Here is a 106624-nt window from a genome sequence, read left to right as displayed (position 1 = left end):
AGGCCTCGGGGAGGACCCAGGACATGCTGGAGAGACTTTGTCTCTCGGCTGGTATGGGAATGCCTCGGGATCCCCCGGAGGAGCTGGAGGAAGTGTCTGGGGAGAGGTAAATCTGGGGTTCTCTCCTAAGACTGCTGCCCCCATGACCCGGCCCCCGGAAAAGTGGATGAAAATGAATGAATGAAGATGTTTTAATTCACTGAAGTCATTTCGGGTGAGTTCACAATGTGTCCTCACAACCACCAGTGTAATGTGATTCACAAACAAGTGACTCTTATGAACTGGATCTTTTAATCAATCATTTAAAAACATGATTCACAGAAATATCTGTGAATCTGTTGCTGAACAATCTGATTGGATTTTACCTTGAAGTGAGTCTGTCAGTGAGTCTGATAATGCAGTCTGATCGATTCATTCATCATTGATATGCAAAATCATTTCCTTGTTTCATACAAAATGAAGAAACATTTGTTTGCTAGTGTTTAGTTACAGATTTTCAAATAAAGGTTTAGCCAGTGCTTCTCATCATCAAAATTCCTCTACAAAATTGCTTTCAAATCAAGTGATTGGATGAAGTCCTCCACTTATTCATTCATATGACGAATCAAAGTCTCTGGTGAGATTCTGAGAGGTCATTAAAACATTGACCAACAAGAGGAACTGCGTTTTTTTAAAAGATGCTCTACTTTTACAATCATGTAAATCAGTTTGCTAAAATGGCTGCTGCATATAAATTGATGAATGAATGCATAATACATTTTTATGAAACTTCTACACTGATTGCAAGATCCAACTTTGGAGCCATTTTAAAATAACTGTTGCTGCTTTTCTGCGTTCCACAAAAAAAAAAATCACACTAAGTACCTAAAGAAAGTCTAAAATAGACAAGTTCTTATTGTTAAACATGTCGTGGATGGGCATAAGATGAGCAGATATCTTTCAGCCTATTGATTGAAGTGGCCATCACAGCAGTCAGGACTAAATTAGAGATAAAAGCCAGCTGGCCTTAGATGCCGTCATTTAGATGAATTCATTATTATTTCCCAGTTGATATGGTTACTTCTGCTGCTCTCTACATCCCAAACATTACTAATGGAACTGAGAGATGACAATATGCCAGGAAAAACCAAGTATGACGAGCATCAGCCTTTTGTTTGTAATGATATTTAATAATGTTTTTTCAATAAATATATTTATTTCTTGATCCCAAGTAGTCTTTTTTTTAAACCGTCGAACTAATTTATATTTCATTCAAGGGTATACAATATCACACCTTTCAATTTTTAGAGTAGACTAACCCCAAAGCCAACTTGTATACAGCACTTAGCAAAATCTTGATGTTTGTTTCTTTTTCAGTGGCTTGTCTGACAAACCCAGAGTTGTTTAAAGTGGACCTATTATGCCAAAATTACTCTTAAGAAGGGTTTAAGCACAGTTGTGTGGCAACGGTGTGTGAATATAGCCAGCCAAGAATAGTGAATCAATTATGAATGAATCAATTATATTATTTATTATCACACTTGATAAAAACAGTTTGCAGAAACACTTTGATTGACAATCTCCCTTTATATATGCCATCAGACAATCTCTCCCTCAGTAGCATAAACAGCCCTGAGTGAGAAGCAGCCATCAGTTTTCACCTACTGAAGATAATGTCAGTCAGTTTTAGGACGCTCCTATGAACACCATAGTCTCCATAGACTCCTTCTGAGACACTACTTTTGACATTTGGATTATTTATATATTTGGAAAGGGGCATTTTCAAAGAGTTATAAAAATGATTTACACACTCTAGGGCACAGGTTGTCTGCACAATTTAGTTCCAACCCTTATTTAAACACACTTGATGAAACCTACAGGTAAGTGTGTTGAAGCAGGGTTGGAACTAAGCTGTGCAGGAGTGCGGCCCTTCTGGAACTCAGTTTGACACCTCTGCTCTAGGGACATCAGAGACTTATTTTACATCTTGTAAAAAGGGGGATAATAGGTCCCCTTTAAAACTGCCAGCTCAGGAGAAGCTATGGTTAAGATAGTTTCAAGATTCAAAATATAATTTGGATGTAACAGAGTATTTCTTTTCCTAAAATCTTACTTCCAGGCCACAGCTAATTTAAAAAAAAAATAAGGTTTGCTCCTGATTACTTAAGCAAGGGCGAAAAAATGTGCTTGTTCAGCCATAGTTAATTTTAACCGTTTCACATGTAAGTTTTAACCCGCTTCCTGAGTTATTTAGAATACATTTCTTTTATATTTCCACCTCTAGTGGAACATCTAGTTTATGACACAACAATCTAGAGCCCCATGAGCTGCAGAGGTTAGAGCTGTTTGATTTACAACATGTAAATTCATCAATTGAACCTTGGCTAAACCACACCCAAAAACCGTCACCCGCTAGTCGTGGCTTAGCAACCCTAGCTACGCGCAGGGGCTCTGTCAAGCTTTCGAGCGAGGGAAATGAGCCAAAGCGTTGTGCATATGGATTGTGAAAATCTGATACCCAGTATCCTTAAAGTTTGGACAGGGTGGTGGAATTTTTTCCCTTTTTAAAACCTAAAACCCAAGAGGAGAAATGCTAGCGTGGATCAAGCTGTGTGAGGGGCGCTGAAGGAGTGGAGTTAAGTTGGTTTTGTTTTGATTTTCCTGACACATTCAGTGACAGACCGACAGCAATAACTCGCACACCTCTTACCCTAGACAGATTTAAACTGTGTTTCCTACAAAAATACAAAGCAGGTTATGTTTCACAGCTGTCTTTTTCTTTCGCTCAATATTATGAGCACTGCTCAGTTGAAGCCCTCGCCATATTAGTCATACTAATAGCGATCATATTTCCATCTGTTTCAATCTACGAGTATTTGAAATTACATATCAACAGAACAAACAGAGATGTGATCACAATCTGAACACTCGCGATCAATATACTTTGTAAATAGATTTTCCCTACCAGCAAATATTAGTATGTATATATGTGTGTATATATATATATATATATATATATATATATATATATATATATATATATACTAATATTTGCTGGTAGGGAAAATCTATTTGTTCACTTCTGCTATTTATACTTTGATTTGCATTTCAATTTATTTATTTTTCCACTTAATAGAAACTTGGATAAAGAGCACACAAACATACAGACAGTTATAGCTACTGTACATTGTTATGGGTCAATGATGCTAGTATTCAGCACAGCACAGATCCATCAGTTTCCCCTTTCTGCCTGCTCTTTCTGCTCTTTCCGTTTCCTCATCAGTTAGTAGCGCTATATTTCATTGCATAATAGTTTATCAGGCTTATTGTCCAAAAAAGAGAAATCAGAATTTCCCCTGTCCTGCTGTGCATGAACTAAGCTGTTGAATGGTCAGTGTATGAGGCGGCTAGGCTAACCTAGCTTTAATTTTGATTAAAATATTTTCTAATTGGTTGCTATTATGTGGTGAATATACTCCTGTAAGCCATACTGCAGTCCTTTTTTGTCTGGCTTTCAGATATCTCACCTGTTCGCCAAAAATGACTAATTATATCCCTGGCAATGTCTGATACCGGTGCAGACACACTGTAGTAGATGTGCCAGGCACGAAAGCTTGACAGGCGTAGCAACAGTAACTAAGGAGGGTGGGGCTTAGTGAAGGGTCAATTCCTCCTAAACTACATGAAAGTAAGTGGCTGCTTAACTGGAGCTGCGTCCCAAATGGCAAAATATACACTATGCTCTTATCCACTAGGTACTTATGCACTTACACACTCAAGAATATATGTATGTAGTGTCGTCCCAAATGGAACACTAGTTTTTTTTTTGGAAATTCAAACCGTTTTCGTGATGACGTTTGGCGGTTGCCAAATTAGTGAAATAAATGACCAAACTACCAAATAAGACCTGCCTTGAGTATAACCGCATTCACCATTCACAATTTGCGGTGTAATCACTCATAGGAGAATTTTGCTTTCACAATTCTAATGGCGTAGATTAGTGCATAAGTATGCGATGTGGGACGCCCCTTGGAAGAAGAGAGTAAATGTTGTAGTTACCTAAACAGAGTGAATCAGTTGCGAATAAGACCCATTGTAAGAATGTACATGTTTCTTACAATGTTTTTCTGTCTTCCGTAGACATTTTTTTAATGTAAATCTTAAATCTTTTTTAAAATGTCTGCAACCTACAGTAAATGAATGTTATTTAATTGAAAACATTGATAAGATTTGATCTTGCTGCACTTGGCTTGGTGCCAGCCATTTAGGGAGAGCAGATTTGAATTTAGCAGCTGATCAAAGATGTACTGAACTTGTTAATCACGTCGGTGTGATCAAACACTTCAGGGACTGTACAATCTGCTGTGATTGTATGCAACAAAGGGTAATTATTACAAAGTTTTCCATGTTTTATTTACAGAAATATCACTGGATGTAGTCAGTTGCCAAGTGGAAGGTGCCTCAAACTAAACTGTTCACTGTTGACTCAGGCCTCAATTACACTAATACGTTTTAGTTTTAGTTAGAGTTTTTGAGCCCGAAAATGGAGCATTTTGGAAGAGGTCATTTTCATTTTAAAATGCTGCTGCTGCGTGTCAGTGTGGATGGGGGAAAACGGAGACATCTGAAAACAGAGGCGTGGCTGCAGACATTCGGGCTGCCTGATTGGGGCTTTTTCTCAATATCAGGAAGCCTGCAAAAAGTTCAGATGTTCATCCTTTCCTTGTGAGTTCAGACTTTGCAAGTTCATAACGAACTCCAGAGGACACATCAGGTAAATCTTTAAATGTTACAGCGGTGTACTTTTATAACGTCATTCACCCTGGCTATGTTTCACTATTTTAATAATAAAATGAAAACACGACATAAAGCACTGTCTCTTTTCATTTTACATAAACAACTTAAACTACAGAGAGATGAGATCCAGCGGCAGATTTGGGATGGACTGGCTGACGTTCTGCTGCTCTCAGCCAGGCTGGTGTGCTCAGAGCTCCCGCTGCCTGCCTTGAGCTCAGACAGGAGAATACGCTGAAGCTGCGTTCAGCGCATGCAACAGTGCGTGTATGGTCACGTGATGTGCGTTTTCAGTGGTGTAGTGTGGACGGATCTTTTCAGAAACACCAGTGTGGATGTTTTAAAACTAAAACGTATTAGTGTAAACGGGGCCTCAGTAGATTTGCCTATGGCAACTTTTTTATTCATATAGACTTGGAATGCTGCAACTTTGTCTTAAAAGTTTTGTTTTTTTTTTAAACTAAAGACTTTTTGGAGAAAAGATGGATAAAGTACAAGTATAGATACTCATGATGCGTCCCCTTTAAGTACAATGAAAGCAATTGTATGCATCATATACAATAATTCATATTAAGTTTTATGCTTTATGATTAGCATGAAATTGAGTCTCACCTTTCAAACTTTGTTAATTGTATTACTGAATGTAGGATTATAACCAAATAAAATTTTATGTAAGATTAAAAAAATGATTAACATCACCAAATCAATAACATAACGTTTGCATGTTGAATGCTAAGTAAAATTCATTATATACCTTTAATTCATGCAAAGCTGCAAAACAATCCAGGCACTTAATTGAGCACTGCTCAATTATAAAAGTATAGTTTAGAGCAGGGGTCACCAAACTTGTTCCTGGAGGGCCGATGTCCTGCAGATTTTAGCTCCAACCCTAATCAAACACACCTGAACAAGCTAATCAAGGTCTTACTAGGTATATTTGAAACACCCAGGCAGGTGTTTTGAGGCAAGTTGGAGCTAAACCCTGGAGGGACACCGGCCCTGCAGGACCGAGATTGGTGACCCCGGGTTTAGAGTATAGTTAAAAGAATAGTAAGAAATTTACCCTCAATTGACCCTTAAACAGGCATTGACCTTTTGTCCATAGGTCATATCATTATAACAAAATACTAAAATTTTGTTTAGAATGGAGTCAGGAACACAATTTAACAAAAGAAATATTAACACAGGTAACACTTTAGTTTGTCACAGTTCAACAAACCGTTAACTAACACTACTAGCTTAATAAACTACTAATTAGCTGTTTATTAATAGTTAGTAATGTAGAAGTTGGGTTAAGGTTTTGCGTAGAATTAGGGATGCAGAATAAGATCATACTTTATAACTACTAATGAATACCTTAATAATAGGCAGGTAAGAAACTAGTAGTTAATAGGATGAATTGTGACCGAAACTAAAGTACTACCTTAACATGCGGTGCTTTTGTTTATAAGAACAACAAAATGTTTATAGTGTAATGCGTTGTTATACCTAAAAGTATTTTGTGATAAAATGTGTTGTTACAACTGAGACAAATATTCCTTTCTCGTGGACAAACTGTAAACTTTATTGCTTCAAATATTACTTATAATTTGGCAAAAAGGTAACACTTAGGCATATATTAAATAAAACCAACATCTGTGTTTGGTGCAACATAAAACTGAGGACATGTGCATCATTAAAAGCAGCTATAAGATTTTTTTTTAATTCGCAGCGTCTGTAGGGAATTGATCAAACTACTTTTTTTTTATTTTACAAGGCAAAGACATTATGATTGAGTTCAAACCTTTCATATGAACAGTCTGATGCTATTTTCAGCCATCTGCCCATTTTCTTCTGTTTTAGAAATCCTAAATGATCAATCCGTGCTTGGCTTTGTCTCTGGGATGTGAAGTACAAACAGGAGCAGCTATAGCAGATCTTATAGTGTCTTTCAAGTTGTGAAATGGTAAATAACAGCAGAATATAAATAGGTTTTCAAGGATTAAAAGACTGAGAGGACATCAGACCTCATTAGGTAGCCATGGCGAGCGAGTTATTTAGCGCTCCAAAACAACAGATAGCGCAGAGACTCGTCGTCGCCTGATAGATCTGGTCACATTTTAGAGGAGGGGGTAATCATCTCGAATGTACTCGCTCGCATAAACTCACTTGCCCTGAGTGTGTAGTAACTGCTTTAGACTTGGGCATTAAAGGAACACTACACATTTTTGGAAATAGGCAAAAGTCCCCTAGAGTTAAAAGTTGGGTTTTACCATTTTTTAATCCATGCAGCCGATCTCTGGGTCTTGATCATTTTCCGATTTAAAGCTTGACTCTTTTGCAGTTACATCATGTACTAAGACCGACGTAAAATGAAAATATGGTATTTTCTATGCCAATACACCTACAGTAGGAACTATTCTCTCATTCTGGTATAATAATCAAGGAACTTTGCTGTAGTACTATGGCTGCAGTAGGCGCAATGATATTATGCAGCACCTGAAAATAGTCCCCAGCTTGGTAACTAGGTAGCAGCCCTGCCTAATATCATTGCCCCTGCTGCAGCCATGGTACTGCAGCAAAGTTCCTTGAATATTTTGCCAAAATGAGAGTATAGTATCTGGACTTATTAATCTAGAAAATAGATCTGTTGGTCTTAGTCCATGATGTAACTACAGAAGAGTCAAGCTGAGCTAGATTGTAATGGTCTAATCCGTTTCAATGATTTATTCTAAGCTAAAAATGATCCCGGAGGTCAGCTAAATGGGTTTAAAAATAGTAAAACTCTGTTTTTTTACTCTAGCGTGGAAGTGGTGTTGCTTTAAGTCATGTTCACACACACTGTGCTTTATTTTAGAAAGGAAAAGGCTTTTTATAAACAGGACAGAGTCGCAGTCTATGAAATAACTAGCTCATTGATTATGAAAAGCTGACCTTTGTGAAAAAGCTACTTAAGTCCTTTGTAATTAAGACTTAAATGCAATTGAATGCACCGGATAAGGGCAAATTAGTCTCCCAGTCATTACCCTTCCTACTTCAGCAGCATAATTTGCTCAAAATGTATGTGGTACTCACTCCTATAAACGGTAATTAGGAAACTATCGATTCATTTAATTGTCCCAAAACTAAATCAAGATGGTGAAATCTGGTCTGTTGTGGGACAGGTAAGAAACACTTGTAGTCATACACAGGTTTTTATGCAAAACCAAGGCAATCAAATCTTTTTTTATCCTTTCATTTCATTTGACACAGCTTTACATGTCAGATCATGTTAAAATTTTACTTTGGCCCAACTTTGGTCTGAAGGAATAAGACAAAGACAGCAGTTGCAGTAAGAATACATCCCATTTCAAAACAGTTTGGGGCTCTCAAGTCATCAAACACACCTTTATTTTTAATAGCAATTCTAATTTTGTGCATTATAGGTTATATATCTAATGTCTAGCCGGTTCAAGTTGAGAAGAGGAAGAAAGCTCCTACGTTGTGATCAGCAGCAAACTGCTAAGTCCCGGTATTTAGACACATATCAGCTTGCATCATTTGTACTACAGTATATAAAAGGGAGTGGGTACATTTGTAATCTCTGTGAACAGCTACAATAAAGAAAACCATTTCAAAGAGGCAAAGTGTGAGGGTGGAAGCTACATTGATGTTTATATCATAGATACAATGGAATCAATTGTCCCAATTGTGGTAAGAATGATACAGACATGTTTGTTTTATGCTAGAAAGTTTTGAGGGTTTGTTTGCCCTTGTGGCCAGTCACAACCACATACATTCTGAGAATAAAATCCAAAGGTGTGACTAGGGTTCTGCAGGAGTTCTTGGAGAAGAAAGGTCCATATGTTCCTGACCGAGGCAGAGACCACCAACGCTATCGAGGTCACAAATTTGATGATAATCTAGATCTAATGTGATGTTGTTCTGTTTCTGGGAGGCTGCTTATTGAATCCTTCTTGGGAAGACCTGAATCCAAGCTAGGTCTCATCTGGGGAAGGGAGGCAGGAGGAAATGCACCCACAGACATTTGGTGTGGCAGTGCCATTCTTGGTGGGATACTTCCCCTAAGACCAGCGGGACCTGGGAGGTTCTGAGGGGGACCGATGGAAGTAGAAGAGACTCTGGTAGACTGGGGAGGGCTTGGAGCAACTGGCTGCATCATGTCATGGGGTAGGGATGGCTGGGAGGCGGAAAGGGCACGGGCATCCTGGGTGAGAGTGCTCCTGGGGACTGCTGGTCGATGTGTGGGACTAGGGACTAGTTGCTGTACAAGGGATAACTGGGAGCCTGAGGGTGCACCTGGGGGGCTTGAACCATACTGAAATGTTCGACCGGTAGTTGCCAGAGGGCTATGGACAGGTGTGCTTGCAAGAGCAGAGGCACGGGCTAAGGTGGAGTACTGGGAGCCTGGGGGTGTCTGAGTCTGGACGACCTGGAATCGCCGCACCATACGGGGAGACTGGACAGATCCAGAACCCACTAGAGGGTTGCCCATCTGGGGACAGAAGCTCATGGCAACAGCTTGCTGGAGAGTAGCAATGGCAGAACTTGTAGAGGGCTGACTAGAAGGTCCAAACATACTCCCATGAGTTGACGGAGTCATGGACATGGCCCTGGGCCTCTGCATGTCCCCTTGTTTAACCAGTTTAACCATTTCCCTATCGTACTTCACAATCTCCTGGATCATCTCATTCTCACGGTTGTTGAAAATGCCAGAATTGAGATCATGTTGTACTTTGTGCATCAGGATGGAGTTCTTCTTTCCTGTAAAAAAAGATGATAAGTTATAGCTAATTTTTTTGTAAGTGTCCATAACTACTGTAGCTAGTAATCCTGCAGTTAGGGATGATTATTAATAATGGCAACTACCTAAAAGTTTATTTCCTGTTACAGTGAATTCATTAAACTGTACACCATTGCACGCTGTGCCTTTAGTAACTGTCAGACACAACGAAGCATTGTCTTAATCTAAACCCTCATACTTCACCTAATTTTCTAGGTGAAGGGATGGATCACAGTTGTAAACCAGATCCATCCTGGTTTCAATCCTGCTCGTGGAGGGCCCTTTTCAAGTAGGGTTTAGCTGTATACAGTTCATATATAAACACCTGAATTAACTAATCAAGGTCTCCTGGACTGTTTTTTAAACACCCCTGTATTACTTCGTACTCACTAGCACACATGGCCTTAAACATACGTTTTTTTCCAAACTTATGATTGGTTATCTACCCTGTGAACAGCAAGCCCCAGAGTCTTGCTGAGGTTTCTAGTAAGAGGGAAGATATAATGTCTGGCACTGGTGTCGTTGTGCTGAGTCACGCCATTGCTAACACTAACTTGCAACTCGGCATGTGCCTATCACCTGCACCCTGCTGCTAGCAAGACAATTTGCAGCTAAAATGACATCCTTCGCAAAGATCCTGCTGGCAGGGCCCCAACATCGCCTCCAATTTCTCTCACCTCTTTCTCCAGTACCACATACAAATAACACTTAGAACTATCACTTGTGGTTTGAGCATGCAATTTTACCAAGCTGTCTTCCACAACTCTGTGGTGCAAATCACACAGTGTACAGCACAGTTTTTTGGCAGCCATGGTGTTTGGTGTTCAGATTTTGTTTTAGTTGTGTCCTAAAGTTAACATTTCTTAGGGTTTCTGTGTTGTGGGGAATGGCAGAAGTAAAACAGCTTTCTGGTACAGTAAGGTCTACAAATTGACACCATTTTTACTTTGATAATAACAGCTATTGATGTTAAGTGAATGCAGCAGGTCATTGAATCTGAGATTGCGTTAGCGGATGTTCTTCTGCAATGTGTCTGTGGTCTGAACTCCTCCATGAGCTGAACTGATCATTTATGGAATCTGGCTGCCATGGCAACAGCAGTGAGTGGGGTGGCTCCATGGCCCCTATGTAAACAACTGAGGTGGTCATGTGAGAGGGAGTGACATCAGCAGCACACTGACCTTGGGAGATAAAGGAAGAGTATTCTGAATGGATGCTGAGAGAGGTGAGGAGGGCAGGTGGCTTACCTCTCTTGGCAAATTAAGCGTTTATGTGCTGAGGACACAAGCCAAGGGTGGCAAAACAGTTGCGTTCAAAGCATACTAAATTTGGAGGGGCCTCAAATATGCCCACACATGTGGCCAATGGATATCCAAACACATGGAAATTCTGGGCTATGTACCTGTACCAAAAGCTCCTCAAACACGAGTTAACGCTCATACACAAAATGCACTGGGATTGTACTACAGTATTACCACAGTTGACTTTTTACATTTTACTTTCTGGATGACTTACCAATTCGATCAAGGCGGTCAATGGCTACTGTCTCAAATGCTCTCCTCATCATGGGGTACTCCTCCAGTACTTCATTGAAGTTGTCCACAGAGAGGGAGTACAGTCGGCAGTAGGTGTCTGCCCGTACACTGGCAGTTCGTCTTCCACGGGTCAACAGGCAGATCTCTGAAAATGAACAGAAAATGTCATGGTTGTGATTTGATTGTTGTCATAAATGGAGGGAAAGTAGTACATAAGGGAGAAGGGTATAAAAGGAGGCTTTGAGCTCCAAGTGGGCTGTACAAACCTGGAGTTTTTTTATTCAATGTCTTGTACATGACACAGAGTGCAATATTGTGAATTATGAATGTCTACACCTACCCCAACCCTAAACATGACCTCACAGTAACCTGTTGTGTTTTATGAATGTTTACACCTATCCCAACCCAAAACATGACCTCACAGTAACCTGTTGTGTTTTATGAATATCTACACCTACCCCAACCCTAAACCCAACCTCAAAGTAACCTGATGTGTTTTATTAATACCTACTCCACCTAAACCCACCCTACTTGTGGCATAAGTCCCTCCCACTTCGAGGTCACCCAAAGTACTTGTAATGTAATCCCTCCCACTTGAAGGTCTCCAGGCTGCAGCGATGCCTCCTTGACATAAGGGCCCCGAGACTTGGTGTCTATTGAAGACTAGCTGTACCTGATAGGGAAAGCCCCCGTTGTGAACCAGCCTACAATGATTTGTTGGTTTTAATTGGTTATTGATAGGTCTTTATTACTCGTTAAGCTGGGAGACTAGCAAAACTACCAAAAGCTACCTGTACCTAATAGGAAAAAACCTTTGCTCAAACAATGCTTAGATGGGTTATTGGTTGCTGTTGGTTTTAGATAGTATTGATTTATCTGATGGAAAAACAGTCTGAAGACCCAATCACAGCAAGCATGATAACTATAAATATAACAATACATATATTTTCATCCACACTAGCGAATTATAAAACTCTGTTCATTTTAGTTTATGCTTTTCATTTGGCATTAACCCCTTGTAACAACCAGATGCCTTCAGCGTGTTACTAGCGCATCTGACCAGTGCTGACCAGTGAATCTTGAATAAAAAAATTGAATCTAATCAAACTAATTTTGAAACATTTTGAAAGTAATCCCAAAGATATTCTTTCTCTACATCTTTTTGTTACGGTTGCAGGTTTCAGCACCTGGATAACCCCAGCGATATTGCTTCTCTACATCTTTTTGTTATAGTTGCAGGTTTCAGCACCTAGCTAACACAGACTTGACCATGCTAGAAGACTAAACTCAATCAAATTTCAATAGTTTAAGCAGCTTTTTAGGAACTTTGGTTTTAGCTGGTTAGCTGGTCTAAAAGTATGACCAATGAACAAGAGTAAAAAAAAAGCCCAGCAGCCCAGCTTGACCACGATATGATGGTTTAAGTGGATGTAGTGCAATAGTGTTGCCAATTTCGAACATCCATGGAACATAAACATAACAGTTGTTGTTTTTGGTCCCATTTCCTTTCTTTGGTCACTTTGTTCTTTAAAGACCAAATTACCTAAACTGGAGCTAAAATCTGAAAAGCTAACAGTAGAGGACCTGCCAGTTTCTTTCTGCAGACTTGTATCAGCATTTTCGAGAGGTAAGATCCTGTCACTGACTGAAGGGGCTTCATCCACACAGACACACACACACACACACACACACACACACACCCAGCTAACATGCTGCTCAGCATTTGGGATCTACCCAGTTGAAAATGTGGCCACACTTCAAAGTGAATATTGGCACGATTCAATTTCATTGAAGTTGCTGTGCCCATCATTCCCCATAGAGTGGATAAAACTGAACTGAAGATTCAAGAGGAAGTTGCCTGTCATAAAAAAGTCAATATAGCTTCAATTCTGGGTAACACTTGCAGGTCAATAGGGGCCTTTAAGGTAGATGTTTGAAAAACACTAAACCTTTGCTTTCTTAAACTGAACCATATAGCATATTCAGCTAAATTCAATCCAATTTCAGAACCATGAACAAATTTTGCTGGTTGGACATCCTAGAGTTGAGTGTCTCATTTACTATTGCAATGAGAAATTTGCAGTCATTCAAATCAGAATTCGCATGACCAAGAGATTTATAAGGCATCAAAAATAATTCATGCCGATTACACTTGTGTTAAATTTGGTCAATAGCAAAGTAGCTTTAATTATAAATGACTCAGTAGTTGTTCTTTAGGGCATACTCACACCGTCCCCAGGCCCATTTCCCGGATCATTTGAGAAGTGTGAGTGCTCTGAATCAGGCTCAGGCACGGTTAAGTTGGCCAGCCCTGGCACGTTTGCAAGAGGTGTGCCAGAGCACGGTTTACTTGGGCTTTGGCGTGGTACGCTTGTAGTGTGAGTGCAAAGCCCGCCTGAGCCCAAAACTTAAAACGAGACGTGACGACTGTTTCATATGGATTTATTAATCATTCTTACTGTTCAATGAACACAAACTCATAGATTCTTAAAGACGCAAACCCCCCACTGCACCACAGCTACACCTTTAACAAACCTCCTAACTCCTGCAGCACGAGGACTTTATGATTGTTTATGAGCATCAAAAGTTGTTTATCTGTTCAGCGAAATATTTGACTGTGCGCCTGAGCCCGAAACTGAAGACGAGATGTCACTTTTAAGGGACTGTTTCATATGGATTTATTAATCATTCTTACTGTTAAATGAACACAAACTGTCGTAGATTATTAAAGATACAAACCCCTCACTGCATGACAGCTGCACCTATAGCAAACCTCCTAATTCCTGCAGCACGAAGACTTTATGAATATTTATGAGCATCAAAAGTGGCTAATCTGTTCAAAATTTTTGACTGTGTGTCATTGAATCCCAAACGACTAAAACAATATAACGATATAAAGAAATCTTCACCGTGCTGAGTTAGAGCGCTTGTCTTCTGAACAGCGGATCATTGATGACGTAAGCGTGCTCAGGCCCGAATGCAATGTGAGTGCGGGCCGTCGGGGAAGATGGGAGAGGGAACAAGCGTGCTTCAGCCTGTTTCAAGGCAACTGTACATAGTGTGAGTACGCCCTTAATCATCTCAAGGCTAACAACATTGGACAACTGCTCTAGTTGTATGCAAATTCGATTAAAATTTATCGCCATTACAACACTGAAACTTCGAATGAAGTATTTCTTGATGTTTTCCTGGAAAAGAACATAAAAAAAAAGAGTTGTTTTTGCACTGATTGCTTTATTACAATTTAAAATGTGTATCATTTAATTAAATATGTTTATAGGATTTCGTCTCCCTCTGGTGCTCAGACTGTTTCTAGCCCAGTTTCACTTGGCCTTTGAAGTTTTTTGGCCATGTCTTGTTGACAGGCCTTTGTAAAGTTGGCACATACAGGCATTTGTTAAATACTGCATGTGATATTCTGTCAAATTATAGGTCTCAAAAACTGCACAGTATTGACTAGTAACTATAATGATTAAATATCTTTTGATATATGAATCTGAACCCTGTTTTTGTGCCAGCAGAACTGCCAGAAAGTCAGATTTGTACCTCTAATAATAAACTGCAAAAACAGCCGTCTGCCAAAAATCACATTTTCACAACATGCCCAGTTTGATTTGACGTATCACAGCGTGCAAAACTGAACTGTCAGATCTTTGACGAAGTGCCTCCTTTTACCACAAGTGTGGAGATCAAATTTAGCGCCGGTTTACAGTTGTTAAATACAGAACGTGCAAAACATCCACAATGCCTTTTTTTTCACAGAAATTAGGTCAAACTGCAGGTATTCACATTTAACTTTAATTATCTGCATGCACCTACACATGCCTAATGTATCATTCATGACATTTAAAGCTCAGTTGAGGAGATTAATGATGATTTCTCATTTCTAAGAAGCATGTCTGTTAAACATGCCTGACATGTCCAGCTTTTGACCAAAGCTGAAAGCTGCATGCTCGCTTAAATTGAATTTATTAGATAGCATCTACAGTCGATTATGTTATTAAACAAATCAAATAGCCATGCTGTTTTTCATGGTAACTTAAACTGACAAGTTATTTGACAATATACAGTATATAACCCAAAGAATTGTATTATGATTGATGATTGTCTCTCCGGTTTGCTTATTCTGTTTACTTGCTTGCTTGCTTACAATTACTTATTAAAACGATTTAAAAATCTGTTGAAAAAAGAATCCCTCCGTTACATAATCATTGGGAAATATAAAATATTAATTCAAATTTCACAGGAGGGCTAATAATTTTGCTTTCAATTGTATATATAGTTAATCTATTCATATTAATTAATATTTAAGAATTTAATGAAAAGAAATACAAATATCTATATATAATCTCTTCTTATAACTAATTTATTTTGACAGTTCAAAAATAATAAAAACATCATATTATAATAAATTATATTCTTATAAATACTGTACAAAACTGAATTATTGAAGTTATTGTAGAAAACTAAAGGGCTTTATTCTGCAAAAATAACCCACTAAATGTTAATTATCCTGCTTATTATATGGTTATTTCCCACAAAACTTAGTAATTAGACATAAAACATTAATCTGAGGTACAATAATTTCTTAACTATTTTATTAAACATAATTCTGACAAAAACAAAGGCTGAATGCAGCCGACACTAACATACTAATCATTGCTTAGTTGCAAAATGGCACCAAACAGAAGAACGTCATGACAGATAATGTATTCACTTGCAATTTCATTATTGGCCAATCAGAACGAAGTATTCCAGAGAGCTATGTATGATGAATTGATATTCCAACGGGCATTTTATTTATTATTCTTTGACTTAAGTTACTGAAATGTTTTGTTTTGTGTTATAATAGGGGTGCCCAAACTCGGTCCTGGAGGGCGGATGTCCTGCATATATTAGTTCCAACCCCAATTAAACAAACCTGAACTAGTTAGTTAAACTCGTTCTGGGTATACTAGAGAAACTTACAGGCAGGTGTGTTGAAGGAAGTTGGAAATAAACTATGCAGGACACCAGCCCTCCAGGACCGAGTTTGGCTACTAGGAAGGAAAAATCATGTTCAATTGCCCTACCAACAAAGATTGTCAAAACAGCATGTGTTATCTGAATTTCCTGATAAAAATGTAGAGAAACTGAAAGATTAAGAAACTTTAGACTAACAGATAAAACGGTACAAAATAAAAGCTCGATCTTGGGATTTAAAGTCTGTTTGAAATCAAAATTTACAATCTTTTTTTTTTTTTGCTAGCTCACATTGTTATTCTCAAGGTGAATATCTTATCCATCCAAGTTAATCCACAAAAAAAAAACTCTTTGTTTTGGTAATCTTCAATGAAAGTCGTTTGGTTTTGTGTTTGGAAGTAGTGGTCCTTCTGTTGACATCAACCTGAGGGTTTCCATAGCAAGTGCATATTAATACCCTCTCTTACAGTTTATTTAGTCCTGGTCAAGACAGGCAGCAAAGGACCGAGTTGTAAAAAAAAATATATATACATATCACAACACATTGACACAAACAAAAAGAATATAAACCATTATCAATTGTTAAAACATGTGCACGTTTCTAAACTGACAGTCTTTAAAATATTTTTAAATCTAGCGATAGATGGTACGGATTTCATATATAGTGTATGGAATGATGCGCAAATGAAAGCCCCGCCCCCCACTCAATATTCGGATTCAGTTGGAGGTAGATCAACATACTGAAATAAAAGTCTCATCAACTTCTAATTCGTGCGGACTTTAAGAATCAATATAACTTCATTAAAATAAACATATTTGAAACGAGAATCTTCAAGTTAACTGCTTAACACAACAGTATTTACAGGAACACAAATTACTGAACCAAAAGTCTAAATCGTGTTTGGACAAAAGCAGGTGAAATATTCTGTAAAATATCAACGTTTCAATTTTATTTTAGGTGAACATTTCGTTTAAAGACTCCGTGAAACAGAAGTTGCTGAGACTTTTATTTCAGTATGATGATGTACTTCAAACTGAAATATTGAGTAGATGGTGGGGCTTTCTGTTGGCAAATCATTTTCTCATAGTAAAACTAAGGCCCAATCCTAATTCTATTATTTTACCCCTTCCCCTTGGCCCTTGAAACAGAGTGTGAAGGGGAAGGGCTTCAAATTTTACCCCTAAGAAATCGGACAGCACTACAGCACCCGCACACATTATATATCTCGCTATCTCCTACTCAGGGCCGGCACATCCATAGAGACGACATAGGTGTCAGAATAGTGAGGACGGCGTCTGCGACAACACTGCCCCCAATCCCCAGTTCCCCGGTCTTTCCTTCACAAACCAGTCACTTTGGTTTTTACTTTCGGGTTGAGGACTGCGTGATCGCTGTTTGCCAAGACCGCCAGTTCAGCTTGCTCCGGCCCTGCTCCAACTTCATGAGATCGACGATCGCGACTGTTGGTAGTTATTCCAGTTGCGTTCTTTTTGGGTATTTATCTTCAGGAAATCACTGAAGGCATATATCATGCTATCATAACGATTTAATCTGGCAATAAACTCGTAAAAGTACTGTGCATTTACACCGTGGCCACCATATTCGTCTATGTAAATGCACAAAAACTAGATTAACATTATGCCAAGAATTATAGAAAGTATGTTGTGGGACTACTATACAAGTGTTACTATTATGAATTATAGATAGCGAAATTTATCTTTTTTTATCGTTTTTTTTAGATCATGATGGTAAAACATGATTATGGATGTATTAAAACATGCTTGTTTGTTATAAAAATTCATAATAATGACAAAAAAATATTCATTTGTGCATCTCCTGACTTCCGTGTGCAGCCATGCTGCCGTTGTAGATGGTGTATTCTGGGAAATTTTTGTACCACTTGGATTTCGAGTGTGGTCCTGAAAAATTTCTGTTTCGAGGAGCTACCTAACCCTTCCCCGTAGCCCTTCACCTTAAAGATAAAGAGAATTGGGACACCCCTACCCCTTCACGTGAACGTGCAAAACGAGAGTTAAGAGGAAGGGCTAAGGGGTAGAATTGGGATTGCACCAGCCTGATCTCACGAGAAAACTTAAGTATTTTACGTTTTGTCAGTTTAGTGGCTAATTCGTACGAAATTGTACGATTTTAAAAAGGAGGCGTGGCACCTAACCCCACCCCTAAACCCAACCGTCATTGGGGGATGAGCAAATCGTACTAAATCGTACGAATTAGATCGCACGAATTCATACGAATTAGCCAATAAATCAAAAAGTTACGAATTGCCGTGAGATTGTGTTGGATTTGGCCTAATTGTTGTAGAACCGTAGTTAAAATTATTGTGGCTGAACTGTGAAACTAACGTCAACAGAGAACGACCACAGCTCCAAACATAGAAGTACTGTAAATGGTCAGACTTTGATAAGCAAAACAAACTTTTTTTTTGCACGGATTAATTGATCACCTAAAAAATAATATTGTGCACCGATATGGACCAATTGTGGACTATAAGTCTAGTAAAAACAAACCAACATTTTTAACAGTTGATCTTAACCGTTGACCTCCACGGTTAAAAAAAATATATCATGTAAGTCAGAGATTACCATCAGCTGTTTGAGAACCACCTTTTCTCCAAATGTCTTCTTTTGTTTATAAACTCATACAGTCTTGGAAGCAGTTAAAGGGTGAGTAAATGATTACAGAATTTCTATTTTTGTTGAACTACCCTTTTAAGTAACAGTATAAAGTATGTACGTTGTATAAGTAAAGTACGTTGTAAAAGGTAAATCACGATTGTTTTTGGCTGTTGAATCTCCATTCAACAGTACAGACTTCTGCTCCTCTAATTAGGTGTTATTAATTGGCCACATTTGTTCTTTATCAGCATTGGTTCTTTAGTGCCGCTGGCTCCTGGTATATTCTCAGTCTTGTGAACTCTGCTCTTCGCCCCTTACAGACAGTGGCCTAAAGACTCTGGCTTTTTTCTGGATCACCAACGCAAGCCCCTCAAAGGGGACGGCATCTTAAATGGGACAAAGCCCGCTGGAGGGAGGAACTGAGGAGTCATGTTCAAATGTCAGCGGTATTTACCACTGTACTCGCAGCGCAGAACCAGCTGCTAGGGTTTCAACTATCCATACTATTCCATAATATGAGACTGTAAACACCTTTTAGAGTGCTTTCCAGTCATAATGCTTTCAGTTGTAACGCAAAGCAATCAATGTGTTTTTATTTTCTTTTTTGTCTGCTTTTTTTGCTGCTGATCCTGTTGAGATCCTTGTGAATGAGATCCTTGTGAATAAAATTATATTTATTACGACTTATTTTGTAATATATTATTTAATATATTTTTCTGACTTTTATTTTGAATTTGTTTCTAATTCTTATCATTTGACATTTTAAGTAAAACTATTTGAAATTTTATTTAGACTTTTTTTAGATTAGGAAATGTCAAATTGTAAAACTTACACTCAAATAAGATCCTCATAGATCAATGATTAAAATTTTAAAGTTACTGCCTGACTTTAATTCATAAATTGCATTTATTTACATCAATTCTTCTTGACTTTTATTTTGAAGTTGTATTTTAATATGTATTTTCCAGACATGGCACAGTTTTGATTGTAAATAATTTAATTTAACTTACAATATCATTTAATTTAGATATTATTATTTTATTGTTATTATTATGAATAATACATGTGTATATATATATATATATATATATATATATATATATATATATATATATATATATATATATATATATATATATATATATATATATATATGAATTTTTGGCCTTTTGGGGACTTTTATTTGAATTTTGTTTTTTTTAATATAACCAGTCGATTTACAAAAACCAGCAAACTAAACATTATACAAAATTTTCCTGTAATTATTACTCATTTATTTTACAAATAATTTACAATTTTATTTATTTATCATATTTTTAAACAAGGAACTTACTGGTAAATTACTTAGCATTTTTCAACAATTATTTTTATTTTTATTTATTTATTTATTTATTGATTGATTGATTGATTGATTGCTTGATTGATTGATTGATTGATTGATTGATTGATTGATTGATTGATTGATTGATTGATTGATTGATTGATTGATTGACATTTAATATTTACTGACAGTATGTCACAAGTTCCAAAGCATCCGGCTGTATTTTCTGTTAGAAATTAAAATCTTCATGAAACATATGATCCAACTGAGCATCTTTTGATCTTACCCCCAAAATAGGAGCCGTCAGAGAGCTTCATGCCAATATTCCCTTTGGTCAGGACACTGACTACGCCGTGCTGAATAAAGTACATCTTTTTGCCGATGGTTCCCTCACGAATGATGTAATCTCCTGGTTGGAAGACCTCGAAGCGCAGCTTAGTTAACATTGCTGTCACAAAGTTTGGATCTGCGTTGGCGAACAGCGGCATGGACGCCACCAGCTTCCGGCAGTTGAAGTTGACTATTTCCTGAAGGTACAAAAGTCAGTTTATTGTCAATTTGGAGACAAGTTATGAATTTGTGTATGATTTTCTAGTACCTCTCGTAATGGTTCATTCAGTTCTTCCAAAATGCTTTCCTCGTCGAACATCTTTCCCTGATATCTGTGCTCATAATAGTCATGGATCTTCTGCCGAAAGTCGGCCGGAAGTTTGTGGAAAGACATGTACTGCTCGACTTGCTTGTACTGGAATGAGAAAAGGGACAAAAAAGATGTTATGGGACACACTTTTGACTCCAAATATCCAAGCAGCGAGTCGGCAGGCCATTTTAATCCCACCTGGCCTCTTTTGTGGTGATGTGATATGCTGACAGGGATCACCGTATACACATGAAAGTAAATAATTAATCATCCAGGCTTGTTTTCTTGTATAGGCGTTCCTGCTATTTTAGGAAACATCAAGAGAAGTTATTTATGGTGGTCCACTAAAGTGCATATGATAATGGGATGTTCTGGAAGCAGAAAGAGTTTGACGAAATGGATGATAAGCCGTATGGCATCATGTAGTTAACCATCAATTCATCTGTGCTGTAATGCTTTCTGGTTTATGTTACAGGACCATACAGTACATCTATTGTGTTAAATGAGTTTTATCGATGTTTGTTTTGTAGAAACTGGGTTATATTAAGAGAGCAAATTGTAAATTTATGGATGTTTCACAAAAAATAAGGATGTATCACTGGTTCTTAATACACATACTTCATCTACCATTAGTTTTTCTGTTTACAAAGTCAGCTTTGTCCCAGTATTCAAGTGAATCAATGTTATAAAGGTGGTAGCTAAATTTAATAGGCTAAAGGGATTGTTCACCCAAAATTTAAGTTTGTTATTATCATTTGCTTACCCTTTGAATTGAGTTTCTGTTGCACACAAAAGATATTTTGAAGAAAGCTGTAACCACTGAGTGTCATAGTACAGTAGAAAAAACAAATATTATGGAAGTCATGGCTATAGGTTTTCAGCTTTCATCAAAATGTATTGTATTGTGTTCAGAAATAAACTGAAGCAGGTTTGGAACAATTAAAGTATAAGCTAATGAGGATAAATAATCTTCATTTTTGGGTAAACTATTTCTTTAAAGGGCCATGAAACCCGGGAGAGAACCCTGAGCTCGGAGATAATTGAGCCCAGGGCTCCTGCCTGGTCAATAGAGCATGTAAGGGGAGTACGAGATCAGGTGGTTCTCGAGAGCTCCCCGTGGTAAAGGAGGAAAGGGGTGGATGGTGGGTTTCTTCGGAAACAAAGAGAAAGGAGTAATTTTTGCTAGGCAACTTATAGTGAGTGTGGATTAATCTGATTGTCCAGCTAATGATTGTAGATTAGAGACCAGCTGCAGTCAATCATATCACGTGCTCCTCTCAAAATTAGTTTATGAAACTTCACTTAACGTACTGTAAACTTAGTAACTAAATCATTTTGATGTATGTCTTTAAAAACTAAAAGAGTACTGCTGACGATACGAACTAACTTTGCCTCTGAAGAAACATAAACAAAGCACATTGATCGCACACTTACCAAATCTGTAGAGACAGGACAATCAACACGAACTGGAACCGCATTTTTTTAAAAAGGAGACAAGCGGCAAATCTGGATTTCACCATTTCCAGATGCGAAAAGCTCTCGGGTAAAAAATGTTCCTTACAAACATATTTTTGTCGCATGTTAGCAGACCACTGTAATCCACACGTGAGTCCAGCTGCACTCTCATAGCCGAGAAACGAAAACAAAACCTTCGTTGCAGCACATTTATAAACATAACGCTGACAACCCATGTCTCCAAACAATTCTTCTACTTCCATTTGTTTTAATTACGGTTGGCAACACAATGTGGCGTCTCTCTGCCGTCTGAACATTGTACCAGGTAAAAACAGACTTTAAAGCTACCATGCATATTAATGAAGTTACACTTCATACACAATAGAGCGCGCTGATTGGTTCGAACCAAGTCTATCCCTTGAATTAATGATGAAAGCTCAGCGTCACGTTGTACCCATCGGTACAGACAGCCAGTCTACACTCTGGAGTTTACACAAGGATCTAATCATTGTGACGTAGCTTCAAATTTTATTTCAAACCGGAAGAACAAATTTGCTCGAAATAATGCAAAAACAACCCATTTTCACTTTTTTAGTGAAATACATGTGTCCTAATAGTGGTTTTAGCAACATGGGACAAATATATGACTGTCAACATCTCAAAAAATCTGTTTTGGTGTTTCGTGACCCTTTAACAAGACTAAAAATATGTTAACATTTGGAAATCCCACCTCATGACTTTGCGAAGCAGGGGCTCATGTTAACAGTTTCCGTGTTGAATGGAGGAACGCAGAGGTTAGAGAGTGTTAATACCAGCAGCTCATGACACATCACTGCAGCAGTTTCTCACACACATACTGAGGAGAATTACTATCAGTGACAGCCTTGATTTCCTGTCTCTACATGAGACGCCTATATGACAGGCAGCAAATAATAAAAGTGGACTAGATAAATCAACAGATACTAAGAGTGCTGAGCGAAGACTAATATACAGAGATAGATAGATAGATAGATAGATAGATAGATAGATAGATAGATAGATAGATAGATAGATAGATAGATAGATAGATAGATAGATAGATAGATAGATAGATAGATAGATAGATAGATAGATAGATAGATGGATAGATGGATTGATGGATAGATGATAGAGACAGACAGACATCTGACATCTGCCATCCACACTACTCCAGCATCTTCGACCCTCGATAACGAAGCCTTTTGAAAATGCTGAAGCCCCTGTTTTAGTTTGGAAAATATGTCAGTATATTTCAGTGACAGACTGAAATGCAAACATTGGACTATATTCTGGACTACATTGTATCATTCCTTGATTGTGAAGCCACTCGCATTTGACCGTTACCCCAATATGGATAAGGAGTGCATTCATTCTTAAACAGTAATACTATTGTTAAGCGCAGCTTAAAGCCATACTGTTACAGTGAAGTGGGATGCTGACAAGGAAATCCGGATCCAAATGCAGGTTTATTGAGAATGGTCAGGCAAGCAACGGTCACAATCGGGAGCAAACAGATGTATATAGGCAAATCCAGAGTCATAGTCATAAACAGGCACATGGTCAAAAAGTTAGGCAGCAGACAACGTAAAACAAACAAAACAAAGCAAGGTTCAAACACGGAAGGCAAGGCAAGGAAAACACGTTCTAATGTTCACAGTACCCTATAACAAAGCTCAGCACTGACGTGTGTGTGTGTGTGCGCGCTGTTTAAATAGTCCTGTAATCAGTCCATGAGCAGCTTCAGCTGTGTGTTTGCAATCAGACAGGGTTAGGAACCGGTGTGTGTGCAGTGCATGACTGGATCTTATAGTCCATATAATTGCAGATTCGTAGTTCTATGCAGTCGCTCAATCACTGGTGATCATAACACATACCTTGCATGTAGCTGATGCTTTTTGAGCAGTTATACTTTGCATTCTTTTGCAATAACACTTCTGAAACACTAGTAGGTGGTGGGGTTTCTATGTTCCACTGTGTCAATTGTCATTGCCTTTGTTTTGAGTTTACAATGGAAATGTATGCAATACTACTGTAGAAGTAGCTCACACTTATTCAGTAAAGAAAGTGGCAGAAACAATGTTCAACAACTTTTTAGTTAGTCAGTCCCATTCATGAATTTTCTTGTGATGCATCATGGGATAGTGTAGCATCCATCAGATGTGCACTTCAAAATCTTGCCGGAAGTAGTAGGTCATCCGAGTACTTCTCACATACTGTTTTAGCGTACTATATAGTATGGAATTATGCGATTTCGGACATAGCCCAAGTGATCCCTGGACTAGACTGCCAGACAGACAGATCCTCAGGTGCTGTTGGCTTTTTAAGTGTTGTGAGGTGAAGCTGAGGTTAAGGTTATTTTGATGGCACTGCAGCAGTCAAGATCTCACATTCCATCAAACACTTATTACCAGGCAGGGAGGCTATTTACAGTAGAGTGGTGTGCTAAATCTGAACCTTGTGTCACAATATTCCTGAAGAAGCGTTAAATGCGAAACAGTCTCCTGTGGCCTCTCAGACTTCATATTCCAGCATAACTCAAGCATAGTGGGTCATGTGCACACCAGGATAACGACATGGGGGAAGGGTGACGCTCCTTAGTGACCTCCCAGCTGGATGGATGGTGTTGGTTGGAGAAGGGATGTGGATAATGACTGTTGGTGTGTGAGTGGTGACATATGCACGGCTTGACAAGTCTTGGGTCGATCCCTGAGCTACTAACAGGGTGCAGTCTGTCGCGCTTGTTAGTGACAGGTGCTGTCTGTTTTACAGACCACTGTAGGGGGAGATTCTGTAAGTATTTTGCTAATTATTGGTGTATGCTTTGGGTGCCTAAACTCGGTCCTGGAGGGCTGGTGTCCTGCAGATTTTAGCTCCAACTTGCCTCAAAACTCCTGCACGGATGTTTCTAGAATGCCTAATAGGAGCTTGATTGGCTAGCCCAGGTGATGTCTGATTGGGGTTGGACCTAAATTTTGGCTGGCCCTCCAGGACTGGGTTTGGGCACCCCTGGTGTATGCTGAAGAATTAATCTCTTACTTAAATAAATCAAGTTATCATAACTTGTTCTCTCATTTTAATCTCCATTGTACTTCAAGCTAAATAGAAGAATGAATTTGTGACGAGTTCAAAACAGCTTACCAAAGTGAGCTTAAAAAAAGTCTACACGTAAAGACCTTCAAACTACCATTGGTCTATGAAGGCCATTACATTATAGTTAGGTGTGCTCAGGGGATCTGTCGTCTTTGACTTGGAAATCTGCTCCTGTTCATTTCCTTTGTTCAGCCTGTTGAGGTCAGACGTCCAAGAGTAAAAATGTAAACACTGCAAAGCTGCTTTACAGTACAAATTGAAGCGTCAGTCAAATTGAAAGCAACTGAAATAAGAAGAGACTGTGTGTAAAGCAATAGGTGAAGCTGTCATAACACTTGAGGCATATTGTGCCTCTATTCTTTCATTTTAAAATGATCTGATCAGCTAACAATGGGCATAATCTGTAGATAGCATCAATGAGCTCGGATGACATAACAAGTCCTCAACCATGTATCTCAAATGCCTCAGAATGAAGATTAAACTTCCTGTCAGATGCACAAACACACTATATATGACAGACGTGGCATGTGTGTGTTCGCATGCAAACTATTACTCATCATCCCTTTGGCAGTGGGTGGGAAATCATGGGAAGTACGCTGCCTGACTTTAATTAGCTCAGAGTGGAAATCCCTATCATAAACCCATTTTGTAAAAACCTTTTGTTTCGGTAATCCAGACCAAATACTAATCTAATTCAATCGTAATTAATTATGATTGAATAAGGGGTTTATACAAGCACGCACAACCGAAAGGAACAATGCTTTTTTCACCTTGCAATTCTTCTGCTTGGGGTAATAGCTCAACGCTAATTGCAACAGACAGTTTCATTAATAAGAAACATCTATAATGAGCCTATTTGAAGGAGGTATATTATTGCTGAAAAGAATTCAATTCAATTCATTTAAATAACGAAGGATTAAATCTTCAACGAATCACTCAATATCATGAGGAAGTACCAAAAACATGTCTGTGTTTACTTTCGCACCAACATTTAGTCACCTCAAAATAACAGTGCCTTCTTATCTCATCAGGCTCGACAATCTCTGTAATTTACGGTTTGTCCCTTTCGATCAAGGAAGTCTATTTTCTCCTCTCTTTGGTTCATTCAGTCAGCCCTGAAGTAAGACAAGGTGTTAAGCTGAAACATGAAGACAATTACTCGGACCTCGTAGCAGTCACTGTCTGTCTCCTAAAACATACAGCTAGGGTCTCTGTATTAGCACTAGAAACACTTCAGGAAACTTTTAATTGCGCTAGGTCTGACAGATACTGCAGCTCAGGAAACTTGTCAGATCAGCTTCTTTTTCATTTGTTTTCTTTACTTCTCTTCCCTCTTATGACTCAACATCTCTTCCCAAACAAACACTGTAATTTGAATGGCATCTACACTCATATTAGTCTGTCTGATTCTCCTCATCCCGAGGTTTACATAATCATGGATCCATCCCGTATCTGAAGCAGATACTGTAGTTGTCAATGAGTCAATGGTGCAAGACTTATTCCTGCAAATAATCCAGTGACAGACAAGTCTCTGCCTGGTGCACCTTCTCCACAACAGATGCTTACTGCTCTCAGGAACTCCCAGACTGGCTCCCCCGACTGAGCCTGGTTTCTCTCAATGTTTCTTCTACATTTCCATCACTTGGTGAGTTTTGGTTTATTGCCACTGTCACATCTGGCTTGCTTGGTTGGGGCTGATGGAGCTGTGCCTTAAAGGATTTGGTCTTCAGTAGATCAACCTTTAATAATGACATTTGTATTAAACCAAACTGAATTCAATTGAACGAAACTTTAAGAGTGACATTTAAAGTAAACTGAACTGAATTAGTTTTGAATTAAGTTCAACTAAACCAACATTCTATCACTATACTCCTGCCTTCCTGATTTGCTGGAATGTACCACTGAAATATAGTTATGGCTTTATATACTCTTTTCATCTATGTTAAGCTTCTTCGACACAAACAACATTGTAAAAGCGTTATAGAATTAAAAATGAATCTCTAGAATCACTCTTGGCCGGTGCGGTGTGGTTTGGTAGACTTTTATGGCCGTTTCCACTGTCAAAAGGTACCAAAAAACTAACTGTACCGTGCCACTTTTTGGGTACCCTTTCGAAAGGGTACCTAGCACAACAAAAGTTTACCAAAAGGTGGAGCCAGATGTGCAGCTGAATGTTATTGGTTTACAGAGATACGTCACTAGCTTGTGCACCAGCCAGGAGAATGAAAACAAACGAAGCGCCATTTTTAAATACACAGCCGAGACATTACACTGTAATAATATATACATATAATAATGAGCCTTGGTTGACCCAAGCTCAAACAAACCTTGTCGTTGTCTTCATAAACAGCCACAAAGCCAAGAAGTCAGAATCTACACTGACCTGTTGTTGTTTACAAGACCATCTAAATCGCAAACCAGAGTACCCGCGGGGTCTTAAAAGCATTGAATAAATCTTAAATTTGATAATCTCAAATTAAGGCCTTAAAAGCCTTGAATTTGGTATACAAAGTCTTGGATTTCGTTACAAAGGTCTTATTTTATTTATTTATTTTTGCCTTTCCTATGATTAAGTTCATACATAACAAAATGAACTGTTACTAATGTAGGCTAATTAAAAAAATTCATGCAGCGTAACATTGAGTGCATCTCGCACTCCACGTCATAGCAGAAAAGTGCGTCGCCGTAGCTTAGGCTACTATATATAGTTGCAGACATTACAGTAGGCTATCATTGATCAGCAGTTATAATCTAAATAATTTCAAAGAAAGGTCAGTAATGAACATTTATACACAATTATTTATGTTTATAAAGCATCTGTTCTGTGACCCATACAGCATTTACCATGCCCATCTTTGGTACCCTTTTGGCAGTGGAAACGCAAGCTTGATAAAGGTGACCCGAACCAACCTGCACCGTACCGTATTGTACCACTCAGTGGAAATGGGCCATCTGTTGGATCAACTCAAAATGGTGAAAGAAAGAAAGGAAGAAAGAAAGAAAGAAAGAAAGAAAGAAAGAGGCATGAATGCAGAAAGCTATGTGTCTAGGATGGGGCAGAGCTAGCATTAGCTTAGCACCAATACAATAAGCCCCACATCTGGTGACCCACAGGTAGATGATCAGATTAACCTGTGTAATCTTCCTAACAGAAGTCATCAAAGGAGTGATGCATTGTTGCATAATATAGTAGAGTTAATCATCTTAGTCCTTTCAATATGTCCGAATTGACTTTCTGATATCAAAATCCTTTTTCAGGGACAATTGAACTGATTGTCGCAAATACAAAAAGAAAGAAAGGTTTACCTCTAACCCAATCTAGTTACCAAATCACAGCAAGCTTTTGCAAACATGTGACATCAAGCTATTAATTATGAACTATATGTTAGCGCACATGCTAACTGCATGGAATCACATTCTCAGGCTGTCCACAGGCTTTTTTAACAGTGCATACAGTTCACATTTAGTCCGTGACATAAAGGGATGATGTATTTCCAACGACCATCTGCCAAAGCACAAGGTCATCACAGTCACCAAGGCGGGGGGATGAAAGCTGGGTCCTGTGAACCGTATATCAAGCTTTGGTTCCATATGGACAGAGATTCCATCAGCGGATATATTTAAACCATAGGTATTCAGCACCAACTAGGATTATGCTGGCTTACTGTTAATAACAAATGTGATGTGAGACCCCAGTGGCCCTGTAGTCCAGTACCCTACACAAATCTCAGATTCACTTGCAATGATATGGTTGTAATTCTTCAGTCAGTATATATTCTTTTGTACAGTTCATGTCCGAAGCAACACTGTGATCAATATTCCAACATACTGATCTAAGCAGAAACTGCGGTGTTCAATGGTCGATTGATACAGCTCAATCTGTACTTCTCAGCAGGCCTGTACAACCACAGGTCTCTGGGGTGCATTAATGTTGACAGTTGACAGAAACTAATCCCAGACCAGTGTTGTTCTACTCCATATGAGCATTTGTTAGAGGCTGGACCTAAACAGGTGCTTGAAAGTCAAAGTTAAGCAATGTAATGCTTGTTACATAATGGCTAATGGCTTGTTCATCTGTCGTTGTCTGGCAATCCACTGGTTTCCACTTAGCAGGGGAGATGGACATGTGATGGGAACCACAGGGGATCTACACAGGGACAATTTGCTGTTTGTTCATCAGGTTGCAAATGCGTGAGAATTTTTTTAATGTGTACAGAAGGGATTGTTAGCTACACTCCAAAATATTTTTTGTCAAACTTTGTTTTAACTTTCTTCTCAATCCTTGGTACCATAACTTTCCTGGATGTCCTGGATCACTAGGCTGTAAATATCTTCCTGCTATTCTTGAAATGCAAACACTTAAGGACCACCGTCATAGCAATCCACTTCTTCCACTCCAACAGCGAGATCGCCTTCATCTTGAGTATGGCGAAAAAAAGCCATTTTAATGAATGTTTTCACACAAATCAATATCATTACATGTTTATTCTGGATCATGAGGGCAAGACCAGCCTCCTATGGGTCCTTCATCTCATGCAAAGGATGGCTTTTGTTGCCATATTTAGCAAATTCTACTCCCCTGCTGCCGTAGTGGCTCTGTTATCTGACGGCAGGCAGCTCTGTTGCTAGTGATTAATGAAGAGGAAAGTCTGCTGCCTGAGGCGAGATTTGATGAGCTCCATTGAATCCCTTTGGGATTCTCCACATTACATCATTCCTTCAAATATTATCATAATATAGGTGTTCTGAGTAAAATTAAGAGGTGTCTGCTTAACAATAACAAGCAGTAACAATTACCCCCCTCACCACCCCCTTACCACCACAACGACCCCCCCCCCCTCATCCAAACTCCACCCAACACCACCACCCCTTCTGGTGTTCACTTTTGTCTGTGACACCCTGTGATGCCAACCGCAACCCACCCCCACCCCGGCTCTCACTTTCGTACACAACCACCGCAACTACCCAATCCCCACTAACCACTCCCACATGTTCACTCATGTCCAAGATCGCCCCACCTTCCCCCCTCTTTACTTTCTACCCTGGAAGGGAAAATTTGATTGCAATGGCCATTAATCATTGAACATAATCGAATTGTGTCTAAAAATCACAGTGTGAGCAGAGATCAAGTTAACTTAAAAACAGGAGGTGAATCCCACTAAGATGTAGGGGTGGGAGAAAAAAACATGCATCACGATTCTTAACAATTCTGGATCGATTCTAAAAAGTTCAAAATTGATTTTGTATTCAAATTAGGTCGCAAGAATTTGGGCCTGCACGGACACAAGCACTAAACAGAAAAAAAAATTCTAATAGGCACACATACGCATGCTGCAGAATTAGTTTCATTTGGACAAATGGATATTTACAGGCGTGACGCTTCAGATGCGTTGGGCACCCACATTCCTCCCGAAAGTGAACACAAAACCTCAGATCATCAGTCAGTGATGTGCTGTGATACACATCCCAGCACATATGCCAGCGGTTTTAGAATCACTAAGGGCGTATTTACTAAAGGTACAGTTGCCTTGAACCAAGCCGAAATTGGTTGTCCCCCTCCACTCTCCCCCGACGTCCTGCACTCACACTGCATTTTGCCTTCCGAACCTGAGCACACTTACATCATCGATGATGCAACTGGTCAGTTTAACAGGAAAGAAGCGCTCTCGCTCAGCACAGTGGAGATTGCTTTAGTTATATTGTTTTAGTCGTCTGGGATGCAGTGACACGCAGTCAAATATTTTGCCAAACAGACCCACAACTTTTGATGCTCTAAATGATCATAAAAGTCCTCGTGCTGCATGTATTAGGAGGTTTGCTGAAGGTGCAGCTGATGTGCAGCTGGTTTGCATCTTTAATAAAGTTTGCGTTCATTGACATGTAAGAATGATCAGTAAATCCATATGAAACAGTACCTTAAAAGTGACATCGCTTCTTCAGTTTCGGGCTCAGGCGCAATTTGCACTCACACTACAAGCGTACCATGCCCAAGCCTAACTGAACCGCGCTCTGGCACACCTCTTCCAACCGGGCCAGGGCCGTCTAACTGAACCACTCCTGGGCCCGCTTCGGAGCACTCACAGTTGTCAAACGAACCGGGAAACACGGTTGGGCATGGTTCAGATAGTATAGTGTGAGAGTGTACCCTAAAGGATGCGGACAGAATGTTCCTAAATCACGGGTTGTGAATGAACTCGGCCTACTGCACTGTGTTGCAATTTAATGAAGCACTACTACTGTATTTTTAAAGCTTGCTTTATTCTATAAGCTGAAAACTAATATCTTGCAAAATAAGTAGTAAAATACAGCAAAGACAAAAGAAATCAGTTAGTTAAAATTCATTATTAAAACTCTTATGTTTAACATGTTGAGAAAAATCTTCTAAATGAAATACCCATTAAAACAAACAAATGAAGAACTGAGATATGAGGTGAGATACCTCTGGTTTATCTGAAACTGAATTTGATAAACTTCAGGATATGCTGAATTAAGTTCTGACCATGTAACTTCTGTACCCCATTCCTTTAGAAGATAATCTCCGACCCTTTATCTGACTTGTCTACATAAATATTACATATCTAATGTGAACTGACTGCCACCCCGGAGGACTCTATTTTTACTGAGATAGGCATCACATTTCTTAGAATTACAGTCATCCCAAACTCTCTTTTCATTTAAAGCTTATGGCAACAACAAAACTGTCTAAATCTGTTTTCAGAAAAAAGGAGGTTTCAGAAAGATGCCTGATAGGAAGTTTGTGACCAAATTGTTTGTGACGACAAGACATGGGTTGCGAGCGAGAGTTGCAGGTGTAAACAAGCTCCAGATGCTGTGATTAGGAATCAAAGAAGACCGAATTACGGAAGTGGGAGGGACTGACAACTGATCAGATGAGAAGGAGACCAGATTGTGGAGACTACCCAGAATTCTCAGCCGTAGGGATAGTTGGCCTGAGCAGTTTCATCCCCTCAAACAGACGATAGGTACCGACTTTGATCTGGCAAGATCAAACAAACGGTGACACATAAGAAGGTCATCTGCAGGTGTTTCGGTGTGTGTGTGTGTGTGTGTGTGTGTGTGTGTGTGTGTGTTTGGAGCAGAGTACCCACCTTCTCCTGATACTGGCGCCTGGAAGAGTCCAATGACTGTATGAGGGCAGTGGCGTGACCAATGAACATGGCGTAGCAGGTGGCTCCCACGATCATACTCAGCATGGTCAACCAGATATCAGACATACTCTCAGGAGCCTGGCGTCCGTACCCGATACACAGCATATGGCTCATGGCCTTGAACAGGGCAAAGGAGTACAGCTCACTCCACGAGTCGTTCTGCAGTTTGTGAGGTGAGAAAGTGAGAAAGTGATAAAGAGAAAAAGAGGGAGAGACTTTGATTACTTAATCAGCACTTGATACACTCCTCTGAGCATAACCTCCTCTGGCCACTAATCCTCTTGACAAAATCTTGGCTCAGAAGGGGGTATATGCCTATAAAACCATTGTTAAATGTATCTCGCAAAGTGCTTTACATTGGATAACTACAGTATGTGTGCCTAGGACTTGTGGTAGATTCATTATTCTATTGATTTATTTCTGTGATTTAAAGCCAGCTAATAGGCTTCATTGTTCAGACAGACTTTTGTTATAATGTCTTTCTTCCCCTCATAAGTATCTGCATAAGACCTCAGCTGTTATTCTTCTTCTCTATTCATAAGTGAATGATTTTTTTTTCAGGATTGCCCTGATGGGTCCCTGTGAAATGTGTTTAAACTGATTTGCATTCACTTCGAGCAGGGTTTAGACAAGGTTATAAAAATCCTGAATCAAAGTCAAACAGGCCAACGATGACTTTGAATGGCAAACCGGGTGTGGGGGTGGGGGACAGTAGAGGTAAAAATAGAAAATGGGGGTGCGGGATAATCAGTGGAATTACTTTTTTGGAGATGAGTCGAGAGGTGGCTTATTAGGCTTGGGATAAAGGAAGTCTCTGGTGAGACAGGGATGCATCTTAAGGCTGATTTAAACTTTTCCGTCTAGTGTACACATTTGGTCTGCAGCCGCATAGCCCTTGCCGTGGCCATCGCTGATGCACCTTTCAAAGAAATGCAACGATGTGTAGCGCAAACTCTGTGATTGGACGGCTTGGTAGCGCTGACAAGTGTGGGCGGGACAGAGATTCGCGCGAAACCGTTGGAGCAAGTGTTTACAAGCATCAAGTCTCGTGAAGGAGCTCCAGATGGAAAGTTTTGTTTTGTGTTTACCTTATGATTAAAGTTGTTGCACGTCCGCCTGTTCCCACCTCAGATATCATACCGTACCGCTCAGTGGAAATGGGCCATTAATGCACAAGTAGCTAAAACTAGCTCATTTTGAGGGGGGAACCGGCAGACGTGCAACAAATTTAATCATAAGGTAAACACAAAACAAAACTTTCCATCTGGAGCTCCTTCACAGGACTTGACGCACAGTTGAATGCCATTGGTTTACAGAGATACGTCACTTGCAGAAGCAGGAGAATGAAAACAAAGGAATTTTTAAAAATACAGCCGAGACATTACACCGTAATAATAAATACATATAATAACAAACCATGGTCGACCTGAGCTCAAACAAACTTGTCGTTGTCTTGATGAACAGCCACAAAGCCGAGAAGAACAAAATCTGCTGTGTCCTGTTGCTGTTTTACGAGCCTGTCTAAAAGTGCGAGCGGTTTCACTTTCTTGCTTGCTGCACGTTTATATTTGAAATGACGAACTTCTTGAGCTGATGATAATAACGTACGCGTGACCATTGAAGTGCTCTGATATCCGATCCTTTTAGAAATGGACAAACGCGAGAGTAAAGCTCAAAAAAACAAAGGAAAAGTTGGAAAAACAGCAGCAAAATGGTGCTTTCTGTACAACTTTACTGTGACATTTCCTCGAGTAAAAATGATGTCATCTGAAACTTTCTGTCATACACCATGCCCATCAAACAGGTACCCTTTTGGTAGTGGAAACGCAAGCCTGACAAAGGTGACCCATACCGACCTAAACCGTACTGTACCTCTTAGTGGAAACGGGCCAAAAGGTAGCGTTCAGAAAAAATAAAACACCCAGGAAGAATCTTGATACAGAGGAACATAAAAACCTGCAGAGCAACACAAGCATAAGTATAAATGCATGATTATGCGCAAAGCATGCAGCATGGGTCACGCCGATCACTCGACACAGAAGTATAAATTCGCCTTTAGGGCCAACTTAAACTTCTGCGTTGAGTGCATTTTGGTGGTCCTTTGCACAGTCGCATACCTTTCACCATACCCTGATGCGCATCTCTAAAAAAATGAGACTATACATCCCAAAAATGTGGAACACATGCCCTGTGATTGGTCGGGTTGGTAACGGTAAATAGTGTGGTCGGGGCAGAGTGAGGCTGGTGGTAACAAGAGTCGGGTTCCATGGAGGAGTCCCACATGGATACTTTTGTTTCTGTGTTTTTTTACATTAAGATTAAAAGTCTTGAGAGATCCCTGGTTAATACCTCTTTCTTCCTTGAATGAGTGTGAGTTTTAGCTATTTCTACAGTAGCATCGCACTCATTTCTGGCACGAATCCAAAACACAGGCAAAGAAACTCGAAACAGTGGAACAATAAAACCTCAATGGCTACTAGTGTTTTAGAAGTGTTATTGCCTAAACAGCACAGACTGAATGCAGATATACAGATATACTTCTATACACTGAATGCAGTATAAATGTACACAATGGTGTGGGCTTCATGTAAGGCATGCTCTGTGTGATCACTTTATGCAGAAGTATGCATCAGGATTTACTGCTATCTCTGCCTGACAGGTTAGGTGCAAAGACAGGCTGCAATAGATAAAAAAAAAAAAATTGAAGGTATTTACAGACCACAGTTCTCAGGCACAAGCAATGTGTTACAGCAACCCCAACAATCCTGTCAAGTACAAACGCAAACAAGCCAGAGAATACATTGTCTGCAGTCTAACCCTTTATTTGAGTAACTGCTAGGCTTGGCAGTGTAGAAAGCAAGAAGTGTGGGCAGTGTGTCAGAAAGATTTGCTTGCTTAGTTAATGTCTGCTTTCCATCTTCTTTACATGCCTCCTACCAAGGCTTCAGACATACTCTGAACAACAATTTTGGATCACCTCAGTGAGCGCACAACACTTTATGAACATAATAAATCGCTGAAGTTCTATATAATATACAGTATGAGAACCCTCCTGACACATGCGTGGACAATGTATTTATCATTCTTTTTTGTTTATATTCATTCTTAGCTGGATCCAAATCCCACCTTCAACTATGAGACTGACTTCTCTCGATTTTTATTGCTCCATGAGCACCAATAAGCTGTAAATACAAAGAGTGGCTTGGCAGAGGCATGCTTCAGAGAGAGGAGTATGCAAATGGGTGCACTGAGTTATCGCATAGCCTCGGAACATTCACCATTCGACATCCTAACACGTGCTCTACATTCTGTGGATACACAGACATTCGCAAATTATTTCCCTTTTCCCAGGAAAAGAAAGAGGAAATTTGTAATGCTGTATAATCTGTTTTAGCAGACATGCATCGTAGTGCTGCAAGCATGATTTTGAATGAGCTAAATGAAAGATTAGAGCACATTAGGGGAAGATCCGGTTGAGCAATTGTGTTTTGGTTACATTTGCTTAACAAGGCCTTGTAGTACACATTTAACCTAGTGTTGCGCACCCCCACTGGCACTGAGATGAAGAGACTTACAAGCTAAGTTCATTCAGCCAAACTCAAATTGCAGGCTATGGTTGTTTGTCATTCATACGGGGCTTTTTTGTAGATTAAGTATGAACATAGAATTGTCAGATCTATAGTTTACATTCTGCTAATTCTGAAATACTTACTGCCTACCGTGGTTGGCTGAGGTATTACAATTGTGTACAAAATTAAAAAAGCAATACTAATGAGCAACAATAGAACGAGTTCATTCAAAAGATGTAAATTCTGTTATAAATTACTCACCCTTTACTTGTTCAAAACCTATTTGAGTTATTTTTTTTCTATTGAAGTCAGCGAGCGCCAACAATCAGCATTTTTCAAAATGACTTCTTTTTGTGTTCAACAGAAGAGAGAAATTCATAAAGGTTTAAAACTGCATTAAAGAGAGTAAATGATGACGTAATTTTCATTGATATTGTGCTTTCTAGGTCAAATCAATCAGGGTATCTTCTATACATTCCATATTCGTGTTCAAACAAAAAAAAATTTGGTTTTTTCTTTTGCTCACAAAAAAACGAAAAAACAACAAGATTTTGTCTAGATTTTTGTTTTTTTTTGGTTTAGGGTAGGAAAATGGATAAACGACTTTAAAATTCATTATACATATGTAGGCGATGCTGAAATGCTCTTTTTCCTCTGATTGGCCAACCAAATCTGAGCTTGTGACGTCGCCCTCAAAATAAAAGTCCTCTGCAAATCAGCTCCCAGGCTTTTAATTATTATATATATATATATATATATATATATATATATATATATATATATATATATATATATATATATAAACTAAGTTTACATATTCTAACATTTGATCAGTTAGCAGGTTTACATTCATTGGGTATGCATATATTAAATAAAAGGCCTATATTATAATAATAATAATAATAATAATAATAATAATAATAATAATAATAATAATAATAATAATAATAATAAGAAGAAGAAGAAGAAGAATAATAAGAATAATAATAATATAGAGGGATATAGAAAGGGATATAATATAGAGGCACCTGATGCTAAGCAAAGATAACCATTTCCAAGCAGCACCTGGTTTGCATGATTGTTTCAGAGCTGCTGTAGGCCTTACTAAATAATAATAATAATAATATTAATAATAATAATAATAATAATAATAATAATAATAATAATAATAATAATTAATATTGTTTACTTAGTGTTCTTTTATTGTTTAGTTTTTTTATAATAGTTGTTTGCAGGACCAGAATAAGAACACATTGGGCCCTGGGGCTATAACAAAGGGTACCATATGTTTTTATTTTATTTCCTCCTATTATATATATTTATTTATTTATTTATTCATTTATTTAAAAAACATCTTGCCAAAATCTTGTTGTTTTCGTATTTTTGAGCAAAAGAAGAACCAAAAATGGCCGTTTTCTTACTTTTACTTTTCTGTTTGAAAACGGATATGGAATGGATGGAAGATACCCTTAATAGGGCAGTTATAAGAATTTACTGTACTTTACACATTTCAGTTTAAATAGACAATAACCTTTTTTTGTTGTATGTTTATTGTAACATTAATGGAATATACGAACATTAAATGGAACAGTCAGTAACATATGGAGCTAGATAAAAAAAACACATGATGTACTCATGCATAGCCAAAGTGACGTCTTGAACACCCTCAAGTTTGTTTGTTTTTTCTAAATGGAGACTATGATTGGCTGAACAGTGGACTCGCATCTGATTGGCCAGCCTGATCTCACGAGGAAATGTAACTATTTTACGTTTTGTTTAATGGCTAATTCGTATAAATTTGAACAAGTTCAGTTGTACGAATATGTACGTTTTTTAAAAAGAGGCGTGGCACCAAACCCCAGTCCTAAACCCAACCGTCCTAAACCCCACCGCAAATAGTACTAAACTGTACGAATGAGATAATATGAATTCATACAAATTAGCCACTAATTCAAAAAGTTACAGATTGCTTTGAGATATACCCAGCATGTGGGCCAAACATAGCCCTAGATTGGCACCATCTTTAAGGCGGCACACAATACTTGGTCCAGATTTAAAATGTAGTATTTAGCCCAGATGTTAATAATCTTGACCCACATTTAAAATACATTTGTATTATTTTCAAATAAAGAAAAAAATTCTACCCATCAGGTCACTTCGAGAAAAAGAACGCCTGCGTCTAAAGCGCAATGATTCGTGGGTTTATCAATTTCATTGCAGTCGTGACACACCAACATATCTGGCCCAGTTCAGCCTCAGTCATGGGTTATTAACTTGGCTGAGACTTGACCCAGACATGGTCCATGTTTGGCCCTTGTCTGGAAGCCAGACTTGGCCCAGTCATGTACTGTAATTTACTGCGGCATGTGGGCCAAGCAAAAGCTAAATGTGTGGGCCAGAGCTGGGCCAAAAATATGTTGCTATGTGAGTAGCGTTGGACAGCATAAAAGGCACAAGTGACCTGCGTGAGTGAAGTGTGCTGCCAGGAAAGTCTCAAAAATACACACACACAAATACACACGTGAATTGTATTGTGAATATATATAAATATTTTGTGCACGTGATTTTAGTGTCCTGCATGTGAATTTGGCTACATATGTGTGTGTTGTGTTTTTTTGTGTGTGTGAATTATTATTGAGGCTAATCTAGCTCCATTGTAACAATCATATTCGCAAAAGTATTATCTGTAACATAATTTGAACAAATTGCTTTGTCTTCTGAGAGTTCTATCTTTCCTCGGGTAAGTATTTAACAGCTCTGCTTGCCTGCCATCTCATTAAATAGCTTCACAGGGACATTACCAAGAAGGTCACAGATAAACTGACCTGTGATAAAACAACTTTGGAAAAAGCCCTTCCCAGAGAACCTGTAGATGAGAAAAGGCCATGTTGAGTCTATCTGTATGTGTCTGTGCATATCTGGTTGATGCTTATCTTAACTTTGAATGGTTCTTCAAGCTTGCAAAGCCTATAACCAGGACTCTTGAAAAACACACATGTGAGCATGTACCTGTGATTTGCACATGCTTTATTTGAGATTCTAACCGTGCGCAGATGGATTTGACGATGCTAGGTCATGGATCACAGGGCACAGCTGGATCAAAAGGGATCAAAGGGTGTATTTCAGTGCATTGATCTATCAGAGGCGGGAAACAGAGCGGCAGGTGAATTGTGGCTGATCCATCCATAACTCATTTACCTTCCAGTCAAAATGGAATTTTAATTTGATTTGGGTGTAATATTGATGAGTCTAGGTTTACATTAATGATCTCAGATGTTTTTTTCCAACCACTGCTGAAGTTAGCCATGCCCTGGATCTGCGAACAGGAAGGAGTCAAGTGCACTGACAGCTAGCTCTCTGCAACTTTCACATGGTTGCCCACTGAAGCTAAGATGGATGGGAGACCACATGGGAAAGCAAAGTTGCTGCCGGAAGCAGTGAGGCCAGCAGGAGGCGCTCAACCTGTGGTCTATGTGTGACTTAATTCCCTAGTATGGTGAAGGGAACTCTATACTGCTCAGTGAGTGCTGTCTTTTGGATGAGACCGACGTCCTGACTTTCTGTGGTTGTTAAAAATGCCAGGATGTTTAACCCTGGCATCCTGGTCAATGTTGCCCACTGGCCTCTGTCCATCATGGTCTCTTAACCATCCCCATATGATAATTGGCTTCATCACTCTGTCTCCTCTCTACCAATCAGCTGGTGTGTGGTGTGCGGTCTGGTGCAATATGGCTGCCGTCGCGTCATTCAGGTGAATGCTACACAATGATGGTGGATTATGAGATTCCCCCTAAAAATGTTTAAAACCGATTTCAGTTTCCAGGAAAAGAACTTTATTAATGCAAGGATTTATTATTATTATTATCTCAGGGTTTCCACTGTAAACCTACTGTCAAATTCTTGTAAATTCTTGTAAATCTGGTGTAAAAAAAACTTTTTTACACCAGATTTTTACAGAAAAATGACGAACAGCCCATCAATCTAAAGCTTTATTTAATTGTTCACAGATAGGTTTACTAAAAACTGTCGGTTATGACAAATTATGATTCAAATGGAAAATTATATTTCATCATGTGTTTTCATGTCACATCTGTTTAGAAAAGAGTGCTGTAGCCCAAAACAAAGCTTTTTAGATTTAATCTAATTTAAAGGGCCTTGTCAATCTTCCCAATTACCCTATAACATTGATACAACATTGATTTAAATGTTATGATTAATCTTAACCGCTGAATGGCTACACTAAGATTATTCAATTCTGTCAGCGACCACTTAAGGCTGATTTATACTTCTGCGTCGCATGATCGGCGTGACCCACGGTGCAAACCTTGCGTGTAGTCATGCATTTATACTTCTGCATGAGGTTTTTGTTGCTCTGCAATAACACTTCCAAAAAGCTAGCTGTGTAGAGTGTCGTCGTGGGTGTTTTGTTTTTTCTGAACGCTACAAGTAGCTAAAACTTGCTCATTCAGGGGAGAGAACTGGCGGACGTGCAACAACTTTAATCATAAGGTGAACACAAAACAAAAGTTTTCCATCTTGAGCTCATTCATGGGACTCAACAGTTGTAAACTATCGATCCATGGGGCTCGCAGCTCTCAGCATCGCCCACATTCGTCACTGCTACCAAGCCGACCAATCGCAGAGCTTGTGCTATGCATCGTTACGATGTGTAGTTTCATTTTTTGAGAGATGCATGTCAGCCACGGCGAGGGCAATTTGACCGTGTGAAAGCTGCGCCGGACCATGCACGTGCGCTTGATGCAGAAGTATAAATCAGGCTTTATGCTACCTAACATAGGGTACAATTGCTTTACAAAATTGTATTATAACTAGCTAGCTAACATTATTGCTACATAGCTTTTATTTGATCTGTATTATCTGTGGGACTTAGATAAGAAGTACAGGGGACTACAATTGACTTTTTAGAGTTGATCAGATGGAAAATGGGTGGCATGGTGGCTCAGTGGCTAGCACTGTCGCATCACAGCAAGAAGGTCACTGGTTGGGCCAGTTTGGCATTTCTTTTTGGAGTTGTTTATTCTTTTTGTGGGTGTTTACTCTGGAACAATCTAATCCAAAGACATGTGATATAGGTTAATTGAATAAAGTAAATTGGTTGTAGTGTGTGTGTGGATGTTTCCCAGTACTGGGTTGCGGCTGGAAGGGCATCCGCTGTGTAAAACACACGCTGGAATAGTTGGCGGTTTATTCCGCTGTGGTGACCTCTGAAATAGAGACTAAGCCAAATGAAAATGAATGAATGAATATGGAAAAGAATACAAGGGCACTGAAAAATACCCCTACCATAAAATGGGTAAAACACAGGAAATTAACTACACAATATATTAAATTTACATTTTGGAAAGTCAAATTTAAAACATCAAACAAAAATCTCTTGAACTAAACACGACTTATAATGTCAGCAATAGACTTTTCAAAATTCCATGATATACCAGAAATTCCTTGACACGTGGGAACTCTGATTGTTTAGGATTGATCTTACATTGTCTAAAATCCTAAATGTCAATGCCTATTTGAGTTTTATTGTATTCCCACAAATTAAGCAAGGTTTGTAAATTGTCCAATGTTTTATAGCACCTCTGCTGAAGCTTAACAACACCTCAGCGAGTGTGACTCACGGGCTTCATTACCGCACAAAGAAGAGCCTATTGAGAGACCAGGCGGACACTTGAAATAATGAGACAGATCGTTTAACGCTGCGTCTTTCATTTCAAGCAATCTGCCTTTCAAAAGCTGCTGACCTTGATTGCCGAGTATTGGCAGCGACTAGAATGACTGCACTCAAAAACTATTGTGGTAACCAAAGCCAATGAAAACCTTGTCCCCATGTCACATGATCTCTTAGAAGTGACAGCATAAAGGGGCAATCCTAAATGGCACACTTCATGTCCAAATGTGGTTTTGCACACCTATAATAGATATCCTATGCATATGACCATTATATCCATGAGCCTGTTCTTTTGAGACCACACAGAGGTAAGATACACGGTAGTCAAAGAAACTCTACATCTTGAAAGCATGGACTATTGCAATACACAAGAGTATATGGTGCCATTTGTGATTAGGCCAAAAAGTATCTAAAATAGGGTTGTCAAAAGTATCAAATAAGTACTGATACTTTAAAAATGTACATTTCCTGCTAATATTTGAGTGCTGTTAATCAGGTTCTTAAACATTGCTGATTAGCCATTGTCTTCACAAGGTTATTCTTGCTTAGCCTGACCTCAGACTCAAGGCTGAAAGTCTGAGAACCTTGGCCACTTTGAATGGTCAAGGAACGCACACAATGCTATATAACTGGCAGGCCAGTCAATCACATTTAATTTTGAGCCGTGTCATATAAATGTCCACATAACAACAGCCCGGTATGCAAAGCAAAGTTCTTATTAAGTTCTTATTTAGGTGATGCCTTTCTACATAAAGATCACGCAGACTAAGGGTGCTTTCACACATGTAGATCGATTGCTTTGTTCCGAAACAGGGATTAAAATTGTTACAATGTTGCTGTCTTTGTTCTTGGTGCGGTTCGCTTTCACACAGCAAAGTTTCTAAATGGACCAAAATATCTAGAGCAAGTCACGTGCCACGTGTCAAGTTCCACTGTTTATTTTGCAGAGTCCCACTCTGCTGTCATGCATCCTTATTGGGATTTATGGCAATGAGCAATAAGACATTATGAGCGAAAAGCTGCGCTTTAATTTTGAATGGTGACACCCACAGACATCGTCACCAAATGTATATCAGAGGTAACACTTTCTCATATATAGCTGTTGGCTAGAACTATTCATTATAGGCTTTACATTATAGGGACATATAACAGATTAACCAAGAATAAAGTTCGACAATTATCCTAACGGATCAACAGCTCTCGTTAATAGTTCAGCATGCTTTTACTTTCGTATTTGACATGAAACGCACATTTACTGGTAGGAATGTCTTCTTATAGCCATACATGCCTATTACATATCCATAACACTCTGTAATATAGCCTGGTTAGTTAGTTCGTTGGATTGTTTTGCTTTCTCACTACAATCGATCTGCTCCAGAGTTCATTTCAATCGAGCTGAGACCACCTCATTCAGGTGATCTCAGGCCGATTGTATTGGCACGGATCCAAGCGCGATTGCTGGATTCACATATGCCAAATGAACCGAACTGGGGAAACAAGCCAGGATCCGGAACAAACGTCTAGGTGTGAAAGCACCCTTAGATGACAGAAAGTGCAACCCATTAGTTTTCTTTGTTCTTTTACCATTTAAAGTGGCCAAGGTTCTCGGACCTTCAGCCTTCCCTTTGAAGGATATCTCACTCTAATTTCTGTGACCAAAATGACAGAATTTTGTTGATGTCATGGGTTGAAGTATTTATGTGGTGAACCTTGCATACTTTTAATAAACCAGAATTTAGTCAAATTGATAAATGCTCATCGTCACCAAAGTTAAGACAAATTTCTTCTTCTTGATATAATGTATGGAAATCCTACTTTATTCGCAAATGTTTTATGCAATATTTTATGCAAAATGTTTTATGAGAGTAACTCAAACTCACAATTAACTTTTCCATTGGTAAATTCGGTGCACATTTCATACCACCCTGACTGACAACTATTCACAAACTGTCGCCAATAGTTTACACAAAGCTTTAAAACAAGCCAGTCTTTGGATATTAGAGTGGCATTCTGCCCACATGTGAATCCCCAGATAACCTGTGTATAAATTGGCCTCGCAGTTGTAGCTGCCTGAGGCTGGACACACTTTACAGAGCAAGAGTTCACAATCACTAACTGTATACATCAGTGCAGCAAATGTCCAAACAGTGTCTTATCTCAAGACTAGACTAAACAGCAGGGAGAACTTCTAGAACAGATGGAGGATGGAGAGCGGTGAGGGAGGGGTGATTCAAAGAGCATGGCAGACTTGGGAAAGTGAGAAGGAGCAGGTGATAGAGTCGGCTCCCCAATGTGCTCGTGTGATTAACACTGTGAACCACTGATGACATCAGGGCTAGTGTTGGCTTAGTTTTTTTGCGTATTTTGTGAAACTGTTCATGCATATTTCGACGGCTCAGCGTGACCTTCTTTAGAGCCATTTGCTGAGTCCAAGATTCATTCCTTTTGTTTTTAACAGATGCTCAATTTTAGTGCTTCACTGCCAAATGAGATCTTGCTACATGTAAGAGTTTAGAAACACTTTAGGGCTTTTCACGTTATGCTTAACCTGGGTTAATATGATTCTAAGCACTACATTTAACCCAGGGTAAAGACACCTGTAATTTGAAAGAGTTGTTAGTGCTGCGTTTTACCCAGAGTTATGAAACCCTGCTCTGGAGCAAGGTTAGCAACACATTTGTGCATACTTTGCTCCTGCGAGGGTGAAACAGCCCTAACCTTATGCAGCAATCTTTTTATAAACTGAATTGCTGGGTCAACCCTGTTACCTTCTTTTTACCTGATTGTTTGTCCAATGAGCGACATAGCAAGTATGGGAGTAAGAACATTAACCTTGGGTTTAGGAATGTACAATGTAAAACCTCTGTCAATGAATACCCAGGAATGTTCATTAATCCCAGGTATAGTATGAGCAGTGTGAAATGTGTTTACCTAGGATTCCATTATTCCAGGGTTTAGGTTGACCCAGGGTTAACGATTTCATGTGTGAAAAGCCTTTTTGTGTGGAAAAAATGGGTAAATGGCAAAGTAAGACTTACCACCATCTTGTTAAGGGACACCCAACAGTCCGAAGGAAAGTCCTGCAACATGGGCACCAGGAACTGCAGACAGCCATCCCAGTGGCACAGCAGCAGCATCATGCCAATCAGATTGAAGATGCGCATCACTGCACTGGCCAGGTCATAGGTCATATGAAAGATCTGCCAGTCAAGATAAGAGCCAGCATTACATTTGAGTACAGAAGGGAAGGACTCTCTCGGACAAACCGGCACGTATTAAATTACCAGGACTCTAAAACAAAGACACAGGTAATCACATTGTGAAGGACGAACTTTAATTTGGGGAGGTGTTCCCTTAATAGGCTATTGGAGATTATTTGTCAATGCGAGCACACATATTGCACTGGGAACAGGTTTGCCAAAGCTTTATGTAATAGAGTACAGTACATCCTACAAACTTCATCCTGTCAGATTAGATTTGTTATCGGTGACTGTTGGGTCAGGATGATACGAACATGTCTGTGAATGATGAAAGTAATGTGTCTATCTGATAGCATGTTCTTCCTGGCAGTACTAAGAAAGAGAGCAGAAACCGTGTCTCTAGGAGACAGTCGTGTGTGCAGTTTGTTTGTGGTTACAAAGTGAGGAGGACAGCTATTGGAGAGCGATCTGGAACAGGTCCAGGATAATGCCTTGTGTGGTTGTGCGAGACAGTGTCAACACTCTCTTCCCATACCAGAAACAAGGCTTGTCACACCTGAGAAAAGCCAAGTGCCCCAAATAGCAACTAGGCCAAAAACAGCGATATAAGACGACAAGGCAGAGACACTAGGCTGGCTCATGTTGTGTTCATAGTAGGCGTGGGTTGGTTTTTGTATGAAATTGAGAAGCAGCAGCTCATGGGACGTGATCTTAAAACGAAGATGACGAATAACATAAAAATGACTGGAGAGTAATATTTGAGGAGAAGCATAATGCCTGGAGCACTCGTATGGTTGGGATGGTTAGGGCAGTTTGTTTGAAAAAACATTTTTATTGCTGTGCAGTCCTCTTTGGTCAGGGTCACTGATCTCTAAGCAACATGGAAGCACTCATAGGTCTCGTTGCGCCACCATTTGAACTTGTTGAAATTAATGATCCATACTAAATATCAATACTCCTTTATCTTCTGGCATGCATAAATACCTGCTGTGAGGGGATAGTCAAACATCAGTTGACAAATGTCCTCATGAAAACACTGGCTTGTGCAATCCTGTTTGCGTGTGTGTAAATTATGGACACCAGGCTTGATTTTCAGCTGTGGTTGATGGTATAAAATAATTTTTAAGCAAACCATTTAGGGGGGAAAAAATTAAAATAAACAATAAACAACAATAAAAATAAAGAAAACACTTCAAATATTAGTTCATTACTTATAAACTAATAATCCTTAAATTTATATCGAAAAACACGATGTCACAGTGGGTAACACTGTCCATTCACAGCAATAAGGTTGCTGGTTTGAGCCTCGGCTGGGTAAGTTGGCATTTCTGTGTGGAGTTTGTATGTTCTCCCCGTGTTTGTGTGGGTTTTATCCAGGTGTTCCGGTTACCCCCACAGTCCAAAGACATGTGCTGTAGGAGAATTTGGGTAAGCTAAATTGTCTGTAGTGTATGTGTGTAGTCTTGGTCCTCCAGGTTGGGGGTTGGGCGTAGGGCTAACAACCCACCTCATAAAAGCTAGATGTTACGAAACACCAAATTTGGTGCAGCTAAATATCAACTTCGATATAAATGGCCCTGTAAGTAAGTAAGTAAGTAAGTAAGTAAGTAAGTAAGTAAGGTAAGTAAGGTAAGTAAGGTAAGTAAAGTAAGTAAATTCATATTTTTAAAATCACATAATATAACCAAATCTACAAATGTTCAGTTTCCGTTTGTTTTAGTTAGCCTGCAGTTAGCAAGCCTGGCTAATAGCCTGACAGCAGCATCTATAGATTTAAGAAAAATTAGCTGGAGTAGGGTTGGCCTGTTAGCTTAGCACAACATATTTTACCATTACCTTGCTTATCTGTCATACAACATGTAATCTAATCCTAACAAGCTAACTTTTAGCCTTGTGACTTGACATATATAGTTTTTAACACAATTTAAAACATTTTACTTTTCTTGTATTTTTAGTTAATTTTCATTTCTAGCAAGAAAACTTGTATGATAACTTAGCATAGTGTTCGATTGCTAACTCATCATAATCTTGCAAGTAGAAGGCTAACCAAAATACTTAGCTAGCACAAACAATGGCAATTTTATGATACGGTGGCTAATTAAACACTTCCGTGCCAGGGCCACTAGTGCCGTTGGGAGATTTGTTAGCAGTTTATGACATAAAAACACAGTTTTGACTATTTACATGACTTACACCCAATCAAAATAAGGATAATCAGTGTAACCGGTTGACTTAAGAATGGTTTTCACAACTTGCTCATATCTTTTAAGAGGTTTAACTCATGCTTTGTCCCTGCCTTAGTAATCAACAGCTATAAGGGGGTCAAACAGTATGGAGTGGATGTGGCACCGCTGTGCAAGGTTGATTCAGTAATTGAGGGCCATGCCTGGCTCACATTACCACTATGTAATCAGGAACATAATTGTCCCATTTAGTGGTGAAAATAACACATATAACTGAATCACCAGTCGAACTGAACCCCAGGCATATCGTCACATGACTGTCACCCTGAACAGCTGGCTCTCGCTGTCTAAAATGTTCACAAAAAGCTAGTTGCTCTGATTTGTTTTTCTACTATTGTGGTCAGTCAGTTGCTGTTATTAACGTTTATGATTTGTAATTAATCCACCCTATGCTAATTAGCCTGTGCACCTAATTAGTCACCCTCAACAAAACACTGAGAAGGCAGCATTGGAAATCAGTGAAAAGCACCATTGATTATATTCTGCCTCCCGCAATTACAAACAAGAAATGTGACATCAACAGGTAAGCAAACATCTGGGCCATGTCTGGAATAGCAACTAGCTAATCTGATATGATGACAGGATGCCGTTTTTAACATTGCACAGAATATTTGAATGGCCAAACAAATGTGAGAATCCTATGGGGAAGACCTTATTTCATAAACACTATATTCAGAAAGAAATCTGATTTGTGAGATATAAAGTTTGAATTGTGATAAAGTCTATCAAATGCAATTTAATTTCACTTAAAAATGTTAGAATTGTGTGATATACACTTAGAATTCTACAAAAGCAATTATGAGCAATTATGAGAAACTAAGTCAATTAATTTTTAAAAATCTGGATTGTAAAAAAACTGAATTGTTGAATTCATTTACTATATAGCATGAAATGCACATTTGTGGTGTGTTCCAGAGGGCACTTTGGAGTGAGAATATTCATGGCTGCCATTTTGAAATGTTCCAAACTGAAGTGCTAAAAATTGGCCACTTCTAAGGGCCCTAGAAAGGATTTTGTTTGCTACCCCTGCTGAAAAATCGAGCTTAAACCAGCCTAGGCTGGTTGGCTGGTTTTAGCTGGTTGACCAGCCTGGTGTTAGAGGGGTTTTGGCCATTTCCAGGCTGGTTTCCAGCCGTTTCCAGCCTGGTCTTAGCTGGTCAGGCTGGAAAATGACCAGCTAAATCCAGCTAAAACCAGCTTGAGCAGCCTGGTTTAAGCTGGACATAGCTGGTTTTAGCTGGTCATTTTCCAGCCTGACCAGCTAAGACCAGGCTGGAAATGGCTGGAAACCAGCTGGGAAATGACCAAAACCCCTCTAAAACCAGGCTGGTCAACCAGCTAAAACCAGCCAACCAGCCTAGGCTGGTTTAAGCTGTTTTTTTCAGTAAGGACAACTAACGGACAATTTGGGCCCCCATGATCCTTTGCGCAGAGAAGTTATTCACACATTCCATTAAGTCTGGCTCCTCCCTATGCCCTAATCCCTTCAAAACTGAAGACCTTATTGGGAAAACCCTATTAAGGCGTAAGAATGAGTCCTACTGAATGGAACGCAGTATAAGACTGCAAAATATTTTTGCTATCTTGAATTATACTAATGACACCTAGTGGCTTGGATGTAACAGTTACTTTAGAATTACCGATGCTCAGCTAAGATTAATTTCTTCTATTAATGAAAAGGTCTGATAACGGCATGACAAATAAATTCACAATTCAGAACAAAAAGAGTGTATAGATACACTCAGAACTGCAAGAAATAAGTTCATAATCATGAGATATAGACTCTAAATTACATACAGTCAGAGTTATGAAAAAGCATATAAACCTGCAACTGCCACAAATAAAGTCATATAAGGGAGCGTTCACATATCATGTTTTTTGTGGGGATGTTCGTTATGTCTAATGAAGGCACGTGGCTTGTGTGCGCATATTAGAAATGATGCGCAAGCGATCTGAATTGATCGTGTTTTCCAGGAGAACCTAGTTGAAAAAATTCTGAGGATGCCGCAAGCGCACTGCGAGCCACATGACAAGAACTGACCAATCAGCTTCATACTTTGTATGGAATATACACATTTTGGTAGACTAAATACCTCAGACAAACGCAGCACACACAAACACTGCAGTGCTTTGTAATTTTCTCTGTAAATAAAACTTGTATCAGAGCTGCAGCAATGTTTTGTCAGTTTGTCATACTCTGAGAAAGCAGTTGATGGTCGTCTAGCAACAACAGATGACCTGCGAGTGCAAAACGTGTTGAAAATGGTGAACGAAGTGACACGCTCGAGCTTTCCATGTGCTTTTACATGTGATATGTGAACGGTCCCTTAGTCTACAATTGCGAGACAAACTATAAGCACACCACAGTTAATTACAAAGTCAATTACAGAGAAAATAAGTCACTGTTGTGTTTTTGAACACATTTCCTGAGACATCTTGTAGTGATCATGTACATTTACACATTTGGATTCAGGAATTAAGTGTCAAAACTATTTTGCTGACTTATTTTTGACTACTGACACCTAATGGTTTGGATGTAGCAATTGCCACCATGATTATTTTGTTCTGTTGACAGAAAGGTTCAAAATCCTCAATGTAATGAGATTGTTTGTCTTATTTTTTTAAAGTGCCAAATGTAAAAGACCCTGCTTGATTTCATCATTGGAGCATCATCTTACCTCCTCCCACTGATGAATGTACCGGATCAGCCTGGACAGTCTAAGAAGTCGCAGTAAACTGAGGATCTTGGTGAAACGCACTATTCGCAGAGCCCTAGCCGTCTTGTAAACCTCAGAGTCAATGCCTTTCTCTACGATGAGAAAGATATAATCCACTGGAATAGATGAGACAAAGTCCACCACGAACCACGTCTTAAGGTACTTCTTCTTGATCTTTTCAGGGTCCAGTATTATCTCGGTGTTGTCTTCGTACACTATGCCCGTACGGAAGTTCAGTACCAGGTCCATGAGGAAGAACGTGTCGGACACAACATTGAAGATAATCCAAGGGGTGGTCGTTTCCTCCTTGAAAAAGGTGATGCCCACGGGAATGATAATCAAGTTGCCCACCATGAACATTAGCATTGTGAAATCCCAGTAGAACCTAGGAGGACAATGAGCACATTAGTTTAGTTACTAAATATTTGTGTTCATTCACAACACACATGATTAAAAACATGCAGTTATTCAATTTATAGATTAAGATTTTATGACAATAGAAATACAAAATAAAACTTTTCTGGCCTTTTTTTCTTGTTATTGCGAGATCACATCTAACAATTACAACTTTTTGTAGAGTTGTGAGTTTATATGGCAAAAATTGCAAGTTATATATTTGCTATTTCCAGGTAAAGTACCACAATTCTGGTCATTTTTTTTTTTTGAGTTTACTTCCCATAATCAAGTTTCGTAATTTAGACCTTTTGCAGTCAATTCACAATTTTGACATTTCTTTTCACATTTGTTACAAATTGTAATTTTTGAGGAAGCCAATAATGTTGCAATTCTCAAAACCATCAGAATTGCAAGATCCAAATTCAAAATTCAGGGGACAAAAGGTCCAAATTGTGAGATTTAATCTCAGAATAGCAATAAATCAGAAGAAATGGAAAGAAAATGTTGTATAAACCCCAACTAAGAAATCCCAAAAGCCTAGAAACTCACAACTGCAAGAAAAAAATCACAATAATAAAAATAATTTTAAAAAGTAAGAACTGAAAGACAGTCTCTACATTTTGAAAAAGCCCAAAAATCCAAAATTATAAGAAATACAGTCACAAGTCAAGAAAATAAAAACTTGTGTTGTGTGAAATTAATTCAGAATTGTGAGCAAAAAATGTTTGTTCCAAAAATAGGACAATTACAGAAAATACTATTAAAAAATGAAAAGTCAGAATTGCAAAAATAAATTGTCAGAATTGTGAGAAATCAAGTCAGACTAGAGAAAAAAAAATAGTAAATAAAGAATTGCAAAAATTAAGAAAAAAAAGTCTAAATTGTAAAAAGTAAAGTTTGAAAAAATTAAGAATTGCGATAAAAAAATAAGAATTGTGAAAAATAGTTAGAATTACAAGAAATAATGGCAGAATGGCAGAAATTTAAAGTCAGAATTGCGAAAAATAGTCAGAATTGAGAGAAATAATGTCAAGAATTGTAAGAAATAGTCATGATTGCAAGAAAATAAAATCATAATTGCAAAAAATTGTCAGAATTGTGAAAAATAGAATTGAGAGAAATAAAGTCAGAATTGCAAAAATTTGTCAGAATTTAGAGAAATAAAGTTAAGAATTGTGAGAAATCAAAATTGCAAAAAAATGTTTCATCATATTTGCAAAAATAGTGAGAATTGAGAGAAATAAAGTCATAATTGCAGAAAAAATTAAATCACAAATGCAAAAAAATAGTTAGAATTGAGAGAAATTAAGTCAGAAATGCAATAGTGAGAATTGCAAGAAGTACAGTAAGAATTGCAGGAACTAAAGTTATAATTGCAAGAAATAAAATCAGAATTGTGAGAATTAAAGTCAGAATTGTGAGAAATGAAGTCAGAATTGTGAGAAAAGTCAGAGTTGTGAGAAATAAACTCAGAAGTGTGAGAAATTAAGCCAGAATTGTGAGAAATAAAGGCAGAATTGTGAGAAATAAAGGCAGAATTATGAGAAATGAAGTCAGAATTGTGAGAAAAGAAGTGAGAATTGTGAGGAATTAAGTCAGAATTGTGAGAAAAGAAGTGAGAATTGTGAGAAATTATCTGAGAAGTGTGAGAAATTAAGCCAGAATTGTGAGAATTAAAGTCAGAATTGTGATAAATAAAGTCAGAATTGTGAGAATTAAAGTCAGAATTGTGAGAAATGAAGTCAGAAGTGTGAGAAATAAAGTCAGAATTGTGAGAAATAAAGGCAGAATTGTGAGAAATGAAGTCAGAAGTGTGAGAAATTAAGCTGGAATTGTGAGAAATAAAGGCAGAATTGTGAGAAATGAAGTCAGAATTGTGAGAAAAGAAGTCAGAATTGTGAGAAATTAAGTCAAAATTGTAAGATTTAAAATAAGAATTGCGATAAATAAAATCAAAATTGCAAAGAAATTAAGTCAGAATTTCTAGAAATAGTTATATCTGCAAAAATAAAATCAGAATTGCAAGAAATAATATCAGAATTATAAGAACTAAAGTCAGAATTGTCATAAAAATCGTCAGAATTGCAAGAAATTGTATTATTTGTATTCTCGCTCTTCAGGTATTTGATGTATTTGTGTCTCAAACTATAACAGTGCCTGCTATAGAATAAACATGAATCAACTGTCACTTAAGAACACCATACCATATATCAATCTGAGATTTGTCTGGGATCTATTTTCATATTTTTATAGCATATATCAGTCTGATGTGGCATTCTTCCCCCATGTATTCGGTATAAAAGGCGCACCCTTAAAATAAAGCATTGAGATTCAGTCCGTGAGACAGGGATACACCCTATAAATAACCCAAGCCTCGACAAACACGCTGCTGCACGCACACAAAAAAAGAGAGAGCGATAGCCGTAATAAAACAGCATTCAACTGATATACTGCCTGTTGGCCGAGATCAATATTGTGAAAGATTGTAACAATAAATAATAGTTACTTTAGCCCACGCAAGGTCATTACAAGGACAGTGAAAAGGAGATGCAGTATTACAGATTATTGAGAAGGTTGAACTGAAGGGAAATTTAAACAGCATCTCTTAAGGTCTGTCAGTGATTTATTGCTTATTTGTGGAGATTTGAATTTGCTGGTGAAAAGAACTTCTGAAGCAATTCATAACTACAAACAATGTGACATTTTTCTCTTAATTTGTGTAGCTTTGTTTGTCTTGTCTGTGAAAATAAGAATATCACTGGCCTGCACTGAATCACAAATAAAAATGATGAAAGTGTAGCTTGAACAAATCTGCAATATTTTTTTCACAAATGTGCACACATGGGGGGAAAAATGTGCATGAACGCACAATGAGCAGAATGCGTAAAATCCTGGAAGAGACATTGCAGCTTCTAATGATTCTGATGTGGGAAAAACAGGCTTTTGTTTACAAATAGGTTGTGTTTGTTCATCTTTTATTAGATGGCTACAAGTCTTCATTAAAACGAAATGCTTAATATTTACTAATATTATTTAGATTTTTTAAATGAATTATTTCCTTCAAATGTATCACAAATCTTTTATTTTTTTTTATAAATTCTATATTTAAATTATTTTTGGTTTATTAATAAAATATTAATATATATTTTTATATCCAAATTTTATATATATATATCATCTTTATTTATTTATTTATTTATTTATTAAACAACATTTTTATAATATTTGTTTCTGTTTGTTTTGACAATGTTTTACCCTCATAACTAATGTCTACTAGGGCTGCTTGATTATGGAAAAAAAACATAATCACGCTTATTTTGTTCACAACTGTCAAGATTATTTAAATGATTATCAGTGGGCCATATGACCAAAACGTTTTGTAGATAAATATATTTTTTTCCATCTGTAAATAAGGTTGATAGTACACCTGTACATTTCAAAGATCATTACATTTCAAAATTCTTAATACTAAAGCAGAATGAGACAATCTAACAAAAAGTTCTCACAGTTATGGAAAGAAAATAAATACATTCGTTCATTTTCCTTTGATGCCTGATTTATCAGGGCTCGCCACAGCAGAACGAACCGCCAACTATTCCAGCATATGTTTTACGCGTTTTCAGCTGCAACCCAGTACTGGGAAATACCAATACACACTCATTTACACACACACACTCTCACACTATGGCGAATTTAGTTTATTCGATTCACTTATAGCACATGTCTTTGGACTGTTGGGGAAACCGGAGGGCCTGGAGGAAAACCACACAAATACGGGGAGAACATGCCACACAGAAATCCCAACTGGCCCAGCCAGGACTTGAACCAGCAACCTTCTTGCTGTGAGGCGGCAGTGCTAACCACTGAGCCACCATGCCGCCCTAAATAAATACATTAATTTTCTTTTCAGTTTAGTCCCTTTATAATCCAAGGTCGCCACAGCGGAATGAACCGCCAACTTATCCAGCACATGTTTTACACAGCGGATGCCCTTCCAGCCGCAACCCATCTCTGGGAAGCATCCATACACACTCACACTCATACTCAAACACTACAGACAATTTAGCCTACCCAATTCACCTGTACCGCATGTCTTTGGACTGTGGGGGAAACCGGAGCACCCAGAGGAAACCCACATGAACGCAGGGAGAACATGCAAACTCCACACAGAAACGCCAACTGACCCAGCCGGGGCTCGAACCAGCGACCTTCTTGTTGTGAGGTGACAGCACTACCTACTGCGCCACTGCGTCGCCCTTAAATAAATTCAATAGAATACAAATAAACTAATGTAATGTAAACTAATGTAAACACTGTAAGAATTAAACTTGATTTGTTTCCTATTAAAGCAACAAAAGTCCTTCATGGTTTCACTTTCACATGCCGTTTCATTCTTAACTCTTTATGTTCTGTTATTTCTTCACAACAAACGGGATTAATCTGAATAATCACTAAGCTCTACATTTTTGCATGTATTTGAGCATTAACGCGTTCATCTTAAGATGACAATGGTGCATGTTCTGCTCGTCTCTGAGAAGCGCATTCACACAGCAGCATGCGTTCTCTTCCACGCTTTTAAAAACATTAATGAATCGAAAACACATAAAAAAATTATGTGTATTCCATTCTGTTACATTACCGTACAAGCTTTTACTAATTTTGATGTGAAACTGAGCTTTGCAGACTGCACTGGAACTAATGTGTACTGCTGGAAATGGAGTGAGATATCACGCAATAACCATTTAATCTTAAGTTTTTTCATAATCATTGAAAGCCAAAATCGAAATTGTAACTGATTTTCGATTAATTGCACAGCCCTAATGTCTACTACATAAAAATGTATAGTATGAAGGACCTTTTTTTATTAGTTTATCTTAATTTTTCTATAAAAACAATTGAACGTTGTATCTTTAAATATATAGAATTATTTTAGAAATAATATAGATAAAAATACAACTTAGATCTTTTATACGACTTTTATTTTAATTAAGTATAATTTCTATTAAGATATATTAGGGCTGTACCAGGGGCGTTGCTAGACATAAAGCTCTACAGGTAAGCTCTCTCTCTCTATATATATTCATACTCTATCTATCTATCTATCTATCTATCTATCTATCTATCTATCTATCTATCTATCTATCTATGTATCTATCTATCTATCTATCTATCTATCTATCTATCTATCTATCTATCTATCTATCTATCTATCTATCATTATTATTATTAAATAAATATTTATTATAAATAAAAGTATTCTTGTTATTATACAATTATTATTCTAAATAATCTTAAATGTAACTGAAAAACAATGTTTAGACACAACTGGAATGATATGCTAAGATCATTTAAGAAATCTTTTGCATAAATATGAATTTCATTTGAGAGAAATTCTATAAAAAATACAATGAAATACAAAAGAAAATATGTTTTATATAATTATCTGTCGTCTTAGACTTGACACATGGCAGAGAATTAGGTTTATTAAGTCTTTACCTCCCTGACTCCTCATCCCTCCTCATCTCCTCATCACTCCTTTTTGCTTCATACAAAAAAATCTATCAGGAGGCATGCTTAGTAAGATCACCCTCATATACTCCGCACGTGCCCCAGTAAATTGGGTCTAGCGAGGCCCCTGGGCTGTACGATACTGTAAAAATCTAACATTGTGATATTTTGTTATTCTGCGATACATATTGTGATATGAATATGATTTCATCAGATGGCTTGAATAGCTCTATTTGTAAAGAATTAAACATTTTAAATTGACTGGGATGATTCTGTAGGTATGTGCATCTTAATAAAATCTAATAACCAGTCTACAAGCATAGATAAATAAAATAAAGTAAAAGATACAAAAGAAATAAACAGTGTTATGTGGATTTCCGAGTCTAAAATTATTCAGGTACTGTTACAAAAATGGAAAAATAAAATGAATCGTTATTAATATTACAGACTGTACAAAATCCTTATACAGTAATAGGCCTCAAAAACACATGCAAATGATAAAATACAATCCAGACTCAACATTGCATATCTTCCGATGTGACTATTGCGAATGATCACAGCGATATCGATGCTGAAATGATATATAATATATGATTTTTCTAATATATTTCATTAATACACTAAAAGTTTCTTTGTATTTGTTCTATAATTTATTTTTAAATTAATGCAGATTTTTGTGAAGAAAGAGTTTAACTAATTTGCCTATTTATAAATATTTATTATGAATAAAAGTATTATTATTTGTAACCCTCCAGTTCTACTGCACCCAACCCGATCTGAGCTGAGATCGAACTGGCGATTCTTTGTATGGGAGTTGCTCTAACAAGGAGGTTAAAGACCATGACGTCTACTGTCTGTCGCTAGAGCACCTTTTAAGGGTCAGAAGAATGAGGTTTACCTGGATAGCACATCGCTAGCTGGCCTCCATTACACTCACCCCCCTAAACCTCACTCCCATCCTGGACGAGCCCCCAAGTGTAACACACCAGTCCTACTGTACTCAACCCGGTCTTAGCTGGGATCGAACCGACGATTCTTTGTATGGGAGTTGCCCTAACAAGGAGGTTAAAGACCATGACCTTTAGTATCTGTCACTAGAGCACCTTTTAAGGGTCAGTGGAGTGAGGTTTATTTGGATTGCACTTCGCTAGCTGGCCTCCGTTACACTTACCCCCTTAAACCTCACTCCCATCCCGGACGAGCCCCCACGTGTAACCCATCAGTCTTACTACACCCAACCCGGTCTGAGCTGGGATCTATTCTGCCTTTCTTTGTATAGGAGTCGGCTGCTTTAACAAGGAGGCTAAAGTACATGACCTCTAGCATCTGTCGCTAGAACACCTTTTAAGGGTCTGAGGAGTGAGGTTTTCCTGGATAGCACTTCGCTAGCTGGCCTCCGTTACACTCACCCCCCTAAACCTCACTCCCATCCCGGACGAGCCCCCAATTGTAACCCACCGTTCCTACTGTACTCAACCCGGTCTGAGCTGGGATCGAACCGGCGATTCTTTGTGTGTGAGTAGGTTGCTCTAACAAGGAGGCAAGACCATGGCCTCTAGCGCCTGTTGCTAAAGCACCTTTTGAGGTCAGAGGAGTGAGGTTTGCCTGGATAGCACTTCGCTAGCTGGCCTCCGTTACACTCACCCTCTTAAACCTCACTCCTATCCCGGAGGAGCCCCCACATGTAAACCACCGGTCCTACTGCACCCAACCCTGAGCTGAGTTCAAACCTGCGATACATTATATAGGAGTTGGTTTCTCTGACAAGGAGGCTAAAGACCATGGCGTCTAGTGTCTGTCTCCCAAAGCACCTTTAGAGGTCAGAGGAGTGAGGTTTACCTGGTTAGAACATCGTTAGCTGGCCTCCGCTACATACTATTATAATCTATTTTTTATAATTTATTTATATTTAATAATAGTATCATTTATTTATTTTGTCTTATGATTGATATTCAAAAGTGCTTGTTTTACTTCTCTTACTTGTTTCTCACCCCATAATTAATATCTCGTCATATTGTTTTTATAAAATGAGTTGTTTCCTCAGCACAGAGCTCAACTAGAGCTGCTAACCGCTGCTCTTTATAGACTCTGAATATGACGGAAAAAACTAGTTTAACCACTCATCGGTTAAACCAGTCCTCAATCTCTTTCTCAGCAAAAATGCTGGAGCAACTGCCATAATGGAGCACATTTAGGAGCTTTTATCAGAGATGTCTGACTGTTTTGGGAGCGTATTTGAGGAATGTCATGTCCTGGGAGATCATTAAACACACACCACAGAGGAGACCCCATCATTCACAACAAACAAACAAACCACCGAACTAAGCATCACCAGTAAACATACACAAAAACAGCCTGTCTGAGACCTGGTCCAATATCAGTTTTTGTGAAGTTATGCCTGGGCGTGAAGTATACCAAGGCTATTTCTCACATCAATTCAAAACTTTTTCATCTGGTGATTAATTTGTATGATCTCATTTGCATATTTTAGCATAACTGGCTAATTAAAATAACTTGGTTTGAGGCCACGCCTATTTATTTTTTTTATTCGTTTTCATACAGGTAAAAATCGTACGAATTTCTTAGAAATTAGCAACTTTTCTGACAATAAGTAAAATAGTTGTAACTTGCTCATCCTCCAATGACGGGTAAGTTTAGCGGTGGGGTTTGAGACCACACCGATTTTTTAAAAATCTTAAGTTTTCAGTTGAGTAAAGTTGTACAAATTTCTTAACAATTAGCAACTTTTCTGACAATACGTAAAATAGTTGTAACTTGCTCATTCACCAATGAGGGATAAGTTTGGGGGTGGGGTTTGAGGCCACACCTATTTTTAAAAAATCGTACGTTTTCAGTTGAGTAAAGTTGTACAAATTTCTTAAGAATTAGTCACTTGTCTGATAATACGCAAAATAGTTACGTTTGTTGTTTACAAGAACACTTTAATAGCAACTATCTAAATGACTTATTAATTATGTATGTAGTTTATCCAGTTTTTTATTTTGCGTAAAGTGATTTTCATAAATGTTGGCGGTATATTACACGCACCTGAAGATATGAGCAGCTTTGGTGCAGCTGTTGCTGATTCAAGCAGGTTGTCGATGATACATCTTAGTTAACTAAAAATATGGCGAGATCTTTTCCTGTATTATTGATTTTAATGTTGTGCATGAAGGTCACTGGTTCGAGCCTCGGCTGGGTCAGTTGGCGTTTCTGTGTGGAGTTTGCATGTTCTCCCTGCGTTCGCGTGGGTTTCCTCCGGGTGCTCCGGTTTCCCCCACAGTCCAAAAACATGTGGTACAGGTGAATTGTGTAGACTAAAATGTCCGTAGTGAATGAGGGTGTATGGATGTTTCCCAGAGATAAGTTGTGGCTGGAAGGGCATCCACTGCGTACAAACAAGCTGGATAAGTTAGCGGTTCATTCCGCTGTGGCGACCCCAGATTAATTAGGGGGTAAGCCGAAAAGAAAATGAATGAATGAATGAATTGTGTAGTACAAGTGATTGCTGAACCCTAGATATTTGTAAAATTACTTAAATATCAGCACTCTTTCATTTCTGGTTAAATGAGATTTAAATATGTCAATCCTGTTACTTATTTAACAGTAATTAAGTGCCTCCTTATTTGTTAGTGTACTAATCGTAAATAGTCATGATGATTTAATGAAATAGGCCTATGCCAATAGGCCGTGTAACTATGTTACTGTTCTTTTCTAAAATATGGAACTACTTCCTTGTTTCTTAATCACTACATCTTAAAATCTTAAAAAGTTACTTGTCAGAATGGGTTGATTTTAAATAAATATTTCAACCCTCATTATTATACAGCTCTCAAATCTCAAATTATTAGACACAGCTGAAAATTCTCAATTTTGTGAGTGGATCTCCAAATATGCTCATACTCATGCAAATGGCCACCATATTTATTTATTATTTAATCTAAACAGTTTCCTAAAGACCCAATTTATACTGTGAGAATTTTTTATTATTGGATCTACAATATTATTATTATTGTTTTACTTATTAAAGTGTATTTATTGATTTAATTACTTTATTTTTTATTATGCATTTAAATGTACTTTATTCAATCTATTTAATTATTTCAAATGTTTGTATAATTTATTTGAATCTTATAAATTATATTATTTTATGTTAAATTATTTTATTATTTAAATTATATATTATTTTATTCAAAATGTTTGTATAATATATTTGAAACTTATTTAATTATATTATTTTATGTTAAATTATTTTATTATTTAAATTATTTATTATTTAATTTGTTTATTTCAAATGTTTGTATCATTTATTTGAATCTTGTTTAATTATATTATTTTATGTTAAATTATTTTATTATTTAAATTATTTTTTTTTTACTATTTCAAATGGTTTCCCAGAGATGGGTTGTGGCTGGGAGAGCATCCACTGCGTAAAAACATGCTGGATAAGTTGGCGGTTCATTCCGCTGTGGCGACCCCAGATTAATAAAGGGACTAAGCCGAAAAGAAAATGAATGAATGAACTATTTCAAATGTTTGCATAATTTATTTGAATCTTGTTTAATTTTATTATTTTATGTTAAATTATTTTATCATTTATTTTTTTTAATTATTATTACTGTGTGCTTACCTCTCTTAATAACAAATGTTTATTTTTATCTCAAATTTTTTGCATGTTTTTATTTAAACATTTGGCCAGTCTGAAAACCCCACAATAGCTAGAAATGAACTTCATAAATCTCTGCTAATTCTGTGGTGTAATGGTGTCATAGCATCATAAGTACAGCAAAAGTGTAATGGCATCATAAGTAGCTACCTCTTTTTTATTTTAGTTATTATTTTTTTGTTGTTGTTAATCACTTCATCTTAAAATATAACAGTTATCAATACAAGATGATCTCATAGACGTTTTACAAAAAAATAAATAATAATTTTTCAGAAAGGCACCTGTTTTCTAAAATAACACCTGTGCATTGAAACGTGTGCATTTGCAACCAGGTATGGAGTCTCCAGTGGCGTCCCTCCATCTCATCAGCCCTACCTGAAATCACTGTACGGATGAATAATCCAATTGCCGGCTGATTTGACCCGCTCCTGCTCCTTCTCCACTGCCTTTTGGCTCCCAAACATACGCAGGGAGAATTTGTTAACCCCGGGCTGCAGCATGGCGCTAAACTGCCTCTGCATGTAAGTTTGATTGTCCCTGGCTTCCCCATCGTCCGCCGTGATCTGGCCATCCTCAGACTTGGAGAAGCTGACGGAATTGCCCCCTGGGTTGCTCGGGCTCTGTCCGTGCGCAGGTGCGGCGCTGGAGAAGGACACCCTGGAGTCCTTCTTGTCCGCGGGAGGAGCAGCGGCGGCGGCAGGAGTGACCGAGCCGTCCATGCTGGAGGTGCTGGAGTGACATGCAGATGCTGGGAAGCCTCCACCTGTCTGATTCTCCGGCTTGGAGAGGACTGAGCACACGCTGTCGTCTCTTCGGCAGTCTCCGTTGATCACGCATCTCATTCCGGTGGCATCCTCGCCGTCAGAATGAGCGCCGCTCCGGGAAGCGTCTCCGTGTCCGAGGAGCGCGGCGGATTCCGTGCTGCGTCCACATGAGGCGAAGTCCTTGTTGTTGGAGATCCTGCTGCTCGCTGCTCCCCCTCCTGGCGCTACAGTCTTCATCTTGGAGGAAGAGTCAAGGATGTAGACCCTGCGAGTCTCTTTGTGGTCTTCATCGCCGTCCTCCGCTTCGTCCATGACGGCGGCGACGGTGCTTTGGGGTGAACCCTGACGCAGCCAGATTTTACGAAAGCGCGGACGCGGGCATGTAAGTGCCAATGTCACCAGACACAACTACAGCAGTCGCGTTGATATGGCTGCACTCGATCACTCCCTTACCTGGAAACGCATCACAAGCCATGTGTTCACATGATGGAGGCAGGAGGATGGCAACTATGTCAATGAGAAACTAGGGGGGAAATTGTCCAAGTAAAGTGGGATTCCCCTTCCTCCTAAAGTTAAGGAGGTGAGCTTTAAAATATTATATGAGATTTATCCTACCAACGAATTTTTAAGATTGAAATTTAACGTAGATGTGGATAAATGTGTGTGTGTGTCTTTTTTTTCCCTTGTTTTTTTATTTGCGAAAAAGAAATAGAGAGTTTGGAACATGTTTTTTTTTTCATTGTGACATGGTGCTTCCCTTTTGGTCAGAGGTACAGACGTGATTATGGTCCAGGAATATAACTTTTCCTCCCCTCACTGTAAAGACAGTTAAGTTTGGTATCTTCCTTAAACAGAGAATTTCATTTTGCTGTCAATGTTCTATTATGTTTGGGAAAACTCTTTATTCACAAATGCAGATGGTTCAAATCTACTCCTAACTTTAATCAGTGGTTGAATGAGGTAAAAAAAAAAAAAAGATAAAAAAGCCCTTAAGCTTATCTCTTTTCTGGACTTTTATAAGCTAATTTAATTTTCAAAGCCCTTTTATTATTTTTATTTCATTTATTTTATTGTGATTTATTTAAAAACAGTTCTTTTTTTATTCTTGAGATGCATATTATGTTTGCCTATTTTATTACTCAACCTTGAGTTGTCCGTATGTAATATTGTATGTACCATTTTGTTTTTATGTTCAGCTTGATACAATAAAAAAAGTAATTTGGGATTCATTCGTCAAATGTTAAATTCTCAAGTGGTTAAGTAGACTGCTGGAATACTTCTAAAGTTAATGAAAGTAAATGAAAAGGGGAAAATGACAATTTTATAAATATTATTATTAGTGTACATGTTATTAAATGTTACTTAATTTTCGTTTTAATTGTGAAACTTATTTGTTCATAGATTTAAAAATATATATTTTATCATTAAGGACTTAACACAAAAGAGCACAACTCTGATGTATTAAATGAGCTATTGAGCTATTTGAAGGTGGAGTCTTATTGGCTGTTGATGTTTTTACCATTCAGCTGGGAAGAAATCCAACAAAATTTGATATTAGCAGTTTTCGTTTTAGTTGTAAAACTTACCTAAAGAATTTTTAGAACAATATCTTTATCATCAAGGCCTTTTTGCTAAAAAGAGGATGGCTAACTAAAAACAACTAGACCTATATGGCTCCATACCAATGTAGCATACCTGTCACTTTAAATGTTCCAGCTCTTTGAAGATGGATTCTTATAGGGAAAATATATAGTGCAAAAATAAAATCTAACAGTTTTCGGATTCTAAGTTGCAGAACTTAGAATTTTTTTAGAACAGTATATTTGCCATTAGGGCTCTTTCACTCTAAAGAGATTGGATACCGGTCGCTTTAAATGTTCTAGCTCTTTGAAGATGGATTCTGATTGGCTGTTATAGTGTTTTTACTTTTCATCAGCTGGAAAGAATTGCACAGAAATAGAATCTACGTTTTCGTTTCAGTTGCAGAACATTTATTCGACCAGCAAAGTTTTTTTTTTACCAAAAATAACACTGGCTTCTCTCAATAGACAATAAGACATAGTACAAGAAAAAAACATTGTGGAAAAAGGAAATATTTCTCAGCTTTTATTTACATTTGAACAAAAAGTGTCATGACCAAAATTATTCATATCCTTCTTAATAATCAATAGAAAAGCCTTTATTGTCTATTACAGCAAACGCTTCCTATAATTTGTCAATTAGAATTATTAGGTTCTATCTGACATTTTTGTCAAAATTGAGTTATTGACATTCTTATTAAATGGCAACTTATTTACACTATGGTACGTTTTTTATAAGTTGTTTACATGAAGACTTTTAATTAAAAAAAAAAAAGTTAAGCACATACCGCTTGCTATATGGAATGCAAAAACTTTGAAGCTCAATATCTCAAAATCATTTAGAATGCAGAGAGAACCTCATTACTCCAAGGTGATGAATTACTGACTAACTTTCTGCATGTCTCCACTCATAGTTTTGCCCATTTGTCTTTAGGGTTGAGCTCCAACTCTTTCAGATTGGAGGGTCTCCTTGCCATCATCCTGATCTTTAGCTCCCTCCACAGATTCTCAATTGGATTTAAGTCAGGACTTTGGCTAGGCCACAGGAAAACATTAATGTTTTTGTCTGCTAACCACTTCTTCACCATTTTTCCTCTGTGTTGTCCACTGAAATGTCTACTGGTGCCCAAGGCTGTTTTTCTGCAGACACCTGATGTTGTTGTTGAGAATTTTGTTGTAATGCTCATTTTTTATGGTGCTGTTTACAGTGATTAGGTTCCCTGGTCCACCGGTTGAAAAACACCCCCCAAAATCATAAGGTTCTTACCACTATGTTTGACAGTGGGGATGGTGTTCTTAGGGTCGAAGGCTTCTCCTTTTTTACGCTAAATAAAGAATACATCATTGTGAACAAACAATTAAATTGTTTCATCTGACTATAAAACAAGACTTCGTTGTCCAGATGAGCATCAGCAAAGGCCAAGTTTGCTTTTGTGTGCCTTCTCTGGAAAAGTTTGCATCCATGAAACCCAGTGGTGTGCAGTACCTGAGATTCTTCAGGATGGCTTTGGTGGTTATCCTTGGATTTTTTTTTACTTTTACCTCTCCCACTGTCCTCCTGGCCAGCACAAGTGTCACTTATGACCACTTCCACTGAGATTTTTCAGGTGGAATGTCTTGCATTTTTTATTAATACTTTGTACTGTAGCCAATGAAACTTCAAAACATGTAGATATCGTCTTGTAGCGCTTTCCTGACTTCCAGAACATGCAGGTCCTCACTGAGCTACTTTGTTTTAGCCATGACTGTCCACAAACCAACTGCAGAGAGCTCCTGTTTTTCACCTGAGTCAATTAAACAGCTGATCTTTATGAATCAAGGTAATTAGGATGCTTTAGAACAGTTTGGACTATTTGGAATGGTACAGAAGTTTGGATGTTCCATTTGAAAATAATGTCACTGTTAACAGCCACTCATAATCCACGCTTCTTTAAAGAGCTTGAGCATTTAAAGTGAGATATTTGATGATTGTTCAGTTTTGTGGCCATATCATTTTTTTTTTCATGTAGAATGATGTTTAAATCTATGTCCATTATTATCACTGTATATGACTTCGGTTTGAGAGGATTTTAAAGGACTTTATACAAAAATTCTGTCATTAATTACTCAATTACCCTCATCTCATTACAAAACCCAAATGAAGATTTTATTTCTGATCCCAAGACAATACATTTGTGTGCAAAGTAAACATTTTAGTGAGTATGTGTCCAGAACTAAACTGATGCAGATGAGAAGAAAATATTGGAGAAAGAAAAAAGCAAAAAATTACTTTTTGTGTGTGTACAAACGTATTCCCACAGCTTCATAAAAATTGGTTGAACCACTGATGACACATGGACAACTTTGTTAGTTCCTTTTTTTTTGGAGGGTCATAGAGCTCTCAGGTGTCCTCCTATTTTGTGTTCCAGAGAAGGCTTTTAACTCTAAGGATGCATGAAATGACAAAATTGTGTTGATTTCATGAATGTAGGTTGAAAAACTAAACTTTTTTGCAGCGTAATATTTTCAGGGTAAACAATGTTTTATTATTTATGATTAATGTACAAATGTAGTATTACTGCTAGGATGATTGGTTATGTATTATAAACATGATAAATGAGGATGCCTGTAATTAGACTTTAAAACGTATGATGGCTTCATTAATATTTGAAAACATTTTATGGTACATTATCAATATAACAAATATGTAGAGATAGGTCGCTAATGTGCAAGTTGGTGTGATACTGCACATATTTAATCAGTGAGTAACAGGGATGTCTGTAAATAGCTTTGTTATTTAAAACAAAAGTATTTTGGGTTCATGTGTATTTAGAAACGAAAATAAAATGTGGATTGTTTATTAATTAAAATATCAGGTTTGAGAGCACGAAGTTCAAACAGGTTTCCAAGAAAAAGAAAGAAAAAAATAAAATAAAATTTCAAAACATGTACGTCGGGATGTGGATCATTGTATTTGACCGGAAAAAAAAAACATCTCAATTAACCCTTTGTGCGCTGTTCAAATTTACTAGCCTTTTGTTATGTCAGGGATGAAAACATCCACTGAATTAAACTGCTGAAAAAATGCATTTTATTTCTTTGCATAAATCTTTTAAAATCAACCTGATCAAAACTACTAAATTGTTTAGAAAAATTAATTACACAATTTTAACTCTGTAATTACCAAATTGATAAATGTCAAAAAAGACGCATTTTCAATATAAAAAGTAATTGTGGACTGGCTATTTTTTATTATTTTTTTACCTTTTATCACAGTCTTGGACATGTGAACGATAAGCAAAACATCAAAAACAATGCAAAGGCTTTGTTGTTTCACATGTTCAAGACTGACAAAAAGAAATGTACAAAATTCAGTCTATATTTACTTTATTTATGAATTTGGCAGTTAAAAGAGTGCAAATCCTGTAATTTTCTAAACATTAGTAGTTTTGATCAGGACAGAGATTATTATGTATATTATTTTTGCGTAAATGTGTTAATTAACCTGATGCATTTCTACAGCAGTTTAATTTAGTGGATGTTTTCATCCCTAACCATAAGAAAATTGTAGTAAATTTGCCCAGAGTGTATCGTCGAGTTTAAAAATGTCAAAACCATTTTCTCAAAATGTGTGTGAAAATAAAATGTAACTAAAAATCATTCTGCTAGCTGAAACCCAGAAAACGTTATGACCAGATTAAGACACAAAATCACCCCGGAGTGGATGAAAACATTCCAAACAGTACACATGGGTCAAAAGCGGTAAAATGACGCAATTTAAACGAGGAAATAAAATAGGATTTGTCCTAATTTTTCGAGTTCACACATCCATAAAGGTCAACGTTCATAGTCACGTGACAACCTTCAGTTTTTTTTTTTTTTTTTTTTTTAATACGTTTTACCAATTTTTCTTGTGTTTTCATAAAACAATAGCCTCACTGCTTTGTAAAGTAAATGGGTTAAGAAATTACATTGTAGGCCTACTTTTAGTTTGTTAGTATACATTGGTATTAACAGAAAGAAAAAAAAACATTTGCCATCTTTTATTATCTGAGTGACAACAAATATTCGCGAATATTGACTCCAACGCGATTATCACGAATGGTAGCAGTAATAATATTTACTTATTAATCGGGTCACATGCAATAATACTGATTCTAAAAGCTTACGAGCCTTTAACAGTCTGCTGCTTTATATTCAGTAGTGGTTTCTCGCTTGAAATCCAACAATGCTGTGAGCTCCGTCACGTAGAGCCGCTCCCTGCAAACAAACCCAACAAATGAGCGAACAGCGCCTCCTTCTGGACACCAAACACCACGACACAGACCAGTTAAAATCAAATAGTTTTATTCAGATTGTGCAAGTCAGTACATGTTGACAGTGTATTAGATGTCCTATGACGCTAAGGCAAAAATAATTTAAACAAGGTCTTACAATTATGCATCTCTTAACTTGCAAATGGCACACATCCAGACACAATACTTCACAATGCAAAAGTATGACCGTCTATAGGAGAATCATTTAAGCAACAAGCATCCACTAAAATCCCACACACAACCATGTCATTGTCCTCCATGTTAGATTCTGCAAAACAACTTATAACGGATTACGCAAGGAGCAAAAATGGCACGGCGTACTAACACTTGGTCCTAAAGGTTAACACATGAAGCCTGGAAATATGCTTGTTTTATTAAATGGCAAACTGTTAGCTAGACAAAAATACAGTGGCATTTGACCATCCACTTGGACTAGTGCACTTTAATACGCTGTACTGCACATGAAAGTTAGCTTAAATTATTTGAATGTTATTAAAAACAGCATGTACAATAAAGTGGCTAAACATTAAGGCGTACAGAAAAATAAAAAGCTAAACTTTGACTGCTGCCAAAGAATCGGGACTGTTGTATTTGAACACGTGAACACTTGTGAAGAACAGTGGAAAAAGCCAGGAAGACAAAAAAAAAAAAAGAAATTTATTCCCACATTAAGAGATTTCCACTAAACACACACTTCTACAGCAATACAATCATGCAGTACTTCCCTCCCCACCCTCCCCAAACCCACGTTTAAAAGGTCTGCAGCACAGTATGGAGAGGAATAAAAGTAAAAGGAGACCAGTTATTATCATCATCTAGACATTTACACTCAAGCAGAGGGTGAAGTCGTGCAACTCAAACTCAACCATCTTTATATCTTCAACAGCAGTCATGAGAACACCTGAAGTAGAAACAAATAAGGATGAATTCATGTCTTATTTTATTACCTAAATTCTATTAGCATACTAAATAGTTTATTAAATAACTGATGTTTTTGCACAATCAGTAATACTAATGATAAATATGCATTTATTAAACCATTTAGAGCAGTGGTCACCAAACTTGTTCCTGGAGGGCCGGTGTCCTGCAGATTTTAGCTCCAACCCTAATCAAACACACCTGAACAAGGTCTTACTAGGTGTACTTGAAACATCCAGGCAGGTGTGTTGAGGCAAGTTGGAGCTAAATCCTGCAGGGACACCGGCTCTCCAGGACCGAGATTGGTGACCCCTGATTTAGAGTATAAATTAATGTACAGAAGTGTGGGACCAGTGGGAGACATTAATTTCACTCTGAGGATTTTGCCATGCATCAAATTATGCATCAAAAAATCTACCTTAAAGTAAAGATATTAGTTAAATAGTTAAGTTAGGCTTAGTTGGGGTATTATGAAATCAAAAATCATTAAAACAAGACTAATAACCTTGATTTATTAACTTAACACATTATTCCCCAAGCACCCATGATTTATGTACTTACAAGGAATTTGCCCACCGTCATTAGAACATTTGACAAAGTATACAAAACTATAGATCTCTTAAAAGCTTTGTTTTATTTGGATTAATCTAGAGACCTTCATTATTATGTCGATATACATTTCTGAACAAAAGATTTTTTTAGTATTACAAAAATTGCCTTTATTTGGGAGAGTTTGCATCCATTTTGCAATTCTGAAATTAGGGGTAGGAAGTTGAAGGCCTCATGTGACAGGAAGTAAATCAATAGCTTTTTTTTTTCTTTCTAGAAATCTTATTTGATTGTTTGTTGCTTGCCATTGAGAAATTAAACATGGATAACATGTAGAAGATTACTCATAAAAGGAAAATAGCAACTATGAACTATGACAACTATCGTAGTAAGCCCGGTGGGCTTAAATGGGTTAATAGAATACCAAAGCAGTAAATAAAGTACATGGAGAAAAATAGCCCATTATACTTGAAATAAACCTTAAATTGATTGAAGTTTGATCAAAATAATATTAATACTAGTGATAAATATGTACTTATTACTATTTAGTGTATAAACTAGGGCTGGGCTGATAAACGATATATCAAATCGCGATAAAATTTGTCAATGATGATAAGCTCTGCATGTTTTTACTCTATATTGATCTGAGAGCCAATCACACAGCAGAAATGTGCAACAATGGCAATCTAAAAGTGTGTTGATATTAAGAATGCCCCAAATTTTCGCCCACCGACAATTAATCAGCCGAATATGTAATGCTATTTAATGAACCCTATAATTTTTGTGGCTTCAGTCACTGTTGTGGTTCTCCTAAATCTGGAAGCATTAACAACTTATATCAAAATGTATATCATTATCGTTCAATATGGAAAACTATTATCGAGATTGCATTTTTGCCATATCACCCAGCCGTAGTATGAACAACAGAACATAAACCTATATCAGATAACACCTGATATATCCCATTCTCATTTTGATTCATTTCAAATCTTTCCCTCAGGGTATAGAGTTCCTTTGGCAAGGACCAACTGATTTAAATTCATTTGTTCCTTGTGCGATTGATTTGCCAATTTCTAATGGGAAGAAGTGTCTTTTTCAGTTCTATAAATATTGTTTTATTTTTTGTCTTAAGTGTGTGGTGTGATATATGCATTGTAAATCTGTTACGCTGCCGAAAAAAAAAAGAAAAAAAAAAAAAAGAAAATCACCCCAAAAGGGGACAATAAAGTTTACAGTAACAGTAATGTGCAAAATCAAGTTCACATTAGATGTTAGAAGTCTAACATTAATTTTAAATTTGTAATCCGTTTTTAAAATGTAAATCTAAAGTGTATAAAAATTTATAATTTAGCCATTAAAAGAAACTAAAAACATTCTTAAATTAAGTGGAATTTACGCAACAGTTTATTAAACATACTAAAATAGTGAGATAAATATTAAAAAGCACTAATAATTTGTTTCAACTATGAAAAATCATAAAGAAAATGCACATTAAACAACAATCACAGCTTAATTTTTAATATGTAAAGATTACTAATAAAATTACTAATTAAAATGAATTCTGCTGCATCACTCTATTTTTAGATGAACTCACCCTTTCTCTTTCCTCAGTTGGAGTTTCTTTGCCGGACATTTTTGTCTTTGTGGTTTGTAGCGGCGTTGCTCTTCCTGAAAAACAGCCTTAGGTCACCCTCATTTATATGCATATGAACACGAGTCAACTATCTACACTTTAACATCATTGAAGATCCTTACAGAGAAAAAACTAAATATTTTTAAAAACAAAAAGATATCACTTACAGAGGAGCAGATCCTGAGTCATCATCTACAGAGAGCAGAAAAACGGGGGAAAAATGATTAAATTGCAGAGGTTTGTCTGAAAACTAGTGCAAAAGCCTCAGAACACTGAAACTTACATTAAAAAGCAGAGCGAGACTGAAAACCTTACTAATGTTCTGCATTTAGTGAGTTCTATAGCTTTAAGTATATACTCCTCAACTAAACAGCGATATTAACCTTACACATTTCATGCAGAATAATGCATTTCCACCGGCCATGCAGTCTGGTGCTGGATTGAAAGGATATGTTTGGAGGTTTTCCGCCCATCATTTGTCTGTAGCACAAGCTGACCTAAAGATGGAGTAGCTTCTGCATTATTCCTCTGAAGACTTAAACCCCATTCGAAAACTCCTGAAATCTCCTAAAAAACTCGATACTGAAAAAACTAAATAAATAAATCTATAAACAAGAGACAAATGCTAAAGTGCAGAACTGACAGCAGCTGTATTGGAAATTAATAAATTACTTTGAATTCCTACGAAAGAATAAAACATTTTTAGATGTTAACATTCAATTTCACTAAGTTCCGTAAATGGTGTGTTATATATATATATATATATATATATATATATATATATATATATATATATATATATATATATATATATATATATATATATATATATATATATATATATATATATATATATATATATATATATATATATATATATATAAACAAATTTAACTCTAACATTCTAGAGTAATTCTTTTATAAAAAAAAAGTCCCACGTTACTTTAGAATGTTTTATAAGAATGGAGATCAAACTTATTTTAAAAAGTAATTGATACATTTTAAAAGCATTCTTTAATCATGGTAAAAGTAACACTGTTTAAGCTGCACTGACTATCATTTGTAGAACCAGTTTTACAACAAATACCAAAGTTAAACTATTATTTAAGTCATAAATGTGGTTAATTTAAACTCAAAGTTGGTGTATAACATTAATTAAAAATTTTAAAATATGCATTATGCAGAGTATAACGAAGTTATTATGAACATTTAAAAGGAATGTACTAACATTACAAGACCATATTCAGATAAGAAAAATATTATACAAGTAATCATTTTAGAAATTGATTTTAGTGATGGTCGAAGGACAAATGTAAAATTAAGTGTAAAAAAAATAGTGTACTTGACCACTAGAGGGTGTGTATTCACAACAAGCAAAGATTTGATGATGCTGAGGCCCCGTTTACACGAATATATTTTAGTTTTAAAACGCACAAGTTTTGCTACGGTTAAGCCTTCTGTCTACACTACTCCGGAGTCTTGGAGCATAAAAACAAAAAAAAAAGGAGCATCTTGAAAATGCTGGAGAAGCCATTTTTGTTTTAAACCACTGCTGCTTCATGTCGGTGTGGATGGGGGAAAACGGAGACATCTGAAAACGGAGATGAAATCTGATTGGGGCTTTTTCCTCAGACTATTCATATCAATTTGATGGGGGTTTTGACTTTTAAAATACTGGTAAGGTTGTGCTTCAGACACTTTGACAAAAGAAACTTTAAAATAAAACAAGTTAACAACCAAACAAACATATTTGTAGTTTTTACACAGCTGAAATGTAAACAGAGAGGCCCAGGTTATCATGCAGAGAGCATGTCCAAACACTCAGAACCACAAAAAACAAAATAAAAAGTTGGGATTATAGATTAGTTAGAGCTGCCTCTCTCAAAATATTGTCATGCAATGAGACGATGCGGAGATCATGCAAGGCAATATAACACCACCAGTCTGAAATGTCAACTTGGTTATTATGCATTACACCTCGACCTTAAAATCCCATTCTGAACTGCAGTATGTCAGACTCAGCCGAACACTTTCACTGGCTACAAAAACAGCAAAAGAGGCTTTTCCTCAAGCTAACTTTCACAGTTTTAACACAAAGCGCCAGTGAAAGAGTTGCACATTTTCCAGCCTATCAGTGAGAGCGCTCAAACTCCCAAAAACCACCCTTTGCAGTAAGGCTGCACAATTAAATCGAAGGTGATAGTCATGCGCATTTTGTCAGTAAATTCTGTTCTGTGATCAGTAGTAAATCTCCAGCACGGGTTTCTAAATTGCCAACGATTCAATCGGACAAAAAGGAAAGTTACAAATTGTTTTGTAATTAAGACAGCCCATGAACATAATCAGGGGGAGTTTGGGTGGTTTGATCGGCCCACCCCCTCTGCCAAAGGTCCAGAATTTTAACAGCAATGCAATCATAAATTGTAAGAATAGCCATTAGAGCAGGGGTCTCAAACTTAATTTACCAGAGGGCCACTGGAGGCAGAGTCTGGGTGAGGCTGGCCTGCATCAGGTTTTCCACAAGAAATTAATTATATTTTTTAATTAGTTTATTGTTTTCCATCCTATTTTGTGTTAAAAAAAATTCCAATCTTATCAAATCTCTTTAAAATTTTTTAACACCAAATAAAATGAAAAAAATAAACAATTAAATTGAGAAAACAAATCAATCCGTGATAAATAATAATAATAATATTTTAAGATTTACTGTTATCCGCTGTGCTGTTATTACAGAAAAAGCAGCAACACTTCACTGTTGTCATTTGTTTTGATGCATTTCTATATGATGTAAAATCAATGTAATGTTTGTGTGAGGCAATGTAAATACAATGCAAGTAGCGCGATGCAAATTACCCACAAATAACGGTGTGACTATAATTGGTCCGGGTTACCGGGGACTCTTATTGCCGATGGACAGGCGTCGATGTGTGACTGCAGACAACCACATTAGGCTGCACAGAGTTCCTTACCGATTGTAAATGCAAGTAAGATGATTGGTTGAAAATATTGTTCAGGACCAATATTTAAACGTGAGTTGACTTAATTCAAGATCCTGCTCAAATGAAGCACTGATTTATATACACATTTATATATTTTTAATGTCCCGCTGAGCAGCAACTTAAACTTTTTTTGAAGTGTTGTGAATGAAGCGAGCTCGGACGAATCTCCGCATGTGCCCAACAGAAACGAGGCAGCCAGCAGGCATGGAGGAAAACACCATGGCAACGCTGCTGTAACTTTCACTCATTTGGAAACGTTTCTCTGCCTGCGTCAAGCCCAGCCAATGTCCCGCCCTTGAGAACCATATACCCCACTGTGATTGGTGGGTTCATTTAGCTCCACACACAAAACTGTAGAGTGCTATACATATCAAACTCGCAGGCTGCACTAACATTAAACTTTCAAATTAAGGCAGGGGCCAAAAATCATCCCGCGGGCCGCGAGTTTGAGAGCCCTGCATCAGAAGACGGTATAGTCTTAATCGGATAAAATACAATAAATGTGAAATTTAATAAATAATATAAATAATTCTCATTAACTTCCGGCCGCAAACTACCGATCTAGCAACAACCTCAGAAGATGGCTTGCAGCTGGTCACTTTACCTTCACAGTAAATATTCATTGTCACAGTATGTATTTTTGACTTCAAATAAGCTTAGGTGAGTAATTTTTTATTTTTTTGGGCTGATTTATATTCTGCGCCAAGTGCGTGCAGCGTTTGCGCAGTCACATAGCCCCTGTCGTGGCTGAGGCGCACCTCAAAAAGATGCAATAACAAAAAAATTGCAACGACACACAGCACAAGCTCTGTGATTGGTTGGGTTGGTAGTGGTGACAAACGTGGGCGATGCTGATGGAGCGAGTGTTTACAAGTGTCGAGTCCAATGAAGCAGATCCAGATGGAAACTTTTGTTTTGCGCTTACCTTATGATTCAAAGTTGTTGCACGTCCGCTGGTTCCCACCTCTGAATGAGCAAGTTAGAGCTACTTGTAGCGTTCATAAACAAAACACCCACGAAAAACTCGGCAGAGGAACATAAAAGCCTCACTGCCAGCTAGCATTTTGGAAGGGTTATTGCAGAGCAACACAAACAGCACACAGAAGTATAAATGCACGACTATGCAGGCATAGTGGGTCACGCAGATCACCCGATGCAGAAGTATAAATCAGCCTTTAGAGGCACAAGATAACACGCAGTCTACCTTAGACACGATCAATATAAAATGTCGTCATTGGTATTGACTATTGTAATGTTGTTAATTAGAGAAAAAACATTTGACAAGTAACCTTTAGCATATTTTTTACCTTGGACCTTACTCTAAACAAAATGACCCCTTAAAAAATAAAATAAAATAACTCAAATTAAAAAATAAATTAATTAATTAATAAATAAATAAATAAATAAATAATAATAGTCAAGCACCAAAAGCAACCCATATTAAAAGCTCATTTTAATACTAAAAATTAGGCAGTTATCCTTGAGTTAAAAAAAAAAAAAAAAAAAAAAAAAAAAGTCAATAAAAATAAAATCATGGAGCCCCTGAATGTACTTAAACCTCGTAATGAAATACAAAATTAGGGGAATAACTACAAAATAGTCAACTTCGAGGGTAGGGGGGGGGGGAGAGCACCACCCCTTTGTGTGGCCTGCAGCTCTTTGCATAGCGTCAGTGAACTTCAGCTGTGTAGATAGTGTAGAACACTCGATTCAGAAACCTCTATAGCCATTTTGATGTCATTTTGAGCGATTGAAGGAGATTTACTACTGATTGCAGAACTGCGCTTTCCTGACAAAAGGTGTATGACAAACACAGCTTTTGCGATTACAATGTATTGTGCAGCCCTACGTCGCAGCAAATCCACTTCAGTCTGACATGCAGTTTTTGAACACTTACCACAACGGAAAAGCAGCAGCGAACAGAGAAATAAACAATGGAAATCATAAAAATTGAGCACAGCCACAGACTACAGGCAAATAAAAGAAACATACCAACTCAAACTGAAATAGGATCTTGCACCATTACGAGGTCATCAACAAAAACAAAAATTAAAGAATTACATCCACTGGTCATTGTACAATGACGAAAAGTGAAAGTGAGAAATCATTGTGACGTGAACAGTTAAGAGTTACGCACCGTCATTGATCTCATCAGGCTTTCTTCTCTTCTCGTAGACGAAGATGATAGTGATGAGGATGATGACCTCAGCCACGATGCCAAGGAAAGGCCAGAGAGCGGCCAGCTGACTCCGCACGCGCAGCTGGATCTGGTCTTTACTAGTGCCAACCTCACTGGTGCCTTGACACTGGTAGATGCCCATGTCCTCGTTGATGTCCAGGTCTTTGATATACAGCGTGGTCCTGTTGGGTGTGCTCTTGATCTCATACTTATCGGTGCCATTATAGATGGTAGACTGTGTGATCAAGGGGGTACAATTAAAGACTGGAGAAAACTATAATCATATTGTAAATAGATTCATGAATTCAGCAATTTAAAGAACACCACGACTTAACTGATAGAACTAGAACAAATTAATTACATTATTTTCTGTGTTTCCACAACCATTGCATGCACTAATACATGTGCTAGGACTGCACGATTCTGGCTTAAGTTTTTTTTTTGCTTAAAATAAAGATCACGATATTCTCAAAATTCAGTAGATGTAAACAAATGTTAAAATGAGTAGCCCATTATCATTATTTTTCAAAAATAACAATAAAAATAACACTAATAATATTAGGCCTATGTGTAGGTCTACTGTTGCTTAAAATGCAATATTTTGTATAGATTGGAATGGTGGATATGATCATGTAAATGATTTGCGTGCTTTTGGTTTCACTTTCACTACAGAGTACGCTCGTATCATTTACAACTTTATTACCTGTTATTCACAGCCTATGCAGGTTCTGTTCACTAAAGTAGACATTCAGGGCGTGCACAGCACATCTGTGATTTTGTGGCCGCGAATACGTCATTACAAAAACAGAACTACCATTTTTGGGTAAAATATACCTTATTAATACAGTATGTGACTCTTAACACCATTTGGAGGGGTCCACATTGCTGATCTTGGAAATATAAAGCACTGTGAAGACTTGTGCGACCACCTTTATCTCTAGACCTTGAAAATATTATTGCCGAATTGAATTAAGATCAAGTTGAGGGAGGGGTCAAATAAAGATCATGATCTTTTTTTTTTTTAATCGTGCAGTCCTAACTTACGCACACTCAACCAAGCAGAAAGTGCATCGAAACATGTTGCATTAACCAGATGGAAATCAACGGAGCAAGTAAAAGTAAATAAATCTTGCTTTTATGCTGCAAACACATGAATAGAGGCATTTTTGTACATAAATGTGCCATGTGTTTGCCGCAAACACATGGAATTTACATCATTTGCATCTTCTGCACAAATTGTGGGGTTTATTTACTTTCGTGTGTGATGTGTGAACCTGCATTAAGGCAATGTACATTCAACGAAAGCTTGTTTGTAGTTGACTAAGTGCATTGTATCAAAAATCGCAAAAACTTGCAATGCCAGTTTGTCACATAAGCCGCTCTAAGTGCTCTAATCTTAACCCAATAAACGGTCCTAACCCATTTAATGGTCTTTAAAACATGTAGCAAATCTCAAGTAAAGAATTCATAAAATCATTTTTAAATAAATTTGACCCATTTCAGTGGAGTTTGCTTGACAATTCTTGTCATTCAACAGAAAGCAACATCAACGACGTGTTCATAAAGCCAAATGATGTTTAACACACCTCTGCAACATGAACCAACCTTCAAACCGCAAGGTCAGGTATCGCTCTCACATTACAATTCACAAAGCATTTATTTACCTGTTCCCCTGCATCAGAAAGCTTGAACCAGTTCCAGTCAGTAGGCAGTGGGTATCCCTGGCCTACACAGCTCAGCACCGCCTTGTCTTTCTCATTAGCGTTCTCAGAGTTTTTGGGAGCTTTTATGTGCGGGGAAGCTAACAGGAAGAACATAACAATCAAGAGCACAATACACCATTGTTTGCAACATTTTTCTTATTATAGATTGCACTCCAGGTTTGGGAAACTAGCATTCAAAAAAAATGTTACAGTATTTTACAGTGAAAGTTTGATAAGGATATACAGTTAAAGTCAGAATTACTAGCCTGCTTTGATTTATTTTTCCTTTTTTAAATATTTCTCAAATGCTGTTTAACAGAGCAAGGAAATTTTCACAGTATGTCTGATAATATTTGTTCTTCTGGAGAGTCTTATTTGTTTTATTTTGGCTTAAATAAAAGCAGTTTAATCTTTTAAAACCATTTTATGGTCAACATTATTAGCCCCTTTAAGCTATATATTTTTTTCGATAGTCTACAAAACAAACCATTGTTATACAGTAACTTGCCCAATTACCCTAACCTGCCTAGTTAACCTAATTAAACCTTTGAAATGTCACTTTAAGCTACATAGAAGTGTCTTGAAAAATACATAGTAAAATATTATTTACGGTCATCATGACAAAGATAAAATGAATCAGTTATTAGAAAAGAGTTATTAAACTATGTTTAGAAATGTGTTGGAAAAAAGAAATAAACAGGGGGTCTAATCATTTTGACTTTAACTGCATATGGTCAAAGCTCTTAAGGTCACTATGGCTGTTCCTCCAGATTATCTTCTCTTTGCATTTCCTACAGTGCAACAACATTCAATGAACATCTGTAATACTGATCCAGAAAGTCTCCCCTCGATATTTGGGGCTAATTCATAAACTGAGGGCAATTTGGTAATACTAAAGTTTTCTTTTAATATCAGATGGATGATCTGAGAGAAGACCTCTCACTGTACACATTTGTTAAAAGCATTAAGTTTATTTGAAGCCATTCCCAGAATTCACAAAGCAAAAAGGTGGACGCACAAGAGCAAGAAAAGTGCATAACAGATAAAGCATCCCCAAATGCTCTTACCTTTAACTTCAATGGTGGCATTGGCCTGAGGTTCTGTTAGGAAAACACAGGTATATACTCCGGCCTGATGGTAATCAGCCTTTTCAATGCTACCACAGAAAGAAAACGCCATTAGATGCAAATAAATAAATAAATAAATCCAACTTTAAATCAAGAATTGTGCCAATGGGGAGCCCTTCTACCAAAGCATTAAGGCCTAAATATAATTCAAAGTTTTTTTCATTTGAGAACATACATACATACATACATACATACATGCATACTGATGGTATATGGTTTTTAAACACTCCCAACATCCTCAAATTGAAATGGACGGGACTGCAAATGTGTCACTACTCAAACAACAAGTGTCGGTGAGAGAAAACATTTTGTAAATATCAGACAAACGGCATTCTCCAGCCTGTGACATTTCAGATCAGAAGCACAACAAATTGACATGGTTTTATTTGCCACAAAGACCGCAGATGGTATTGTTGGTTTGTACGCTAATAGAATTCATTGTTCAAAACTTTAAAAAGATGTGACATGATCCAGTAAGAGTCTATAAAAACTCTCTGCCAACAATCGTACAGAGGTAGATATGTACCAGCTCTGCTACTGCAAACACCTCTAGTGTATTCACATTGCACACTCCACATCAAATTGGTGTTGCGGGTTAGGCTGTTCTCCTTTTTGACCTCAGTAGATATGAATCAGTTGCACATCAAAAGCTGCGAAGCTCTAGTTTAGAAATGTAATATTTATGATAAATAGAATAAAAACTGAATCACAAAAAGATTTTTTTTTTAAATAAAGAATTTTTAGAACATGCCAACTGATTCTATAAATTGCCAAATGAGCTCAAAAGTGCTCAGGAGAAGAAGAAAAAAAAGAACTCCCAGAAAGTTTGCTTTGGTGCACAGTTTTGAACTGCAGAAACAAACTTTGTTTTGGCTAGATTGTGTTCAAAATGACATCATTTAAGTTTTGTTCTAGGATTTCTTTTGAATTATATCAGGGGCTTTAAAGATGGGAGGACTGTAGAGCAAATATGAACTATGACAAACAGCTTTGCCAGTGCATTGCACAGGCATCCCCATAGATATTTTTCCGACCCAGCAGCTCTAATGGGAATTAAGGTCAGTGAATTTTGAGTGCCCAAGGCTCTTAAATAACACTACTGCTGCTGCTGAAAGTCACGCTCTAAATCGGCACTATACCAAATGAAGATGGATGGATGATTAAACACTAAATCTGGGGAGGAGATCATCAAAATTATTTTGCACTTTAGTCAGAGTTTACAAAGAGGTGAAGAACATACAAGTGTTCAGCATAGGAGTCCATATTTGTTGACTCAGAGTCTTCAATTTTCTTTCCATTCTTGGCCCAATAGTGGCCTTTGATTGGAGAAGAAGGGTTGGTCAGGTTGCAGCTCAGTGTTGCTGAGGTCGCATTGTTCACCTCAGGACTAGTCATGATGGTTGCACCTGGCGAGGAATAAATACAGCAAAAGTTAAACAGTCATTTCCATCAGCTTTCATAGCATTATGACAGGTCACGGTTGCAATATCCTTTGAAAGGAGTTTACCAACCTCTGGATTTTCTGCAGCACTGTAATAGTGACATTTTTGCAAACAAAATAGTGACAAAGGATCAGAACATTTCTGCCCAGATGTTCACCACAATGTGCACCAAAAGGCACATTGCACTACATAGGGAGAGGTGCTGGTGTATTTGGGCTGTGAGCTACAAGGAAACATTGAGTGAGATGACAAAAAAAAAAACAAATGGGAAGAAGAAACGAACAACTAGCAACAAGCTTATTGTTTTTAAGTGATTTGTCTCTTTATGTGTTTGTTGTATCATGATGCCCCTGGTGGCAATAATAAAGTTGCTAAACTGGTTTGAAGAACTTATGAGGTTATGAAAAACAGTAGGTTCTCAAAGAATGCGTGTATAGTGGAATAAAACAATCAAAACCCTTTTTCAGAAATGCTTGCCACTGAATTTTAAGGCCCCAATATCCTCACAGCAAATTAATTTTGCTGACACCATACACTGCTGAGAATGGTTTTGATAAATTTGTGCTACACGATCTAAAAAATAAATAAATAAAAAAAGAAACATTTGTTTATTGTGGAAAGCCTGAAGCCACACCTACGTATTGCTCAGCCTCAGACCAATGGTAGTTCAAAGGCATCAATTAGCCAAAGTGAATCTTTGCTTTGGCAAGCTGTATCAAACTTTTATTTATAAAATACACTATTTTAGTCTGATTCATGTAATATGTTAAATATCACAGCCACTTTTCTTTTTCTTTTTTTTTCTTTTTTTATATAAATCAAAGTAAATCGGGGCATTTACACCTGACAAATAGTGGCATTAACTAACCAATGCAATTTCTTTAAGAGGTTTAACTACAAAAGGAAAAAAGGAAGGCAGAGGGCAAGACGAGGGACTGAGGAACAAACTACAGGACTTCCTTTTCTACACTAGTGGAGACGCTGCGTTTCCACAACGTAACTCACGTTCAAACACTATAACGTTCGCTTGTGAGCGAATCCACTTGACTTTGGGCGGGGTCCTGAGGTCGTTGCGGTCGGGGTCGTTTGAGGCACGGCACTCATAAACGCCTGTGTCGTTGAACGTTAGGTTGGTGAGGATGAGCGAGCTGGTGGCGTGGTCAATATAGGTGGCGTTGATGTGCACGCGATCCTCTCTTGCACCATCAAACAGCTGAGTGATGATTTCATCTGGCTCCTCGCCCTCAATAAACCACCACTGAACTTCAGGGATGGGATTCCCTATGACCTCGCAATCCAGCTCTGCATTGTCTTCAATGAGTTTCATCTGAGACAAAGGCGATTTTATGAAGCCCGCTGGACAATTGATGGATGAGTGTGATTTACGTTTAGGGTGGACAGTTCATTCAGATGATGTGAATAATGATTAGCAGAAAGGCAGGCAAAAGAAAAGAAAAAAGAAAAGAGAAATGGCAGAGAAGAAAAAGAGAGAAAAATGTTAGAAATGGAAAACAAAGGGCATACATAAGAAACATACTAGTTTGAGCATCATGATGCAAGACATCATAACACCAAAACTGAACTGAAGAACATTAGAAGCATTTTAAAAAGACAATGAGCTGAAGCATGCATTGATTTTAAAGCTTAGCTTATGTATAAATGCAATGAGAACAAATGAAACCAAATCACACACAAAATGAAGTAATGGTTAAGACTTTAGTTTAAAAAAAAAAGAAAAAATAAATAAATAAAGCCATCATGTCATTCCAAACCTGCAAGTCTGAAGCACAAAATATATTTTGACTAGATCAAGTGACTATCAATCTTATAAACGCAATATTATTGTGATCTTAAACACCCTGCCCCTCAATTGTTTAACCAAGACGGCAAGGCAGCCCCTAATATATGTGTTTTACAGAAAAATCATACAGACTTGGTAAGACATGAGGGTGATTTCAAGTTGAGAAACTTTATGACTGTTTTATGATTATGAAAAAATGCCAATGAACATGCAAACACAAATGAACAGTCAAATGAACAAACCCCCCACTCTAGAACCGCTCTAAAGTGGTGCATGTCCTTTCTGAGCATGCACTCTGGAGGAAAAGCAGGGCTGTACTGTGCTAATCCCCCATGGAGAAAATCATCGGAATTCTTCTGATCACTTTGGAACAATACACACCCTGAACGGCATGGAAGTACGTGCGTAGCAGCTTGAACAACAAGCCTTCACATCAATGACCAGAACCCTTTGAGATCAGCCCCAGACCCGTTGTCGCTTCCTGCAGTGTAGCATGTTTTCACGGTGTTTGGTTTTGAAACAAAAGTAAGGTACTACTCGCTTTCTTGTCCACTGCTGAGGGAGGAATCTTTGCGTTAACCAGGATAGATTTTCACAATCAACATTACAGTCAGAGCAGTGAGACTCCACACATGCTTTAAGCCTGAAATAACATGTGCCCTTTTAAAAGAAGAACAGGCATCATCCTCCATTTGACCATTATGAAAGGTCACCTCAAACGTTTAAGTGAGTGGACCAGAGTAGTCACAAATTCAAAACTACTCCTATAAACAAGCTCTAAAATGAACTGAAGAACATATTTGTATATACAAGTCCTTAGATTTAACATTACCATAAAACATATTGAGTAAATGTTGAGACTAAACTAAATAACAGAACGTAAAGTACAAAATCCAGTTGGTACAAAGTCTGCCACTACTAGATAATTACCTTAGGCTGATCAGTTCTAGTCAACAAGTTCACCTTCTCACAAGCCAACATATGGACTAATCGGCAGAAGAAGCACTGACCCAAGGTCACTCGTTTCATCAGATTTCTTGGTTCAAGCCCATGATTAAATGCTGATAAATGTGGAAAACTATTTCCTAAAGAACCTTTAAACTACACTACCATGCAAATCCACAAGTATAATAATGACTAGGTCACTTAGTATGAAATTGTTTAAATAATTAAAAGGGTCATGAAACCCCAAAACAGATTTTTAAAGATGCTGACAGTCATTTACATCAGGGGTGTCCAAACTCGGTCCTGGAGGGCCGGTGTCCTGCAGATTTTAGCTCCAACTTGCCTCAACACACCTGCACGGATGTTTCTAGAAAGCCTAGTAAGTGCTTGATTAGCTAGCCCAGGTGTGTCTGATTGGGGTTGGAACTAAACTTTGCAGGACACCGGCCCTCCAGGACCGAGCTTGGACATGCCTGATTTACATGTTCCACGTTGCTAAAAACACTATTAGCACACAACATTTACTAGGTGAAAATTGGTTGTTTGTATGTTGTTTCGAGCAAATTTGTTCTTCCGGTTTTAAAAGAAATTTTGAAGCAATGTCACGACGATGAGATCATTGTGTGAAATCCAGCGTGTAGATTGGCTGTCTGTACCAGCGAGTACAAAGTGATGCGAAGTTTTCAGCCTTTTTACATGAGAAAGACTTGGTTCGAACCAATCAGCGCGCTCTGTGAATGATGCAACTTCATTATTATGCATGATAAAGCTTTGAAGACCTGTTTACCAGTGTTCAGAAAGAAGCCATGTCGTGTTGCCAACCGTAATTCAAACAAGTAGTAAAATTATTTAAAAACATGGATTGTCAGTGTTTTGTTTATAAATGTGACGTAAAGGTTTTGTTTTCATTTCTCCACTATGAGCGGGCAGCTGGACTCACGTGTGGATTACAGTGGTCTGCTAAAACACAACAAAAATAAATTAAGGAACTTTTTTTTTTTTTTTTACTCAAGAGCTTTTTGCATCTGGAAATGGTGAAATCCAGATTTGCATCCAGATGCTTTTTACATATAACAACTGAAAGTTCTGTGTTTTGACAATATTGCAAGTCCACTAAAAGCTGGCTGGAATTATTAGACAACTTTCTTAACAAATATTTACTAATATAACTTGTAATACACTCATTGCTATAAGTAGTAGTTTATGGGCCTATTTCCTTTTAGTAAAGTATTAAATTTATAGATGTGCATTTTAACTAATTTTCATCTTTCATCATTTGCAATGTTCCCAAATTGCATTGTTTGTTATTTTTCTGTGGTGGTTCATTCTGCTTTGGTGACCCCCTGATAAAGAAGGCACTAAGCTCAATAAAATGAATGGATGAATTATTTTCTGTAAAGCTCCTTCTGGCCACGACACGTTCACGTCTAAATTTTTATAAGAGACATGTTTAATAAATGTGCCAGACATTTCGGACTTTCCATACCAAGAGGCTCAGAAAATGAAGTCCATAAAGATACTTTGCAGTAACAAAAGCTGCACAGTTTGTGAATAAAAATAGATATAAAATGTTAAATTTATAAATTACAAACGGTTGTACAGTTCAAATAGTTGTTCAGTTATTTACTGCTGTCACGAAAGACCATGACTCCTTGTGTCAGTGTGAGTCTAAACGGCCACGTTGCGTCGCCCCAAACCACCCCCCCCCCCCCAAAACCGTAAACCTAGTGGAAACACTAGTATTGTTAGCAGTACTCTTTCAGTTTTTAAAAGGCATAGATTAGTCAAAATGATTTAGTTACAAAGTTTACAATACATTAATATCACTACAATATTATGGACTGTAAATCCTCCACTTCCACACTGCTCTCAGATCCGCTGTTAATGCTGCTCTCCGAATCACTATCTATCTTGCTGATGTGAAAATCAGCTGTAGTGCTTGTAATGAAACTCCCCTTTTCATGCAAACCCTTGCCTCTTTCTCCACAACACTCTCCCCTAAACAAAGCTGGACTCACCCACTTTCCTGACTTTTTTTCAAACTAGAGGGTAAAAACACCCTGCTGAGACAGGGGTGGTTTTGTGCCCCTTTTTTTATAACTTGTTGTTTTGGCACCATAAAATGTAGAATTTTTTTTTTTTTTTTAAATGCAAGAGTTATAGGGGACAAGTAGCGATTACGGTGAGTAAGCTAGTGTTTTAGGTAAGTTTGGAAAGGGTATAATTACATATATGCCTACAATTTCATGAGTAATTAAATTTGAAGGGCAAATCTTTCTCCACCCATCAAGCTGGGTACATGCTGACAAATAACATTTTTTAAAAATGTTAAATGACTCCCAGCAGCATCAACAAAAACCGTCACACTTTAACAAAATAGCTGCATGTTTGCTCTAACCCAATTTATTGAGCTGGGCTGGTGATCGAGTACTCAGGGGAAACCCCCCATTTTAATTCTGATCTGGAGATGCTACAACTTCAACCATGCAGCTTTGGTGTTCTAACTCCAGAACTGCATGAGTAAACCTGTTGTTGCACAAGCTGTGCTGTTGAGGAAGCATCAATGCTTACGTGCTGAAAAGCACCTCCCAGAGTGTTAAAGCTCTATTTCTAACGGAGACCTTGAAGCTGATTATGTTGGGATTTGCGACTCTGCCATTCATCAGCTATTGCTTCTGGAGGAGTAAACAAATTATGATGGAGCCAGACTATAAAACAATCACTCACATCATCCCTCATTTATCATTAAGCAATTGATTTCTCTAAAAGGGTGGGAATATTATTTAAATAAATTTCACAGTACGTGATTTAGATTTCCAATTAAACACTGAACTTTCATTACAGTAAGTGTATTAGGTCGCATGCTCAAGTTCAGTGGGTTTGCATAGATTTGTGCCATTTCCAGTGATGGAACATTATAATGAGCTTAAACTAAGCCTTTTACGGGAGAAGGGAGGCCTAAAAGATGAAAATTGCTGCTTGCTTTGTCAAATGATTGGATGAAACATATTTTGCCTTCCTCAGCTTGTATTATAAATGATTACAGACTACTCCTGTTTACAAGACTTGACAGCAGGCCTCCAAAAACTAGTCTCTACCGGTTGTTATCATTGCCTGCTGCTTACCAGGTTTAACACATCATTTACTTAGGTAACTGACCTGCCATGAATAAGGACAAATATTAACACCTCATTTGGAAAAGTTTGGATCAGCAATTCCATAAATAATTGTCAACCAAGATCTTCTACTGTTTGGAAAATGTGTAACTTAACTGAGGTGGTTACAAAATCCAGTGGGTGGGTTAAAGGTTATTTTGGATGAAAGCAGAGCAAAATCCACGTGATGGGTTGAGTTTGGTTAAACGTAAAAATTTTAAAAACATGAACATTTGAAATATAATTATTTGACAAACAAATAGTTTTCGGAGAGCCTAAGAGAGCAGAAAAAACGACTATTTTACAGATCAGCTGTTGATATATAGCTCGACTAGATGCGCGTGAGCGTTCGCTCGTGCGCGACAAATTCCCGACGGTTTTCCAAAATTTCAAATCGTTACAAACGTTCATTAACGATGTACATCGCTTTATAGTCAAGTAAAAACAAGGAGAACGTTAAATCTGTCGTCCGAGTCGTGTTTATGTCAACAAACGCCTTGTGTGAAAAACGAGCTCACGAGCTAACATGATCAACAGAAAAAAAGCAGACGTCCTTACCTGTCATAGCTTCGGCTTGAAACCAGCCGATACAAATAGCCAAAACAGCGCCAAAAATCTTCCTTTTCATGGTGACGTGTTATTTAAAACCTAAAGTGAAAATAAAGGGCCTGATCGAGAGGCAGAGAGAGAAAATGGAGAGAGGCCCTCGGTGTAGCTTCGTCGTCCTCTACTTGTTCGTAGCTCACTCGTGAACGCGCACGTATAGAGGGGCGTGTTTATACGTCACCACGTCCGGTTCTCGACGTGACGGCGTTTTGCACTTGTCTGCTAATTTCCAAAATGATTTCGACTACTAGTGTAATTGGTTTTCAGAAAATAAGTAACAGGCACTGTCGTTTTAGCTAATTAATAGCTTTTGGTATTTTAATGGTACATTTCGCCTCAAAAGGACAACTTAATCACTATTTACTCACCGTAAAATGGTTCCAAACCTTAGTTACTTTATTTTGTTGAACACTAAAGAAGATTTCTGAAAAAAAGCTGAGAACGTTCTGTAACCACTGACATCCATGGTAGGAAAAAAATACCATGGAAGTCAATGGTCCGTGTACTAGCATCAGCTTTCTTCAAAATATTAGAGAAAGTCAAACAGGTTTGAAACAAGTGAAGGTGTAAATAATGACATATTTTCATTTTTGGTTGAACTATATAAAGTAGCCCATGCTATTCCAATTTCCTCTAAAGTTTACAGTTTAACATACGCAAATCTATTTTATAACTTCCAGGGATAGGGAGTATTTATAATACATGTATTTCAAATTCATTAAATACAAAATGGTGTATGTAATGTGTATTTGATAGGGCTGATGACAATGACTTAATATTTTGTATCAAAATACTTTCGTGTCTTGTGTTTTTGTATTTAAAATACTGTAAAATACTTTGTAAGAAATCTACATCATATAAATGCACCCTCTGAATGGTGCTTTGAATGTTATTGACACTTTCATTTTAAAAAGAATGGAAAAAATCTTAGGAGAAAGAGTATACTGAACAAATAATAATAGTTTGGATGGATTGCTGATGCAAAATGTTTGACGTTATAAAAAAATAGGTCCTACAATTGTGATTCCTTCTTTATTGGCTGTTCCAAATGCCAGTAGTTGATCAGTTGGTCTGTATGGTTAATGAAGAGGGAAAATGCAAGCCTTAGGGTGTCACAACATGTGAACAGAAATATTTGATAATCAAAAACTCCTAATGCAGTTTTTACATTGAGGATTGTACAGTTCAATAGCAAAAAAAAAAAACTAGATTTCTAAAAAATTCTGTGAACAAAAAAATAACACTTTATTTAACACCCTTTCAAAAATAATAAGAGGTTGAATAATCATTGTACAGAGATAATGGCAATTTTACTGACCACATTCGCTATCAAACATTGTTTACTTCACAAAGTCAGTTTAATGGTGAAGGGATTGATCGAATAGGTCTAATTGATGGAAGATTTGCAAAGAAATGGCATGCTCCGTTGTAAAAGTATTTTGTAGTATTTTAAAAATAAAAAATACAGTATTTTATTTTGATAAATTTGTGGCTGCTGTATTTTGTTTATTTTGATAAACATAAAATTTAGGTATTTAGTATTTTATTTTAAAATACATTTCAATGTATTTTTTCCCAACCCTGTTTACTTCAGAACAAGTCTTAAGTCAGTTGTTTTATTTACCATCTATATCTATATTCACAATTAGGCAATATATTAACATCAAATCGAGATTCTGCCAATCCTCTTTTTGGTTTTCCACCAAAGGCTGAGAAAATGACAACAGAATTGTCATTTTTATCTCATAATTTGCTGTGACAAAGACCATTGTTTCTAGGGTTATAGGGTATCTAAATACATAACATACAATACATGGAAGACAAAGACACTTCCTGTGAGTTCCAATTCTTCTCACAGTGACTTCTCATCAAAGGATCTCAAACTGCACATTGTTTGCTTGTTCTGTTAATTATGTATAGGGTGTGTTGCTCTCCTTATAAAAATATACATCTTCCATATGGCAGTATCTAGGGTGGGAAGAGAGCTTTGATTTATTCTGTTAAGCTGTGAAGTGTTTAAAAGGTTTGAGTTTTACTAAATCTCAAACTTGTAAGTGCATTATAAAAAAAGTACTTTTAAAAAGATGCCACCCTGGACAGGTTTTATCTTTATTTATGAGTATTTCTTAACAGTCTATGTATTATTATTTTAATATTTATTATTTTCAACAGAAAATATACAAGCCTAGGTCAAAATATATGTTATATACTACATTGTGATTCAACTAGGCTTGCTTCTTTGCTCTAATGTGCATTTCCCATTCTTATAAAACAACATGGATGATTGATTTTTTTTATTTTTTTTAAATAATAAGCCAAATATTTGTTTACGATTCGGGTTGTTTTAAAAGAACGACACTTGCTTCCACAACACTAAAAGTGCTACTTGTTCACCATCAAGCTCAACATCAGTTTGTGCACTGCTTACCATTAAAAATTTACTCCAGTGAATTTACTCCAAACAGATTAAACTTCAGTCAATACATATAATAATTTAAACCTGGGTATACAGGCCTACTTGTAGTTCTTAATCAAAATTAACAATTTAGCATTAGCATTTATTTTACATATGGTGATTGGTTTGTTTAGTGTAACATTAAGTCTGTAAATCTATTTACACCAACAATTTTTTTTTTTTTTTGATCTATAACATAAACCTCAGCCTGTCTTTTTGTGTATTAGCCTACTTGCTGTTAGAAATGTGGATAGTCAGAAACACAAAGCATAGTTGTTATACTGCCCCCAGTGGCTTAAGCATGTTTTTTTTCCATGTATGTATGTTCATTTCATGTAGATTCTGTATTCTAGACTTTCAGTCTAACAGAATAGAACGTGACAACAGAAAAAGAAGTAAATACAGGAGTGTTTGACAACAAAACTAATCTCTTAATTTTAGTTTACAACTAATGTCTTTGTACACAATTGAAACTGTTTACAGCATACTTCATTCAGACTCACCTAGACAAGCAGTGTTGGGGACTAGCGAGCTACAAGTTCAGCTACTTAACGCTCTACTGCACGATATCACCATATGGCAACATGATACTTATGTTCATTTCCCTGCCACTGTTTCTTAAAGACCAACATTATTGTTATTTTTATTAGGAAATAAAAGACATTAGAGTAACCATTGATGTGCTTTGGTAAAGTCACATGACATACTGTGTTTTTCTGTAGCAATTTCTGACAGACTGGCGTTTATTGTGAGTAGTTGCTGAATGCAAATGTAAGCGTCAATAAAAACAAAGGATCAAATGATGTCAGATCCACACAAAAATCTGAAACACCACCTCAAGTAAGTGATGATGTCATATTCACAACAAATTTTTTTTTATCAAATTAGTTTTTTGCAAATCGATCAAATGTATGTGTTACCAAATGGCAACACTGCAATAGTGGAACGTACAATCTTCCAATGGGTTAGCTAGCTAGCAAGGCCAGCTGTGAACTTTTAAGTTGTAACAATAACAACATGAATGCTAGTTATACAATGTTGATTGGTTGTTAATGACATTTGCAGTATGGATAAAATCTAGTTTTGATGGCAATACTACTTTTGCAATACGTTTTAGCTGGTTGACCAGCCTGGTTTTAGAGGGGTTTTGGCCATTTTTAGGCTGGTTTCCAGCCATATCTAGCCTGGTCTTCGCTGGTCAGGCTGGAAAATGACCAGCTAAATACAGCAAAAACCAGCTTGACCAGCCTGGTTTAAGCTGGACATAGCTGGTTTTGGCTGGGCTCCCAGCTTGTCACAGCTTGTTCCCAGGCTGGTCAACCTGGTTTTAGCTGGTCATTTTCCAGCCTGACCAGCTAAGACCAGGCTGGAAACGTCTGGAAACCAGCCTGGAAATGGTCAAAACCCCTCTAAAACCAGGCAAGATCAGCTAAAACCAGCCAACCAGCCTAGGCTGGTTTAAGTTGTTTTTTTTCTGTAGGGATGAATACAGGGAACAGTGTATTAGGGAGCACCACCATGTTCTATGGTAAGTGAAACAAGAAAAGGACAGAACTGTCTCTTCCTGCAGATAAAAGTGAGGATGAGATTGGTTTTAGTGACCTTGAGAATTATGCAGACTGGACATTTCACGTAAGTTAGCTCAGAGGCAGATAAGACAGGCGTAGTATAGTATATAGTATAATATACATAAACATTGTTAGCTCGTAGCTACATTATTCTGATGCAGCTGGATATACAAGACTTGTTATTTATTTGTTATAATATTTACTGGAGAAAATATTTATGTTCACTGCATATTGTTTACATGATAATTCATTATTAGATTTGTTTTTAATAATATTCAGCCAAAAAAGAATGGAATGAATGAAAGCTGTTGAAATATGAGTTGTTGAAAAGTATAAATAAAGTGTCAGTTATAAGTTCTGTTTTAAAGCTTATAATACTGCACCATCAATTAAATAATTTCTAACAACAAAATTATTAATTATAAGGAGAGTTTTAAATTTGAAATTTCTAAGTTAGATCCATTGTTGGACATTGTTACTATATGGCAACATATCATAAAGTACCTTGAAAAAAATGTTTCCAAATTTCCAATGTACTGTATATGTATTTACTGTACATACTGATTCTTTCTTTATTTATTTCTTACTTAATATTTTTAAGAAACAACAGTTGAAAATCAATCCATAAAGTATTCTAACAGTTGGAAATTAAGCTCAAGTAAGAACATTGTGTGAGGCCTTCATTAAAATTTTGTACCAAAATGTAGCAAATGTCCCTTTTGGAAAATGCTACCTTGTGCTCAATCTAAGTTTTTCCACATTTTTGTGAATGCTACACGTTTCAATTTAGCTAGCTACTTTTAGGAAGTAACTTAAAGCTACAATTATTTTTAGAAGTGTAGTTTGACAGTAGCTCAGTTTTACTGACGAGCAAATCATATCAAGTAAATCATATCTTCATATCAATCTACAGCTTCAGAGTAGCTTTCTGAACAAAGGCACACAATTTGATAAATCAAGATTATTAATACATAAATGCCTAGACACACACCCTAACCCCCTTTAATTCTGATGACAGTCAGAAATAAAAGTGACAAGTGAATTTGAAATTTAATTAAATTTTGTTACATCTCATTTTGTGAAAAAGACAGGAAGACGTAGGCTAAATTTTCAGAACAACACCTGGGTGAGTGAATGAGCTTTAATGTTTTAGTGAACTATCTCTTTAAGGCATTCGTTCAATGTAGGCCTAGGTCTAATTTTACAATTCTAGTTAAGATTCTGACCTTGTTTTTTTGGGTGATTTATTTAAGTTGAGTTTCATGCTGTAATGGAAACTGCTTGAGCTTTGATTACATATTCAATCCAGCAGGTGGCGCTATTGCTCAAATATTTTTCAAATCCACCTAAGGCCTTGAGCAATGGTTTTTGCGGGGGCGCAATAAATAATTTCAAACAAATAACAATAAATAACGTCTTTGAAATCAGAATGAAAGTATTTTACATAATAGGTCGTTACTGAATCTGGTAATACGGTTAACCAATCAAATTCCACTCCATGTTGCTAAGAGTAATTAAGTCATCCAGTAAATGACAAACGATGTTTCAAAGATTGGTTTAGCATCGAGGTGAATTTCAAAGAAAGTGTGCATCTGCGTTTTAAGCTCGATACTTAATTGTTTAATCATATTTAAAAGAAATCCTCTGGGCTTTTGGGAATGAAAGCAATAAATCTATTCTTGGATCCATTCCCCATGCTCCCTAAACACAATCTCTTGTGGGCTGTAGGAATTATGATTTAATGGCCTGTAGAGACATATCTGTAAGATATCAATCCAAACGTGGCAAGCCTTTTTAACATTTAAACTGTCAGTGAGATATCAAAAGCAGTTTTAATGTTGTATGTACAATATTCCATCTGTGACAACACTCTCAGAAAAGCTGTCACTGAAGTGGTATACCTTCAAAATGTACACTTGTACTTAAAGGTACATTTTACTACCCAAAGGATCCAAATTGGTACCATAATTGTACATATTAGTGATGTTTGTGAGTGCTTTTGTGTTATAAGAGCAGTTTCTAACTACTTAGCAAACTTTAATTAACTTTTGTGAGAGATTTTATTTCTTAACCATAACAAAATTTGTACTTGTGTTACTATTATTAGCTATTTCATCGGAATGTTCCAATCATTTTAATGTCATAAGGTATTTCACACGTATTTGTATTTTTCCTTTATTTTGCTGACCAACACTCACATGCTGTGCTTGTGAAAGCTGATGCTCGAACACAACCCAAGTAGCAAAGAATTCTGACCCAGATTTGCCATACAGCTGGCACAGCAGGCATTTATCTGGCACTGACATACAGCATGTGGTTAGGCAGAGGTGACCCCATGTTTATTGCAGCACACAATACTTATGCCAAATGTAAAATGTAGTATTTGGCCCAGATAATAATAATTGATATGTGGGTCATGTAAGTTTGGTCTGTCTTGACCCACATTTAAAATACATTTTTATTATTTTTGAATAAAGAAAAAAAAATTCTACCAATCAGATCCCTTCGAGAAAAAAGTGCAATGCTTCGTGGGTTTATCAGTTTCATTGCAGTTGTGATGCACTAACATATCTGGCCCAGTTCAGGCTCAGTAATGGGTTATTAACTTGGCTGAGACTTGGCCCAGATATGGTCCATGTTTGGCCATTGTCTGGCATCCAGACTTAGTTCAGGCATGAACTGTAATTCACTGCGGCATGTGGGCCAAGCAAAATCTGATTGTGTGGGCCAGAGCTGGGTCAGAGACATTTTGCTATGTAGGTAATTGCATCCTCACACACATGAACCATGTTGGACAGAAACCAAATCAAAGATGTGCATCACAAGAATACATCGCAACCTTAAAATGTTTCAGTGCCCCACCAGCATTTCTATATGATTAGAAGACTACGACTTCCACACTCATTGTTTTCAGTATTAACCATCTAGCGGCAAAAACATAATATTTTTCCATCAATAGTTTGCAGTCTTCATGTGTTTTTCCTTTAAACAATTATATTTTAGACAAACATTGTGCTATAAGGGGTCGTTCACTTGCAAGTTCTTTATTTCAAATGAAGATGAGCAGCATGCACGCACAAAAAGGAGGCAACACAGTTGCGTGATGCCTACACCAGAGTGAGTTAAAAACATCTAAACTTTTCACAATGTTGCAAGTGCACACTCTGAGTCATGTAACAAGAACCAACCAATCAGCTTCACACTTTGTATTAATTATACACATTTAAGTATTAACCATAGACTGTAAAAGATATGGATGTAGTATCCGTGACGTCACACATAGGTTTCTGAAGAGCGCAAATGAAACTACAAGTAGGAGTCGCCAACCATCGCTATTTTGCTTGCACATCATCGTCCTGACAGCGGGTTACTAGAAATTGGCAAAGAGGCGGAGCATGAGTGAAGGTACAGATGCCTGCCTGCATTTTGCTTAGATGGGCTGTTCTTTGGGAGAAACACTTCATTACCTGCGACTCGTTTGTGTTCTGACCACATGTGCTTTGTTGTGTACTACAGTATATCAATAAAGTGTTGTAATACATTGAGCCACTAAACATTTTTCTTATGATGCTTTTCTACAGGAGGAAAACGCTAATTACTTCCAAATACTTCAAATATAGTCTGTGTTAGTAAATGCAAGACTATTTAGGAAATCCAGGCATAACACTGTATGAGAATTCTTCAGATGACTGTTCTATAGCCTACAGCTAATCAATCTGTCAGATTCTGGAGGGCATTACAGGTCTAAAGAAAATTATAAATGATAAATGATCTTTAATGATTTTTAAGATGGTATACAAGTATATAATTTCATTCACCTGGGAAATGGAGGCCACTTGAATGGTTTGTGACCACAATTAAGTGCACACAGCATGCCATATTATCTGATAATTGTAGGAAATTATTCCAAAAGGCAATTGACTGTGTAAAGCCACATAAAACAAAACAAAATTACGATGTATATGCCGAGTTTAGCGGCTAATCAGCCGGAATCAGCTGAGGTGACATGACGGTGACCTGCGAGACCTATAGCTGTCACTCAAGTGGCCACGCCCTTAATTATGCAAACTTAATATAACTCAATAAGGAAACGGATGAGTTATAAAAAAATTCACCCCCTCACAGTTGTCATGAAGGGTAATATTCGCTATGCACCCAAATGTAGCCTGTACCAGGCTGTAAACACCTTTTTTTCTGCTGTACAACTGGTCATTTTAACATCGGGCTCAATAGAAATGTGCTTTATTATGGAGCCAGGACTGGTGCATTTCGATGAATTGCAGTTTCAGTTACTTCCGTATTATCTTCATGAGGGAGAGCGAGATGTTGCCGCTTGGTAATAACAGCTGTAGAAAAGAGGAAGTACGTTTGGGTGCAGGCACCAGAGGACTGCAGAATGAGTGACGAATTCCACTAAAACCCCACCTTTCATATCAGCTGTGTATAAATACTGGAGTCAGGTAAATGTAGAATTGTCGCAAACCTTCTGAATGTAATTCTTGTATTGCATTGATGTAACGTGACCCAGAGCTCTGTTGATCAAATTATTCATTTGTATCCAATAAACTACTAATATTTTTGACATTGAAGAAAATCCTCTCCTGACCTTTTTATTGAACACATGGAATTGGTTAGATATTCCAACACTCCCTACACTGTAGCTAATAGATACTAGTAGCCAGTATCTAAAATAGGTAGTAGTAGCATGAACACTAATGTTAAAACAGCTTGCCATAAGCCAAACAGTTTCTACTGGTTTTATGTGCTCTACCTTCAGTTGACAGAAAAGAAAAGATCTGAATCTTAGGGAACAAGTAGGAGTTTCTGCATAATTATCTGTCAGGTAATCACAGCTTTCCTGTTCACTCGCCTGATCATGATTTGAGATATCATTTTTAGCATGTGCGCAATTATGACCTAGAGTAACACTAGGAGCAAAACATGGACTGTTTCAGCCTTGCATCAATTATTCAGAACGAGTGTGACTTGTGTGTTTTCTTTCTTTTTTTTCCAAATGTATTTCAGTAGGCCACTTTTTTTTTTCTTATTAGGCTATCAGAACAATAAACAATACCCTGACATAACATTGCAATTTTAGTTGCCACATTGCTAGCTTGTCTATAAATAGTTGGCAGCACAATGAAGTTCCTTGGGCCAAATCATATAAACGTTAATGACAGATAATGAGAAATAATGAGAAAACGCCCCCCTTTTTTTACTTCCAAACAGTATGCTAAAGTCATATTTCTGTCAACAGGGTTGTTCGGTTCATGAAGTGTTCAGCTCTCGAGTTTTATCTGATGTGTGTGGGAGCAATGACTGGAGGAATCTGACAGCACAGACGCTGCTATGTTTGTGCTCATTAACTCCGCTATTGTATCCACTGATCCACGTGCTGCTCCCCACGTCCGTCTCGCTGTCTCAGATGAAATATTTGTGTCTGGAGATTACCTAAATCTATACTGATTGCGTTAGTGGTTTTCCTTTTTAACCCTTCTGATGTGTGTTTACATTTCCTTTGTTACATTTACATTGTTACATTGACTTTGTCTTGTGCTTTTTTTGGACAAATTGATGATGGGCCGTTGAATTATTATAATTGAATTATAGAATAATGCACACCGGATTTGCATCATGGCCACTACATTATATCGGTATACATTATTTTCTAATAATACTATGGATCTGCGTGAATTATTCTGCTTATACTATGGTTACCGGGTGGACACGGCGGTGCAGTGGGTAGCATTGTTGCCTTACAGCAAGAAGGTCGTTGGTCCAAGCCCCAGCTGGGTCAGTTGAAATTTCTGTTTGGAGTTTGCTTGTTTGCGTGGGTTTGCTTCGGTTTCCCCCACAATCCAAGGACATGTGCTGTAGGTGAACTGGGTAAGCTAAATTGTCCGTAGTGTATGTAGTATGACCTGGTCCTCCAGATTGGGGTTGAGTGTTGGGCTAACACCTCACCTCATAAAAACGTTAAGTTTTTGTTACGAAATGTTACGAAACACCAGTATGGTGCGGCTAAATATCAACTCTGAAATAAATAGCCCTGGGAGTAAGTAAGGAAGTAAACTATGGCAAAGACTATAGAATACACAAGACGTGTCACTTGTATTGTTTTGAATGTGGAAAAGTGAAACGGTCAATATGGCGAATGAAGCCCCACCTACTGGTACAGGAGCCAATCATCAATCGATATAGATGGGTCTCCGGGGAAAAAGCTCATGATCAGACATGTGCTTTTATGACAGTTTATGTGGTCAATAAACACACTGGAATCTCAGCTAATACTTGCTTCATAGACATAAGAAATATATCCACATAACGCCTGAAATCTCTACTTTAAAATGGACCAACTACACTTGAAAACAAAAGTTTTTGAGGTTTGTAATCTGTATGAAATGAACGCAAGGTACAGTCTGTACTGTCAAACGCACATCACAATATTTAAAACTAAAACTTTAAATAAGATTTATTTAGCTAAACTGCAGAGTTAATTTACATCAACAATTGTTAGGGCAGGAATCAAGGATCCATAATGCAATTCAGTATCATAAAAAACAACAACAACCATAAATCACAAGCTATGGACAATTTCTGTTAAAATACAGAACCACCAAACAAACAGATATCTTCTACTATGCAATTTGTAAATTAAAATACAGGGAAATGACTGAAAAAATAAATAAATAAAATAATAATATATATATATATATATATATATATATATATATATATATATATATATATATATATATATATATATGTATATATGTATATATATATATATATATATATATATATATATATATATATATATATATATATATATATATATATATATATATATATATAGACAATTCCTTTATAATAATGCAGTACACTGGATTGTGTTTTACAGTCTTTGTAGATCTCCTTTCACATTTGAGTCATCTGTTTACAAAAAGCTGCTGATATTTCCTGGACACCTGTTTTTAGCATGCCCTGTAATGTTGAAGACAGAGCCAGGCCAAAACGTCAGACTGGAACTTCCTCGGATCCTGAGTCATGCGCTAGTTTAGGTTTAAACAACTGGGCTTCGTCATCAACACCCATTTGCAGGCGTCAAGCATCAGACAGAACAGTAATATACTGTGGATGTGAGCTGTTCACACCAGCTGGGAACATTGCTACACTCGAAGTGCAGAAACACACTGAGATCCTGATAAAAAGGCCCAAAGTACTGTCATCATTTACTCAGCCTCATATGTTTCGAAACATGACTTTGTTTCTTTCAGGAATCACTAAAGTTATGGCACAATGTTTACTGCTCTTTTATATAATGAAACTGAACGGTGAGCAAAGATTATAGTAATATTGATTAATCTAAAGAAGCATTTTGTAAAAGAAAGAACAATTTGTCTACATGTTAAAGGTTTTTCATGTGACCACAGATACTTTAATGGTGAAGAACGACAGTAGCTGGTCAACTTTCAGCTGAATAAAAGACTTTTACATTGTGATTTGAAACCTTTGAAACTCATACAGCATATTCATACTGCTCTTTTACAATGGTGACCAAAGATGAGTATATAGTATTTTTTCTAATGAAAGATGACAATAAGGGATAGTACATCTAAATATATAAGAACATTCTGTTATCATTTATTTACCATTCATTCGTCACAAACTTGTTTGAGTTTCTTTCTTTTGTTAAACACAAAAGAAGATATTTAGAAAAATGTAGGAAACTGGTAACCATTGATTTTCATAATATTTGTTTTTCCAACATTCTTCAAAATATCTTGTTTTGTTTTCACCAGAGAAAAGAAAGTCATAATGGTTTGGAACCACTTGAGAGTGAATGAATAGTGGGAAAATCTTTCTTTATTTATTTTTCATTCATTCATTTTCCTTTGGCTTAGTACGTTTATTCACCAGGGGTCACCACAGCTCAATGAACCGCCAACTTATCCAGCATAAGTTTTACACAGCGGATGCCCTTCCAGCTGCAATCCATCACTGGGAAACATCCATTCACACTTATTCACACACATACAATATGGACAATTTAGTTTATTCAACTCACCTTATTTATTTCTTTATTTATTTTATTAAATATTTCTTAAAGTCAACTACTGAGTGGCTTTAGAAGATTTGGTATACAGAGTTTATGGTCCTAGAACTATTTGCAGAAGAACTTTGTGGCATTTTTACACTACAGGAAATGGATTGACTTTAGTTAAAACACTCATGCACACATAAAATACAAGAGATCTAACATGATTCAAAGGCCCAAAATATAAAGATCAGTAATATATATATATATATATATATATATATATATATATATATATATATATATATATATATATATATATATATATATATATATATATATATATATATTTCTCTGTGTTCGCGTGGGTTTCCTCCGGGTGCTCTGCTTACCCCCACAGTTCAGAGATATGCGCTTAGGTGAATTAGGTAAGCTAAATTGTCCGTAGCATATGTGAATGAGAGTGTACGGGTGTTTCCCAGTGATGGGTTGCAGCTGAAAGGGCATCCACTGCATAAAACATATGCTGGATGAGTTAGCGGTACATTTCGCTGTGGCGAACCCTAATTGATAAAGGGACAAAGCCGAAAAGATAATGAATGAATGAATGTTGAGAAATTATGATTATTGCATGACTTTAATTTGATGTTTAATACCACAATGATGTTAAGAAGTTGTGTCAATGATTCTATAAATATGTCTATATGTCACTTTCTATAAATTAGTATACTTCTCTGGTTGTGGGAAAAGTTGTTTTTGATGAGTATTTGTACATCATATGACGTTCTCATCACTGCATGCTTAAGGTGGTTTTTTTGTCTGTTAGTACTTCAAAACAATGGTGTACAACACTAAAATACTATTTGCCCTAATGTTTTTACATTTTCTTTATGAATTTTATTTTATTTTTTATGGTAGAATTCTGTTTTTTTCTACTGTAAATTCTACAATTTTTGCAGATTTGTTTATTACATTTCGCTTATAATCATATAGGGGAACTATTTTAAATGCTACATAACACTTGCTGTATATCTTGAAAGATGGTGCTACATCTACGCTTAGTACTGTAAAACCCAATAAGTTAAGGCAACTCAAACTGTTTGAGGAAACCGATTGCAACAAACTATTTGAGTAAAAAACTAATCTATATGAGTACTGTGAACTTACTCTATTTAAGTTGAAGTGATGAGGTATTTTATTAACTCATTACCTGCAACACTGAGTTCAAAACTCTTTTCAAATGAGTAGAATTACCTTTCAGTCAATTTTGAGCTAACTACACTCATTTCATTTAATAAAGTTCACTGCTGGGTAAAACTAAAACTATTTACACAATTAAATGCAACTGAGTTGGTCCAACATGATTTTGTATTTTTTATTTAACTTAAACTCAAAGGTCTGATAATATCACGTATGACTATTATTTGTCGTACGTTTTAAAGTCTCTTAAAGTTATCCTAAATGAACTACGAGATATTTTAAGCATATTTTATGAGTTACATATACAGTTGATTGAGACTGATCTCAGAACTAATTTTAGGACAGTTATTGCTCACTGAGCAAAGCAACAAACTGCATTTTTGCTAATTAAGCTGCCAACACCCAAAGCATGGGTGCTTCTGCAAGGTGGTAATCTCAAAACTCAAAGCATTACATGAAAATCTTCTAAATCTTCAAACTAAAGTGAAGATTATACTCTAACAAGTCTTTCTATTAACTTTAAACACCCAAGATTACTTTTATTGTCAACATTTCCTTCTATTAATTCAATCCCAGGCAAAGCTGAGCACTACAAATCCCTTAATCAGGTATTTGGACCAACACAATTTCTTCAGGTTGTCCCAACACAAAGCGCTTAAGTTAACTTAATAGTTTACAAATTTTAGTGGACTGAACATAAAACAAACAAATTGGCCAAAGAAATTACAAGAATTGTGTTGTTTCAGCTCATTTTAAACAGGTAGTTCGAACAAGTAGCAGTGATCATTTTTAGAGTGTATGTAGCACCTTATCCACCCCATAGAACAACTAAAGAGTCAACATTGGTTCTATATAGCATTTAAAGGGGTAGTTCACCCAAAAATAAAAAATCTGTCATAATTTTCTCACCCTTGACTTTGCACCTGCTTCTGCTGGAAACATACGTCGTTGGTGGCAGAAGGCCATGCTGAAGTTAGATCGTTATCAGCCGGTTGGAAGGTATTAACCAATCCAGATTAGTCAATTGGGCTTGGTCATGACTCAGCGCATTAAAAACAATACAGTTGCTTTAGACCACTAATGACGCTGATGGCGCAGATAAGAGGAATCGGATCTGGATGTTTTTGTGGTTCTCATGCACGACAGTCGAAGACATCAATTCAGGGGTCCCGCAGACAGCTCATGCGTCATAAAACAGCTTTGTGGGTGGATTTCCTGAGAAATGAACCCCATATGAGCAGATGAGAACAAATTGAGAATTTCAGGAAGCATTAAACTGATAGTTCACACAAAAATGAAAATTCTGTTATTATTTACTCACTCTTCACTTGTTCCAGACCTGCTTGGCTTTCTTTCTTCGGTTAAACACAAAAGAAGATATTTAGAAAAATGTTGAAAAACCTGTAACGATTAGGTATAATACTTTATATGCTATATACAGTGCATGCGGAAAGTATTTGTATTGCTTCACTTTTTCCACATTTTTTTATGTTACAGCCTTATTCCAAAATGGATTAAATTCATTTATTTCCTCAAAATTCCACACACAATGCCCCATAATGACAATGTGAAAAAAGATTTTTTGAAATTGTTGCCAATTTATTAAAATAAAAAAACCTGAAAAATCACACGTACATATGTATTCACAGTTTTTGCTCAATACTTTGTTGATGCACCTTTGGCAGCAATTACAGCCTCAAGTCTTTTCGAATATGATGCCACAAGCTTGGTACACCTGTCTTTGGGAATTTTTGCCCATTCCTCTTTGCAGTACCTCTAAAGCTCTATCAGGTTGGATAGAAAGTGATAGTGTACAGCTATTTTCAGATCTCTCCAGAGATGTTCAATAGGATTTAGGTCTGGGTTTTGGCCGGGCCACTCAAGGACATTCAACGAGTTGTTATGAAGTCACTCCATTGATATTTTGGCGGTGTGTTTTGGGTCATTGTCCTGCTGGAAGATGAACTGTCATTTGAACAGGTTGAACAGGTTTTCATTCAGAATGTCTCTGTACATTACTGCATTCATCTTTCCCTCTATCCTGACTAGTCTTCCAGTTCCTGCTGTTGAAAAACATCCCCACAGCATGATGCTGCCATCACCATGCTTCACTGTAGGGATGGTATTAGCCTGGTAACGAATGGTATCTGGTTTTCTCCAAACGTAATGCCTGGCATTAGATGGCATTAGATATCTTCTAGAAAGTAAATGATGACAGAATTTTTATTTTTGGGTGAAATATCCCTTTAGATTATTTACAAAAAAATCTTCCAGAAATAAACTTATGGAGGCTGAAATGGAAATATAAAATAGAGTTTTAGGTTTGTTTTTTGGACGAATATCTAGGAACAAACTTTGAATCCAGAATAGCATTTCCTTTTGTCCAATTATTAAGCCTCATTGCTTTCTCAAAACAAAATTCACCTGTTTTCAAGGATTCAATCAGAGGTTTCTTTGAAAGCAAATCTCTAAGACACATCTGGACAAAAAGGTGTTTTTTATTTTCATTCCTTCCAAGACATAATAGATTAATTTGTGAATCGCAACAAAACCACCGAGCCAAGTCCTGAAGTCTCAAACTCGGATTCTTCTGAACTTTTAGACCACACAGTGAGAAACAGTGAGATTAGACAGTCAAGAGATACCATCTTTGCTCGGTTTGCTGTACATTGCAGTCACCCGAGACATTCAGAGGTTGCATAACTTCCTATGCATATTATTGACTTAATCTGTTTGCCTTGAAGCAAAATTGCTATTGCTTGCACCCATTAACCTTTAGAATGTGGATTTGTTCAGTTTACTGGAACAGTTCAGCCAAAGATGTTATTATGTTTACTCGCCCTGCATGTTATTGCAAACCTATATGACACTCATTCCTGAAGAAAAAAAAGAGATGTTTAGAAGAATGTTCAAGCTGCTCTTTTTCTATATAACACAAGTAAATGGGGCAACAGATAACCACAAAGCTTGTCACCTTTTGTGTGTGTGTGTGTGTGTGTGTTCCACAGAAAAGGAAAACCAATGAAGTTTGGAAAAACATGTCTTACACACTCGTAAAAGAAAAACCTGTATTATCCATGGTACCTTTTCACTCTATATGCAGATGCAAAAACCTCTAAATACCTCTAAATACCATCTAACATTTCCATCGAAAACGAAACATTTTTAGTCTCCTTTGTTTATGTTGAGTTATTCCACTTTAAAGACCACGAAAAAGACTCAATCTTTGCCATAAAAGTGATATTACTGAACTTAAACACAGGAGCCTGTTAAAAATGCTAATTTTGGAGACAATTTAAGACTGCATTTGAAGGTTTTTGCATCTGAACTCTTCATATATTGGAAAAGAGTTCTTTAAATTCTTAAAATGTTTATACAACACATAAATGGTTCTTTTAACTTTTCACTGACAGGTTCTTTGTGGAATCAAAATGTTTCATGGCATCACTGCAAACTGCCTTTTTAGAGTGAACTATTTAAATAACGTGAGTCAATAACATGAAATAAAATGTATATTTCTGTGTAAAGACGTCGTCACTATACACTTTCCATTGAATTCATTTTTATTTGATAATGTCAATAAAAAGAAAAGCTTGGTGCTCTCTGAAATTGTATCAAACGAAGGTAACCAAAAACAGTTCCTTTATGAAAATGAACCACGGTTTTATCACAGTAAAAGTAATTATGATTTTTGGCACATTAATTACTAATTGTAAAAGTACAGTTTTACTACAAATACCATGGTTAAAATGTGGTTTAAATAGTTAACAACAACCATACCATTTAAAATATGGTTAATTGTTATGGTTCGTTTGAAAGTGTACCGAGACCACCTCTTCAAGGAGGTCTCGGTATGCTTTTTTGGTGCGCTTTTGGTGCGCACTCGAGTACGATTGCTACTGTACATTCACACCTGCCCAAATAAACCACACCAAGAGGGAAAACGAACTCTAGTGCGATTCAACCGAACTAAATAAGGCAGGTGTGAAAACACCCTATATCTTATATAACACCTACTGTATATCTTTAAAGATGGTGTAGACGTTGTTCAACCAAAAATGAAAATTCTGCCATCATTTACAGTACTCACCTTTGACTTTGCACCTGCTTCTGCCGGAAACATTCATCACTGGTGGCAAAAGGCTATGCTGAAGTTAGATCGTTATCAGCCGGTTGGAAGGTATTAACCAATCCAGATTAGTAAATTGGGCTTGGTCATGACTCAGCGCATTAAAAACAATACATGGTTAAAATTTGGTTTATATAGTTAAGCAGAACCATACCTTTTTAGTAAAATATGGTTAATTTTTGTAAGGACTGATATGTCATGGCTTCTTTGCTAAATTTACTAAGAAATTATTTCTGTCTACCCTTTTTTTGGAAATAAATGCCCACCTGAGGTGGTGACAAGAGCACAATGTGAAGCAGGTGTTCATTCATTCATTCATTTTCCTTCGGCTTAGTTCTTTTATTCATCGGGGGTAGCCACAGCGGAATGAACCACCAACTTACACAGCAAATGCCATAATAAAACATCCATATATACTCATTCTGACGCATACACTATGGCCAATTTAGTTTATTCAACTCATCTATAGCGCATGTCTTTTGACTGTGGGGGAAACCACCCGGAGGAAACCCACTCGAACACCCATTATTATTTTATAATTCAACAGACCAGCCAGAGTCAGCTATTATGCTTGATTTTGACATTCATTCTAGTGATATGAAAATGTGATGCAGCCAAACCTTCTGAAGATATTTTAGCTGTGTGTTTATGTGAAAATAACTGCACACCTTCGAATATTCATCAACCAATCAGAATCAAGCATTCAAACAGCTCTCTAATATAATAGAACGACTTTAATCTTGCAAGAGTAGATGGAATTTTCACGTTTTGTATTCGTTTTCATAATGAATGTATGTTAAAAAAGATATCACAATACCAGACAAAACTAGATGAGGGACAGGGAATTGTCGTGCTTTTATATTTCATTAATGTTTATGCAGACAGCCCATTGATTATATAAACCAATGTGTATTTTGTAGAATAAATTGTTAATTTAGGTACATAAAAACATTTAGCCTTTGTTATCAATGATGAATGGATAATTTACCTCAAACCTTGAAAAGTAAACAAGAACATGAATTCAAACTGTAAATATAACGAGCATTGTATCATTGACTGAATAGGCTGCCAAAAATCCTTATTTATATATATATATATATATATATATATATATATATATATATATATATATATATATATATATATATATATGTATATTACTACCCCAAATCAGAAAAAAGTTAGCCACAATTTGTAGTTACATCCCCAAATGGCAGTTAAAACTGTACTGTGCCAATAGAAGCCCTATGTTAACAATGTCCAGAAGTGCCGTCAACTTCTCTAAGCTTGGAGGCATCTTAGGATGAACCATCACACAGTGTTGTGAAAAGGAATGGCAACATTACAATGTTTTACGAGCATTGTATCATTGACTGAATAGGCTGTCTAAAGCCTTGAACAGTGTTATAATGGCTTAATTTCTAATAATATCATTATCATAGTGATTGTGACAGTGGCAAGCTGATTTAATTAGCTTCACGGAAAGCCATTCTGTATATCTACTATATGTTGGATGCTGATGGACAAAATGCTTTTCAGTCAAACCTTCCCTGCATGCACAGGACGTCAACATGATGTCATATTGACATTGTACCCCAACATACCCCAACGTCATGTAGACGTTGGATTTTGTTTGGAAATGAAAATCAGATTGACATCAGAACCCAACATCAAGCCGACGTCAATCTCCAACGTCCAACCTAAAAATCACCCAAGTATCAACCTCTAATCATGTTACACCTTGTCGTTGTGTGGACGTTACCACTATGACATCTATCAGACGTTAGATTTTGGTCACTTTGCAACACAACCTAAAATCAACCAAATATCAATGTAATTCGACTTCGTTATTGGACACCAAAATAACGTTGTCCTTACATGCTGGCTATAGATTGAATTTGTCACCTGACGTCATAACCTAAATCTAACCTAATATTTAATGTCTTAAGATGTTGTGTGCCTGCTGGGTTATTTCATCACTTCTAAATAGGATACGGTGTCAAAAGCTGTTTTCAGCCGTCTTTCATCAAGTTCCCTTCCCGTATTTATCCAGGAAACGGAGACTGAGAAACTTAATGGATTTAAAGAGCAGATCCTGACACCATACAGCACTTAAACTTTACTGCAAGCATGTGTCACGCTATACGTAGATGTTTGATACCCCTCAGGACAGCACTTCTTGAGCGTTTTCAATCTGTAAAATTGCCTGTAACGACACACACCATGAACAAATTAGCAAGGGCACCACTCATAATGTGCATGACAACACTAGTGACGCACAAGCTGTGATTCTCTAGCGATGGAATTCTGAATGGTTAAGATGTCACTTCCCTGATAGAAAAAAACCCCCCCAAAAAACATCGAAGTTCTAATTGGTTTCCACTACTAATGACACAAATGAAAAATTAAAAAATGCGATAGTAATTTATAGCACTAATGCTAGTAATACTTACAGTGTTATTGAATGCTAAAGTACTTGATCTGTGGTAGTTCTATTTGCTGTGTGGTAATACAACAGCTATAGTAATATAAACAAAAAAGTACTCACTGTAGTTTTCTACAACTAGAGGATATATTACATTCAAGTTAACTGAAATAAAAACTGTACTTGTTATAGTTTATCAGTTCTATAGACTGTACAAAAATAGACACAAAATGTTGTGATTTATGTTTTTTTATGTATCCTTTTGAGTTTCATTGTGGCACTTTGATCTTTCCTCCAACATTTTTTGCAAATAAAATATACTTTTATTGACATTTATAATAGTTTAAAGTGATTGATTGCCTGCATTGGTCTTGCGAATTATGGTACAAAAAGTTGGTAATACACTGCCAAAAATCCTTATTTATATATATATATATATATATATATATATATATATATATATATATATATATATATATATATATATATATATATATATATATATATATATATATTACATCCCCAAATCAGAAAAAAGTTCTGTACTGTGCCAAAAGAAGCCCTATGTTAACAATGTCCAGAAGTGCCGTCAACTTCTCTGAGCTTCGAGGTATCTGGAATGGACCATCACACAGTGGAAACGTGTACAGGGTCTGTCATGGTATGGGGTTTTGTCAGTGTCAGGATGTAACTTCTGTGATGGCACCATTAATGCTGAAACGTACATTGAGATTTTGGTGCACAGCATGTTTCTTTTCCAGGG

At 37.1% G+C, this 106624-nt stretch overlaps 2 protein-coding genes across 2 annotated transcripts; both read right to left on the bottom strand.

Moving 5' to 3' along the window:
- Window positions 1-6391: 6391 nt before the first annotated feature.
- On the bottom strand, window positions 6392-61540 carry hcn2b (hyperpolarization activated cyclic nucleotide-gated potassium channel 2b). Its single transcript, XM_056448205.1, has 8 exons — window positions 60726-61540; window positions 49742-50165; window positions 44659-44820; window positions 32303-32521; window positions 20589-20735; window positions 20277-20517; window positions 11051-11215; window positions 6392-9516 (listed from the first exon to the last, which is right to left on the bottom strand). The coding sequence occupies exons 1-8, from the start codon at window positions 61424-61426 to the stop codon at window positions 8636-8638; spliced, it is 2940 nt and encodes a 979-aa protein (XP_056304180.1). The 5' UTR covers window positions 61427-61540; the 3' UTR covers window positions 6392-8635.
- Window positions 61541-67003: 5463 nt separating this feature from the next.
- bsg (basigin) lies at window positions 67004-86208 on the bottom strand. The gene is made up of 8 exons (XM_056447391.1): window positions 85999-86208; window positions 79338-79503; window positions 78038-78126; window positions 76932-77068; window positions 75226-75502; window positions 70257-70281; window positions 70051-70124; window positions 67004-67890 (listed from the first exon to the last, which is right to left on the bottom strand). The coding sequence occupies exons 1-7, from the start codon at window positions 86066-86068 to the stop codon at window positions 70064-70066; spliced, it is 825 nt and encodes a 274-aa protein (XP_056303366.1). The 5' UTR covers window positions 86069-86208; the 3' UTR covers window positions 67004-67890; window positions 70051-70063.
- Between the last annotated feature and the right edge of the window lie 20416 nt (window positions 86209-106624).

This window comes from Danio aesculapii, chromosome 22, assembly GCF_903798145.1.
Source record: "Danio aesculapii chromosome 22, fDanAes4.1, whole genome shotgun sequence".
Classification (NCBI taxonomy): Eukaryota; Metazoa; Chordata; class Actinopteri; order Cypriniformes; family Danionidae; genus Danio; species Danio aesculapii.
Note: the sequence above shows the minus strand (reverse complement) of the source record. Positions and strands in the feature narration are given on the sequence as shown.

What these genes read in the sequence shown, in the direction of transcription:
- hcn2b (XM_056448205.1), bottom strand. Translation starts at nt 61,426, where the DNA reads ATGGACGAAGCGGAGGACGGCGATGAAGACCACAAAGAGACTCGCAGG. An exon ending in CATCCGTACAGTGATTTCAG is followed by an intron (nt 50,166 to 60,725) that starts GTAGGGCTGATG and finishes TTGTCCTCCTAG; the next exon opens with GTTCTACTGGGATTTCACAA. An exon ending in GGCGCCAGTATCAGGAGAAG is followed by an intron (nt 20,736 to 32,302) that starts GTGGGTACTCTG and finishes TTCTCATTCCAG; the next exon opens with TACAAGCAAGTCGAGCAGTA.
- bsg (XM_056447391.1), bottom strand. Translation starts at nt 86,068, where the DNA reads ATGAAAAGGAAGATTTTTGGCGCTGTTTTGGCTATTTGTATCGGCTGG. An exon ending in TTTCTGATGCAGGGGAACAG is followed by an intron (nt 75,503 to 76,931) that starts GTAAATAAATGC and finishes TTGATCACACAG; the next exon opens with TCTACCATCTATAATGGCAC. An exon ending in GACTCAGGATCTGCTCCTCT is followed by an intron (nt 70,125 to 70,256) that starts GTAAGTGATATC and finishes GCTGTTTTTCAG; the next exon opens with GAAGAGCAACGCCGCTACAA.